Here is a 144179-nt window from a genome sequence, read left to right as displayed (position 1 = left end):
GGCCAACGATACGGTGCTCCCGGTAATCACGTCATTACGTGAACAACCGAACGAATGCGCTAACGGACAGCATCTCGCGCTATTTAATAATGAGAGGCTCTCTATTACTCAATGCCTATTAGAGAGGGGATGAAACCAGCGAATGGGAGGAACAGATAATAAGGGGGAAAGAGAGAGAAGACGAGGGTTGGCTTTCGGTTCCACTCGGTTCATGGTGCAATCGGTTAATCACCGTTCTCTCATCCCCATTTCTGAGACACGATTTAAGCGGGCGGCATGTTCCAGCATTTATCATACTTAGCGCTATCTTCTATATCTCGTATGGCCTGTTGTCTTACGTTGGAGATATCTATTTCCTTTTCTTCGGTATTTTCAGATAGTAGTAACCCGTAGGGTCTTGCTGTTTTACCAATTAATAGTTCTAGCGGACTCGATTTAGTCACATGATTGGTGGTGCAATTTAAAGCTAACTGTATTTCGCCGATCGCGTCTTGCCATGATCGCCCGGTCGTTTCTACCGTTGTAAACATGTTTTTTTTTAATGTACCCATAGTACGCTCTACCTGTCCATTCGCTCTACTAGCACCGGTTGCTATTAAGTGGAGCTTAATTTGTTTATCCTGACAAAAATCTTGAAATTCTTTGCCGGTAAAACATCGCCCTTGGTCCGCTATTATCCGAGAGGGACTGCCGAATAGAAATATGGCGGACGTAAGTGCCTTCACGGTGCTAAGGAAGTCTATCTTACGAGTATGGTGTAGGTATACGAATTTGGTAATGGCATCGATCAGGACAATGACGTATTCTTTCGAGTCGTTCTTGCCGCTCAGCTTTCCCGTTATGTCTACGTGAATGGTATGCCAAGGTATGCTGGTCTTAGGTATGGGATGTAATTCAACTTGCACTTTGCCTGAATTCGCCTTAGAAATCTGACAAACATGACAGTTCTCTACGAATTTGCGAACATATTTCGCCATCCCTTCGAACCAGTAATACTCGTACAGTTTCTCGAGCGTTTTATCCCAACCTAAGTGCATAATTGACTGGTGTATGTGGTTAATGACGGACCACCTAAACCCTCTTGGTACGATGGGCAGGCAGAGGGTCTTGCCTCTCCTTTGTATTTTACGGTAAAGGGTACCGGATCGTAGCTCATATGTACTCGCAATGTCTTCCGCGAGCTCGTCGTTTTGCAGTTTGTTGGCGATTTCAGAAATTTGGGGGTCGCGACGTTGTTCCGCTAGTAACCAATCTTCCGAGATTTCGGCCAGATTAATTTTCTTTTCTTCGATCTTGTTGGTGGGGGTGCGGTCGGTGTCCACAGGGTTACGCGAGAAGAAATCTACATGGGCCATTCGTTTGCCTTCTCAGTACATAATGTCGAAAGTGAAAGTTTGCAAGTAAGCCCACCACCTATGAACCCTGTCACTTAGACTTACTTTATTACGAGCTGCTTTTAACGAGTTACAATCAGTGACAACGAGAAATTCCCGTCCGTGCAGATAGTGGCGAAAATTTTTAACGGCGTTTACAACTGCCAGGGTCTCTAGTTCGTATGAATGATACCTGGATTCCGCGGGGCTCGTTCTCTTACTGTAGTATTCTATTACTCGGTTTTTGCCGTCAATTTTGTGCATTAAAATAGCCCCGTATCCGTCCGAACTGGCGTCAGTATATAATTCTATCGGGTAATTCGGATCGAATATCATTAACACTGGCTCGTTAGTCAGGGCGGAAATTATTTTTTGCCTTATGATTTCGTGTCAATCTGTCCAAGTTAGATTTTTACTACCGGAGGTAAGTGCGTACAACGGTTTCATTACCTGTGAAAATTTAGGGACGAATTTTCGAAAATAGGAGGCTAAACTTATGAACTGCCTAAGTTGAGCGACGGTCGTTGGCGCAGGTAAAGAACTCAAGGCTCGTATTTTACCCGGGTTTGGGCGAACTTCTCCGTTATGAACTACGTACCCGAGATAAAGTACAGACGTCTTAAGAAAGGAACACTTCGAAAAATTGAAGAACCCGGCGTTTACGAGGGTACATAGTACGATGTGCAGTCTCTCTAGAGCTTGGTCTACCGATTCAGTGATAATTAGAACGTCATCCAGGTAGACAACGACGTACGAGTGGGCGAGATCGCCCAAGGCATTGAGAATAGCCCTCTGGAAAACGGACGGTGCGTTTTTCAATCCGAATGCCATCGTTGTATACTCGTATTGCCCGTCAGGGGTGACAAACGCTATATATTCTGTCGAATTGGGATGAATGGGGATTTAATGGAACCCGCTGGCCATGTCGAGGCTAATGAAGTTTTGCAATCTCGCGATTTGCTCCGCAATAAGAGGGGATACCGGTCCGCGACCGTATTTTTATTTAGCTCTCGGAGATCTACGCACAACCTATCCGAGCCGTCCTTCTCTACGAGTAACATAGGGCTCGCGAACGGTGAGTTACTAGGCTTTATGATTTCTGCCCTAATTAATTCGCTTGTTCGTTCACGTACTATGCTTCGCTCTACCTCACTAAGTCTGTAGGGGCTTCTTTGTACGGTGATATTAGGATTAATCAAACGTATCTCTAACTGTCCCGTATTTACATGTGTACGCGGGAACCCCGTAATAAACGAACTCTTAAATTCTTTGAGAATGGAGATCAATCGGTCTTTATCTTCACCGAGCACCTCGGTGTCGACTCCATTAATATCGATTTTATTTTCGGTGGTTATATTGCAAACATTGACAGCTTTTGCCCTGCAAATACTGAGGCTATTTTGGGTAATATTTACGTCAAAACCTTGGCTTAAAATTTCGCGGCCTATCATGATGTCGTAATTTAGATACCTGTCAGCAAGGATATGGAAAATTATCTCCAACGCAAAATCATTAATACGTACTATGGACACAATTTGAGACGTACAATTAATACGGTGATTTCCTATCCCTCGCATTACTACTACGTCGGTCGTTCTTTTGCCGAAAAATTTCGAGGCTATGGACTCTCTGATTAGCGAACATTCGGCTCCTGAAGCGAAATAAAACGAGAACGACTCACCCAGATGGCTTAATTTACCTGTTGGAGGCTCCACCACGCAGGAGTTGACTTGACGTTCGTTATCAGAGTCGCGATTTGTTTTCCGCAACAACGGGCAGTTGGGTGCGATATGGTCCTCCTCGCGACACTTGAAGCAGGACACCTTGGACGATACAGCTGGTCGGCTTCTCTCCTGGCGTCGTGCATTCTCCTATCTCTCGGTTCTCATTCTCGTACGGCACTCCACCTTTGCTCTCTTAATTGATTCATGATGACCACAAGCTGGTCCATCGTTACAACCGATAATACCACTTCTGATGTCGGGTTGGAGTTAGGGGCGTATAATGAGTCTTCGCCGGTGTTGTTCATTGTTGTTGCACAAACTTTTATTACACTGATATAGTTGGTACACGATTGACAAGCGGCCGCGGTAACTAGACGCTAATGGCAATGACCCTAGGTTCGATATAGCGAATTCACGGTCCACGAGATAACGAATATACTTAGCTTCGAAGTCTAAGTCGGACTCGACTTACTACTCGTGATACAAGGATCGCTTGATTAGCTCTTTGCTAAGATGTAGGTTATGCACCTATCGTACAAACACACTAGACGTATGGCTAATGAGACTGCCAGAGAGAGAATGCCTTTCCGTCACGACGACGCTACCGAGGAAGACTATGATGGGATGTGCCTAAGGGCACGAGATCATCGGATTCGTCAAAAAAAGCCTCCACACGGAGGGTGAGGGAAATAGACGTTGCTGTTAATTGGTTAATTTCGATGTTGGCGGTTAGAAAAGGATGCTAGCCGCCCTAGAGAGAGAGCTCTTGTCGGGAAACGTCGTAAGATTTACAGCGGTTTCTCAGGCTACCTGAACATACTGTGAATGATGCATCGACATTTGGCGACCATCTGTGAATGGCGAACTACGGGCCGTTGGGATGTTCATTGTCAAGTATCGGTACAGCCGATTCTTTAAGGCGAGCTATGCAACTCCACATCTCTGTTAGGTGAAACGTTCATCCCGTGACCGTGGCTACGCTCGGCGACCGGTTGTCGCCTCGAGCCTAAGCTCATTGTCTCAAGTTTCGAATGACTGTGTTTGGTTTATTTTATAAATGCTACGGTATTGAGGTTTTCCAAGTAACTCCAACGGGGGGGGGGGCGGTGTCCTTTCATCTCTGACATATATTTATACGCTTAGGCTAGGCAAGATACAATCTATGTGCTATTTACAAGTTCTTTTTTTGGTCACTGTTGCAACTTTGGAGTGGGTGATGCCCTTTCTCGAACGATAGGTGCTGAAGATATGCAAAATACAGTACGCTGCTCGTACTTTTTTACACGTTGTTCACTGTCGAAGATCAAACGAGTTTAAATAAAGTTATACAGTCGAATAAAATAAATTTCTCGTTACAGTCTTTACAACACTACTATCATTATTGTACGCTACATTAAAAAATGTTTGCAAGTATCGTAGAATTCGATAAATTGTATTATTGGAAATAAACTCGTTTAATTGTCGGAATAAACGTTGCGTAAATGTCTACGTAATAAGAGAAGTAGAGAGAACGATCATCGATACTTAACGAACGATTCAACACGGAGTGTAGCAAAGCTGAAAACAAAAAATTTCTCGATGGATTTCATCTTTCGTTTTAAATAGAATCCATTAAAAATGCCTAACGATCCTACGAAGAAACTGCGGAAACGATTTCAAAAAACAACGTAGACGAATCGAGTAAGGTGTGTTTCGCTTAAGAAAAATATCGTCGAGGATCTAATCCCTTCCTATAATAGTACTTTCTTGCTCGAGCCGCGAGTAATGTGGAATGTACAGCTTTGGTAACAATTATGCGCGTATATCACTTTACACACTTCGTTTCCAACCTGGAATAACGTATCGGAATGTACGGTTGCATTCCAGTCGGCGAGTCCTAACGCAGCTCTTAGTGAAGTCTCACACTCAATTGCACTCAAAAAAAAAAAAAAAAAAAAGAAAGAAGAAATATAAAATAAACGGAACGTGTCGTTCATCGAATTATTAAATAATAAATACACGAGTTCGTTAAATGTACAGTTAATGCACACCCTTCTAGTGTATAAAGTTCTCTTGTAACTTCGACGACGAAGAAAAATGAGATCCGTCGCGTTGAAGACGTTTCGTCGATTGCACCATTTGGAAAGAATTCGATTAACATTCTTCAACCAGCTTCCTCTCAGAGGGTATAAGGTTTATAGTTTCTTTCTTTTGATTATCGTTTGAGAATTATTCACTGCATCATTGGTGGATTGCCGTTTGGTAAAGAGTTTTGACCAGGGATCGATGCGATCGACGGTCGTTGAGATGTGTTTAAATCGGCGTGCTGGGTCTCTCGATGCCTTGTCAGATCGACTTTTCGTTGGAAAGCTCGGTCACAGAGCTCGCAGGCGAACGGTTTAAAGCCTGTGTGCTTCCTCGAATGCGTAATCAGGTTACTGCTTTGGGAAAACGCCTTGCCGCATACCTGGCACTTGTGCGGTTTCTCGCCTGTGACAGAAATGTGAAAATGTTAATGAAAAATAATTTATACAAATGGTAAATTAGTATAATATTTCTACGTTAATTAACAGAGATTTTTCTTTGTTAACTAACCGTCGGTAGTTTCACTGATAACTTACTAATTAATAATTGGAGTAAATTGATAAGTGACAAGTTGTAAGTTATATACTTCTGTAACGCAATTTTGACAAATTTCTAGTTTTATATCGTATGGAATAATCACTTTACACGTAACTTACAAAATTTGTTTATAAAACTTTACCTTTTTACTATTAAATTTGTTACCACGCAAATTTATTAATCTTGATAATTTCTAATATTCTAATTATGCAAGGGAATCCAATTTCTGGAAATAAGTTCATGGAGTGAATATTTACCATAAAAACTTTAGTGTGCATGTATGTTATTATTATCAAGTACAATTTTTCTCTATTCTATTATAATTTCTTCGTTTTTCCTCCGACGCCTTCTTTAAACCTAATAATGTTCCAATAAAACCGCCGAAAGAAGACGTTTTTCACCCTATATTTTATTTCTGCAATCCGAACAACCAGAAAAGTATTCCACTATAGTCATAAACAAGCCACTGTAAAACCCCTGAACCTCTAGATAAACCTAACCCCACCAAAACTTTATACAAGTAGTGCAAGTCGATCGAAATCTCTCCAACGACAAGCTACGCTATTCACGTTTGCCTGGGCATTCTGGCGGTTAAGAGCGTTAATTCGGAAAGAAGAGGCTGACCCTTTAGTCGAGAGTACCTTGGCGATAGCGCGCGTACCATCGCCTACAAGTAGTACAAGCGAGGGAATGGAAGGTCGGCAGCTACTCTTGGAGAAATTGTGGAGGTGTTCCACTGGGTGAGGGGGGTGGTATCAGGGATGCAGGGCACGCCCGGTTAAGATTTTCTCCCAAGCCAGAATCTCAGCCTCCCCGGCGGCGAGGCAAAGGGAAGAGATCGCAGTAGACATGATTGGGAGGGGGGATGTATGGAGGTGCAGCCGGGTCTGAAGTTATGGTGGTGGGAGAACATGCACAGTCGGTGGATGAAACGGGGTAGGGTAGTTGTTCATTTCTCTCGTAGTAGCCACGAGATCTGATAGGCGGCCGGGGGCGGCTCCAATCCCCGTGTTACCATGACTACCGGGGATAACCCCGGCAGTGAATCGCGAAAGAACGAGAAAGAGAGATCAAACGGCGGGGGTTTCTCACCGAGCAAGAGCTCGTCCAATGGAAAAAGGCTGGCAAAGAATGACAGAAAGAGAAAGAGGAATGATTTCGTGGAAGGAGCGAAACATTCAATCGGATGGTTGAAAAAAAAGGCAAGGTAGAAGAAAGGAGAGAAGGTCTGTCGGAGGAAGAATTTCGTGAACGGAGACAGAGGATAATACAATTGAAGGGGAAGGTGAGGGTGCAGGATCCGAGCAATGCGAACTATTCTGACGGAGGGCAGCACAAACTCGTTAATGGACTCCTCTATTCTGGTTGCTACGTCCACTCCGAGTTTGTCCGACAGATACGGGATGCACACACGCAAACAAGCACACACAGTCTGGAAAGATCACTGTGAGGCGGTGGGTGGATCCATAAACAACTCGTTAGCCGAGTCTTCAATCTCGCCCTGCCGATACGACCGGCCCATCGATCACCTTTGCGATTATACCTGATCGTTATCTTGATTTCTTTTCGGATAAACTGCGAGGCGTTTTGATTTTTGCCTGCACTCTCACGATATGTTATGTTTCGGATGGGAAATTCACAAGATGGAGAAACAGCTAGGAATTCTTTAGAATTTATCTAGATGTTTTACATTGAGGCGAGAGATTAGGATTGAAGGATATGGCGAAAATTAAATATTCGGGACGATGGGGATTTGTTAAACGATTAACAAATCCAAATTTGCAAGATGTACAAATTCTTGAGAATCTTCTTAGACACGTAATTTTTCAAAATAAGGAAAGATTGAAAAAAGGGGGTAAAAGTAAGGTGCGGTAATCTATAGGGCGGTAGAGATTTGAGGTAGCAAAGATTAAGATAAGCTCTAAGATTTGTTCCAATAAAATAAGATAACATCATAAAATTAGAAATAAAATTAAATATAACTATAATTACATATATATCTGAAACAGAAAAATAATCAAGGCTAGAAAATTTGCCTAACGAAAGAAAACGTCATTAAATAATGGGACTTTGAAACGGAGAAGAACCGCAATGATTCGGATACATTTAAAATCGAGATTCAAGGGAAGGTTCAGGGTTAAGGGTGAGTCGTCAAGGGCGTTTTAGTGGAATTCACCGGAGCCGGCGCTCGATGAAATTCCATGAAGTTCTCCGTGCCGATGAAACGGCAGAATGAATAGAATTTTCACGGCGTTAAGTGAGAAGCTGGAAAACCGGAGAGAAATGAAAGTGGAGAACGAAGTTTGAAAATACCGTTTGGAATTTACGCGGCTGTAAAATCAAAAACTTTCGTACCGAGGTTGCCTACTTGATATAAATCGGTTCCTCTCAAAAAATCTCACCAATCATTTATATTTACACTTGGAATATAACAGGAGAAAAATCAAACCTAACTTCGCTGCCAGCTAAATACACAAATAAATATACAATATACAAAAAATTAAAGAATAATTTAAACTACAAAAATTCTACTCTTTAAGAAATTCTCACGAAAATTCAATCTTCCAAATATTCATTCAAGCGAATTTAGTTCTCCACGGAAAGCATCGAATGGAAGAATTTCCGGTAGTACGAAAGAGAAAGAGGAACGGGTCAAAAGAGAAAGAAAACGAAAGCCTAGGAGCAGGGACGTCTCCGGGAATTTACGTGCTCGTAAAAATCAAGAACTGTCGGAGCTTTTGCACCGAGGTTGTCCTTTTTGTTTTCATCTCCCGGAGAAACCCACCCACCACCATGGCTCCGAAGCTTCGTCTAGACGTGAATGCACACCAATGCATTCTATGTTTCCCCTGGCCATTGCCTTTGGTGCACACCAACGACTACGAATCCGTATGTGGTTTGTCGTAACATCTAGCTCACGAGTATTGAATACATCGATAGGAAACTATGTTACCGCTAAACAAAACAACATGCAAACATTTCTTCATGCAACTACGTGGTTACAGAAAGAGAGAGAGAGAGAGAGAGAGAGAGAGAGAGAGAGAGAGAGAGAGAGCAGCAGAGATTCCGTGCTCTAGATTTTTTAAAAGACACGTCTCGAAACGAGAAAAGAGGAGAAAGGTATGGAAGAAAGTCGAAACTGAGAACCCCTGAGGTTTAAGACGCCATTACACCCCTGGGATGTTGTCCGACGCCCTTAAAACTATATTAAACTCCCGGAAATCTTGCGAGGGTCCTCTCTCCTTCGCTAATTCCCTCCCTACTTCTGCGTTCCTTCTGCCTGCCCTTACAGCAGTGCCCACTAGAAACATCATCCCTCGTGATCTTTCAACCCTCTATTTCGCCCGGAGGAACTCTCGAGAGCGGAAAACCAAGACGGTAGTTTGATCGCTTCCGCCATCGGAACGACCAACTTTTCGATCGTCTCGTTGTTGAATGGACTTGTTTTGACGACGCGTCCATGAAACAGGGATATTTCTTCTTCTTTCTCGAGGTACTCGTCGATAGGATGAATGTGAAAGAGGGAAGTTTTGGGCGATTCGACTAAAACATTTTAGAGATTTTGTTTTTTGTGACCAAATATAATAGGAGATGCAAAGGATATTGAAGTGCGTAATGGTGTAATGGAGATTTCGTTTCTTGCAATTTTCAGATAGCAAATTAGCTTGATTGTTAGTAAAGAGAGTGTAAATTTTTATAAAATCCAAGTAAAGAAGATGGAAGTTAGATGGAGACTTGTTTCATTCTTTAAATATTATAAAGAATACTTCATTTAGGATATTTTGTATAATTTTGCATATTATATACATCCTACATAGTTTACATTTAAATATCTAATGAGTTAATAAAATAAGATATAAAATAAACGATTATGTATAATACATTATTTCAGAAACTACAGAATATATTGTTCCAGTAACGTCGATCAATACTTCACGCAGGAAATCTATTCCTTTTTCTCAACAATACACTAATAATACAAGACTATTATAAAAAATGATAAAAGAGTTTAAAACATTTGTTATGTTAGAAAAATATTCAAATTTTAGTCTACGTTTAAATTATACAGAAGAATTATTTTAAGATGATCTTCTTTAAATTATAGGAGGGAAAATACAATACTAATCTTTACATCACATGGTTTGACAAATTTTTCATGTTCCTAAAATATCTTAAATATTTGAGAGGAATTATTTCTCACTGTAGAATTATTTTCATGATTCTGCTTAAATTTGAAGAAGAGAAACGAGGCGAGTGGCGCGGAGGAGTGGTCAGAAAAGAAAGACGAAGGTGAACCAGACTCTGGCTGAGGCATTGATTTCCTCTCGTCTTCATGGACCACGTTCCGACCCTCTGGGGGCGTCCCTACCCTCTAACTGAAATCCTTGCGAGAGACGAGAGAAAGAAAATCGAAGGAAAGTATCATATCTCATATTTCATATCGGGGGCAGCATGGATTTTCTTGCGCGTCTGCAAAGCTTCGCGTAAGCGTTATCCAGCGATGTCAAGCGAATCTTTTCCTAGCTAAAGCTCCGTTTCTGTCACAAGGAACAAGGGAAAAGAATCCAGGTGTTTTCAATCGGAACCCCCTTCCATGTTTTATTTCGATCGAATAATGGGATTTCTCGCGAGAATCTTTGAGATCCCCAAAGGATTCATCGTGGAAAGTTATTGTGATAAATTTTGATATTTTATCAAATTATTGAAGAAACTGTGATTATATAGAATGTCAATTATCAAGATCGGATTTGAGAAAAGTCTACGCCAGAAATAAATAACGATATTACATAATGAATCATTAAACTCTCATGGAATTTACTTGTATCTTGGTACAGCTGATCTTAGTTGATCACTGACTGACTGAAACTAACTGGGACTGATTGATCTTCAATTATTCCTGGAACTATCTAGAAACTATCAAAATATCTGAATAACTAAACGACTATTTGAAAGGTTTCTCTCAAGTGTTCGAAGATTCCAAATCTTGGATAATAAAAACAGATTCTAAGGCTATTGACTCGTAATATTAATATTAATCCTGCTACAATGTTTGAATTTTTCTCATTCCAACAAATACAAAAATTTTATTGTTTGAAGTAAAGTTTTAATAGAAAATTAAATCAAGCAATTATATCAATGATAATTTTTTCATATTTGTATGAAACGGAAACAATTCTTCTAACGACATGAAAACTTTATTAGGTAGAAAATGATTCGAGGGCGCAGCAGGATTAATTATTGAAGATATGAACTGATAATCCCATACATTATAATCGAAACTAAAATATTTATTCATTATCACCTTGTAGCAAATAATAAATACACAAAGATTATATTAAAAATTCGTCATAAATCCATACTCATCCCATTTATTACCCCAAATTATAAAATCAGTAACTATTAACCTTCATTTCCATCAACTAACCAAAAAAACCACCCTCAATATTTATAAAAGTTCTTATCCTTAAACGATTCTATAGCTTCATCCATCCAGCAGCGTTTAGTCAACGAGTGATAGCAGTCCCAGGGGTCAGTCGGATCCAACAACTCGCTTGTATTTACTATTTCACGCGTACACGAGTACTCTATGGCAGACCAGATGAAGTGACCAGCTAAAACGCCAACACGATACGAACGCGTTGTCGACGCAACTACATCAATGAGTACAAGAGTATATGTGTGTTTGTGTTTTACATGCCGCCACGTAACCGTCCAGGCTACATCGTTTTCACTTGCTTATACGTATACAGGATGGCCGCGTTGGTGAGTGGATGCAGGCCCACCAATGACAAGAGCACAGCCCTGGGAATTTGCAGCGGTCAGGCTGCAGCTGGAAATGTTTTGCACAGTACTGATATTCGGCTTGACGACGAAATGCATGGTAAACACGAAAAAATCGTCGACCGGCCCGGTTTCTAGGAATGAAAAATATCGTTGCTTCAACGACATCGAAAGCGTTTTAATTTTCGAAGATGGATGGATAAAATGTTTCTGCTGCATCGATATTTCCAGTGAAAGATGTTGTTTAACGAGTTATTGGAGTTAATTAAGAAATATTGTAATCATCTTTAGGAGAAAAATTCAAAGATCAAATAATTCGACAGCTTTTGGACATCGAATGAAGATATGGAAAAATTTTACTTTTCTAGCTATATAGTCTCATAAAAATGGGGAATTTCTTTCATTAAAAGATATCTCAATATTTTCATACCTAAACAATTTACTCAACTTGTATTAGCAATATGTAAAGTTTACTGGAATCAGCTATGCATATAAATCATATCGGGATGAATATAAATTTATAATTAATGCGTTTCAAACTCCAAAGCCAAGCCTTACGTAAAAAAATTATATTCTTTTCTCTCGATTTATTTTTGCATGTAGAATCATCGATTGATCAGTTGCACCACGATTTTTGGTACACCTTTATATAACATCTCATCAATTAACAATCTCTGCTATTTAGAGAGAGAGAGAGGGGGGAGAGAAGAATACATGTATATCAATTATACTAAAATAATTTTTGAATCGTTCTAATTTGATGACTAGAAGCTGTAATTTCGTGTTAATCTTTCGACTGACATAAAAGAGAACCGCGAGTAAAATTAATTTGAATAGTGCACGTGTAATAATGGTCCGTTATAATGCAGATGCGTTTCTGATTGCCAGTACTTGGTCGCGATAATTCAAGAAGGGAGAAAGCCGGATTCGAAGCAAAGCAAGGAAAAAACACGATATCCGAGCTAAGTCTGTTAGCTCCTTGTGCTTTCAGTATACCGCAGGGATCCTCCGTAGGGATACCGTAATAATCCTCTCTCCCGGACGATCACGGAGGATGTACGGCTATTAAATTATTACAGCGTCGATCAACATTAGGAATCGTGACAAATCCGATCTGCGCGCGAAGGCCCTTCGCCGGCCCGCTTTCCGTGTGCGCGCACCTTAATTGACATTTGTGACTGAGACGATTTCCTCTTATCCGCCTATTGAGATTGCTCTGCCAGGGAAACCGCTAATAATAAATCTCTTATCGACTGTAGGCGAATTACGTGTAAACTTGAATTGTTCCAAGAAATTGAGCCATTCACAATGCATAAAATAAATAAACATGACACTGTTGAAAAAAGTGAAGAAAAAATGTTTCGAATGAGCAATATTACATACATATGGATAATTCAAATAGGTTTTCATTAGTATATTAGTATATATGTATGTAGATATATAATTAGATGGTATATTAGTATATTACGGATAGTAAATGTATTTTTCGCTTTATTACAGTGAGCAAGTCCTTTAGAATATTTTAGAGTACTTAAGGTGTTCTAGCAGTTAATTTTGTGAATTTTTACGAGATTAATAACGAGTTCCTTTTTAGCATTACTTTAGAAAAGTAGGCAGAGACGATTATTTAAGTATATAAGACACTTCTGTAACTATGTTCTTATTTAGAATTAAAAACTAAAAATGACACAAATGTCGCTTGACCTTATTTCTTTTATTCTCCTCTAATTCCTTATTACTCTTGTAGCGGATACATTTTATTGCTCAAATACTTAAATACTTAAATACAAATTACTGCTCAAGACTTTATGCTAGGAATATATTATTATATCCAAAGAGATTAAAATACAAAAAAAGATTTCGATTCTCTATTTGTAGTTAACCTGTATCAAGGGAAGGATAAGATACATATGAAAGCGTGAATGCAACGCTGGCATTCTGGGCGCAGTTAATTTCAACTCCCGAGGCTGGGGTTGGTTCGAACTGCCGGTTACGCGGATAGGTGGAGAAGCGAAAAAGTAGGATACAGAGGGATGAGTGGCGTGATATGGCGAGGCAGGTGGAAGGGGCTGACGTGCTTTTGGCATGTCGATATCCCTGGAAATTTAATCATGCCGCTTCACTATGAACACTAGGCGCCACTCTCCGCTATATGGATAATGCCTTGGAACCGTGGAACGTTATACCGGCGAATTTGCATGTTTAATGCAGTATCGGTTGCTTATGCCGCCTCACCGGCGTGACATTAAATATAACGCCGCGCAGTCTAACGAACACTAAGGTTCTATCTATTTACACCCCTGTCTAAAGATGGTTCTCCCCTTGCAGTTTGAAGCTGGAAAACTATCTTTGGTGACAGATCTTTCATCTTACATTCGTTACGTTCACGTCAATTTTTTTAATATTGAAGAATTAATCATTGTATAAAGTACAGTATTACGAATGAATTATGAATTTGGATTTTCCAAAGCAAAACTTCTTCTTCTACAGTAATTTATACAATAAGAGATTCGACCAGTGACAAATTGTAGGTCATAGATCTCCGTCGTGCAATCAATTTTTACAATTTCTTATCTGAAATAATGTTTTATAGCAGTTTTATAGCAAAACTGATTTCTGTTAGACAAAAAACAATCTATTAACTCTGGCTACTTAGAAGGTACTCTTTGAACACAAGTAGGACTAATTTAAAAAGAATGCAAGGACCAGCGGGAACACGATTCGTGTCACACGTGAACTATTATTTTGTCGACGGAGGGGATACTTGGTCGTCGTTAACGAGCCATAAAGACAAAGACAGGGCGAAAGATGAGGAAGGATCGTTTTCTTTTATTTGCGACATGTTGCACCGAATATCGAGGAACGGTTCGATCGAAATCGACTCCTGAGTTGATCGAGATATAACGCTGGAACGTAGTACGAACGTCCAAGGAAATCAGGAACGAGGAAATCAATGACGATTTACGACGAGCGTGATTGAACCTCTAAAAACGAAAGCCACCGCTTTGCAACTAAAGTGCACAGCATCTCAGGGACCGTAAACATCGAACTTATATATAGGGTAGAATATGTGATGAGATCGAAAATTGTATAGACTGTATGGTAGCCCTCACCAATCTTCATCCCTATGTCGACTTCGCACCGTCGGTGGACGGGTTGTGTTTATTGTGAAAACACCGAGGTCACTGTTGCAAGTTCGATCGTAGTGACAAGCATGTGTATTTAAGCGCGCATGCACCCTGCAACTTGATGATCCTGATGCTAGGAAGACACGAAATTTGATCGATAATATTTTCCCGTAATCAGAAACCCTGCTCGCAAGCTACACATTCATGTAACTGATCGCACGAACTACTGAAGTTTCTCCGGAGCGTGTTTCTCAATGTAAGGGCAACCAATTTAAGTTCTCTGATGCTCTCTGTTAGAATTCGTGGCATATTACGGAGCTACAACTTGAAATACCATACAAGCGTACATTAGAAAAATGAAATTTTTAGCATTTATAATTATCAAAACTTGTAAATCTGTTTGGTCCTTTGAAACATTGATCTTTTAATTATTTAACATTTTGATTTATGAATCTGTTAAAGAATGTAAGAACTGGCAAAAAGACATTCTCATTATTTCAGTGTTTATATGTAAAAGCATATAATCCCTATGTTTTTTTAATATATAAATGTATTAATTCCATAAAGAAGATAATATTGCTGATTCTCGTTAAACTACTATTGCTTTAGACAGTTAATTTGATGAACTTTCTATATTGTTACCGAAAATCCATCAGAACACTTCATATTCATATTCGTATTCAGACACTTCTAAACGATATGATACGCTAAAGAAATAAAACCTATAAGACAATATCATCACCTACCGCTATCAAATTGGGGAATCGAGTTGATTCTTCATCCTATCACCGGCTAACGAAACTTATCAACGAGTCTCTTAGTTTTCCCAAATCATCAGGTCGGTCCACACTACTCGAACGCTCACATTGGCGCGAACTTCAAAGAGAAATATTTTCCCGGGGCCACGAAGGATCATCAGAAATAGATAAGTTGAATGTTTTCTCATCGGAAGCGGTAGTGTGTATGGCCACTTGTCGGTCTGTCACCGATTCGTCAGTACCATTCAAGCGACCTTTTGCAGCCACCCCGGGACCACGCGCACTTGACTGGTAGGCCAGGATGCAGCCGATAGGCGCAGCTAACAGCGAAGGTAACGCGGAGTAACGCGCGCTCGACCCCTCGCTAGCTATTCCGGCTGCTGGCTCGCGCACGAACAATATTTGCAGAGCTCTTATTCCCGCACTTCCCAGCCCTGTAAGCGCTGTTTCAGCCCCCTCGCCTCGCTGTTCGCGCTCCAACAAGCCTCCGCGTTTCTCTCGCCGCCCCTTGTGTGCACTAGCAACCACCTACCTACCTACCTACCTACCTAATAATGATTTTACGTTACGCCATGCCGGTCCCCTGGGAATCCGACGGTGTCGCACCCTTATTGTACATGGCCCGTGCTCACGACGAACAGAATACAGAGGGGGACAAGGGGCTACTGGAAAGAGAGGACTGATTATCATTAGCAGCGGAGTTCCAGAACACCCTCGGTTTACTGCTTGACGCACGTATGCACGCCACCTCGAGGTCATGCCAGTGAGGGATTTCGTTTTACGGATTGAATATGGGAGTAGGATATGGACGACGTTCTAAGATTTTAATCAAACTAGTTAATAGTGGAATTGTTGGTTTTGTAAAGTGTAAGAAGAGAATTTAACTCCTGGTGATCGTACTTCGCACAGATATGGATACTGGTCAGAGTTCATTTTCATTCCACGAACATTGATAACTCAATGGGGGAAAGAAAATGTTCAAAAAGTTAGAATGAAATTTATTATCACAACTGTCGATTTCGTAGTACACATCTTTCGCTATTTTTTCCTCCATTTATTTTGGAGTATTTTCTATAGAATATTTTAAGACGGAATCTAATTGAACCAACTTGTAAAGTTTTATTAATATTCACATTGTTAGTATGATAAACAATGAGAATTGTTGTCTGTTGCAGTGGCTGAAAATAGATATACGACTCTTAAGGGTTAAAAATTAATTGACGACTGTAGAATAATTTTATATTAGAAGCAAAAGGAGATATGTTATAATTTTGGAATAATTTTAGAATAATCTTATATTGGCAAATCTCTCGAAAAAGATACGATGATGAAACAATTATAGGTAAAAGAGGGAAACGTAGACGGCAAAGAAAATTGCGTCGACCAGCAGCTCTTTCGACCTCCCTTGAATTTTTCATCCCTTTGAATAATGAATTAAATGTTCCGTGGCGACCCTCGAGGATGTAGTGCGTGAAGGTGACCCGCACGTAAACAGCGGTCCCATAGGTTGTTAGAAACCAATAGGAAGTGATCATCGCTTTGTATCCTCTTTCGACGAGTCCTTCTTCAATTGTTTCACCGAAATGAGGGTAAATGAGAGGGAGGCGAACGACAGTTAGAGCGACAAGGTGGCGGAGGAGGAGCGTGGGGGAGGACAAGGTGATAATTTGATAAGACATTAGGAGAGTTACCATGGAGACGATACAAAACCCAAGCTCCCGACTGGAACACTCCTTCGCCTGTTCCTCTAGCTTCCTTCCACTCTTGGAAGAACCTACTGCTCCTGAAGGAGCATCGCTCCATCAGCCGCGAGACACCTAAGTGCTAAGTGTCCCAACACCATCGCCCACTCACCTACGACCACCAAGGGATGCTCCCTTGCATGGGCTGGTCTTCAACTTTCGACAGGGATGCGAACTGTCGATAGCAAATACGGCAAGGAAAGAGGGTAAACGTTTTCTCTGACACGCCGTTAAGAAACCTCGATATGTAAAACTTTTCAATTCATCTTGGATGACTGTGTTTGACGAAGTTTTTGAAAATTTATATGCTTTAAGAACCAAGAGATAGAGATTACACGAAGAGGGTTCTGTATGTAAAAATGTCCAATTGCTATCAAAAGACTGTGTTTGGGCAATAATGTTGCCGAAACGTTTTATTATATATTTTACGTGATAGAAATCTAGACTAAACGAAGAATGATAAGAAATCTCAGCATGTAAAATATTTCTCTTTTGGTTTTGAGTAACCATGTTCGACAAGGTTTCCAAAACTCTTCATGTTTTAAAAATCAGGACTTAGAAATTTTAATTAATCGAAGAACTTAAAGATCTCTCGCAAGGCAAAATTTTCGGTTAATTAAAATTTTTGATTAAAGGACAAATTCTTTAAGAGAACAAAATAAAAGTTTATATGCAGGAGGATTATTTCTGGAGAATAGAATGGATCTTGTTCGTGTTTCCCACGAAAAATTTTCGTCATAGAAAAATTCCATCCAAAAATTGGGGGTCTAGTGTGTCAGGCCAGATCATGAGAGCAAAGAGAAAGACAGAATGATGGGCATCCCGAAAGACATTACGATTATTACTGAGTGAAGCTCGCAATGAGGGGCTTGCCACCCCTAAAACTGCACTGGCCACATGTGTCACGATCCGACTGGATCCTCTTGCTTATGACAAGACTCTGTCCAGACGGTTAACTACATTATTTATCGTACCAATACTAATTCGACTAAAAACGGACGAAAAGATAGAACAACGATTTAAGAAGCTCATAGATAATCCCGTTCGTAAATATATTCTTGTTTCTTTCAATGTTAAATCCTGTCAGGGGTAAAATTGATTAACTCCCATTACTGGAATTATCGTTTTCAGATTTATGATGGCATTAAAGCAAAGAACCCCTCACTTTTCAGCAGAGTTTATCCCGTGAAAGGTGACGTGAGTCTGCCGGATTTAGGTCTTTCGCAAGAAGATAGAAGTCTGTTGCTAGAGAAGGTAAACATAGTGTTTCACGCCGCGGCCACTGTGAGATTCAACGAGCCGTTACACGTGGCTGTTAATGTAAACACGAAAGGTACTGCGCGTATCATCGAACTTTGGAAAGAACTAAAGAATCCAATTAGCCTCGTCCACGTTAGTACAGCTTACAGTAATGCGCACCTACATGAGGTCGAGGAAAAAGTTTATACGTAAGGATAAGTTATATGCGGACACTGTTTCGTGGTCTAAAAATATTACATTTATAGTTATATCGTGAAGAATTAGTTCACTTATTATTGACATTGCAGCACGAGCTCGAAACCTTCAGAGGTGATCGAAATGTGTGACAAATTCGACAAAACGTCGATCAACCAAATAGAAAAAGGGATTTTAAAAACTTATCCAAACACATACACATTCAGTAAGAATTTAGCAGAACAGATTGTAGCAAACAAGTGCAAAGATCTGCCGGTTGCGATAGTTCGGCCAAGCATAATTGGTGCCTCTATGGAAGAACCATGTCCTGGTTGGCTGGAGAATATTTCTGCACTAACAGGTTTTTCAGAAATCAGTTTCAATGATAATTGAATAGTGGAGTTAATCTGTTGGTTTATGGGAAGCTATGGATATCCACTAGATCATCATTATTATTGTTCAAGCTTGTTGTTGTTCACAATAATGAAAATTATTTCCAATCTATTCAGTGCTACGTTTCTGCTATTTGAAAATCACACATAATTTCTAAACCAATTTAATGTTACCAGGTACCATCCTGCTACTCGGCAAAGGATGTGCAACAGCGACACGAGGTAGGAGAGATGCAAGATTGGATCTAGTGCCTGTCGATTTCGTAGTCGACACGATAATATGTACTGCATGGCATGTCACGCTGCATCGTGATCATGAAGTTAAAGTATACAACTGCACGAGTAACGCATTCCCTTTTACGTAATATTTATTACGAATATTTTTCATCTTATGTACTTTGATTGTTATAGTATTCCAAGAAACTCAGTTTATTTAAGTAATATGAACAATTCGCACATAAACGTAGAATACCAAAGTTCACTTTTGTTCTCCATACTTCAATTTAGAAAAGTAGTGATATAACATAATATTTTATCTAAATTCCATAATATTTCCCGAGATACTCGGATCACAGTAAACTGTGCTTTCAGTATATTTGCAATAATTATAATAATGTAAATGTTTCAATTGACAAGGTGGGGACAGTTGCAACAGCTCGTGTTGAAGTATAGCAGAGAAATGCCAATGCACGATACGCTATGGTACCCGGGTTGTCCAATGATAGCTAATAAATATATTTTCAACATTCTGAGTGTAATTCCGTATCTTTTACCTGCGTTCGTCATAGATACATTTTTAAGACTGCGAGGTAGTAAGCCAATGTGAGTATTCTATCGATCCTCGAACAATCTTTCAGGAACAATCTTTGTGTTCATCTACAATAATAATTAAAAACGATATTTCAGAATGATAAAACTTTTAAAACATGGCAACAAGCTGTTCACATCGGTGTCATATTTTACTATGAATGAATGGAGCTTTCAAAGGGATAACTGTGCCGACTTGGCGCAGAAGGTGAAAATGTTGAATGACAGCGATATGGTTACACTAGATTTACGGGATATGAATTGGCACAAGTATGTTGCAACTTACCTGATGGGAATTAGGACATTTATTTTAAAGCAAGAGTTTAAGTCAACAGCCCGAGAACGATTATCAAGGTGCGTATAAAAGTATCTTCGTACAAAAAAATAGGAACTAATATAAATACATATATTTTCGGCTATTTCAGGTTGTACTGGATACAACAGATCACTAAAATGTTCGGTATAATGATCTTACTACTGATAATATGTTGTATCGTGTACTGACTATTTGAACGTTATTTTGTCTGTTTAAACCAGAGGAATATAAAAACAATTTTATGAAGAAGGGATTCGTCATCCTTTTCATTTTGTCTTTTCATTCGTCTTCTTTCAAAATAAATCCATTTATGACATTGTTCATTTTTTCTATAAAATTTTAAAAAGAATGCAGGTATTTCTACGCACATGATTTCAGAGATGTAAGCAATTCATCTGAATATTTTTCCAATATAGGGGTAACATTAAAATGACAAAATTCTTTATCATCCTCCACCAACCAAAAGTTACGAAATAGTTATTCCTTAACAATAATAATTTATCACTGTAAAGTCTACTGAACAATAAACAATGATGATACAAAACAAATATATTGTAAAATAACATTAGATCTAAAACAAAACTTCTCTATGAATTCTTCATTTCCTCTAAATGGTCACTTTGGTTCTCAAGTTGTTTGCTCAAAAACCTTGTAGTTCTTTGAGCAGTCGGCTTTAAAATATATGATACTATCGACGAAATTTTCCATTATAGGAGTAACATTAAAATGACAAAATCCTCTATCATCCTCCACCAACCAAAAGTTACGAGATAGTTATTCGTTGACAATAATAATTTATCACTGAAAAGTCTACTGAACAATAAACAATGATGATACATAATAAATATATTGTAAAATAAGATACATCTAAAATAAAACTTCTCTATGAATTCTTCATTTCCTCTAAATGGTCAATTTGGTTCTCAAGTTGTTTGCTCAAAAACCTTGTAGTTTTTTGAGCAGTCGGCTTTAAAATATATGATACTATCGACGAAATAGTGACCAGACGTGACATTCAGAGCTGAATAAAATATTATTTCACATAATAAGTAGTAGGTAGGTTTTTGTCTAAGCTAAATTTAAATAGGATATAGGTTTTCATTTCATGTGTATGTATGTGAATATCGCAATACACAGTGATGAGTGATTTGTACGGAAATTGTGTGTGATTCATACGAAACAGATATTTCCACGTTTATTAACAGCTCATAAATTTATAATTCGTACGTGGTTTTTCTGTGGATATTGCTATTTTTGTTACTATTTATCTGGCAACAGTCCAGCCACCGCAGTGCGTGTGTAAGTTTCCTACGATGTGAAAACTTGCAAAAAAATTGTTTACACGTATATTTGTTTATTAATTATTTATGAAGGGGAAGGTTCAGTGGAAATACTAATCTTATCTGTTCTGAAACACCCTGGAGCAGTTTACGATATGACGTTACGGATTTTAATGCGTATGCAGGTTTAATGTTCAATCATTAATTTTTCTTAGAAAACGTCTCGCAGGATGATTTCCGTCTGCGAATCCCATAATCTTCTTCTCTACAGCTTGGAAGCTACTAACAATGCATCGCTCATTTGGATTCCTTCTGCGCTATGTTACTCAAGCTGACATAGTTCCGTTCGTGTAAGGAAATCGAATCAAGCACAGGGATATTTCGACCGATTTTCCTCAACGAGGAAATAAGTCTCAAAAGAACCATGGGTCGAAAATTACTCCGTTTGTGAGACAAAAATGTTCGTTTCAATAATTCTTAAATTGGCTTTGTTCACAATGTTTTCTCAGCACCTAAGTGAAAAACTTGGTGATCCAGAACTTACTATTACGGCATTTTAGTTCATATCAAAAATTAAATCGGCCACGTGGTCCTAAAGAATAACGGATTAATTATCGCCTTTACTCATGCATACTCGCTAAAGTGTATGCATAACATATTTTAAATCGATCATCGGCGAATACCAGACAAAACTTATAATTTTAAAAAATTTGTCGAGTTCAAACACTCCAAATAGCCGTGGTCAAATATTTCGGCTAAAATTTTGCCATCGAATGCTACCTAAGTTGCAACTACGCTTTTGTACCATATAATGAATGCAGTAACATCCTCAATCAACAAATATCAGGATTAGGGTTCGCGATAGACTGCATGCGATAATTTGAAGGATTCCATTTTTAATCAAGAATGGAATTATGTGCCTGCATCGATAACAAGTGCCTTATATTTGCGATTTTTACGTTCATGACGTTACGTCCATAGCAAATTGTGTTAATGTTAATGCAAAGGCGCAAACTCAATCTATTGCATGCATGACTGCTTAGGGCCCACCTCATAGTTGACCAGTTCGCCAAATTTTTAGTTAAACATTTGTATTATTGCGGGCAGAATGCAGACCCGCGCCACATGGTCCACTTCGTTCTTCATGTTCCACAACATTGGACTTCGCACGTAATAGGTTTAAAAATGCGATATATAAAATATGCATATATAATGGTATGGTTTATAGTAATCAGTAATAAAAATCGTAATCCGTATTAGTTCCAATAAACATTGTCGAACGATATCATCGACGGCTACTACTAATATCAAATCATCAATGAAAGTGCTTGCACCGTTGATCGTTGGCGACGCTAATTTTGGTTGTATGCGTAATAAATACAAAATAAAATATCGGAATATAAATAAGATATTTACATTAATTAGAACCAATATATATATTTCGTAGCATTGATAATAACAATGCAATTTTTTTTTTGTCAATAATTTTTCAAATGAACATGACTAACGTAATTCCTTCAAACAGTCTTGAATACTTGCGATTAACAGGAGCGGTTACTTGCAATACACTGGAAATCATAAAATTTGTATTAACAAATTTTTATCTGTGTTTAACTATTTCTGAAAGAACCTCTTAGCGCTTGAACTTTAGAGAGTGATTTCACCTTTTAAACTTGAGCTGCCACATCTAAAAAGGATACGAGTCTAACATTTTACGTTATTTTATAAACCTGCAAAGTTTTATCAAAACCAAGGTTCTGACCCATGGCTACCCTTTCCTGTTTGTAGAAAGTTTCGTTTTTATTTTATTATGACTTGAAACTGTGGTAGCGTTCAATTTCTCGGCTGAGCAGCCAGGTACGCAAGAGTCCTGTTTTGCGGCCAAGTTTCAGGACAAAAATACAAAACGAACAACAATACACAAAAGCTCCACTCCCCTTAATTCCAAAAAGCAAAAATAAACACAAAAACCGTAAAACCACGACACATAATATAGCATGGCTACGTCGTACCGTCGCGTATCGGTACTTTTTCCTAACACACTTTACTCAAATTCATTGTTTATTGTGAATTTCAAAAATGTAGCAAAAAAACACAAATCTTGGCAAAATAAACGATTTAAAATAAAAAAAGCAGCCAGCTACGCTTGTTAAGACCCGAGAGTGAAGACGACGCGTCGTCGCGAGTTCGAATCCCTCGCTCTGGGACATATTATTTGTAAAGGATGGAAAACCCAAAATCTCTCTTGAAAGTAATATACGACAGGCACAAGCATGCCTCCACTTTTGTGTGTGTGTGTTGTGTGTGTGTTGTGTCTGTCGTGTACTTTCTGCGAGTGCTTGGTATAGAGATGCTGCTTGGTAAAGCATCTTCAGGGCCCAGGGCCGACGAAACTCGTGTACTGGTCTTACCGTCCCGCCCGTGGAGATTTCAGCCGGTAAGAATCTCCGGCACTACCTTATGCCGTCCTGCGTTCTGGTGGTCGTCCCATAGGGGGCGGTGAGGTGTCTATGAAGATTTCCTCCACGTAAAAAAAAAATTTTTTTTCTTTTCTTTTTTTTAAGTGCGCGCCGGGTTTCTGGGGTGTTGGTTAGCACTTTTACCCGGTCCAGTTTTAGTTGTTTAATGCTATAATTTTCTTTGCCTGCCGTGATGTTTAACAGTTCGATGAGGGGGTCTATTATCTGGGCATCTATGTAGATTGGTGGTGGTTTCGCGTTGTGTGTTTTTGATTTTTCAGTTGGGTCTGGTTCCTTCTCTTGTGGCAGTGCGCTGAAGGAGTTTTGGAGAAGAATTTCTTGGAGCCATTGTTGCCTTTCTGTTTCTACAGCCCTCTTATCATTTGTGTTTGTTGTTATTTTTCTTTTTTTCTGGGAGTTACAACCTTCCACCTTTCATTCTGGTGTAGTAGATCGATGTTGATGTTATTCCTCTCGTCATTCATTTGTGTAGTTTCCATTTCTGTTTCCTTTATAACTGAGCAATCGTGATCTTCGTTTGTTGGTTGGTTTGGGTTTGTTATATCTACAGTTCTGTTTATAACGTATGTTTCGCCGTTGTTTGATATCCTGGCTCGACTATAGGTGTGAAAAAATTTAAGGTGTGATTCTTGAAGCTCAAATTAACTAAAGATCAAGAATAAAATATCGACAAATAGAAATTAGCTGAAATATCCCCGTGCGCGAGGTAACCCGCTTACATGAATGAAAGTACGACAGCAGCTTACCTCGTACAAGACGTAGAGAAGATGATTCGGAAATGTAAACTGTACTGCGCGACGTTTTCAAAGAAAAATCATAGATTAGACATTAAACCTGCTTACTCATTAAAATCCATAACAGCACATGGAAAACCGCCTCGTGGAATTTTACAGTAGAAATAATAAATGTCTCCTCTAATTTATTGCTTCTGTAATTAATTAATAAGTAATAGCACACATAAAGAATGTTTATGCAAATTTCATACGTACATCATAATTGTCCTGTCCCCGGATATCCGTAGAAAAACTACATACATATTAAGTATTCTTGAGGCGCTTTTAAATGTGATCGAACGATACCTTACGCAATCCTTCGAGTATAAGATCAAGCAAGTTTTTTGTTGTTTTCTTGTATCTCTATTTTTCATTTCAGTTGTATGTATGTGAATATTTTAATATGCAGTGACCGCTAATTTAATTTTAAAGTAATTTAAAGAGTAAAAAACTTCTTGTTGCTTTATTATTGCCTCATTGATATTTGAGTCCTGATTAAATTGCATTACTCGACCAAAGCCTTGATACGTCAAGGGGAAAGACAGCGGAGATAATTACCGAGTATTCAATGGCGTACACTGAACTTATTCTCAACTGCAACTCATTATTCTATTCCTTGTTTCTGTACTGGAAATGGGTATATCTTGTTGCTAGTTATAGTTGTAGAATGTCAGACTGGGCTGCGGGCCTCGGGCTCCTCTTACTCAACAGAGGCTCGACCAGCACATGAGTGGCGTGGGGAAGATGTTCCGTCGTCGATATTACATGGGATACCCCCGAATGCCTTCTGACGGGTCTCTGGCTGGAGAGTAGCTGTGGGGGTTGAGACTCTCAGTCTACCTGTATATATTCATGGATATCAGGACAGAGACAATGCCGGCGAGAAAGGCCTGCGGCATCAGGGGAATGGCACACTCTCTCCCGCCACCAAGAAGGCGCCTCAAGGGTAGAAACAACGAGATGCTCCAGGCAGTAGCCATTGTTACGGCTAGGAACTGGGATGCCTGTACAGAGGAGACAAGCGTGGACGAGGAGACGGAGAACCTTCACCGAGACATGAACGCGGCATGTGATCCGTCAATGCCGCGCTCTGTGCCATTCGGGCTCGCAGGCGGTTCCAGAGAGCCCGCAGCCGGCGGCCTCATGACGAGGAAGAAATCTCCCACTGCTACAAGACATATAGAGAGACGCGACGCATCTTATAGCGGAGGATCAAGAGCGCGAAAGCCCGATCCTGCGTCCTAGGTGGTCATAGAGGCCGACACGCCGAGGAGCATTTGGACCTCCTCAGACTTGCCCGACGTACCAGGGCATAGCGTTGAGAGGGCTGGTCCCTTCCAATGCCCGAACTAACCAAGAAACGACTTCCTCAGACAGGAGAACACGCAGGAGTGCCCCGGCAGTAATTCGAAATGAGGATTTTCCCACGTATAAAAAAAAAGGTATAGTTGTAGAATATTCTACTTGCAGAAAAGCACAGATGTCTATCGCGAACTACTCCGCTCATATGCTTCTATTAAAATATATACTATGCACGTGAATTCAAGAATTTTTACATTCGTCGTGTGGTATGAGGTATCCAGCATCGACAATTGGAGGAATTACGTATAAGAAACATCATTTGCAATTGCCATTTCCATTTATGGCCTAAACACTGTCACCACTGTCTAAATACTGTCAATTTTATTGTCGTCACGGGCAATATTATATATATATATATAATTATAATAGAAATATAATATAATAGAAATATAATTGAACGCTCAAAATATTTCTATTTTCAATTATCATCGATGCATTACTTCGTATTGAAAATTTATGAAGCATATATATGTCCATTATGAAAATAATACGGAAAGTACACATATATGATGTTACATCTTGTACCACGATACTTGGCGAACATACTTGACGCATCCCAATATTTTTAAAGTACGTTACTCAAATTCTTTACTCCAAAATTGACCACGTACATAAATTACATAATCATTAATATATTTATTACTTTGTATGATTCGTTAATCATAAAAGAGAATAACGCTTTCATAGTCGGCTCGTTTTATAAATAGGAATTTAACCCCAAATTAATGGGTTATGCACTTGGAGATTCTCCGACTACTCGATCAGCTTCGCAGTTGAACGTCGCTGATGTCACGTAAAAATTATGATAAAACAAAAAACTTGTCAATTTCCGAACAGGAAATCGAGTTCTTTATTTTTTTTCTCAATTTGTACAGTATTATTTTCGGTTCGCGATGATACAGTTTTGGTACTTGAGTCAGTTAAGAATTTTTTTTAGACTGGCTGGATGATTTTGAAGGGAGCATTTATATTCTTTTATTCGTTGGAGTGGGAGAAGTCTTTGGTCGTACTTATCATATATTTCGGAGAAGGGCTAGAGTGACCGAATGCCACCCAGGCGGCTGAGAACGGATGCTGACCGGACGGTCACACGTGATAAGGCGCTCGGAATTTTGGTTTATCATATAGCTGCTCGAATTTCACCTGTTACACTGAGATTGGTGCAATGTCCAGAGATATGCCATTTATGGCCAAACGTCTAGTCAACAAAATGAGAAATGATCCGAGAATAGATATAAAGAGACATTGGAAGGTTTGTATTTTAGGTAAAATAATGAGCTAATAACATGAAAATAATGTTAGCATTCCGTAATACATATTAGCACTGAATTTCACAATTATGTCGCCTGTTTGTGATTTCTTTCAAATCCATAATATTAGCAACATTATTGCTAGTAGCGTTGTGGTAGATATTACTATCTTTATTATGGCTGAAAATATGTCGAAATATTTTTATAGATATATGAAAATTATACATAGTTTTCATATATTCGTTGTGGAATTAAGAAACAGACAAGTATTTGATTTAAATTTTATTAAAATAATTTTAAAAATTTAGGACATTTGTTTTACGTTAGGGGATTTCCGAGTTACCAAATCAAAATTGCAAATCAAAATTGTTTAGAGCAAATACCAAATTGTACAAAATGTTTTTTGCAGTTAGTTTCATTTTTTATTTCATTGTTCAAATAATAAGGTCCCTGTTTCTATGCTTCGTAGTTGATCTCTTTATTCATCGGGCACAATGATTTTTGTACCGATATATGTGCACTTTCTTCTCCGTGGTCTATTTGACACAAATGACATTACCACACACCCATATAGTGTGTTAAACATATGACTTTCAAAAGTTTGAACATTTCTACTGTAATAAGACTCGATAAAAACGAGTTCTTTACGGTGCTAATTGTCGAAAGCACAAACGTATCACAAACTAAAAATTTATATATCTTACCAAGATACGTATTTACAAGAAAGCAAATACAAAAATATTTATCAGTTCTGATTCAGATTAAGGACTGTACATCAGAAAATTTATACAAGTACGTAGCTGGCATTTACGTGCATAACGCAAATGGTACGCTAGAGAGACAGAACTCATTAATTGTCGCGTATTGAGAGATAATACGAAAGTTGCTGTCTTCCCGCATTTGCCATTGCATGCGTTTACTTGCATATCATGTATGCGAATCTTTTCCAATAAGTGTTGAGCAGCTTGTACATTTAATTTGTAGCCATTTTGCTAGAATTGTAAAAAGTCAAAGTCTACTAGAAAGCACGCAGAATTTTGTGAAAGCAGCGCGCTTGGAAGTGCTTCAACCGTATGCAACAAACTGGTTAGCTTAGTTGGAGTTCGTCAAAGATTTTTGGAACAGTGAAAAATACTATTCAGTATATTAGCAGATACAGCTATGAAAAGATGTATACTACTGTTAATATCATATTTAACCCTTCTAGTTGTAAAATTATACAAAAATGATAAAAATTATAAAAGAAAATATAAAAAATTATAAAAATATAAAAACAGATTGTAAAATTCGACGCAATAATTGTTTTTGCGCAAATAATCGTAAGCTGTCGCATCACGTTCGTTTTCATAACATCAGCAGTCGATCACTGTTCCCCGAGTTTCGATGATTCTAGCGGTGTTTCCCCGCTGGTTTCGTCAATGTTCAACCGTTCAAAGGCTTAGAAATAATCCGAATCAGATTGTCAATAATCAACGGTAATCAACGGCAATAGGTAATTATTTTCCGTTTCGAAACCGCCATTGGCATTTTCAAATTCGAACACTAAGATGGTTTCAACCGCTGCATCTTCAAAAATCTAAATTTTCAATGAGATGAAGAGCGAGCAGCAGTATTGTTGAGAATTGTGGATCGTAATCGCTGAAATAAATATGTAGGAACATTTTAATTACATTTAGGGACGAAAATAAAATAGTTTTGTATTTATTTAATGTGCGATTTACAAGATGTTTATAGATACCCATTACGCGTGTTCCAGCACTTTTCTAGTCATGCTTTTATACCTTTTATACGAAACAATAACATTCCTTTGTTCTACGAGACTCTGCGCACGCGTATACTCACACACGCATATGTGCATCACTACAGCGTAGTCGATCCGGTGTAACACACAATTACATATATTGCAAGAAGCATAAATTGGCTAGCCGCCATCCGCTCGCGCACTTACAATTGCGAAGTCGCTGCATACTTGCGAATGTACCGTTAAATACTGTTACATCTTGTAACCTACGCCATCCATCGGTCAAGATGATCAACTGCAATAATCCTAAGAACCGTCTTAAATTTTAGAATTTTTTTGGAATCATTGCCATTAAATCCCTCAAGTATGTTTCAAGTCGAAACGTTCCTTACAGTTGTTATTCATTCTAGGAAACCGCGGAACAGCGAATTCTTCTCATGATAATGCCACTCGTGACCGTCTTTGGTAGGGAGCGGCTAGCGCGCTTCCCTGCCCACCAGTTTGTTTCTTCATCCAATTAGCAGCGATGTCCGTTGCCCTCACTTTCTGAACGGAAATTGCCATCAACGAATCCGCTTATCTTGTGTTCTAGACACACCCATCAATATCTTTCATCCCAGACAGCGCCGTTACGGAACGGCTGTTGCTAGTAACTCTGAGATCTGAACTCATTTCACTTGCTATTAATACTTCGCTGATAAAAGTTCTACACGCACGACCCGCAAATTCTGGAATCTTCAAAGTTGTTGGAAATAATGTGTATATCAGTATATCCTCGTAACTCAGTGCTATATTCATTCAACGAGCCCTATAATCTTAACCGAAATAGGGAATCGACTGATTCGCGGCGTCTATTATCGTATCGTAACGAGAATTTACGTCTCTCGTTAGCGCGTTCTACCGCGAACACGTCACTCCGCGAAACGGTGGAACAGGTACTATCTTTAGTATTCGTGACGAAAATCCAGCTTAATATATTTTTAATCGTATACGCTCGGCATATTAATTAGCATAGATTATTTTTAAATGGACCCTGCATCCGGACACTGAATCGCGCGCATGTGTTTCTAGCCGATATCTATCAAGTATAATCATGTATTATAGAATAATTAGCTGCCTTGTGTTTCTCTTCATCGGTAATTATGTATTTTCTTTAGTGTCTGTTTTCCTGTAATATATCTTTGTGTATTTCTCATCCCTGTGAATTCTGTGAAACATATTAATCTTGAAGGAAGGGCGGGCGCCAATATTCTTGACTTCGACAAATAATGATTGTGACGAAACAATATAACAAACACATGTCATACACTTGCAAAGGTGTCGCCTATCGTAACAGCAGAAGAAGGATCATAATCTACTAAAATTAGACTGCCATCGCGCATGAGATTTGTTACATGGTTAAAAATGTAACAAGTTGTGGTGTATATACTATCAACGAGAAATTTGTAAAGAAGGCGATAACAAAATAAATGTTCGAGAATTCAGTAACTTCATTTAAATTATTGTAGTAATTATGATCCGATGATATTTTTGATATATATTGTATCGATAATGATAACTGACAATTAATGGAGGACATAATTAAATATACAATGGCAAGGAATCTACGATCGAATGTTACATGTAGCTATTCCCACTCTGTTCCTTACCAAAGAACGAACAACAATGCAACTTCACGATAGTGATTTGCATTTTCACGATAGATATTTGGTGTGAAACACCTCTAGATACTCATACTTTTAATAGCACCACTTTCTTACTGAAACTCGATAATGTCATGCATTAATGATTCGATTAACATTTTTATTTCCAAATCCAAAGAAGAAATAGCTTTGAATCATCTTAAAGCGTGAAAGATTGACAGAAGTTGACTTTTTATCTTTGATTGCTTCTAAGCATACATTTGTTGCGGTACGCGAGTCATAGGACGATTCGAATCGAGAGTGACCAATGTTGTTTTGCCTCGGCCTATTGACACCGTTTCAATGTACGAGATGTAGAAATAAACAAACTCCGGACAAAACAATATCGCCGCTTCGTGCAACCGTCAACCGGAGTCGAATTCAAACTTTCCTGTACTTCCCCGACCAGTATAAATAAACTAACACGCTCTCTAGGAATTCAGTAGTCAGTATTCAGTAATCATTATTTAGTATCCTTATATCGATTAGTATTGATCGAGCGACGATTAACTCTGTATTTTGTACTTAGAACGACTTTAAATATATCTGACTGTTACAAGTATTCACTCGTGTCGTCATTTAAAGCTACGTGTTTAATATCCAACGCACATTTTAATGATTCTCTCGGGATGGGAATCCCGCTCCCTCGCCCGTTCCGCAGCCGCCTTCAGCATCATAATCAGCTCGCAAAAGGAGGCTACGGCCTTCCTGCCCTTCTCGCTCGTCAGCAATTCCTCAAAAATCGCCGGCGGCGGGAGGTCGTATCCTATTTCCCTGGTGAGAGAGTGGCGCGGCGCCGCCCACGCCGGTCAATGTTACAGCGTGTGCTGCGCAGAGTTCACACCTACGTCGCAGTGGCAACGCGCGGTCGCCTCATTCCCGATTCGGTGCAGATACTCCCCGCAGCACCCGTGTCACGTGAGCACCTGCGTCACCCTGTAGGTCAGGGGAAGTGCGCCTTCGTTCAACCAAATGTCCCAGTTTGGAAGGACGGCGTCCAGGACAATTAGCCCCAGCGCGTTTGTTAAAAAAAAAGAAAAAAAAATTTTTTTTTTTTTTTTACGTGGAGGAAATCTTCATAGACACCTTACAGACCTCACCGCCCTGTGGGAGGAAGGCCACGGAAACCACAGGACGGGAGAAGGTAGTGCCGGATTCTTATCGGCTAAAACCTCCACGGGCGGGAAAGTAAGACCAGTACGAGTTTCGTCGGCCCTGAAGAGCCCGTTATAGATTGCTTTTACCAAGCACCTGCTGCTGCTGCTGCTATTACACCAAGCACTCGCAGAAAGTACACCACACACACACACAAGGGGGGACGCTGCTTGTGCCTGTTGTATAGTATTAACTTTTCCAAGAGATATTTTGGTTTCTTCTCCTTTGCAAGGAATACACATCCCAGAGCGAGGATTCGAACTCGCGACGACGCGTCGTCATCCACTCCCGGGCCTTAACAAGCGTACCTGGCTGCTCAGCCGAGAAATTGAACGCTACCACAGTTTCAAGTCATAATAAAATAAAAACGAAAGTTTCTACAAACAGGAAAGGGTAGCCATGGGTCAGAACCTTGGTTTTGATAAAACTTTGCAGATTTATAAGACAACGCAAAATGTTAAACTCGTATCCTTTTTAGATGTGGCAGCTCAAGTTTAAAAGGTGAAATCACTCTCTAAAGTTCAAGCGCTAAGAGGTTCTTTCGGAAATAGTTAAACACAGATAAAAATTTGTTAATACAAATTTTATGATTTCCAGTGTATTGCAAGTAACCGCTCCTGTTAATCGCAAGTATTCAAGACTGTTTGAAGGAATTACGTTAGTCATGTTCATTTGAAAAATTATTGACAAAAAAAAAATTGCATTGTTATTATCAATGCTACGAAATATATATATTGGTTCTAATTAATGTAAATATCTTATTTATATTCCGATATTTTATTTTGTATTTATTACGCATACAACCAAAATTAGCGTCGCCAACGATCAACGGTGCAAGCACTTTCATTGATGATTTGATATTAGTAGTAGCCGTCGATGATATCGTTCGACAATGTTTATTGGAACTAATACGGATTACGATTTTTATTACTGATTACTATAAACCATACCATTATATATGCATATTTTATATATCGCATTTTTAAACCTATTACGTGCGAAGTCCAATGTTGTGGAACATGAAGAACGAAGTGGACCATGTGGCGCGGGTCTGCATTCTGCCCGCAATAATACAAATGTTTAACTAAAAATTTGGCGAACTGGTCAACTATGAGGTGGGCCCTAAGCAGTCATGCATGCAATAGATTGAGTTTGCGCCTTTGCATTAACATTAACACAATTTGCTATGGACGTAACGTCATGAACGTAAAAATCGCAAATATAAGGCACTTGTTATCGATGCAGGCACATAATTCCATTCTTGATTAAAAATGGAATCCTTCAAATTATCGCATGCAGTCTATCGCGAACCCTAATCCTGATATTTGTTGATTGAGGATGTTACTGCATTCATTATATGGTACAAAAGCGTAGTTGCAACTTAGGTAGCATTCGATGGCAAAATTTTAGCCGAAATATTTGACCACGGCTATTTGGAGTGTTTGAACTCGACAAATTTTTTAAAATTATAAGTTTTGTCTGGTATTCGCCGATGATCGATTTAAAATATGTTATGCATACACTTTAGCGAGTATGCATGAGTAAAGGCGATAATTAATCCGTTATTCTTTAGGACCACGTGGCCGATTTAATTTTTGATATGAACTAAAATGCCGTAATAGTAAGTTCTGGATCACCAAGTTTTTCACTTAGGTGCTGAGAAAACATTGTGAACAAAGCCAATTTAAGAATTATTGAAACGAACATTTTTGTCTCACAAACGGAGTAATTTTCGACCCATGGTTCTTTTGAGACTTATTTCCTCGTTGAGGAAAATCGGTCGAAATATCCCTGTGCTTGATTCGATTTCCTTACACGAACGGAACTATGTCAGCTTGAGTAACATAGCGCAGAAGGAATCCAAATGAGCGATGCATTGTTAGTAGCTTCCAAGCTGTAGAGAAGAAGATTATGGGATTCGCAGACGGAAATCATCCTGCGAGACGTTTTCTAAGAAAAATTAATGATTGAACATTAAACCTGCATACGCATTAAAATCCGTAACGTCATATCGTAAACTGCTCCAGGGTGTTTCAGAACAGATAAGATTAGTATTTCCACTGAACCTTCCCCTTCATAAATAATTAATAAACAAATATACGTGTAAACAATTTTTTTGCAAGTTTTCACATCGTAGGAAACTTACACACGCACTGCGGTGGCTGGACTGTTGCCAGATAAATAGTAACAAAAATAGCAATATCCACAGAAAAACCACGTACGAATTATAAATTTATGAGCTGTTAATAAACGTGGAAATATCTGTTTCGTATGAATCACACACAATTTCCGTACAAATCACTCATCACTGTGTATTGCGATATTCACATACATACACATGAAATGAAAACCTATATCCTATTTAAATTTAGCTTAGACAAAAACCTACCTACTACTTATTATGTGAAATAATATTTTATTCAGCTCTGAATGTCACGTCTGGTCACTATTTCGTCGATAGTATCATATATTTTAAAGCCGACTGCTCAAAAAACTACAAGGTTTTTGAGCAAACAACTTGAGAACCAAATTGACCATTTAGAGGAAATGAAGAATTCATAGAGAAGTTTTATTTTAGATGTATCTTATTTTACAATATATTTATTATGTATCATCATTGTTTATTGTTCAGTAGACTTTTCAGTGATAAATTATTATTGTCAACGAATAACTATCTCGTAACTTTTGGTTGGTGGAGGATGATAGAGGATTTTGTCATTTTAATGTTACTCCTATAATGGAAAATTTCATCGATAGTATCATATATTTTAAAGCCGACTGCTCAAAGAACTACAAGGTTTTTGAGCAAACAACTTGAGAACCAAAGTGACCATTTAGAGGAAATGAAGAATTCATAGAGAAGTTTTGTTTTAGATCTAATGTTATTTTACAATATATTTGTTTTGTATCATCATTGTTTATTGTTCAGTAGACTTTACAGTGATAAATTATTATTGTTAAGGAATAACTATTTCGTAACTTTTGGTTGGTGGAGGATGATAAAGAATTTTGTCATTTTAATGTTACCCCTATATTGGAAAAATATTCAGATGAATTGCTTACATCTCTGAAATCATGTGCGTAGAAATACCTGCATTCTTTTTAAAATTTTATAGAAAAAATGAACAATGTCATAAATGGATTTATTTTGAAAGAAGACGAATGAAAAGACAAAATGAAAAGGATGACGAATCCCTTCTTCATAAAATTGTTTTTATATTCCTCTGGTTTAAACAGACAAAATAACGTTCAAATAGTCAGTACACGATACAACATATTATCAGTAGTAAGATCATTATACCGAACATTTTAGTGATCTGTTGTATCCAGTACAACCTGAAATAGCCGAAAATATATGTATTTATATTAGTTCCTATTTTTTTGTACGAAGATACTTTTATACGCACCTTGATAATCGTTCTCGGGCTGTTGACTTAAACTCTTGCTTTAAAATAAATGTCCTAATTCCCATCAGGTAAGTTGCAACATACTTGTGCCAATTCATATCCCGTAAATCTAGTGTAACCATATCGCTGTCATTCAACATTTTCACCTTCTGCGCCAAGTCGGCACAGTTATCCCTTTGAAAGCTCCATTCATTCATAGTAAAATATGACACCGATGTGAACAGCTTGTTGCCATGTTTTAAAAGTTTTATCATTCTGAAATATCGTTTTTAATTATTATTGTAGATGAACACAAAGATTGTTCCTGAAAGATTGTTCGAGGATCGATAGAATACTCACATTGGCTTACTACCTCGCAGTCTTAAAAATGTATCTATGACGAACGCAGGTAAAAGATACGGAATTACACTCAGAATGTTGAAAATATATTTATTAGCTATCATTGGACAACCCGGGTACCATAGCGTATCGTGCATTGGCATTTCTCTGCTATACTTCAACACGAGCTGTTGCAACTGTCCCCACCTTGTCAATTGAAACATTTACATTATTATAATTATTGCAAATATACTGAAAGCACAGTTTACTGTGATCCGAGTATCTCGGGAAATATTATGGAATTTAGATAAAATATTATGTTATATCACTACTTTTCTAAATTGAAGTATGGAGAACAAAAGTGAACTTTGGTATTCTACGTTTATGTGCGAATTGTTCATATTACTTAAATAAACTGAGTTTCTTGGAATACTATAACAATCAAAGTACATAAGATGAAAAATATTCGTAATAAATATTACGTAAAAGGGAATGCGTTACTCGTGCAGTTGTATACTTTAACTTCATGATCACGATGCAGCGTGACATGCCATGCAGTACATATTATCGTGTCGACTACGAAATCGACAGGCACTAGATCCAATCTTGCATCTCTCCTACCTCGTGTCGCTGTTGCACATCCTTTGCCGAGTAGCAGGATGGTACCTGGTAACATTAAATTGGTTTAGAAATTATGTGTGATTTTCAAATAGCAGAAACGTAGCACTGAATAGATTGGAAATAATTTTCATTATTGTGAACAACAACAAGCTTGAACAATAATAATGATGATCTAGTGGATATCCATAGCTTCCCATAAACCAACAGATTAACTCCACTATTCAATTATCATTGAAACTGATTTCTGAAAAACCTGTTAGTGCAGAAATATTCTCCAGCCAACCAGGACATGGTTCTTCCATAGAGGCACCAATTATGCTTGGCCGAACTATCGCAACCGGCAGATCTTTGCACTTGTTTGCTACAATCTGTTCTGCTAAATTCTTACTGAATGTGTATGTGTTTGGATAAGTTTTTAAAATCCCTTTTTCTATTTGGTTGATCGACGTTTTGTCGAATTTGTCACACATTTCGATCACCTCTGAAGGTTTCGAGCTCGTGCTGCAATGTCAATAATAAGTGAACTAATTCTTCACGATATAACTATAAATGTAATATTTTTAGACCACGAAACAGTGTCCGCATATAACTTATCCTTACGTATAAACTTTTTCCTCGACCTCATGTAGGTGCGCATTACTGTAAGCTGTACTAACGTGGACGAGGCTAATTGGATTCTTTAGTTCTTTCCAAAGTTCGATGATACGCGCAGTACCTTTCGTGTTTACATTAACAGCCACGTGTAACGGCTCGTTGAATCTCACAGTGGCCGCGGCGTGAAACACTATGTTTACCTTCTCTAGCAACAGACTTCTATCTTCTTGCGAAAGACCTAAATCCGGCAGACTCACGTCACCTTTCACGGGATAAACTCTGCTGAAAAGTGAGGGGTTCTTTGCTTTAATGCCATCATAAATCTGAAAACGATAATTCCAGTAATGGGAGTTAATCAATTTTACCCCTGACAGGATTTAACATTGAAAGAAACAAGAATATATTTACGAACGGGATTATCTATGAGCTTCTTAAATCGTTGTTCTATCTTTTCGTCCGTTTTTGGTCGAATTAGTATAAAGATGGCAGCGATGCGTGGACATATGCGCATCAGTTTTTCCAGAAGACCTATTCCCACGAAACCAGTTGCTCCAGTCACAAGAATCCCACTACCGGCGTAGAATTCTTCGAGAGTATTCGTCTTATTCAATTCCTTATTGGCACTTTCATTGCTCTTTTTATCGGTTGTACCCATGTTTCAGGATCTTCGCGATTGCAGTCCCTATATTTGCCAGTGGATTATCAAATAGTATGTTGGAAAGTCCCTTTGGAATTCTTGGGAAAATCCCCAATACTTTACTCTTTATAATTTAACCTGATTATAATTGTCCGAGATTTGTGATAATGACTTTGGGCTCGAAGTGACAACTAGTGGCTAAACGTAGCCGCGGTCACGGGATGAACGTTTTTACCTAATAGAGGTATAGAGTAATTACGAGGGTGACTCAAATATAAACGAGACTTTATTTTTAAAATAATTTTATTCAGTGAAATAACATAGCCAAGCACATATTATTTTTCAACATAGTCTCCTGCTTTGGAAATGCATTTTTCCCAGCGGATTGGGAGATTTTTGATCCCAGCATCGTAAAAAGAAGAGTGCTGTGTCAGAAGCCAATTGCGCACAAAGGCCTCCACCGCCGCGTCGTCTTGGAATCGTTGTCCTCCTAGTGCTTCTTTAAGCGGTCCGAAGAGATGGAAATCGCAGGGCGATAGGTCAGGACTGTAGGGAGGATGATCAAGTGGAGTCCACCTTATTTCCTCTAATGTTGTGCAGGTTAGAGCTGCTGTATGAGGCCTGGCGTTGTCGTGGAGGAGAATGACGTCTCGAATCGGTTGGTTACGCCTTTTCGAACGATAAGCAACCTTTGCCTCCCTCAAAAACTCACAGTAATAAGCAGCATTTATTGTGCGAATGTTCTCCTCCGTAATGCTGGTTCGAGGACGACGATCATGTTCCACATTTTCAACCAGTTCACGTCCTTCCTTGAACTTCTTATGCCAGGCAAACACGCGAGCCCTTGACAGTGTCTGATCCCCGAACTGTGCAGTCAATCTTTGCAGAATTTCTATTGGTTTGACGCCTTCATGTGTGAGAAATTTAATAATAATGCGTTGCGCAACTGAGAGGTGTACTTGTTGCTCTGACATCTTGAATACTACCGCCAAACGTGTCTGAACTGGACAACGGCCTGCTCTCCCCACTCCTGACATCCCAACCAATGCACACTAGAAGCGGCCGCTCGCTCCCTTTAAATTTACGCGCTCAGAAACAAAAGTCTCGTTTATATTTCATTCACCCACGTATATAGCACTTCTTAAAAAGAAATAGTTGTAGCGGCACTCGACAGTAAACGTTCCAATTTGTTTTTGTCCCGTGGCTCGCTACACGCAGACCCTATTCTTCGGGCAAGATGATTACCAGATGTTGGTGCATCTCCACAGTACATGTTCAGTTAGCCTGTGGACCCCCTACAAATCTTATGGTTTAGTTAACTAAGGTCCTTCGCGGCCTTGGTTAATTGGGCCTTAGCGGCCAGACCACGACGGACATTGCACGGACCATCTCACGCGACGTAACACCTACTACTGGAAGATACGGGAAATCTGTTTTTCTCACGAACGATGCTTCCCGCTAGCAACTTTCACTCAAAGTTGGCTATTATCCTTCTCTAACCACCAACATAGAAATTAACCAATTTACAGCAACGTCTATTTCCCTCACTTTCCGAACCAAGGCTTCCATTAACGATCTCGCATCCTTAGACACACCTCATCACAGTTTTCCTTCACGGCATCATCGTGACGGACTATCACGATCCATCAGCTCAAATACACACAACGTCTATAATCCCGTTCTCTAATAATCTATTAAGTAAATAAATCATATGCACGAAATTTGCAATAATCGCAACACATTCGTGACGTAAATCCCGCAATTAGATAGTAAACTAGTAGTAGAAACGATTCTATTCCTAAAGCCAGTGGCAATGAAGCGTTAACTGTGGCGAACGTAGAAAAAGAATAATGCGAGTGAAATAGAAAGTGGCTGAGAGTCGAAGCGTTCAGCAACACATAAAATATGAAGCCACGTAATAAGCTCAGTCGTTACTAAGCAATAGTTGGTAGTTCGTGATAATTGATCAAAGTTCCTCAACATCTTAAGCAATCATTATCCGCACTTATATCGCGCATCAAAACGCATCGACCAGAAGTTGAACTTGTACTTGCGAATCGCGTACCTCTACTAATAATAACCACGAACCGCTAATATAACAATCGCGAGTTCTACGCTAAGTGTACACCTTGAATATATATTAATAAATTTCTATTGTTAAACATACTAAAGTATTTCTTCCTCTCACTATCACGATCCATCAGCTCAAATACACACAACGTCTAGAATCCCGTTCTCTAATAATCTATTAAGTAAATAAATCATATGCACGAAATTTGCAATAATCGCAACACATTCGTGACGTAAATCCCGCAATTAGATAGTAAACTAGTAGTAGAAACGATTCTATTCCTAAAGCCAGTGGCAATGAAGCGTTAACTGTGGCGAACGTAGAAAAAGAATAATGCGAGTGAAATAGAAAGTGGCTGAGAGTCGAAGCGTTCAGCAACACATAAAATACGAAGCCACGTAATAAGCTCAGTTCCCTTTTGACTGCCGAAGAGTGTAGACGTGCCGGGTGCCCGGAGAGGTCTCTCCGTCGAAACCGGATGTGGAAAAAAAATGCCCCCGAAAGTGCGAAAAGCGCGTGGAACAAAGAAATGCAACGAGTGCCACCGCTCAGGATATCAAACAACGGCGAAACATACGTCATACATAAAAACATAGAAATCCAAGAATGCACAGAAACCGAAATGGATATCACTCAAATGAGTGACGATAGAAACACCGCCAACAACGAACTAACACAACAAGACGAAAGATGGAAGGTCGTAACTCCCAACAAAAGAAGAAAATTAACAACAAACGCAAATACTAGGAGGGCTGCAGAAACAGAAAGGAAGCAATGGCTTCATAATACCTCAATAATAAAAATCAAGGACGCATACTCCGAAGTCAAAGACATCAAGGCAGGGACTCCGCAAGGTAGCGTCCTAGGACCTATATTATACATACTATACACGGCCAACATATCAACAACTACCAATAGCAAAATACTGACATTCGCGGACAACATAGCCGTACTAGTCAGGCACACTAACCCTGTAACAGCAGCCACAATATTACAAAAACACATCACAAAAATAGAGAAGTGGCTACAAGACAAACAAATTAAAGCTAACCCTAACAAACGCAACCACATCACATTCACACTGAGAAAACAGATAACACCAAACACCTTCCTGAACGGCATGCAAATAACACAATCAAGGCAAGTCAAATACCTTGGACTTCACATAGATACACGCTTCACATGGAAACAACATATCAAATCAATAATATACAAAATACAGACAGCAAGGAGACAAATGCACTGGCTAACAAGCCGAAAATCCAAACTAAGCACAGAAAACAAACTAAAAATATACCAAATAATCATAAAACCAATCTGGACATACGGAATTCCACTATGGGGAACAGCAGCAATGAGCCACATAAACAAAATAGAAACAATCCAAGCCAAAATCCTTAGAACAATGGTAAACGCACCGTGGTACGTTAGAAACGAGGCCATAAGGAAAGACCTCGGAATACCAACGGTCAAGGAGGAGATTACCAGATTCGCAACAAGATACAGAACAAGAATAGAAACACACCCGAACCAGCTGGCAGCGGAAACGAGCAACACAACAAACATCGCAAGAAGACTAAAAAGGAAACACCCAATAGACCTCACAAAAGATATAACTTAGAAAACACGAAGCTGGCACCTCGCTGGGGGTAGCCACCCACATTCTATATTTATTTTATTTTTTTTTTTTTATTTACCAATGAGATATAACACTTTACCAAATGTCCATCAGGACAAATTGTAAAAACCAAAATAAAATAAAAAAAAAGAAAACGTAATAAGCTGAGACCTTCTTCAGTTGAAAAATCAAACTTTCTTTTTTTTAACTTGGAATAAAAAGAGCTTTTACCGCTTGTTTGTTAGATGTTTCCGACTGAAATGACAAAAATCACGATACAATTCGTAGCATCTAAATAAAAAACTAAAAACTATATTTTTAAAAAAGTGATAAATAAAATAAGGGAAATATATTTTATCACAATGTAGGATATTTTACTTGAACTTAATAATATAATTGCGTAATACATAATATTACGTCCGGTGATTCTCTACAAAACCAGGCCTCACGCCGCGGGCAAGATAACAGCTTGATGTCTACACATCCTTACCGCATGCCCTCAATAGTCCTAAAGACCCACCATAAATCTTGTCATTTTCATAGTTAAGGTCCTTCAGACCAAACAAGTATCTTTAATTTCAAGTGTTCCTTAAATTTATTGTCTACTATGGAAAGATACGGGTGTTACGCCACGAGGCTTACGATAGGTCGTGTTCCTATCCGTCGTTCGTGGTACTACAGTGTCGCAGACAGGTAGTCTTATAGGACCGGAGAAATATATACAATGTAGCGACATGCCCATAGTTTTCATCAAGCAGCGAGTTCTAGAAACGTCAATTCGCATTCGGTCCGTTGTTTCATATACACAAAGAAGGTGGCATACGTGATTGTCACGTAAAATCACAAGTCACAATTCAGATTGTAAAAAAAAAGACAAGAAGGTTGAACCGAAACACAACTAATAACTTTCTTTTCTATTGCACTTTACTATGCACTTAATAATCACAATTGAGTATACACCGAATTGACACGTATAAATTACGCTTTATATAAATTAAGTAAACAACTGATCTAAGAGTAGAAACACGGTGAAAAGATGTTGACTGTACGAAAGTTGGAAGATCAGTGAGTTTAGTAACGATGTCGTGGCGGAGGAAATCTAGTGATGGGTGACCTGATTTGTTAAGGAAAAGTTTTCATTACGAGAGTGAGGGAAATAGACTTCGCTGTCAATTGGCTGATATTCTAGGTTGGTGGGTGAGGATAGTTGCTAACGGAAGATACCGAACGCGAGAAAACTACGGCTGCGCGGCAAGGATGTGTACACATCTGGCCATTATCTTGCCCTCGGCGTGCTGCCTGGTCTTTGATGCGGTTGACGTTACATGACCATAGGTGCGATCGGCGGCTTGACCCGCGCGTGGTGGGGGTCGTCTCCCGGAGAAAACAAAGATAAATCGAAGGGGCGAACAGTATCATTTGAGGATTCAAACGGAATGCATGGAGAGGTTCAGACGAATAAAATCCAGATCACTTAGTTTAACGAATACATCGAGAGATATCCTAAGGTCGAATTAATGTATGAAACTAATTGTATTCATCGCTAAATAATTTGTGACGTGTTCATTATAATATTAAATATTGTTAAATATACAAGTTTATATTAACCCCGTTAATTCAGTGTTAAACTCATTTGAACTATCTCTGTTATCTTAATAGAAACAAGTGAACGACTATTTCGCTACGTCGATTATCCGAATCGTAACGAGAATTTACGCTTCTCGCTGACGCGTTTTCCTCTCTATTGTCACACACTAAAGAGGACCATCCGTTCAGTAACCAGATAGACCGAACACGCCGCATACCACGTCTGTTGAAACAATAACTAAAAGGTCCCCCTCTAAAGGGACTAGACTCTCGGTAGAAGGACCTTCCTAAACTAGAGCTAAGAAAGTCCGTTCTAGCATCTCGAGTCAGTCTTTCTTAACATTCCGAACCACGCTGTTGTAACCGTCACTCTGTCAAATTTCTGCAATAAATCTCATTGTCGCATACGAAGTTCTATTTTCTTCACCCTGTTTATGAAAGAATCATTTCGTTCGAACCACGATCTTTTATTTCTCCGACGTGGCACTATCGCGTCTCTCCGCGAACGGTCGTAACAACGGGAAAGTTAGTTTTTCTCACGTACGGTATCTTCCGCTAGCAACTTTCTCTCGGCAACGGCAAAGACTCTTACTAGTCTACCAAACTTCTTATTATCCAATCAGAAGCAATGTTTATTGCCCTCACTCTCCTAGCCAAATTTGTCATTGACATATCCGATGGTCCCGTGCGCTAGACACACCCATCACTAGCTTTCCTCTGCCGTAGCATCGTCACAGAACTTCACTTATTCTTAAACTTTAGAGTAGTCATCTCTTTACCGGGTTTTCACCTATTACATTTACGTCAATCAATCATCTACTTGACGTATATTTACGCATCAGCGTAACTAGCTGCGATATAAAGTAGTTGAAAATATATAATACTATAACCTGTTAAACTCAGTGTTATACTCATTGAACCACGCCTATTATCCTAACAGAAATAAGGGGATCGATCTTTTCGTGGCGTCGATTGACTAATCGAAACGGGAATATACGACTCCCGTTGACGCGTTCCCACGCCCACGTGTCTCTCCGCGAGTGGTCGTAACACAACCTCTCTAATGCCATTTCATAATTTCTTTTATATAGAATCGATATTACACATGTATATTTCAGTTCATTTGCGTTTGTTTCAATTTATTTTACTACAAACAAGGGATCTTTGCCATTTAAAATATAATATGACTAAAGTATCTCGCACGTTTAATGTAGTCACCGCAGAGCGAATTTTCACCATTCATAAACCCGAAAGGTCGAAAACAAACATAACAATAACATATGAAAAACCGTTCTTAAACTCAACTGTTGCCAAAAAATAGCCGGAGTTTCGCGCAACTATCACACGAAGGCGAATGTTCCGATTACTTCTACTGACTGGTTGTAAATAATTGGATAACCACAGTAAATTATCTGATAATAATTTTGATATATATGATATTGGTAATGATGAGCACAGTTAATAGAAGACACAATTGAATACAGAATATCAAGGAATCACCTGTTACCTGTTGCTATTTTCACTCCGTATTCCTTATCAAAGATCGAACAATAATACGTCTTCACGATAGTAGATCCCGACACGTCTCTCACAGTACTGTAATGATCACGATGTAATACTCCTTTGGATACTCGTACTTTAATAACATCACCCTACTACTGAAACTGTATAGCGTCATACATGAATGATTCGATTAACGTTTTTATCTCCAGAACCAAGAACAACATAGATTTAAACATTTGAATTTTAATGACATTTTTATTGTATACATTTTATTAGCTAAGATGAAGGCGGAAGTATTTGAATTGCAAATTCTATTTCATATTACGAACGACTTATTGTGCTGGGATTAAATAACACACGGTCAGTGTGAAACGTACTCATGCAATGCTTTAACAAAAATTAAAATTATGGTACAACTTCGTTTAGTAAAAAATTCAAAGGAAATGAAAAATATATACACATTCTTACAAGTCCACAAAATAATTTTCAAAAAAAAAAAAGAAAAGGATTCGATACCTATTCCTATGGTGAAAATATTAATAATTATCTACCTAATGCTAAATATATATGTGTAATATATGTTCCTACAGTTACCACTTCATAGGATGCAATGTCTATATCGTAATATAATACCTTATAATCATTTAAAGAAGGTTTCCTTAAAAATAATGGGAAAATTTTTTAGTAGTGTACTCATCAATTTGATGAATTCAATGCCACGATATTTGCAAAACAATGGAATCAAAACGAAACTTTACTAACAAGAAAAGGTCGCGAATGGGCAGACTCAGTAATGTCTATTAGAAAAATTACGGCAACAATAAATATGACAAAAAAATTTGCATTTTTTGTTCTTGAGGAAATATTAGGTTGGTATGATCACTAGTTCTTACATGCTAAGTTTGTACGACTTGTAACGATGCTCCTTTGCCTTGGGCGTTGGCCACGTGTTAATTATCTAAGTGTATCCGGTGTTTATATGTCTGTACATGGTGGTGAAATACAGATCGTAAAAACTAAATCTGAGTGAATCAATAAATATCAAACGCCGAAACGTATTTTTTAACATTTGTCTCGAATGCTACTATGTATTATGCATATATACATGGTTTCCTCATTAGTTAATGTACATATCCTATTTATATTCTGTCATATTTTCTGTTAGCACGACGACCGATATTAATTCACCTTAACGAACGCTATCGTTCGAGAATTTATTGCAATTAACAAGTATTGTGATTTTTTTATATTGTATGAATCACATGCAGTTTTCATTTTATTGTGAGCAAAGTTCAGTGGATTCGAATATGGAGAACGGGATACTCCATGTGGAGCTAGTCAGCATTCTGTTCGCAATAATACAAGCGTTTCATTCAAAAATTGATGAACTGGTCGACTATGAAATGAATCGTAAGCAATCGTGTGTGAAATAGATAGAGTTTACGCCTGTGCTGTAACTTTGTACTGCTTTAAATTTGCTACGAAGTCATTAAGCGTAAAAATCGCAAATGTAATGCACATGTGATTGATGCTGGCAATTGTTGATTGAAGTGTTACGGTATTGATCATACAGTCCAAAAGTGTAGTTGCAACCTAAGTAGCATCCAATGATAAAATTGTAAGTTTTGTTTTGTATTCGCTGATTAATTGAACAATGTATTATAAAGCGACAATTAATCTGTTCTTCTTTAGGAATGCATAGCCGATTTGACCTTTGATATGGATTTAAACGTCGCAATATTAAGTTCTTGCTCACCAAGTTCACTTAGTCACTGTAAAGCGTATCGTTGGTTAACTTTTCCTCTACACGCAAAAGTCTTCCGTTATCCCTGTATTCTGATATACCTACAATTTTATGCTGCTTCATCGATAGTGAGATATTTTTCTTAGTAAACGTAAACGTCAATATGAAGTTTAACACTTGTTCCTCGTGACGAGTAGAGTACATAGCAATAAAAAATTTATACCTCGAATTTCATGGTCAAGATCGTTTTTGAACAAATTATTTTTTACAAATTTTCGCCGATCCGAAAGAGTAAAATTACGATACGATAGATTCTCCTTACACTTACTCTCTGCACATTCTGTACAATATACATATGTATTAAATATTACGGGATGTGTTGCATTGTGTCGCAATTTTTTAATAAATCTTATAAATGGCAAATCTGAGCGAGAGCAGCATTGAATGCGCGAGTAGAGTACGAAAACAGAAAAAAATAGCAGGAAAAAGCGTCAACATACTAACGAATCATATTAATATGCGAATGCATTCGCTGGAAGTTAATTCCTACTTGTGCATGATCGGCCACCTTACGGCGCGGTGATCTGAAAATGAAGCATAATCCCATTCCTATTTAATAATTACAAACCTAATTACAGATACACTCTAGCACTAACGTCAACAACATGTTATTTTATTCAAGTTCACTGTCATCGCACCGTCCACTTAAATTATTTTTCTTATTATACATACGTCGTGACAAAACGATTTAAAAATGTGATTTTCAAATCCGTGAAATAACATTTCGAGAAATTCGTCCACCTTTTCCCGAAACGAATAACGTGGTACTGTAGAACATCTACATCCTGTTTCATTTCGATGACTTTTGAACACATTACCGGAATATAACTCAAAACAACTTTGTTTTGTACATGTAACTGTTGGAAGGCTATAGTTTCTGAGATATTCGGAAATATTACCGACAACAGTCCAATGAATTTTACCAATGTATAATGTATATAATTATATGCAATTGAGTATCCGCGACAGCATACGCGCATGATATTTGTCGCCCGTTCATCTTTTGTTTATAGTATATACAGGGTATTCAATGTAAAAGAACTTAAGGGCTGATTCATGAAGCTATAGTAGGACGAAAATCAAGAAGAAAAAATTGCGTTTTCGGTTTTATTTTTGAATTACTGACAATTAAAAATCGGCCTAATTATCACTATGCACGAGTATGTCTCCTTTCACGAACGAAAGTAGGTCAGCTCAAGCAACGGGGTACACGGTGATCGTCAAATCGAACGATACATGGGCAGCAGTTTATCTTGTACTATAAACTATGATGCTCGGAGACGTAAACCGTCCTGCGTAAAGTTTACTAAGGAAAGTCATCGATTATGATTACTCATTAAGATCCATAGCAGCATTTCGTAAACCGCTTTGTGATATTTTCGAATAGAAAGGATTAGTATCTCTTCTAATCCTTTGTCTCGATTAGTAATTAATAAACAAAAGCACGTCTAGACAGTGTTTTTAAAAGTTCACACACGTTGGAAAACCGCACACGTACCGCGAGTGTGCAGACTATTCACAAAAAAATCATAATGAAAATAGCAGTGTCCAGAGGAAAATTACACGTGCATTAAGTGTACTACAGCTGCTATTGATTGTGGCTGTACGTTGTTCTACGTAAACAACAAATGATTTCCATACAAATTACTGTTCTTTGTACATTATAACATTCAAATACATATACATGAAATAATAAGTGAAGAAACACGAAAAAATAACAGAAAAGGTACTTAAACTTATACTCGAAGGATTAGTTAAGGTATCGTTTTATGCACTAATGTGTAATATATGCTGCATGGAAAATAATATTTATCCCGGTGAATTGTTCTTTTAAGTTCTTTGTTGATGAAATGACAGCATCATTGCAAGGAAGTTCAAAGCAATTTTAAATACATCTGGTGAGTAGCCCATGCGCTTTCTTGATACACATGCCCAACCGTGCTTATAAAAAAAAACACCTCCAATATCACATATCAATTTTCTGTGATTAGTCTGTGCTCGGGATTTTGGGTGACCTTCAGTTTACGATATGGACACCACAATTGCCTTTTTGGGAATGTCCGAAGTTCCTACCTCCGAAATTGTAAATATGAAAATGCGGACCTTATCAAGAAGCTAATTAACACCCTAAGTGTTCGATGAGTTCGCTCTAAAGTAAACAGTCGGTATCATTCAGCAACACCAGAGAAGTTTGGAAGGAATTGTTTCCCACCTCACAAAAACCATGGTGAGTAGGAAAACCCTAAGACAGAGAACTAGAATATGAAGACCAGGCGAGGTTTCTTCAGAGAGTCTCAAACAAGTTTTCAAACAGTCTTCAGCACACAGTCATACTCTGTAACATTACTCTGCATCTTTAATTTACCATCTACCATCTTGAGCATTAACAGCGTTCATGGTTTGCGATATGAACCGATCAGTTGCAAGCTGACTCATCGCCACCTAGTTTGAGAATTCGCGCGAGTCTGCACACTCGCGGCACGTGTGCAATTTTCCCGCCGTGTGTGCACTTTCTACAAACGTTTCTTATATGTGATTTTGTTTACTAATTATTGATCGAGGCAGAGGATTAGAAGGAACATTAATCCACTCTACTCAGAAATACCATGCAGTGGTTTTCGACATGCAGTTACAAATTTCATTGAGTAAACGGCTTTGATCTATAATCGATGATTTTTCATAGAAATAAAATATTATTGTTTGTTTTTTATTAATATCTCGAGAACTAGTAAACACCCGAAGCTGGAATTTTCTAATTTGCTCGCCGCCTTCCCGCAAATTTCATGTTAATCGGACACTGGTGCTTTTCGAAACAATATCCATTACGATTCATAATTCTTTATGAAATATAAAGTTTCAAATTCTTCCAACTGAAACGTTCAAGGTTGATTGTTTTGTTGAAAATATTAGAATACGGAAATTATTCCAAATAGTTTATACATTAATTTATTCGTTTCGAAATAATCGATAAAAAGTCAAACGCGAAACTTGACGAAGTACCGGCGAAGATATGCCATGAATTAGGGTGGTTATTTTTAGGAAATGACATTAGAGTTTAATCAGTTGCTTGTCAATATTACTCATTTGCCAAACTATTGTATTTATTACTCTGTATGATTGTGTGTTATTTACCCATATCGTGTGTATCAGTGTCTGCACAATGTAATAGTAATAAGTTCGATATGTCATGATGGAAGACATACCGATGATTTCTAATACTATCAGAAGTTAATCTTTATTTTATTACAATTATTATTTAACAATTATATCTATATATCATTATTACAATTATATTTAATTACAATTACAAACAATGATTCATTCACCTACCATTTTTATGATTAGTTTGTTATTACTTCACGCTAGCGCTGCAGGTCGTCCGGCTCTGACCGGATTGAAATAAGTAGTCTAAACCCAAACCTGATGCATTGACGACATTCGCTTCTGATTTAATCACAACAGACATGTTTTAGAGTATCTCATATGCAATTTATCCAAGCTCGTCTCAACCTCGTTCGTCAAGACAAAGAGTGTGTGAGTGCTAAATTCGGCCGCTGGCAGCCAAAAGTACACTGTAGTTGTACCGATAGCTTTTGTGAATTTCTCGGAAACCATGACCATCCACACTTTATATATGGAGGAAAAAAAATGTTTAAAATGTTGAACTTCACAAATCATCGAAATCGGAGAACATGGAACGGTTTTACAGTTTCGCCCTCGTTCTTACGGAGTAGGCGGAATCGAATAAAGTACCAATGTCTGTGTCTGTGACATTCATAGCATGCCATGCATACGTAGAGTGCTCTTTTTGTCTTCCTTTGTTACAACTCAACTTTCGGACCACTTCTTCTATGCTTTCGGTCTATGCGTTTCACGAACTGCTTACATGACCGTGGTCCTAACTACACGTAATCGTTATCAATAGAAAGCTACATTAAGGCGCCAACTTTCAATATATAGTGTTTAGTTTTTGCTTATGACTTCGCATTTTCGCATTTCTTCACATAGTTTTGGGCCTTCGATAATAATCATTAAATTGTCGAAAATAATGAAATGAATTAAAATTTAAGACGTTTTAACGAAAATTGTCGCCGAAAAAAAAGATTTAATCAATCTTTTGGTTAAATTGTAGGAAACAATGGAATATATAAAAGGAAGAATTACCTGTAAAGATGAAACAGGAAGTAGACGTTCTTAAATTTGATTGAGGCAGTGTCGTGTCGATTCGAGATTATTTCACGTTCCGTACGTAAGGTGAGAGAATCGTACTCCAATTATGATAGTTATTTCAAAATTTATTATAAAACTGACAGAGTAACGATACAGAATGTCATATTAACAGAACAGAATAGGAATGGAATGTCAAGTGCTGACTTGGGAGGATTTTTATATCAAAGAATTGGTTCCTGTGGAGGGGTTATAGTTGGATGCCGTCACACAGGTATGCTGTTACTGCTTAATTGTAGTTTTGATGTATGTGGTATGCAAACTGGTATCCAAAATATTATTATCCTATAATCAGAGATCACCGCGACAACATCTATGTTTCCTGGCTTTAAATGCTGAACCGACTCGAGAACTTTCGAAGACCTGAAGGCTAAACAAATTAAAAAGAAATTAAAAACAAATTAAAGACATTAGAATACATATGAACTTCAAACAATAAGCATCAGTTCTTAAGCTACAGTAAGGCGAGGAGCTCCTAATGTCACATATCTATCTTTAAAAATGATATTACTATGACAAGACTATGAATGAACTGGAAATCACATTGGAATTCTTGTAGTCACATTATAAGGAGTAGCGTTCTTCACTGTAATTTCCTGCCACAGAAATTTACCGATTGTCCCTAGGATAAATTATTGGAAATAAAAGAAATCTGTGATTTAAATTGAATAATGATTTTAAAGAATAAATACGACGATATAATATTTACAAGTGGTATCATGAAATATTTGATAACAGTAATCATAAATTTGGTTAACTACCTGTTACGTTGCAAGGAAAAGGGACGTTTATTGAACTTCCTTTTGATATTTATTGTTATTCCGTAATCGAGATATTCGATCCTCGTTTCTTGTGCCTATAAAATAGTCATTTTAAAATAATTTAGAAACATACTTCATCTGTGATGTAACGTTGCACGCGATATGTCAAAATTCCAATCAAGTAACTGCAACGAAAGATTTCAAAACTTCTGCACACGTTATCGGATTCGTTCTAAATTTTAGATATACAGATGTACTATCTTGATACTTTTATCTTATAGTAATAAGAGCATTGTCCTCAGTTGTTAAATTTAACGTGCGTATTTTAATTATTTAGAGTTTTAACAGCACGTAAATACTTTCATGAGCTACTGTATATTTTCAAGATTCATGCTATAAAGTAAACGCGTTCATTGCCGAGGGGTATCAACTCTTCTTTCTGCACCTGACTAAAACTCATCTGAGATCACAATCAGGTTGCTGCCTCTTATACTCATATACATACTCGTATAACAGGACTGACTAATATTTCAAGAATAAATGGAAATGGTATACAGATATCTTTAGATTTCACATTTACCTAACAGCTCGTCACTTTTAATACATGTTAGGACTGCTGTTTAGTCTCGTTACGAATTTCGAAATAAGTACTGTTTAGAAAATTGCTCATCTCAAGTACCAGAGGAGAGTGCCACAGAATTCATAGCGCGTGACACTTAAAAATATAATCTCTACAATATTTACATGTTAAAAGAAAAATGATCCGTGCTGTGTAAGTTTTTGTCCACTTTTACCGAAAACAATTTCGTCAACTTATCATTTTATCGCGAACATATATATATTCACAATGAAACATTAGTTTATGAAAAATAAGATTCTCAATATTTCAATTTTCCTCTAAACAGTATCTCTCGAACCAAAAGAAAACGATATTACTGCATAAAGACGTAACACGAAATAAACTAAAACAGACGTATCGTAGGATTGCGTTAACCAATTAAGATATCCACGATAAATGTAATTAAGAATCGACGTGTCCAAAGCAGTTCTTCGCGATATGGTCAGTACGCATAATTCTAATATAAAGCACAGATACAGCTTCTTCATCGCAAGTTTTCTTGCACAATCATATGGTCACTTTTAACTTTCCACAGTGGTTCTTTATTTTTGTTGATTATAAATCAAAAAGTGTTACACAGGCACCCACAGATGCATTTGAACAGGACACTTACACAGGTCATACTCACTACTATATAGAGAGTGGTGTTCAAAATATTTAAGGGATCATGGGTCACTACCTAGTCTAGTCTGAGAGGAACTGGCCAACAATCAACAATTCTTGCATCTGTAGTTCTGTTTAATAAATATCACTGAATATTATTTTAACATAAACATTGTGTCTTCCAAAGATTATAAATATTAACTTTAAGATTATATTCTAACAAAAAGATAAATTCTTGCGATGACTGCTATCTGCCACGCGTATTATCGAGGGCCTTGGTAGCACCGCATCCAGTCTTAACCGTTGTTATTTAGCGATCGTTACGAATACTGTTCGTATTCGTAAAAGATTTGAAACTCTTATGATACATGATCATAATGTGAGACAAGATATATGTACTGATTCAAATATTTTGTTTCTAATCATTTTTCTTGCATATGTATTTGCACTTATGTACGTTGTCAACAAGGTCAAGAAAATTTATGAATACAGATAGGCAAAGCCCGAGCAATTTGATTTCCATATTGTATAATGTGCATGTACTACTGTTATTTCTTATTGTACGTTAAACATACTATAGAAATTGTATAACAAAAGAAGATCTGAAAAAATTTTTTTCCCAAGGAAAATGTTACAGAAGGTTATGTTCCTTGGTTTTCATACGTTAAGTACGATAAATTCAAGATGAAACATCTGCTAAATTAATATAGTTTTCGATAGAAATAAGTTAATACCTTTTTGTAGAGAATGCCGAGGTGGATTAACGTATTAAAAGTAATATAATTTCATTTGAAAAAACAAAACTGACTTTTGCATTTTCTCTAAATCCTATTACCACATTTTTTTAGTCCTTTAAAACATTTCAATGAAACTTGAAAATATTTAAGTGAACGGAATTCGTGGAACATTCACTACAGATTTAATACGCAAGATATTAATTTCTATTTCGTTACTCGTTACTACTCATATGCCTACTGGTTGGTTGCCTCGCCGAGAAGGATGAAATCACATGACCTTTTTTTAAACGTAACTTATTTTCTAATCTAGAAATATCATCATTAGACTAATTTATAATAGAAAAAATATAATTTTGCATTTTGAAAGTGTATTCTATTTAAAGTTTATTAAAGTTGGCACTCCCGATGTTCAAATTACAAAATTGCAGTCCTGTTTCAGCGTAACAGCGTCAACGATGTGTAACATATTGTTTTTCTGAGACGTCTAGTTATTCCTTTTGCCGAGTTTTCTGTGTTTAAATGATCCACCCATGTTTTCAGAATGTAAACTAATCGAATTTTTCAGTTTGGTACGTAACTCCTTTATGGAAATATCCATAAACATTCATTAAAGCTGACACGTATATGTACGTAATGATAGCAATATGTCGTAATAAAATAGTATGTATGTTTACAACCCAGTTAACAATAAATAATATCTAATACATTAATATATAATAATTCATAATGTTTATTTATCCATGACTCAGAACATGCATTACAAATTATAATACTAGAATTTATGCTCACTTTCTTCAATTGAATCTCGTGCTCGAAGTGGGGAAAGCAATAGCTCCAGGTTTTGTAGTATTAAACTAATTTAATTGTATAATTCGATAGATAGTAACATAGTTGTCACGAATAACGTAATGTCACACCGAAGGTATTGAATTTATATCAAGTGCCGGTGATACATCGATCAAAGACATTATTCTGTCCTTTTACAGTTGTAGTAGTTCTAATGGCAACATTTGCATCATGATCGACAGTCAATAACGAAACCATAAATTCAAGAAATATAAATTTGTTCGATATCCTTTCTGTTTGCGATCGTTAATCCGCTACACTTTTACAGGTTTCCTTTCCGTATAAATATAATTTTTCCTCGCAATTAGTCGACTCCCGATCACGCTAATACAACACAATCAATATAACAGTATAAGAAGTCCTTGACAGTTTACTTGGTTAAATTTTTATCAGTGTATAACGCAAATGTGAAAATAGCGAAGAAAGTAGAGGAGCAAAGAGTCATAAGAGCTTCCGTTATCCCGTTATCGATTAACGTTTATGTCTCATTAGGAAATAAATATACGGACGCGTATTTGGTTTCCATGTAGAATATCATAAAAATCTTTCTGTTACACGCCGGCCTAATTGTCTCTCAAAACTTCCTCTCATTTATTCTGATAATTTTTATGCATGATCTTATAATAATAAGATTTTTAGATACTTTCTCTATCGTTGTGTCTAGAAACAATAATTAATGGATATATCACTTTTCCTGAAGATAAACCAGAAGCACATGTACCAACACGCCCCATTGCTGTTGTATACATTGGTTTTGTTCTTTCTGGAATTGTTTCCTCGTTATTAAAACAACGTAAAACATAATAACATAATAGATACTTTACAAACAAATATAATATTATTTACTGTTTTCACAAAGTCAATAACACACACATGGGACACAGTGGTATATTGCAAGATATCGCAAGACATCGTAGAAAATGTAAGATGTCGCTGAAGACAGGACGGAAAACATCACGTAATACATTATGCAAAACTTCATCCTTAGATTTAGTGCATTCGTGATGTACTTGATCGATCAATAAATATTTATCCACAGAAGCAGGTTTTTGTTGATCTTCTTGCTCTTTTGTATCTCTCGTTGTCATTTTTCTTGCTCTCTTCACTGAGCGTAATTTGTCTTTTTGAGTTATTCATAGGTGGCGTTGCGATTTTCTGAGGCAGAAGTACGTGTAAACGTAAAATTCTATACTTTCTTTGTGATTACAAGGTACACATTCTATATTTTATTTATAATTTTGTAGAAGTCTTCAGTTTTAATTTTCATTCAAGTTACTGCTATATTGAATAGATAACGTTGCATGTAACACAAAAGATAAGTTCAGGTGATCCGTAGAATGTAGTACGTGAAAAGATATTGCATGTTTTGCCTATTCTGTACTTTGACTGTAATGTCAGAGACAAAGTTTCCTCTCTGCTACTGCAATCGAAACTACGCCATCTATGAGTTACTGCTAGAACTTAGGTTAGGTGTAAGCGATAACACAGAGGGAGGTTAGTATCATCAATCACTACGGGGTATGATTTTACATGAAAGATAATCATTTACGTACAATAGCACAATTCGCATATAACAAATATTACAAATATAATTATTGCTAAAATTTACTAATGCACGGCGTTTTTCTATGGGCTTCAAATCTTTACAGAGCAATTACGCACACAATATTGTTCTAAATACAAACATCAAATTAGCATACCATTTGTGGTGAGCTAAAAACTTATATCTATTTAACAAGTCAATGGAAGGAATAAGGTAACATAAAAGTCATTCCATATACAAAGAGTCTGCAGCTCTACTTTCTGCCGAAAATAGCAGCCACGAGCATCTAATTTCAACATTTAGCTTTCCATTTAAATTCCTCAATATTCTCTACTTATACCATGAATTTGCGATTTAATTGCTTTTTGTAATTGTATCTTAAATGTCTTTTAGAGGCTTTCATTGAATGATTTGCTAAACTGGTTAGTTAAATTAATGCAAAGTGTCTAAGATACATTTACATGTTTATTTATCGTTACAATTCCGTGTCATTTATTTTCATTTAATACAAAAATTAGGTATATTCATCAGTCTTTAATACAATTTGTCATCGGCACGTGACTAATTAATCTTATCACGACTACAGAAAAGAATATCCTCGTATATACAGACACTCTAATAAAATTCAAATTATACTGAATAAAATTTGTAATTCAAATAGTTCATGCGATAGCGCTCAACATAACGTAGACCTGTTAACCTTGGTGCAGACAAGGTTGTGTTATGACGGTGCTGCAAAAACCCATCACGACGTACCAGGTAAACAAGCCAAAGGTACAATGACACATAATTATTCAAATCGTTATTTAATCGGAGCTAGTATTTACAAGTAATACCAAGAACCCTGCAATCCAATTATGCATTTATGAATGCAAATATCTTATCATTATAAAGAATATATATCATTGGAATTGGCCATCGTATAATTACGATCGAGGTAATGTTGATTAGCACTAGTGCGAATATTACAGAATCGACAAGTAATAGCGGTGATTAGACGCTAATAACGATGGTCTCAGATTCGATAAGGAATCCGCGGTCAACGGGATAGTAACTACAGTTTCACTGATCGTAAAGACGTTATTTTTCTCGCTGATGAGATCGCACGAGAGTGTGTCTAAGGGCACGAGATCATCGGATTCGTCGAAAACGACCCTCATTCGAAAAGTGAGGTTAATTGGTTAATTTCTATATTTGTGGTTAGAGAAAGATGCTAGCCGCCCTTGAGAGAAAGTTGCTAGCGGAAAGCGTCATTTGGGAGAAGAAGCAGATTTCCCGTATTTTCCCGTAGTAGGTGATAGATTTAAGAACTGTTAGGATAAAGACTGTTTGTCCGTTTGAAGGACCTTAGTTAACTAAATCCTAGGATTTATAATAGGTCCTCAGGCTAGCTGAACATGTGCTGTGAAGATGCATCGTCATCTGATAATCATCTTGCCCAAAGAATATGGTCTGTATGTGGCGAGCCACGATACAGAAATCGTTGGAATATTTACTGCAGCTACATCTATTTCTTTTTAAGGAGAGCTATATAATTACTCTATACCTCTATTAGGTAAAAACGTTCATACCGTGATCGTGGCTACGCTCGGCGACTAGTTTTCGCCTCGAGCCCAAGCTCATTATTGCAAATCTCGGACAATTATAACCGGGTTAACTTATAAAGATTAAAGTATTGGGGATTTTCCAAAGAATTCCAAAGGGAAGGCCTGGTGTCCTTTCACCTCCGACATATATTTTAACTATATTTTAATTAGATTATGTCGCAAATGGAGTAATATGTTTAATATACTGAATATAAAGTAATTTTTCACGTATTATTGTACACTTCTTTTCATATTGGATTTTACAGTGAACTTTCTTTCAAACGCTAAATATAATATAAAAGTTTTCTACTCTTTGGTAAATTTATCATTGACGCATAACTGAATAACCTCTCCACAGATGCAGAAGAAGACATTTGTGTGTTATATCAAAGAAAATATACGTCGAATCGACGGATAATCTTTTAACATATGCAAATAACGACTTTTGCGGAAGAACATTTTGTGATTTCCAATTCTGTATTAATAGAAACTCAATTATAGGTTTTAGATTGTGATGATAGCAGATGATGAAGTCGAAAGAGTCATCATCTGCGCTATCAATACCCTTTGACGGTCCATAACGGACATAAAAAGGGGAAAACAAGTTGCGTAAAAGATTACTACTGCATACGTTATCGCAAGAATAATAAGAAAATTATTTTATCTGTACGTACTTGTCAGCAATAACCGTTTTAGGTTTTGCATATAATTCGGGATGGTGACTCGTTTCGATGTCACTCAACCATCGAGATTTGAATTGCGAAAGCGAGAACGCTGTTACTGCAGTTTGCTTAGCCTCAATCGTGGCAAAATAGAAAGATGATGCCAATCTTGTATAGAAACTCTTCAATTATCCTTTAACTAAAGGCGTACAGTACTTTTATTACCTTTTATGAATGTTTCTAACTAATTTATTTTCTTTAGTTTCTAACTGATTTATAACTAAACGGTGTAGATGATCATATGAAGCCGACTTTTTGGCAAACTGTCAACATTCAGCTAAAACAAAATTGTTATTATTTCTGTTCACAGCTGTTCCTTCAGCCCATGTCACTGATGCCTCGAAAACGTTCTGACTTTTAATGTAATGGTTCATATTTAATTTCCATAAAAAAGACATTGATAAACACTATGTAATTTTCCAAATGAATCACTGCAAATGTTTCCTATATTATTCCTTTATCATAAAATACTTTCACTCTCACAGTTCCAAATATCAACTTCTTATATTTACAACTTGTAGGTGATTCGTACTATTCCGTTGCTGATAACATATTTATATATTATGTTGTTCTACGTCAAATAATCAGTTAATTCAATACAAAAAGCTCAAGTATATACATGATTATAGATAAATTATTATCAGCAGAACAGTAATTTTACAAAATTCAAATGAAATGCAAATTGAATATAATGCCTGTCGCTTTCGTAGTCAACAGGATAATATGTATTGCATAGTATTACATCGTGCTCATGAATTTAAAGTTTACAATTGCACGAGGAACGTTAAGCCTTTTAAGTAATATTTATTACGAATTACTTTGGAATACTTAGAGTATTCCAAAAGTTTCAATTTATTTAAGTAACGTGAACAATGGAATACGAAAGTCCACTTTTGCTCTCAATACGTTAATTTAGAAAAATACTGATATAATATAATATTTATTTACATTGCATAATATTTCCAGAAATACTCGAATAGTAGTAATCTTTACTTCAAGCGTATTTCGATTAATTGAACAAATGTTATTGTTTTAATTTGCAAAATGGGGTCAGATGAAAGATGCTACGGTAAAGTGTAGCACAGAAATGCCACTAAACGATACGCTATGGCACCTGAGTTGTACAATTATAGCTAATAAACATATTTACAATGTTCTGATTGTAATTTCGCGTATTTTGCCTGCGTTTATCATAGATATCTTTTTAAGACTTCGAGGTAGTAAACCAATGTGGGTATTCTATCGATTCTGAAACAACGAGAACAATGTTTCTGGGATAATTTCTGACTTCATCTATAATAATAATTAAAAATGATATTTCAGAATGACGAAACTTCTGAAAAATGACAATAAACTCTTCATATCGCTATAATATTTTATCTTGCACGAATGGGCTTTCCAAAGAGATAACTGTTCCGACTTAGAGAGGAATGTGGAAATGTTTTACGACAGCGATATGGTCAAACTAGATTTACGGGATAAGAATTGGGAGAAGTATGTCGCAATTTACCTGATGGGAATTAAGAAATTTATTCTGAAAGAAGATTTTAACTCACTAGCCCGACAACGATTATCAAGGTGCGTATAAAGGTGTCGTAGTATAAAAAATAGAAACTAATATAAATACATATATTTTCGGTTATTTCAGGTTGTACTGGATACATCAGATCACCAAAATATCCGGTATAATAATTTTACTATGAATAATATTATATGTTGTGTACTGATAATTTCAACGTTACTTTCTTTCCTCTCAATCAAAAATAATATTAAAAAAAAAAAAAAAAAATAATTTCGAGTACTAAAAAGTTAGAAAGAAAGAATGCATAAAAGGATGGATCTTAGTAGATCGCCTAGGTCTTTAGTGACATGTGGGCTTCTAAGGTGCTGGTGTGGCATTGCACTCCTCACGCCCACCTGTGCCAAATGTCAATTCGTCGTCCAAGTCTGTGGGGTCTGGTAAATACTGACTTGCCAATGGCTAACGGAACAATGGCCATTTCAAATCCTTTCCCTATCCAATTGCCTTTTACACATTCCTATCTTTTATTTCGACGTGAGTTTTTCGTCGTAGATATTTCAAGAAGGCAAATCAAGCGTAGGAGTCCACTTTCCCCGAGTAAAGGAGTGGGGCGTCTTAGCGGGTTAATAACCCGCCAAATTTGCGTCAGCCGCTGCTCGTCCTTTCTCTTTCCTCTAATCCTACCTAAGACCCCCTTCGAATCGATCAGATTGAGTGTGGAAATGCGGATTCGCTGGCAGTACGGGAACGTAATCCCGATGAGTCCGAGTCATAAATACCGTACCCCATTGATCATGTCATTGACCATAGTACGAACGACGGCATTCTATCACCAATAGATGATATCTGGAGATGTCTTTCAACATGTACATGTGGAAAGAACTGATGTTATCGAAAACCATGTTCAATGATTATTTGCAATCAACAAGTCAGCCGAGGATCGATGTGTAGAATTTGCCAATATCATAAAATTGGAGATCCTCTTACCAGGATTAAATAAAAGTTATCAAAATATCGAACGACATTACATCTATATTTGTTACTGAAAGTGCTATGAATCTGATATTCGACTGTGAGTATTGTATGTATTATATGGCAGTTCGAAAATGTTTCCGTAAATAACGATAAATACATAAAATTCATTGAAATTGTGCAAGAATCAAATACGGAGGGCTGTACACGTTGTACATACAAGAAACGAGGAATGACAACTCTTTCGAAGAACGCTTACTGATAGATCGCGAACTGCTAACTTCAGCTATTAACTTTAAGTCTAAATTTTATCATTTATAAATTTTATACGATTCACGTATGGAATTTAAAAAATAAAAAGAATTATTTTAGATAAATTTCTGCCTTTTATTTTTTTTCTACGATTTCTTCAAAAGACTACAAATTGTTACGACCGTTCGCGGAGAGACGCGATAGTGCCACGTTGGAGACATAAAAGATCGCGGTTCGAACGAAATGATTCTTTCACAAACAGGGTGAAGAAAATAGAACTTCGTATGCGACAAGAAGATTTATTGCATAAATCTGACAGAGTGACGGTTACAACAGCGTGGTTCGGAATGTTAAGAAAGACTGACTCGAGACGCTAGAACGGACTTTCTTAACGCTAGTTTAGGAAGGTCCTTCTACCGAGAGTCTAGTCTCTTTAGAGGGGGACCTTTTAGTTATTGTTTCAACAGACGTGGTATGCGGCGTGTTCGGTCTATCTGGTTACTGAACGGATGGTCCTCTTTAGTGTGTGACAATAGCGAGGAAAACGTGTCAGCGAGAAGCGTAAATTCTCGTTACGATTCGGATAATCGACGTCGCGAAATAGTCTTTCACTTGTTTCTATTAAGATAACAGAGATAGTTCAAACGAGTTTGACACTGAATTAACAGGGTTGATATAAATTTGTATATTTAACAATATTTAATATTATAATGAACACGTCACAAATTATTTAGCGATAAATACTATTCGTTTGTTACAGGAATTCGACCTTAGGATATCTCTCGATGTATTCGTTAGACTAAGTAATCTGGATTTTATTCGTCTGAACCTCTCCATGCATTCCGTTTGAATCCTCAAATGATACTGTTCGCTCCTTCGATTTTTGTTCTTTGTCTTCTCTGGGAGATGATCCCAATTACGTTCGGGTCATGCTACCGTTCGCGCCTATGATCATGTCACATAAAATAAAAAAGAGAAATCGAAGATGAAAAATAAAAGATAGAAATAAAGAAATAAAAAGAGAGAATTTATTTCTTAACACTTGGTTTGCACTAACTACAATTTACTTCTGAACTCCAGCCGTGACTTTTCAAGACTGATGGTCTTACAACTTGTCTTTCGGCAGAATCCGATTCTTTTTCTTTGTCATCCCTCAAAATCCCCACTATCCACGCGTTTGTTAGGCGTTCTCGAACATTCGACGAAAGAACCATTGGGATATTGAGGGTTCATTAGGCACCTCGCTTCGGCGACATACATTGTCGTCGAGTGCCGCCATATCTTTATTTCCGTCATCAGCTCATCGGTTCCGAAGCGCGGCCTGGTCTCTGATGTGGATTGAGATGTGGTTGATGTTACAATCACGTATGACACCTTCTTTGTGTAGATGAAAAAACGGACCGAAAGCGAATCGGTATTTTTAGAACTCGCTGCTTGATGACAACTATGCGCTTGTCGCTACATTGTATATATTTTGGTGGTCCTATAAGACGATCCGTCTACGACACTGTAGTACCACGAGGGACGGTTAGGAATACGGCCTACAGTAAGCCTTGGGGCGTAACATAAGTTAAATATGTAAATGTTAAAGTTCTATTTTATAGACTAATAAAATATAAAAAATTAGAAGAATTTTGTTGCAACAAATTACTTCCTCCTGCTACTCTACGATTTTTTAGAAAGGAATCAAATAAACGAACGAACAGAATAGGTCAAGTTACGTAAAATACAGTGCTGGACAAAAGTATTGGCACAGCATGATTGTTATGATAGAAATGCTTATAACTACTAAACAAATTGATTTAAACAAAAAACTTTTTGACGTATTTATTTATTATCTATTCTAGTTTATTACATAACAAGAGCAACAATATAAATAAAATAATACGCAAAATAATAACAAAAATATATTTTTTGAACATTTTATGGGTGGACAAAACTATTGGCACAGTAGAATATTTACGCTTATAACTAATTACATAATAAACTTCTAATATTTTGTTGGCAGTCCTTTTCTTTTAAGGACTTCCTTTAATCTTCTGGGCATCGAGTGGACTAATTTTTTAGTGAATTCAGGTACAATATTGCTCCATTCCTGCAGAAGAACTTTCTTCAGTTCAGACTTGCTTGTGATATTATGTTTCCTAATTCTTTTTTCCAATTCGTTCCACACGTGCTCAATGGGATTCATATCGGGACTTTGAGGTGGTGTGTTTAATGTGTGGGCAGTATTATATATTATCCACTGACGAACAATATACGCCATATGTTTAGGATCTCGATCCTGCTGAAAATAGAAATCCCTGGGGAGGTTTAATTTTTGAGTACTTTTCAAAAGATTTTGCTTGAGTATATTTAAATATACATATTTATCCATTATCTCATCAATGAATATAAGTTCTCCTACACCCGATGATGCCATACATCCCCACACCATTAAACCACCACCCCCATGTTTCATGGTGGCTTGCAGATTCAGTTCGTCCATCTCTGTGTTGGGTTTTCGCCATACTAATATTCTGCCGTCAGATTTAAAAATATTAAACTTACTTTCATCTGAAAACATGATCTTTTCCCAAAAATCAGTATCTTTCGTAACAAACTCTTTCGCGAATTCCACTCTTTTCTTTTGGTTTATTTTACTGATGTAGGGCTTTCTTCGTGCTGCACGGGCAGAATAACCGGCATCCTTCAATACCCTACGTACAGTTTTGGTACTTACTTCTTTTTCACACTCAGCTTTTAACATCGAAGCAATTTCAGTCGAATTAGTTTTTGGATCCTTCTTTACAATATTTACGATTTTCCTTTTTTCTCGAATTGTTACCTTAGAAGGGCGACCACTCCTAATTTGATTCTCTAGATTTTCTTCACTTTTAAAGCGTTTTATGACTGAACGCACAGTAAAACGACTTCTGTTTATGATTTGTGCAATTTCGTTGTAAGATTTATTCATCTTATATAAATTTAATATTATTTTTCTTTCTTCAATTGTGGTTTCTTTCGTTTTTCTAGACATTATTACTCTTTCTTGGTTTTTTGTTGTTTAATAACTGAAGTCTCCAGTTTCACTGATCGAGTGTTATAATAAAAGACTAACGGGGGATTTCCCTTCGCTACTTCCAAATGACGATCGGAAATCGTTGAAAACGGCGACGATACATTGTTTGTTCCATGCTGTGCCAATACTTTTGTCCACCCATAAAATGTTCAAAAAATATATTTTTGTTATTATTTTGCGTATTATTTTATTTATATTGTTGCTCTTGTTATGTAATAAACTAGGATAGATAATAAATAAATACGTCAAAAAGTTTTTTGTTTAAATCAATTTGTTTAATAGTTATAAGCATTTGTATCATAACAATCTTGCTGTGCCAATACTTTTGTCCAGCACTGTACATAAGACACAAAGACATTCCTCTGAAACACTGTACGGCACGGGTTATGCTCTTCAATAGCCTATAGCGCTAACTAGACTGTGGAAAGGATGAGGGGAAACAGTTCCATAGAGCTTATTTCATATGGTCCAGCGAAGTTTTTTATCACCATATAAATATCTATAAGAAACAAAATATGTTATGCTACATTAACCTCCTCCCTTGCTTCCTCCCGGTCAACCTAAATTCGAGTTCAAACACGCGATATTCGCCGACAAAGAAATTCTACAAGAAACAAAAGATTCCTTTGAAGCTCATGCGAAGTTGCGCAGAATCCCGAAATGTAATCTACTTGTGTCTTCAAAATCGTGGTGCATATACATTATTATAATTTTCTTATTTAGTCATTGTAATTTTCATACGATATTAAAATAAATGATACTTTAAACATGTTAAAATATTCAAAATGTTTGTCACTAGTAGTTTCATAAAATTTTTCTCCTAGTCAGTGGGAAATAAGTACAAATCTAAAACAATGCTTTCTCTTTCCTTGTTTCCATTTTCTTTTTGCTATTAGTTTGCCAAACCTACTTTTGTTCTCTTAATCTCTGTTACTCTTTTTAGTGTCGCCCCTTTTATTTTTGTATCATTTCTTTCATCTTTTCGCTTGTTTCCTCGTTTTCGAGGTCTATTCTATTCCCTCTGCCATTCATACCTTTCTTTTTTTCCACTGCTCTTCACTTTGAATTTTCCTGCTAGTTGTCCCACATTTCTCCTCCCTGATCGATAAGTGGTCTGATTCTATTATATCTTTTGTTCTGACACTTCTAACTTGGTGTTTTGTCATTGGTGTATTATTACGTAATCGGTTACTCAACTATCCTTTTCGCCGATATAGTTGTAATCCCCTACATCGTTCCCATCCATATTCCCATACAGAATTTTTCATCCGCTCTCTTTCACCATTTCCAACAGTTTTGTTCCTTCTGTATCCTTTATTTTATACTTCGGCTTCCTCGTTTCTTCTTCCTCTTTGCCCTCGCTTTATAACGAACCTCCCTTTCTTGTCCTTGCGTTGAAATCCTCGCCAATTAGCACCCATTCTTTCTTTACGTTTCCGATTATTTTCTCCATCTTCTCATTGGTATTGGTATTCTTCAGATTTTAATCTGTGTTTTTATTTTATATACCTCTATGATTATGGTTGGCCCGAATCTTTCGAAGTATTTGTTAATTTTCTATTAATGTAAATTCCATCCTTGCCTTTTCATCCTATTCTTCTTCATCGCCGTTTCGTTCCCTTGTTGTTACTTCCTTATTTGTATTATTATCATGCTGCTTCTGCTTTCACTTCCTATCTAGAATGCGACGTCTTCAGTTTCTACCTGCATGATTTGTTTTATTGCTATTTGTACCATTCCCTTCGGCGTTCCGCCTATTGGCATATCATTTCCTTTACTCATTATGTTATTTCTGCTATCTCTTCTCTTTGCTCTGTCTCTTCTAATATTTCCATCAGATCCTCTTCTGATTCTTTTTAATTTCCAATTTTTGTGTCCCTACCTCTATTTCTGCCTCTTTCCTCACGTCCGAGGTGACATTGAATGCAGTGCCTTAAATAATCACTCGGTGTTTAGGTCAACAATATATTTACTAACAGGTGTCTTCTTTTGATCGCGTCGCGTATTGCTTTCGGTTTCGCTAGTCAATCTCGCTGCCCGGTTACAACTCGACTTGTTCGATTCCTGGTTCAAACGCGACTGTCGATCGAATTCGATTCGTATCTTTTTGTCGCCCCTTTATATCCCCACTATCCACGCGTTTGTTAGGCGTCCGCGATCGTTGCCACGTACTCCTTCTCGGACATTCAGCGGAAGAACCTTTGGAATATTGATGGCTCATTAGACGGTTTGCTTCGGTGACATACATTGTTGTTGAGTGCCGCTGTTGTTGATTATTGCTTTTTATTCCATTCTCCTGTTATTTCTTTTAATTCTCTACTGCTCTAATATCTCTCTCTACTTCCTCTGTGTCTTTCTTAACTGCTACCATAATGCCTCTCACTTTGTCTATGATTTCACCATCTCTGTATTTCTGTATTTCTGCTTATTTTTTTTTCTTGTGTGTATTTTCTGCGTCTGCAGCTCCCACGTTTCCATGTAGCGGTGATCTCTCGCTTTTTCTTACTTTTTGAAAATCCTCTAAAAACTCTTCCTCCACTTTTATTGTTTCTTGTTTCTCTCCTTTTATTTTCCTTTTAAATGCATCAGCGATATAGATAATCTCCTTGGTCTCTGTCCATCCGATTGTTCAGCTATAGACGCTTTCCTCAACATCTTGGCTCTTCTGTTCTTTCCGTCACCACTCTTGTTTTCCTCATCTACGTTTATCTTCTTGTCTATCTGACTTACCGTCTTTGTTTTCTGACTGTCATCCTTCCTTGTCTTCCTTGGTAATAGAAACGTGGATTCCGATCTTCCTAAGTTCCGCCAACCTAAAGACTTCAGCCGTTCTTACCAAAGCCCGTTCCAGGATTTGGGCCAGCCGCGCAGAGAGACCGGATGCATTCTCCTTCCTCTTATCGCCGGGGACCTCTAGAATGACGCCACCGATACACGTTCGCCTCATCTCGGAAGGCGAAATTTTCTCCATCGCTGGTCGCACGTCAAAGGTCAAGGATAGGATTATGAACGAGGAAACTTGATAGAGAAAGGATTTGAGATAACCATTGCTCCAATCAACATTTGCAAGTCAGTTGTTAAAATCTGCTGTTGAGCATCGGTGTTCGTAATCGTTATCTGATACTCCAGATGTCAAATCTCAGATTTCTCGACTTGTATTTAAAACAAAACGGTAGTTGCTGCAACCAGAAATAGTTATTATAAATATTTCGATTAATTCGACTCTCATTCGCTATTTTTGAAACAAGGCAAACGACTGAATTGGACAATCTCTAAAACTTGTCGCACCCTTCTAAGGCGTAGCACTATTTAGAGATTTCAAACTGTTGTATCCTCGATGTTCTAATTTGTAAATGTAACCGTATGGATAGCGTTAACTAGCCTATTAATACGACTGATAAATAAAATTCCACGTTTCGACTTACCAGTTATGTGCAGAACTAGTAGCACGGGGGGGATTAATGTTTCCTTGGATTAAATAAATATTCTCGATATCTTGTTGATTGTTAACAATAATAGTCAATGAATAATTTTATTGAAGTGATACAAATGGTACAAGTCCGAAATCGAAGAAGATAATGTTACAATGTTTAGCTTCTCTCCTTGCTTATATATGTTGTTGACCGCACTCTTGGACTATCGTACTAAGTTAATGTAGTTGAAAGACTGAATGTATGAATCGTTGACGATTAATAAAATGCTCAGTTTTACTTCTTGACGCTACTCAAAGATTGGATTAAAAACTTCTGAACTTGATATTAATTCTCGACCCATTCTTTACTCAACTTAACTGATTCTTACTAATTGAATAACTGAATTCTGAACAAATTTTTAACTGACTGACTCTTACTGAACTCTGTAACTGAATTGAATACCTGAACTCTTGACAAATAAAGAGTTGAACATTGGACAAATTTTTAACTAACTGGACTGAATTCTGAACTGAATAACTGAAGTCAACTGACTGAACTCTCTAGAAATTTTTTAAGTGAACTGCGCTTTGACGAAATTTCAAGTGAGATACTCTCTCTACAAATTTTTACTGAACTGCCCTGTCTCTAACTGGCGACCCTTATTTATACTAAGACTATCATGGGCTAATTGTCACTTGACGAATTATTCCATGATAGCGCGAGGTTTTGCTACGTGATTTATTCTGCTAATGTCCTACCAGAATTCTTAGGTTTTCAGCTCATGTGGTTTTCGTGGAAGTATTATTCACAATTCCCTTTTTTTGACTAGTCCTCGTAACTGCATTCCTCTTGCAGTATTAGTTTCTACTGATGATAAGTCGTACTCTGCTGAACACGCATTTACCTTTGCCAATGCCGAAATCTGATCCTTTGGTGCGTGCTAGTAGTTTGTCGCTGTTGACGTTGTGTGAGAATGTTGTGTGATATTGTGTGTTTATTATATTGCGTATTGCGGTGGGGAGAGCACGTACAAGGGGCTACCGGTGTCAGTGAACGTCTCATTGTTCCTTGTTTCTATTTCGATATTTTTAGATTTTAAATTTGTTCACTAGTAATGTTGTGTCTGGAATTTTGAGTGGCCATTCGTTTATGGCTCGGACGAAAATTAGGAATTCTTTAGAAAATTCTGAATTATATGTCCTCCCCGAGCTGTAAACCCAATGACTCCGAGATCAGGTCAAATGCTCCGGGAAAACCCTCAGCCGGGAAAGCACGATGGACTGATGAGGGCCAACGACTGGTGGAGAAAATCAGCAACAGACTAGGACAGTTCATCATCTGACATCGTACCGTGCGGGTGAAATACTTTACTCTCAACAAGATCTTACCACCGCCGTGTTCACAACATCACACTTTACTTTAATACAAGTGCAAATACAGTGTTAGATTATTCTATTGATAGGTTAATATTAATAGGTTAATTAATAGATTAATAGGTTCAAAGATCATTAGTTTCAGAGTTACGAGATGTTTTGTGTATAAAAGTGTATAGCATATAGAAAACCAACTATTTGGTTTAATTAGTTGATGCAACGAATCGAAAACTACTGCCAGAAGATTATGAAAATGTTAGAGATCTTGGAAAATGTGCTTCTATGAGAGAACGCGCGAAAGTGAGTGTCAATATGAATTGGAACCATATTGAACATATGCTGTGAAGCTAATGTCTTATTGACAAACCGAAAAAGTAATAGACCTTCTTGTTTGTTATGATATTCCAAAGTGTCCAGCTATCTTGTATGCCTTATATATGTATTCATAATGGTGCACATTGTATTAACAATAATTTTTGGTTATGATATGGAAATTACCAAACTCTTTGTTAAGTCCGGTGACACTCTACAGAAACCAATCCCCACCCCGTGAGCGAGATGGCAGCTAGATGTCTACACATCCTTACTGCATACCCTCAATAGTCTTAAGGACCCACAATAAATCTTGGCATTTTCATTGTTAAGGTGCTTCAGACCAGACCAGCATCTTTTATTTCAAATATTCTTTAAGTTCATTGTCTATTACCAGAAGACACAGAAATGTTAGCTTTTCTCGCGTTCCACGCGGCTAGATTCCTGGTCCACCAATCTTCTTATTATCCAATCATGAGCAATGTTCATTACCCTCATTTCCCTAGCCAAATTTGTTCTTTACGAATCAGTTCATTTCATGTCCTTAGACACACTCAACGCTAGCCTTCCTCTGCCACAGCAACGACACTAAACTTCACTTATTCCCTATTTTTAGAATATTCACTATCTCTTGACTGGTTTCTCAGCTCTAAATCAATCAGTATCTCTGAAGCCGTTATACATTTTTTGACCCGTCACTATCTAAGCTTACATCGCGTATTCTACACTATAACTTTGTCTACCAATCGAAACCTGATTATACTCTGTTACGGCGCGCTAGACGGTCAGTGCGACGTACCTTTCGGTCTGACCGCCGACGCCTATCTCTCATCAAACTGACCTGCAGTAACCTAAGGAACCACCATAAACCGAATCTTTTCAACTTACTTTCGATTCACACAAATATTATTCGGTTTATGGATGGTCATTTGAACAGTCATTAGGTTTATTGCACTCTCTTGTTGATTACGGGGAAAGCAGATGTGTCCCGTTAAATGGCGGGTTTTTCCCAAAAGCAGATGTGTCCCGTTAAATGGCGGGTTTTTCCCAAGAACAAGGACACCCATGAGCCAAATATGCAGGAGACTTTCTCCTCGCATTATGTGTATTAATATTGGCTAAAAACCAATGGGCATCGCGAATCGTTACCCTCACTATTCTACCTAAAGGTGTGAACAACGAATCCGCGTCCTTGGTTCAGCAAGGGTACACCCACACCGAGCTTTCCTCCTAAACAAGACGAGATGGGTCAAACACTGTTCACTGTTCTACTGCTCCTCAGACAGTCAAGTCTCTGCTCTTCTACTAAGCAGACAGTCAAGTCTCTGCTCTTCTACTAAGCAGACAATCAAGTCTCTGCTCTTCTACTAAGCAGTCAGTCAAGTCACTGTTCTACTGTTCATCAGACAGTCAAGTCTCTGCTCTTCTACTAAGCAGTCAGTCAAGTCACTGCTCTTCTACCAAGCAGACAGTCAAATCTCTGCTCATCTTTCGGTAAGCTAGTCTAATAGTTTCACACGATATCGGGATTCATCGCGTTAACCGGTATCCATTACAACATATTTCTATATACGTTCCAAGTGTTGTGAAAAGTGGCGAAATAAATAAAAATAAATAACTGAAGACTACAGTTATTTCAATATAACCACCCCTATTGTCGTAACTGAAATCAGGGGATCGCCCTGCTCGCGGTGTCGATCCGTAGATCGTAACGGGAATTTACGACTCCCGTTGACGCGCCTAACTGAGACGCGTCTCCCCGCGACTGGACGAACAAACATACTCTATCAATTTATATCTCTCTATTCAACATGCTGTTTGAATAAACTATAATTTATACCTGTTAATTCAGCGTACACTCAATTGAACCACCCCTATTATACTAACAGATATAAGGGGATCGATCAGTTCGTGACGTCGATTATCTAATCATAACGGGAATCTACGACCCTCGTTGACGCGCTATCATTCTATCGCGTCTCTCCGCGAACGGTCGAAACATAAAGAACATAGAGAATCTGTTCCTTGAAAGTTTCAGCTTATGCATCAACCATTCAATATACATTACTGAATAGTAAATAATTTTGTAATCTTTATTTAATTCTTACTACTTTGTATAATTTTCTTAGATTTTTATAATTTGTAATTAGAAACTTTTGTAATTCTTCCAATTCCAATATATATATGTCGGAGATGAAAGGACACCGCCCCCCCCCGTTGGAATTATTTGGAAAAGCCACAATACTGTAGCATCTACGAAATAACCCAGACACAGTCATTCGAAACTTGAGACAATGAGTTTAGGCTCGAGGCGACAACCGGTCGCCGAGCGTAGCCACGGTCACGGGATGAACGTTCCACCTAACAGAGATATAAAGTAACATAGCTTTCCTTTAAAGAATTGGCAGTACAAACACTTGATAATAAGACATTCCAACAGCCCCGCAGCTCGCCACACACAGACCCCATTCTTTGGGCCAGATGATCGCCAGATGCCGATGCATCGTTTACAGTTTATGTTCAGATAGCCTGAGGAACCGTTACAAATCTTGGGACTTGGTTAACTAAGGTCCTTCAGACTGACAAACAGTCTTTATTCTATCAGCCTGTAAGTCTGTCACCTATTGCGGGAAGTTATGGGAAAACCTGATTTGGTCACGTACGACGTTGCCTGCTAGGAACTCTCTCTCTAGGGCGGCTAGCATCCTTTTCTAACCGCCAACATAGAAATTGACCAATTAACAGCAGCGTCTATTTCTTTACATTTACATTCTTTACAACTTTACATTTTTTTTACAGGAGAAGCTCCGGAAGGTCATTAGAAAGAAAATTTATATCTTAGAAATTCGTGAGAAGTTGGATGTCGCTGCAAAATAGAGACACTAAGGTACGGAAGGCAGGTTTTTCGCATATAGAAAGAAATATAACGATTTTTCAGATAAATATTTAGGTTGACAAATGTAGACTTTGGAAAAATCTACAAAATAAGACGTACAAGGTTAGGAATCTTCCTTCTCTCATTCGTATGCTATTCGACATTCGTAATGATAAAAGGAGTGCTCTAATGAAATCACGCAAACGCGTTTTAAAATTTCGTGAAACTCTTCGTTTAGAAATTGCGTAAGTTACTGATTGATTTCTTTTTTTTTTTTTTTTTTTTATTTTTTTTTGGTTATTTTACAATTTGTCCTTGCGGACATTTGGTAAAGTGTTATATCTTGTTGGTGAAGAAAAAAAAAAATATAAATAAAAAATAATATAGCATGTGGGAGGCTACCCCCAGCGGGGTGCCAGCTTCGTTTTTTTTTCTAAGTTATATCTTTTATGAGGTCTATTGGGTGTTTCCTTTTTAGTCTTCTTGCGATGTTTGTTGTGTTGCACGTTTCAGCTGCCAGCTGGTTCGGGTGTGTTTCTATTCTTGTTCTGTATCTTGTTGCGAATCTGGTAATCTCCTCCTTGACCGTTGGTATTCCGAGGTCTTTCCTTATGTCCTCGTTTCTAACGTGCCACGGGGCGTTTACCATTGTTCTAAGGATTTTGGCTTGGATTGTTTCTATTTTGTTTATATGGCTCATTGCTGCTGTTCCCCATAGTGGAATTCCGTATGTCCAGATTGGCTTTATGATTATTTTGTATATTTTCAGTTTGTTTTCTGTGCTTAGTTTGGATTTTCGGCTTGTTAGCCAGTGCATTTGTCTCCTTGCTATCTGTATCTTGTCTATTATTGATTTGATGTGCTGTTTCCATGTGAAGTGTGTATCTATGTGAAGTCCAAGGTATTTGACTTGCCTTGTTTGTGTTATTTGCGTGCCGTTCAGGAAGATGTTTGGTGTTATCTGTTTTCTCAATGTGAATGTGATGTGGTTGCATTTGTTAGGGTTAGCTTTGATTTGTTTGTCTTGTAGCCACTTTTCTATTTTTGTGATGTGCTCTTGTAGTATTGTGGCTGCTGTTACAGGGTTAGTGTGCCTGACTAGCACGGCTGTGTCGTCCGCGAATGTCAGTATTTTGCTATTGGTAGTTGTTGGAATGTTGGCCGTGTATAATGTGTATAGTATGGGTCCTAGGACGCTTCCTTGTAGAACACCTGCTTTGATGTCTTTTGCTTCGGAGTGTGCGTCCTTGATTTTTACTGTGAAGGTTCTGTTGTTTATGTATGATTTTATTACTTGGTATATTTTTTCCGGGAATTGTTTCTTGATTGTTTGTATTAGGCTTTCGTGGTTTATTTTGTCGAAAGCTTTCTCTGTGTCCATGAATAGGGCTGTACAATATTGTTTGTTTTCTATTGTGTGTATTATTTCGTTGACAAGCCTGTGCATTTGTTCTATGGTGGAGTGTTTATTTCTGAATCCAAATTGATGGTCTGGTATTAGTTTTTCCTTCTCTATTATTGGTTTTAGTCGGGCGTATATTACTTTTTCTAGTATTTTGGAGAGCACGGGGAGTAGTGATATTGGTCTGTAGGATGTTGCTTCATGTGGGTCTTTGCCTGGTTTGGGTAACATTATGATTTGTGCCTGTTTCCATAATGCAGGATAATATTGTATTCTTAGTATTGCATTGAATATTATTGTAATTAACCGTATCGCTTTTGGAGGGAGGTTTTTCAATATTTTGCCATTGATTAGATCGATTCCTAGTGCTTTGTTGTTTTTTGTTTTTTCTATTATGTTTCTTATTTCTTGTGCTGTTGTTTTGGGTATGGTGTATTGCTTGTCGATTGCAGTGCTAGTGGCTATCGCGTCGTCGTCCGTATGGCTATTGTGGTTGCTGTTATTGATGTTGTGTGGTGTAAATGTGTTGCATAGGTGGATGGAAAATTCTTCGGCTTGCTCTTCGTTGCTTCTTGCCCATGTGTTGTCTGCTTTTCTGATTGCTGGGGCTGGTTTTATTGCCTTCTTTATTTTTTTTGTGGCTTTCCATAGTGAGTAGTTGTAGTTCTCGTGTGCAGATAGTGACTCTATGAACTTTGTGAATTCGTTGTTGTTGTGCTCTTTTATTTCGTTTTTTATTTCCTTTGCGAGTTTGTTTAGGTGTTTTTTGTTTTCTTTTGTTCTATGTTTTTGCCATTTTGCTTTCGCTTTTCTTTTATCTCTAATTTTTTCGAGGATGTCTGATGGGATTTGTTTTGTTTGTCTAGTGGTAGTTGCTGGTTTTGTGGTTGCCCGTGCTGCCTCTTGTATAGTTTTTGTAAGTGTTGTTACAGCTTGTTCGATGTGTTGGGGCGTTTTCAGTGGGATGTTGCAGTTGATTTTGCTTTCAATTATTTCTTTGAAGGTTTGCCAATTAGTGGATTTGTTGCATAGCGTCTCTGAGTTGTTGTAGAGTATTGGCTTGTTCCTGTATGTTATTATTATGGGTGTATGGTCGGAGCTAAGCTCGAGGCTGGATGCTATATTTATTTTATTTCCGTTTAATCCCTTTGTGACTGCAAAGTCGAGTAGGTCAGGGATTTTGCTCAGGTCTGTCGGCCAGTATGTCGGTCTTCCTGTGGATAATATATTGAGATTGTTTTTCCTGATGTGTTTTTCCAGGGTTCTGCCTCGAGGTGTAGTGATTCTTGATCCCCATGTCGTGTGCTTTGAGTTGTAGTTTCCTGCTGCGATAAACTTGTCGCCTAATTGTTGGAAGTATTCTTCCCACATTTGTGTTGTAATTTTGTGTCGCGGTGGTGCATATACTGCTGACAGCTGTAGACGGTTGCTGCTAGTTTGTACGGTAACGGTAGTTGCTTGTATGTTTTCTTTACTAACTTGGCTGTGTAGGTGGTGTTTAATGTCGTTTCTTATTATCACTGCGGTTCCTCCGTGTGCTTTTCCTGAGGGGTGCTTGGTATCGTATATGGTATAGTGCGGTATTTTTGTGTAGCTTTTTGTTGTGAAATGCGTCTCCGATACGAGTAGTATGTCTATGTTGTTGTGGTATAGGAATGCTTTGGTTTCAATGGCCCTTTGTTGTAGACCGTTAGAGTTCCAGGCAGCTATTTTTAGTATGTCCGTTTTTACTTTTTGCTTAGCATGGTTGTTATCAGTTGTATCATAGCTGTGATTTGTAATGATTGCTGCTTGAATGCTTCGTTTAGTTCGCTTATCGTTCTTGTTAACATGTCGGTGCTTTTGATGGATTGTTTTAATAGTTCTTTTATTTCTGTAGCGTCGTTGTCTGATTGATTTTGAATATAAATGCGGACATCCTTTCTAAGCAATGTCATAAATGAATTTCTTTAGAAATAACACGAATGAAACGACAAAATGAAACTGATAAGAAGCCCCTTCTTCGCAAAATTGTATTTATATTGTTTTTGTTTAAAGGAGAAAAACCTAACGTTCAAATGGTCAGTACTCAATACATAACATTATCCATAGCAACATTATGATACCAGATATTCTGGTGATCTGATTTATCCAGTACAACCTGAAATAACCGAAAATATATGTATTTATATTAGTTTCTATTTTTTATACTACGACACCTTTATACGCACCTTGATAATCGTTGTCGGGCTAGTGAGTTAAAATCTTCTTTTAGAATAAATTTCTTAATTCCCATCAGGTAAATGGCAACATACTTGTTCCAATTCATATCCTCCAAATCTAGTTTGACCTTATCGCTGTCGTTCAACATTTTTACTTTTCTCGCTAAGTCGGAACAGTTATCTCTTTGGAAAGTCCATTCGTGCAAGATGAAATATTGTAGCGATGTGAACAGCTTATTGCCATTTTTTAGAAGTTTCATCAATCTGAAATATTATTTTTGGTTATTATTACAGATGAAGACAGAGGCTATCTCCGAAAGCTTGTTCTCGTTGTTCGAGGATTGGTAGAATACTCACATTGGTTTACTACCTTGGAGTCTTAAAAATGTATCTATGACGAACGCAAGCAAAACATGTGGAATTACACTCCGAACATTGTGAATATATCTATTAGCTATCATTGGACAACCCGGGTACCATAGCGTATCCTTCATTGGGTTTTCTATGCTACACTTCACCATTGCATCTTTCATCTGACCCCATCTAGCCAATTGAAACAATTACATTTGTACAATTAATCGAATTACGCATAAAGTAAACTTTATTGCTATCCGAGTATCTCAGGAAACTGAAACTTTTGGAATACTCTAACAATCGAATCACAATAGATGAAAAAAATTCGTAATAAGTATTACGTAAAAGGGTATGCGTTACTCGTGCAGTTGTATACTTTAACTTCATGATCACGATGTAGCGTGACATGCCATGCAGTACATATTATCGTGTCGACTACGAAATCGACAGGCACTACATCCAATCTTGCATCTCTCCTACCTCGTATAGCTGTAGCACATCCTTTGCCAATTAGCAGATAAGTACCTGGTAGCATTACATTGGTTTAGAAATTATTTGTGATTTTCGATTAGCAGAAATGTAATGCTAAATAGATAGGAATGAATTCTCGTAATAGCGAGCAACAACAAATTTGAATTACAATAATGGTCATCTAGTTGAAAGCCTCACATTTAGCCACTCACAAACTAACCGATTAAATCCACTTTTGTGAAATGTATGGTGTATTGAGCAATTACTATTGAAGAATATCTATTAAAATACCTGTAATTCCAGAAATATTCTGTATCCAACCAGGATATGGTTCTTTCAGAGAAGCACCAATTATGCTTGGCCGTACTATCGCAACTGGCAGGTGTTTACTATTGCTTGCTACAATCTGCTCTGCTAAATTCTTACTGAATGTGTATGTATTTGGATAAGTTTTTAAAATGCTATTTTCTATTAGCTTTATCGAAGTTTCATCGAGTTTGTCACACATATCGATTACCGCTGAAGAATTCAAGCTCGTACTGCAAATTCAATAATATGTGAACATATTCTGCACGATATAATTCTAATTATAATATTCGTAAACCATGGAACTACGTTTGCGTATAATTCATTCTTACGTATAAACTTTTTCCTCAATCTCATCTAGGTTCGCATTACTATAAGCTGTGCTAACGTGGACGAAGCTAATTGGATTCTTTAGTTCGTTCCAAAGTTCGATGACACGCGCAGTACCTTTCGTATTTACATTAACAGCCACGTGTAACGGCTCGTTGAATCTCACAGTGGCCGCGGCGTGAAACACTATGTTTACTTTCTCTAACAACAGACTTCTATCTTCTCGTGAAACACCTAAATCTGGCAGACTCATGTCACCTTTCACGGGATAAACTCTGCTGAAAGGTGAGGGGTTCTTTGCTTTAATGCCATCATAAATCTGAAAACGAAAATTCCAGAAATGGGAGTTAATCAATTTGGCTCCTGACAGGCTTAAACATTGAAAGAAACAAGAATATATTTACGAACGGGATCATCCACGATCTTCTTAAATCTTTGTTCCAACGTTTCGTTCGTTTTTGGCCGAATTAGAATATAAATGGCAGCGATGCGTGGACATATGCGCATCAGTTTTTCCAGAAGACCTATTCCCACGAAACCAGTTGCTCCAGTCACAAGAATCCCATTACCGGCGTAGAATTCTTCGAGAGTATTCGTCTTATTCAACTCTTTATTGATCGCATTTTCTTTCCAGTCTTTATTGATTGCATCCATGTTCCAGGATCTGCACACTTTCAGTCCCAATATTTGCCACTGAATTATCAAATAGTAAGTGAACAAATGTTTAAAATAAGGTACAAAATTTGTTATAGTTGAGATTTTAAGCGTAAACAATCTTTTTCTAGTTTCCTTTGGCTTCTGTATGTTTTGTTTTATTTGTATTTGTGTAAATATAATAGTATGCAATGATTGGTAATTTGTGTGGAATATTTGCGTGGTTCGTGCGAGACATTGTTCGCTTGCATATAATACCACCTGGAGAATACTTAATACGTATATGATTTTTATGCGTGCGCGGGCGGAAGGGACGATGAAATCTGGATAAACAGTATTTATATGTGCTCTTATTTATTAATTATTTACGGAGGCAAAAGGTCTCATATTTCCGATATGCCTTTACAGGTTTCATTGAGTAAACAGGTTTAATCTATAATTGATGATTTTCCTTAGAAAATGTTGCGCAAGTTGGTTTGCGTCACTGAATGTCATAGTCTTCTTTTTTACGACTTACACGAGATAAGCTTTTGTCCGTATACCTTACGTGTAAAAAACAAAGCGCACTTTTTTGTTCTCCATTTTCATCTTACTTTAACTTTAGGAATGTGCGGTATTTTTTGATTATCCTGTTTATGTATATTATAATGCATTACATTCTATGTTATTTAGTTTTGTAATATGTTTTCTGTTTGATCTTTACAATACCATAGCTTTTATTATACATTGGTGTGTTATAAAGATTTGATACGTTAAATATTGTACACATACACCCATATTTATAGTACAAAAGTAAAGAAAATTATTATAATCAATTAACAACAATTTTGTAAAAACATCTGTTTTTTCGTCCAGTCGCTGGGAGACGCGATCGCGTTGAAGCGCGTCAACGGAAGTAGTAAATTCCCGTTACGATTATAATAATCGACACCACGAACAGGTCGATCTCCTTATTTCTTGTGGGATAATAGGGGTGTTTGTTTTGAAATAAAACTACAGTAGTCTACACTTCTATTTCCGATTCTTATCACTAGTTTCCGTGAATTCTTTTATATTTTTAATGTTTTGATGGGTGCTATTTCTAAAGCTTTTAAACTCATGAGTTAGACTTTGAAATTGTTCCATCAGGATAGCGATTAGCTCGTTTTGTTTAGCGGTACTCTTGTCAGTTGGGTTAATGCTGAGAGATATGACACTTTCAGCAGAAGAAGAGTCACTATCTTCAGGTCGTATTTCGGTTTTACTGTTCTGATAATGTAAGAAAGCCAGCTTACCGAAGTTCTTTGTGGATCCTTTTGTTGAACAAGGAGGTGACCGTGGTCCTTCGCTGTAGAATTCGTAGAGCTCCCGTTGAAGATCCCTATTGATGCGATGAATGGATCCAGGCAAGGATCGCCAATTTTATCGCGTCGGTTCGAGATTATTTCACGTTCCGCACGTAAGGCGAGGGATTCGTACTCCAATTATGATAGTTATTTCAAAATTTATTATAAAACTGACAGAGTAACGATACAGAATGTCATATTAACAGAACAGAATAGGAATGGAATGTCAAGTGCTGACTTGGCAGGATTTTTATTTCAAAGAATTGGTTTCTGTGGAGGGGTTATAGTTGGATGCCGTCACACAGGTATGCTGTTACTGCTTAATTGTAGTTTTGATGTATGTGGTATGCAAACTGGTATCAAAAATATTATTATCCTATAATCAGAGATCACCGCGACAACATCTATGTTTCCTGGCTTTAAATGCTGAACCGACTCGAGAACTTTCGAAGACCTGAAGGCTAAACAAATTAAAAAGAAATTAAAAACAAATTAAAGACATTAGAATACATATGAACTTCAAACAATAAGCATCAGTTCTTAAGCTACAGTAAGGCGAGGAGCTTGTAATGTCACATATCTATCTTTAAAAATGATATTACTATGACAAGACTATGAATGAACTGGAAATCACATTGGAATTCTTGTAGTCACATTATAAGGAGTAGCGTTCTTCACTGTAATTTCCTGCCACAGAAATTTACCGATTGTCCCTAGGATAAATTATTGGAAATAAAAGAAATCTGTGATTTAAATTGAATAATGATTTTAAAGAATAAATACGACGATATAATATTTACAAGTGGTATCATGAAATATTTGATAACAGTAATCATAAATTTGGTTAACTACCTGTTACGTTGCAAGGAAAAGGGACGTTTATTGAACTTCCTTTTGATATTTATTGTTATTCCGTAATCGAGATATTCGATCCTCGTTTCTTGTGCCTATAAAATAGTCATTTTAAAATAATTTAGAAACATACTTCATCTGTGATGTAACGTTGCACGCGATATGTCAAAATTCCAATCAAGTAACTGCAACGAAAGATTTCAAAACTTCTGCACACGTTATCGGATTCGTTCTAAATTTTAGATATACAGATGCACTATCTTGATACTTTTATCTTATAGCAATAAGAGCATTGTCCTCAGTTGTTAAATTCAACGTGCGTATTTTAATTGTTTAGAGTTTTAACAGCACGTAAATACTTTCGTGAGCTACTGTATATTTTCAAGATTCATGCTATAAAGTAAACGCGTTCATTGACGAGGGGTATCAACTCCTCTCTCTGCACCTGACCAAAACTCATCTGAAATCATAATCAGGTTGCTGCCACTTATACTCATACATACTCGTATAACAGGACTGACCAGTATTTCAAGAATAAATGTAAATGGATATGGATATCTTTTGATTTTACATTTACCTAATAGCTTGTCACTTTTGACACACTTCAGGACTGCTATTTAGTCTCGTTACGAATTTCGAAATAAGTACTGTTTAGAAAATTGCTCATCTCAAGTACCAGAGGAGAGTGCCACAGAATTCATAGCGCGTGACACTTAAAAATATAATCTCTACAATATTTACATGTTAAAAGAAAAATGATCCGTGCTGTGTAAGTTTTTGTCCACTTTTACCGAAAACAATTTCGTCAACTTATCATTTTATCGCGAACATATATATATTCACAATGAAACATTAGTTTATGAAAAATAAGATTCGCAATATTTCAATTTTCCTCCAAAAAGCATCTCTCTAACCAAAAGAAAACGATATTACTGCATAAAGACGTAACACGAAATAAACTAAAACAGACGTATCGTAGGATTGCGTTAACCAATTAAGATATCCACGATAAATGTAATTAAGAATCGACGTATCCAAAGCAGTCCTTCGCGATATGGTCAGTACGCATAATTCTAATATAAAGCACAGATACAGCTTCTTCATCGCAAGTTTTCTTGCACAATCATATGGTCACTTTTAACTTTCCACAGTGATTCTTTATTTTTGTTGATTATAAAGACAAAAAAATATAAATTCTTGCGATGACTGCTAACTGCTACGCGTATTATCGATGGCCTTGGTAGCACCGCATCCAGTCTTAACCATTGTTATTTAGCGATCGTTACGAATACTGTTCGTATTCGTAAAAGATTTGAAACTCTTATGATACATGATCATAATGTGAGACAAGATATATGTATTGATTTAGATACTTTGTTCTCAATCATGTTTTTTGCATATGTATTTGTATTTACGTTGTCAACGATTTTCCATCTTTCGAACGGTCAACTCTGTTGACCGGGTTTCCATTATAAGATCAGTCACCTACTTAACTTATACATACACACATAGTGTGACTATCTTCATTACAAGTTGTTGGAATAAACTATAACTTATAACTTGCTATATCAGTGTCACATTCGATTTAACTACCTCTGTTATCTTAACCGAAATAGGGGATCGATCATTTCGCGGCGTCGATTGTCTATTCGTAAAGGGAATTTACGATTCCCGTTTACGTGCTTCTTCGCGATCGCGTATCTCTGCAAGTGAACGAAACAGCGTATTTCCATGGGTTTTAAATGTCTACAGGGCAATTACGGACACAATATTACTCTACATACAAACATCAAATTAACATACCATTTGTGGTGAGCTAAAAGCTTATGTCTATTTAACAAGTTAGTAAAGGGAATCATAAAAGTCATTCCATATACAAACAGTCTGCAGCTCTACTTTCTGACGAAAATAGCATCTACGAAATCTAATTTCAACGCTAATCTTTCCATTTAAATATCCTCAATATTCTATACCTATACCATGAGTTTGCACTGCGCGTGATTTAATACCTTTGTTTTCTTGTAATTGTATTTAAATGTCTTTTAGAGGCTTTCATTTAATGTTTTGCTAAACTGGTTAGTTAAATTATTACAAAGTGTCTAAAATGTATTTATACGTTTATTTACCGTTACAATTCCGTGTCATCTATTTTCTTTTAATGCAAAAATTAGGAACATTCATCAGTCTTTAATACAATATATCATCGGTACAATATATCATTAATTTTATCACGACTACAGAAAAGAATATCCTCTTATATACAGACACTCTAATAAAATTCAAATTATACTTAATAAAATTTGCAATTCAAATAGTTCATGCGATAACGCTCGACGTAGCCTAGACCTGCGTAACCTGGATCTAAGCGAGATTGTGTCACGGTGGTGCTGCAAAAACCCATCGTTACGAACCAGGTGTACAAGTCAAACGCACAATGACATAATTGTTCACGGTAGTTGATCGTTATTTAATCGGAACTAGTTTTTACAAGCAATACAAAGAACCCTGCAATATAATTATGCATTTATGAATGTAAAGATCTCATAATTATAAAGAATATATATCATTACTATTAATATATATTATTATTATTACATATATACTTAATAAAATATTATTCCATAATTTACGTATAAACAAAGTTAAGAGTTTTACACATTACCGTTTACACACAATTTGGCAAAATAATGTTTAGAACAAAAACTAAAAAGCTTTCGATCGGCTGCAAATGTCAATGCATGAAATTTCCAAAAAATTGTTTTTTTGATAAAAGCTCAATGTAACTTTATACTACGATCTTGAAATGACCCGTAATGTCACGGTAATTCTAAGTAATTCTTGTTTATTCACATATTTGTGTATTACGCATAAAGTTCAAATTTTGATATAAGTATTACAATTAGTTTTTACCGATATTATAGCGTTGACATTTAATTAATTGCGGAACTCACTTAGTAATCATAATGCTAATCACGATCGTAACGATAACGTATATGATAAATACTCTGGATACGCTTATGTAGAATTATCTCCTATCGCGGAACGAAAAGTGGTAAAGATGGACATGGGATAGATATTGAAACCTCATGAATTTGTTATTTATATGTTTTCCTCCGTTGACATATTTATCGCAATTGACATTTGAATATTAACTTATCGTAACGAACAATAATAACGGAGAGAGGGCTCTGATAACGCGTGTTGAAGTGGTCATCACTTCCAAGAAAACTCTACATTTGGTCTTTAGCTTTCTCAAGCACTGAAGCTATCACCAGCGCATAGACAAAAGACTGCGTCAGAGGCAAACCATAAACTGTACAGAGGCAACGTTGGCTTTAGGGTTTTTCAGTCATAGGATAACACTGCTAGTGTGTGCTCATATCATATTCCGAATTTTGTATTTGCACTTTAGTATTCAAAATATATATTTTCTATCCTACAATTTATCCACGCGTTCCTTTGTATTCACATTCATCTAATAACCTCAACAACACGCAACTGATAGAAAAAGTTACTGGTTCTTGAAATACTATTTCATTCAGTAAATTCTTTTGTATTTCTAACGCCTGTTTATACCATATCAAGTTGTAATATATAGTTCGTGAAACGTTTATGCTCTCAGAAATGTGGAAAACTGCGCCTAGGACAATGTAACACATAAATTATATACAAATTACGATTACATAGAATATAATTTACCATTTCCTTTAAGTGATCAGCAGGTCATGAGTACATGAAAACCTCCGTAAGTACAGTGATACATACGATTACGAACTGCAGTTTTAGAAGTAGTGATGAAATATATTTAGAAATATTATTATCAAATCGTTGTATTGTACGTAAAGCACAATAAGCTTCACTTACCACAATTAATATAATATCATTTCTCTAAAAGTTAGAACAAGTGAGATTATTACTATAGAAAAAAGTACTATAATACGAAAATTATTTAGCATTTCCTCCGCGTACCTAAAAGAATAAAACACTTCCAACGAACGTAAATATATCATTCTGTGCATTGTAAAATATTGCGTAATTATATCGATCAGAGTGCAATTCACCGATTTCAATAATTTTCAAATACGTTGCCAGGGTTCATATCCTGAGTAATTTCATCTATACATGTAACTGTTGTTTGATTTTAGCTTTCGAAACATTTTTTGTCTTAATTAAAATTTAATAATTTTATTTTCATAAACATTATTTCGATACCTTTTACTTTGTTGTAGATGCAGTAGGCGTTAGGTTTGTGTGAGATTTGCCTCCAGTCGGGAACTTGTGTCCTCCCCTGTGCTATGACCTGCTGTGATGAGGTGTTATTATGAACAATTCGGATAAAGACGGCGTGGTCGGAAAATGTCATAGAGCGTAACATACCATAGGGAGAAGGTAGGCGTAAACCTCTGCGAAAATGGTAGGTCGATGATCGTAGTTCCTAACTGTTATTTTTTTTTTTTAACTGTTTTATTACCACAAAAATGTACATAATATATAATAATATTCAATCATAGTTTCAAAAGGAAGTTTGAAAGAAATTTGAATGGAGGGATGGGGAGGGGAAGTAGGGTAGGCTCATAATATGGAATTTTAGCTTCAGATATTTCTTAGTTTCCGAGGTATTACTAAAACAATTTCGGTATTACACATTGAATTCTGCCTATACTGTCTATGCTATGCAAATGAGGATTGAGAATACAGACAGTGAGAATTCAAGACCAGCGAAGAGCTATGTCGCATAAATGTTCTTGTATTTGGTGACATCTTATAAGTATAACTAAGAACTTATAACTAAGAACATTGTTGTTTCGTACAACTACAGCGACGTGATTATTACAATCACAGTGCAGATCTTAATTCTTGGTACCAATTTTCAATTTGCGAACTCGTCACTAATATAAGGCAGAAGGACGATACAGAGTTTATCAACCTATTAAATAATTTACGATTTGACGACATAACAATTCCTCAATAATAAATACTATGCGGGGGAAGGAGAGTTCCTCCAATTGCAGAGTTTGAGGATAGCGCAGCACTAAAAATATTCTATATAACTAAAAATAATATAAATAGTAAAATTAATGGACGAATATGATACAAAAATGAGATATCATAATTACGTTGTATATACATTACTTACTCAGTAGACAAGTTTCGCTAGATATGGAAAAGATTGAGCTTGGCTGAGCGTTCTGGTTGCTCGACCGGGAGTCATGGACCGGGAGTTGGAAGGGAGCTGTGAGTTTGGTCGAATTCCGATCCGTCGAACTTCCGATGTAACCAAGGTTACATTACGCAACCTTAAAGGCATACACGTGGAGATGCTGTGAGAAGCGGCGAGGTCCATCGCCGCTGGCACAGCAGAGATGGTGAAAAGAATGGACCCCACCCATGGCGCCTTTGCGATAATGGAAGGACGCATAGCGACACTATAGGCGGAGAACGAGGCGCTCTGAAAAGAGCTGGCCTCGCAGCGATCGAACGCAAGATGGAGGAGCTAGGCCCTTCGCTGATTCAGCTAATAGAGGAACGTCTCCAAAGCATAGAAAAAAAAAGTGAAAAGGAGGTGATCCAACCGGCGAACATACTTCCACGGGCAGAGGCGAAGATGCTCTTTGATTCCTACATTTCCAAAAATAAGTCGAAAGTCATCGACAGTTGATGAGGCTGCTATTCAATGAACAACATATTTGTGACATTACATCGTTCTTCTAATGACCGCTCCTTTGTTTCTATGCTCATTGTTACTTGTGCAGAGAAATATGTAACTAAAGCAATATACGAAATTTTCTTAGTTGGATTAGATTTCTTGGTTTGTTTAACATAATCTTTATATTAAAGGTGAAGGTGATCTTATGAAGGCTACTTGTTTGCAAACTGTCAACATTAAGCTAAAACAAAATTGTTATTATTTCTGTTCACAGCTGTTCCTTCAGCCGACGTCACTGATGCCTCGAAAACCTTCTGACTTTCAATGTAATGGTTCATATTTCAATTTCATAAAAAAGACATTTATAAACATTATGTAATTTTTCAAATTAATCATTGCAAATGTTTCTTATATTATTCCTTTATTATAGAATACTTTCTCTATCACGATTGAAAATATTGACTTTTCATATTTACAACTTGTAGGTGATTCGTACTATTCCGCTGCTAACATATTTATGTATTTCGTTGTTGTCCTTCGAATATTCAGTTAATTTAATACAGAAAGGTCAAGTATGCACATCAATATAAATAAAACATTCTGAGCAGAATAGTAAGGATGTTATGAAATTCAAATGAAGTCAGAAATAATTAGCAGTTACTCGCAATATTATTCAAATGGTATTCTAATCGTTATTTGAATAATGTATTTGAGTACATAACGATAAATTATTCAAATGATTAGACAAATTAACTCGCTGTGAACAATGAATAGTTATTATCCGAATAAAATATTCGACTAGACAGAATTTATACGAATAATTAGTGTCAATAAATATTTATTCCGAATCATTCGAATAACTCCCAAATCAGCTTTTAAACTACATCATATTTTAACTTTGGTGGTAGAAAAGTATCAAGTTACAATATGTCGTATTTACCGTAATTTTGGATAGCGTGTTGGATTCTGTCCCACGGAAATAAAAAAGGGTAGCATTGGTAATTGTCTTGGTAATAGTAGTAGTAACTTGGTAATAGAGTAATACTAGTTGCGCTATATATTTTTCCAGTCACCGAAAGGTAACCAGTAACCCTTATCTAAAATGTAATTTCACAAATCGTTTTGTATATTGAAAATAAATTGATATTCTACTACTTCGAGCACAATATTTGCCTAAATAAATAACAAAGTTTATCAGCTAAATGGTTATCACGTTAAAGTAAGTCATGCAATAAGTTGAGGGAACCAAGCTTTGAAAACGCATTAATTTCTGAACGAATGGAATCGTAAACTCAAAACTGTTACATTTTGTCTATATTTATCGAGTTGATGTGCCCATAACGGTCAAGTGCAACCCGCCTCATCAGAAGATGGGTGGGCCTCCCCGTCACCCTGCACCGACTACTTCCTTTTTCTGGGACGAGCTTCCTTTGCGTCATGGAGGTAAGAAGATCGGAGTTTTACTCTGACAACGCTACTGCATTGGGGAAGCGATCGTACCGGAGGATCGCCGGGATACGCGATTGGAACGGCGGCAGCCATGAAGAGCCGAAGACCGGAACATGCGCTGGGGAGAAAGAGGAGCTCAAGTTCTAGTTTGGAAGTAAAAAAACGGCGACGGCTCCGGGACAAAGGAGGACAAGCGCTGCTACCGTTGCCATACCAGTATCATCGGCGGCGGAATATAGCGGCGGGATGATCGGTCGAATAACTGCCGACCTTGGCGCGGAATTGCGGAAGAGGGTGCGTTATCTTGAGAATATGAGGCCGGTCGTCCCCAAAGGACGATGGAGCAGCAGACCAGGAAGAAAATAGAGAGAGGACGAAGACTTCGAAGGTCCCTATGAAGCGAAGGAAACAACTTCGTCGGGACCAAGAGGAGGATCAACAATATGATACCCGGGGCCTCAACGGCTATCATGGGATCCCATTCCCACCATCCCAGCACTACCAAACGGTGTCGAGCCGTCTTCGCTGTTGGGAGAAGAAGGAGTCTGACTGACTGACTAACCCTCGACTGACCTTTACTGACTGACTTTAACTGACTCTCAACAAAATTTCAACTAATTAACTGATTTTAACTGACTAGCTCTTATCTCTAAGTAGCAACCCTTATTTATACTAAGACTATTGGGGAGAAGGGGTAATTGTCACGTGACGGATTATTTAATGATAGCTCGGAGTTTTGGGACGTGATTACTTCTGTGGATGCTGTCATCTTCGGTTCTGCTGGTGTCCTTCCAGAATTCTTAGGGTTTCAGCTATGTAGTTTTCCTGGAATTATTATTCAAATTGCCTTTTTTTTTATTAGTTTTTGCTGATGGTAAGTCGTACCCTGCTGAGCACATGGTTAGCTTGCTTATGCCGGTACTTGATCCTGTGGCGCTTGCCAGTTGTTTGTCGCTGTCATAGCATCTCATTATTTCCTCTAAGCTTTCTATTTTTTTATTCCTTTCGGCTACAGTTGTGGCTCATGCTATTCGCGAATTACGACGTGTCCCTTTCACGGTTCACGTTACGGCTCGTATGGAGCGCGAGTCGTCACGCCAGTATTTACCTGTCCCAACTGACCTGATAATGATGAGCATGGAGAGTGCAATGTCACACCAGCGCTCTTCAAGATCAAATGTTAATAAACACCCAGATGATTATTAAGGTCCATTTTTCATGCATAACTTCTTTCTTATTTTTGGTTACTCGAATTTATTACGAACGAACATCAAACCTAATTTCATTCTTGACTTTCTTTTCTGCTTACTGCTTGCCACTCAATTTGTCTTTATATAGTTAGTTATATTGTTTCTGAAGAGGCGTAGTTTTAAAATGAAATCAGAGAGAATATTTCCTCTCTGGTAGTACTTATAAAAACAAACAAACGGGTTTTAATAGGTTCAAAAGCCGCTAGCTTCGGACGTTTAGTGTATAAAAGAGTATAGCGTATAGAAAACGAATTGTTTGGTTTAATGAGTTGATGCAACGACTCGAAAGCTGCTGCCAGGAGATTTCGCAAATGTCGGGAATCTTTAAAGATGTGCTTCTGTGAGAGAACGTGCCAAAGTGAGTGATGAATTGGAAATATATTGAACATATGCTGTGAAGCTAATGTCTTATTGACAACTGAAAAAGTAATAGTTTTTCAAGCTCTGTTTATTAAGACCTTTTTTTTGTTATGAAATTGCAAAAGTACGTGCCCAGCTTTCTTCTATGTCTTACATATGTATTCATAATGGTGCACATTGTATTAAAAATAATATTTGATTATCATATGAAACTCGTCAAAGTTTCATACGCATTAATGAACTGGTCTATTGCGAGTGTGCTGCAGGTAAAAGTCAGGCAGACCTTGTCATTAGTAAAGAGGCATCATAAAGCTTAATGTGATCTCCATTACGATCTTGTACTCGCTGACGTAGACATAATTCAATTTTTTGTGTATGACGTAGATATAAAGCCAAAGAAGTGGACCGGAAGTTGCTGTATTTAATGATATAGCAGAATGTATTGCGACACAGCGGCTGCCTTTTTTCTATTTCTTGGCGAGAAATTATCTTTCCTCGTGACTACTTTTAATCTCCTGTCTCCTGTGGAATACGATGTCTTCAATAGAAGTGAAAGTGCAATATTTAAAAAATTAGCAACTCCTGAAGCATTCTAAATTAAAATATTCATTTACCTCAAGGTAAAGATGTGATTGTTTACGTCCACCGCTGTGCACAAGATACAAAGAACATGGAGACTCTGTTCCTTGAAAGTTTCAGATTATGTATCAATCATTGAATATGCATTACTGAATAGTAAATAATTTTATAATCTTTGTACAGTTCTTACTACTTTGTATAAATGTCTTTAATTTTTGTAATTTGCAATTACAAACTTTTGTAATTCTTTCAATTATCTTCCAATATATGTACATACCGTGTATGCTTTTATATAGAATTTTGTACTAAGTAATTGAATCTCACAGAATTATATCGTTTAGTTTTGTTGTAAAATGTTACACGATAAACTGATTGTGAATAGTGATATTGAATAATATATCAAGAAGAATCTCGACGGAAGAAGGCAGAATACAACGATAAATGCAAGAATAATAATATATAACACGTATACAGCACGTGGTGACCCCTTCCATATCTACCCAGTGTCGAGAAGACACGTTCTTTCTATGCAAAATATTTTCTTAATCATTATATACCGAACGACGAGCGAGGGCTAATACATAACTTGACAACCTTGATAACATATGTTAATGTCAAGGTTATTGGAGGTGATTGCCCCATACATCACTTTTTATGTACACTATTTACTACTTGTTATGTGAAGTAATATAATATTAAATGTTATGTGAATGTCACGTCTGTTCCTTATTTCGTCAATGGTGTCATATATTTTAACGCCGATTGGTCAAGGAACTACAAGGTTTGTGAACAAACAATTCAGAAACCAAACTGAGCCATTTCAACTATCTTATTGTAAAGAATATTTATTTTCTATCATCATTGTTTATTTCTCAGAGAACTTTTCAATGATGAATTATTGTTGTTGTCGTATAATTATCTGTCAACCTTTGATTGGAGAAAAATGATATCTTATACGGAAAAATATTTATTTTCAGTGAGCAGATTTAATATACAAATTATTAGTAGTGAATATTATTATTTTTCTCTATATAATTATTTTGTTGTTTAGTATTACGTAAAGACATGCCGCAGAATTTTTATGTAAAAATGATCTTTAAACACACATTTTAAGATGATGTATGAACGTTCGTAGATGTTATTGTATTAGAAACATCGAGGAATAAAGATATTGTCATGTATGAATTGTTTACAAATCAGGAATCGTGTGGATATAAATTCATACATCCTTATTAAGCAATATCAGAAATGAATTTATTTACAAATGAAACGACTTGTGAGGCAAAATGAAAGGGATGATGTATCTCTTCTTCATAAAATTGTATTTATATTGTCTTTGGTTGAAAGATAAAAAAGTAACGTTCAAATTGTCAGTATACAAAACAAAATAGTATCCATAATAAAATTATTATACCGGATATTTTGCTGATCTGATGTATCCAGTACAACCTGAAATAACCGAAAATATATGTATTAATATTAGTACCTATTTTTGTATACGAAGATACTTCTATACGCACCTTGATAATCGTTGTCGGGCTGTTGACTTAAACTCTTGTTTTAGAATAAATTTCCTAATTCCCATCAGGTAAGTTGCAACATACTTGTCCCAATCCATATCCTCTAAATCTAGTGTGAACATATCGCTGTCGTGTAACATTTTCACCTTCCTCGCCAAGTCGGAAATGTTATCCCTTTGGAAAGTCCATTCGTGTATGGTGAAAAATGCAAACGATGCGAACAACTTATTGCCATTTCTGAGAAGTTTCATTATTCTGAAATATCATTTTTAATTATTATTACAGATGAAAACAGAAATTATCCCAGGAAGATTGTTCTCGTTGTTCGATGATCGATTGAATACTCACATTGGTTTACTGCCTCGGAGTCTTAAAAAGATATCTATGGCAAACGCAGGAAAGACAAACGGAATTACACTCAGAATGTTGAAAATATATCTATTAGCTACGACTGAACAACCTGGGTACCATATCATATCGTTCAGCGGGCTTTCTATGCTATATTTTACCATAGCATCCACCATCGGACCAAACCTTGTCAATTGGAACATTTACATTATTAGTGTTAGGAAGATGATACAGTTACACTGTACATGTGAATGTGTGTGTAAGCGTCAGAGCGCGTTCAGGTTTGAGTTGAGACAAAGGACGTTTGGCAGTTGTTAAGAAGCATCCAGAAGGGTCGGTTAAGTGTCGAGTGTAGAGAAAGTGCGGAGACGCGTGCAAGTGTGAATCGAAGAATAAGTGAGAAATCCTTCTTGTAATAAATATAATATTATTCTAATATTACACCCCAGTGTATATTCAGTGTTCCTTCAACATTATTTCGGCACTAAAGATCCATATTTCTTACAATTACAATTAATGGAATTACGCGTAAAGTAAGCTTTATTGTTATCCGAGTATCTCAAGAAATATTATGCAATTTCAATAAATATTATTTATATCTTTATTTTTCTAAATTGAAGTATTGGTAGCAAAAGTCGACCTTTGTTTTCTACATTTGTTCGCGCTTTCATTGTCCACGTTACTTAAATAAACTGAAGCTTTTGAAATACTCTAACAATCGAATCACAATAGATGAAAAAAATTCGTAATAAATATTACCCAAAAGGGTATGCGTTGGTCGTGCAGTTGTATACTTTAACTTCACGATCACGATGTAGCGTGACATGCCATGCAGTACACATTAACACGCCGACTACGAAATCGATAGGCACTACATCCAATCTTGTATCTCTCCTACCTCGTACCACTGTTGTACATCCTTTGCTGATTAGAATGTAAGTACCTGGTAACATTAAATTGGTTTAGAAATTATTTGTGATTTTCGAATAGCAGAAACGTAGCACTGAATAGAGTGGAAAGAATTTTCGTAATTGTGAACAACAACAAACTTGAACTATAATAATGATGATCCAGTGGAAAGCCTCTCATTTAGCCTCTAACAAACTAACCGATTAACTCTACTTCTATTACTGTGAAATGTAAGGAGTATTGAACAATTATCATTGAAAAAGATTTATATAAATACCTGTAACTGCAGATATATTCTCTATCCAACCAGGACATGGTCCTTTCAAAGCGGCACCAATTACGCTTGGCCGTACTATCGCAACTGGCATATCTTTGCACTGGCTTGCTACAATCTGCTCTGCTAAATTCTTACTGAATGTGTATGTATTTGGATAAGTTTTTAAAATCGTCTTTTCTAGCAGGTTGATGGACGCTTTGTCGAATTTGTCACACATATCGATCACTTCTGAAGGACTAAAGTCCGTGCTGCAAAGTCAAGAATAAGTGAACATATTCTGCAGGATATAATTCTAATTATAATATTCGTAAACCATGGAACTACGTATGCGTATAATTTATTCTTACGTATAAACTTTTTCCTCGATCTCATGTAGATTCACATTAGTATAGGCTGTGCTGACGTGGACGAAGCTAATTGGATGCTTCAGTTCCTTCCAAAGCTCGATGACACGAGCAGTACCTTTCGTATTCACATTAACAGCCACGTGCAATGGCTCGTTGAATCTCACAGTGGCCGCAGAGTGAAACACTATGTTTACATTCTCTATCAACAGATTTCTATCTTCTTGCGAAAGACCTAAATTCGGCAGACTCATGTCACCTTTCACGGAATAAACTTTGCTAAAAACTGCGGGATGCTTTGCTTTGATGTCATCGTAAATCTGAAGACGAAAAAATAAAATAAATAAAATAAATAAAATAAATAAAATCAATTTGGCTCCTGACAGGCTAAACAATGAAAGAAACAAGAATAATAATTACGAACGGGATCATCTAGGAGCTTCTTAAATTGTTGTTCCACCGTTTCGTTAGTTTTTGGACGCATTAGTATAAAGATTGCAGTAATGCGAGGACACATGCGGGTAAATTTTTCCAGCAGAGCTTTTCCAACGAAACCGGTGGCTCCAGTCAGAAGGATCCCACTACCGGCGTAGAATTCCTCGAGGGAACTCGTCTTATTCAATCCTTTAGTGCTCCCATTTTCATTTGTTTCTTTATTGATTGCATCCATGTTTCAGGATTCTGAGATTTTTTTATATATTACTTTCCAAAGAAATTTACGAATAATCTTCTGGAAGAGAAACATAATTCATCAATAATGTTTTTGTTTTGCACGAATCAGATAATTGCGTTATGTCAATGACGCTTCCATTGTAATTTAAAAACATTTCTTCTACATGGTAGACATTAATTTAAAAAAGCGAAAAGTTAAAGGGGCTATTCAAGTAGTAAATACAATTTTTCATGTCTCTATTCATTAATTTGTATTATTACACATTACTTTAAGAGAGGATATCTTAATTAAAACTTCAAGTATAAGTTTAAACAATCTTTTTGTAATTTCCTTTGTCTATTTCATTTCTTATTTTAGGTGTATGTATGTGAATATTGTAATATGTAGTGATCAATAACTTGCGTGGAATGTGTGCGTGGTCGTGCGAGACAGTGCTCGCTCATATTTAGTAGCTCCTCGAGAATACTTAATACGCATGTGATTTTTCTGTGCACCTATGGACGAGACGATCGTGGTGCGTATGTGAAATCTCTATAAACATTGCTTATATATTCTGTCATGCATTAATTATTTATGGAGTCAAAGTAAAGCATATTTCCGATATGTCCTTATAGATTTCAATGAGTAAACATCTGTAAGTAACAATGAGTATAATCTGTAATCGACGATTCTTCGCGATCATTTAAACAACAAAATGCAATTTCTTTGTTCTCCATTTTCATCCTATTTTAGTTGCAAGATTCTGTAACCAAGCACCCTGTGTAAGTACCTAACTCCCTGTCCTGATATATCCGTGCACCTATTATTCGATTATCCTAATACCGGTACAATCTATTATCCGAACATAATACGTCCTTATAACGCATGCTCCTTCTGTTAAATATGTACTGTGTATATATTTTATTAACGTTCATGTACAATATATTTTAACGTATCCTCTCCATTGTTGAGTGAATTCTGATTATAAGACATTAGTATGAAAGTAATCGCGATCCAGCTATCGAAACAAAACAAAACAAAAACTCGAAAGTGATGTAAATGAAGTAGAATTGAAATATACATATTGTTGGGAAAGGCCAAATGAAATATGTTGTATGTACTGATATAATGAACTGGCTCCATTGCGCAACAGCTGATGAAATGATAATGAACAGGTGCTTTTTCAAACGAACCTATTTGAGAAATGGCCTCAATGACAGAGCACAAACAAGTTGAAGTTCGTCTCAGTTAATTATGTTGAAAGAATTATGTGACTTAGTAGCCAAGAAGATACGAAATCCATAGATATTTAAGGGAACTGTCAATCAATCTTAAACTGTGCTTGAATAAATGAAATTTCATATGAAAGTGATTTTTCCGTTATCCGTACAGTTTCTATATGTTCCAAGAGATACTTTGACGCAGAAACTAAATAATTGTCAGGTACATTTATAAAGAAAGCGATAAATAAAATAATAGAGATGAATTTTATCACGAAGTATACTTCGGTTTATTTGCGTATGTTTCACTTTATTTTATTAAAAACATGGTTTCTCTACCACTTAACACGTTGACTGTCACGACTCCCGTATTCGAGTGTCGCTTATTTGACTACTTGCGAAGGATCATCGTAGTTATTTGAAAAAATATTCCAGAGGAAATGATAAAAATATTGAATTGTTATAAAAGTAATACGAAAATGGTTTATTTAAAAAATTATTTAGAATGTAAAGCTTTAAAGCATTCTATACATAGCTGAGGTTTGTCGGGACAACTTGGAAAATAAGATTTCTATGTTTGTGTCTTTGTTCGGTCCATTCGAGGTCTTTTATTTGCATAACATATTTTGCATGCGCGTCTAATGCTTCTTCCAGAATGATTTTTCCGAACGGCGATATTATGCTGACTTCGTCGAAGACAAGGGTTTTTGTATTTTCAGACAACCCTAATAACTTTGCAGATAATAACTTTCTAAATATTCTAATATTTATATCCCTTCTTGTTGCAATTTTGGAGACCGTTAAAGAGTTTACAACAGAAATTCCCAGAAGGAGTTGAACGCCAAGTTTTCTGTACCATTTGATTCCTTTTCTAATTTTGGTGGTATAAGAAACCATTTGGTCGTAATAATCTATACCACCCTTTCCTTCATTATATTCAACAACAGCCAGTGGTTTTAATATTGCGAACAAACGAAACGAGAGATCATTCATGAGACCACCATTTGAGCGTCTCGCATTACTAAAATATCGATGAGAGTACGAGTAGTACTTCCTTTTAGTAGCAGAGAACGCTTGGTACTGCAGCGCGCGTGGTCTGAAGGAGATTTCCTTGAAAACACGCATGGCATTCAACGTGTTAAAATGTAAAATAACTAAAATATTTCGCATGATTAATATAGTCTTCGCGGAGTGTATTTTCAACTTTCATAAATACGAGAAGTCGAAGCAAGTCCTAACAATAAATTGTGAAATACCGCTCATAATCTCAATTTTTTCCAGAAAATAGCCAAAGTTTCAGGCAACTATCACATAAAATCGAATGTTCCGATCACATTTACTGATTAGTTATAAATTATTGAAAAACCACAATAATGAATCACTTTTACTGCGTAAAGCGTAGAATAGAAAATAAATGTTTGAGAATTCAAAAACTTCATTTAAACCATTGAAGTAATTTATGATCCGATGGTATTTTTGGTAATATATTTGGTATATTGGTAATGATGATTAATAGTTAAAAGAAAACACGATTGAAATATAGTATGATAAGGAGTTGCTTCCTACCTGTTGCTATTTATACTCTGTATTCTTTACCAAAGATCGAAGAAAATGCCACTTCACGATAGTGGATACCGCCACGTCTGTCACAGTACTGTAACGATATTCGACGTGATACTCCTCTAGAAACTCCTGCTTTTAATAACATCACCCTACTACTGAAACTAAGTATTATTATGCATGAATGATTCGATTAACACGTTTATATTCAAAACCGAGGAAGAAATAATCTTCTATATAACTTTTAATACAATTTCCGAATTTTAGAGTTATAGAACTTTAGAATTTTAGAATTTTAGAATTTAAAAATTTTAGAATTTAGAATTTTACAACAATACGATTTTACGATTATCATTGCACACAAATCTTTATTGATTAAAATGAAGGCAAATGAAGGAAAGTAATTGAATTGCAAATTCCATCAAATATTATAAACGATTCACTCTGCAGAGGTTAAAAAACACCAACGCACAATCAGTGTAGAAGATATTCATACACTACTTAACTTTAACAAAAATAAAAATTATGGTCGAGCACCGTTTAGTAAAAAATTTTTAGTAAATAAAAAACGTATATTCGTGCAATACTGCTTCGTAGAATAAAATGTATTTAAAGCATAATTTCATTCTGATGTAAGAAAATGCAGAGCACAATACTACTAATACATTAGCGTGGTTTTTGAATCATGTTTGGATTTGTACACTTAAAAATAGCCACGCAATATGAGCATTACTGAAAAATATAAATAAAATAAATAAAAATATAAATAAAAGTATTGATTCAGCATAATTCATCAGAAAATTATTTAAAGAAGGCTTTCCTAGAAAAATGGAAATATATTTTAAGTAGAATACTCATCAATCAGATAAATTCAATGCCACGATAGTTGCAATTCACAAAGGAATCAAAAGGAAACATTACTATCAGGAAAAGGTCGCGAATGGTAGGACTCATATTTTGATAAGACTTCAGACTAGAAGAGCGGCGCAAAATACTAAACACGTATCCTGTTTTAGTTGAGGTAACTCGAGCTGATGAGGTAAAATCACCCTCTAAAGTTCAACCCTTAAAAAATTATCTGGGATACAGTTAAAGTAGGCAAATATTTGTGAATAAAAATTTCAGCGTATTGAACAAGAATACTACAGTTAATAATAAATTTTCAAAAGTGCTTGAGGAGATTACGTCAGTCATGTCTATATGAAAAATTACGGCATTAATGCCGTAAAAGGTTACATTTATCGTCGAAGATGCTACTATACATTATACATATACATATACAGGGTGCGCCGTTAGAATCCGGACAAAAGAAGTTTTGTGCAGAAAGTTGTTTATTTAAGTCAATACACAAAAACACATGAAAATGTTGTTATATCTCATTTAAAGGGTCCTTGCTGAGAACTTTTATTCTATGTAACCACCCTCTGCCTCTATGACCTGCTCTATTCTTGCTCTAAAGCGCGAGCACGCTGACTTCAACTGGTCGCGTTTAATTGTCGCGAATTCTGACTCGATAGCAGCTCGTAGGGAGTTGACGTTGGGGTGCCTGCATTTATTAGTTTGTCTCTCGATAACGCCCCACACGTAATAGTCCAATGGGTTTAGGTCGGGACTGTTAGGAGGCCAGAAATCTTTCGACCAAAACATGTCCACATTGTCAGAGAGCCAATTTTGAACAAGATGACTTGTGTGAGCAGGTGCGCCATCTTGTTGAAATAAATACGGCCTTCCAGAAGCCGTAATTTCCATCCACGGCTTTATTACTGTCTTCAGGACCTCCAAATAAACCTCCTTTGTGATTCTTTCGCCTTTTTGGAAGAAGTGCGGAGGCATGACGTCGCCCTCACTTGAGACAACGCTGAACTTTTCTCGCCGGAGAAGGAGAACCCTTCTCGAACCACTCTGAGGCTGCGTATCTCTTAGCAATGTCGTATACCGTCGATCTTGGGTAGCTAAAGAATTTTATAATTTCGACCGGCGTTCTCCCGGCGCGAAGACTTTCTATAATCGCCGCTCTTCTATCGTATTCCGGGTTTTGCTTAACGAGTTCTGTCATTTTGAGGTTATAGAAGACTTATTGACATATTTAACTAACTTCAGAGTCAATCAGCACAAACATCTGAATTCTAATATGGTGGGAACTACAAATTGAATTCTGTCCGAATTCTAACGGCGCACCCTGTATGGTTTCCTCACTCGTTAATGTTAATATGCTATTTATATTCCGACGTGTTTTTTTTCAGTAGACATTAGCGTCGCCACCGATCAAACCTACAAACACCTGAATAGATGACACGACAATAGCAGTGACCATCAATGCTATAATTCGAGAACATTTATTGAAACTAATAAGCATTATGATTTTTGCACATCCATATTTCTGTTAATTTTTGTGAATTACATGCATTTCTAATTTTACGGTGTGCGAAGTTTATTGGTGTCATATTTGAAGAACCAGGTGCTGCATGAGAAGTGGGTCTGCTTTCTGTTAGTAATAATACACACGTTTCATTGGAAAGTTGGCCAACTAGTCGAATATGACGTGAATCGTGAGCAATCGCGTATGGAACAGATAGAGTTTACGCCTTTGCTTTAACTTTGTACGGTTTGCCATGAAGTCGTAAACGTAAAAACAGCAAATATAATGCATATGTCATTGATACCGGCACGTAATTTCATTATTCATTAATTTTTTCGAGTTATAACATAAGGTTTCTAGCTAGCCCAAATTGCGTCATTTGATGATTGAGGTATTACTCGCTTTACACTTACCCTCGGTACATCCTGCACGATATACAAATGTACTAAATATTACGCGACGTCTTAATGCATTTCGTAATATTTTAATAAATTTCATGAACGATGAATCTGAAAGGAAGCAGCATTGAACGCGCAGGGAGCGGAGAAGTGGTAAGCTGTCGGAAAACGACCAGTGGAGAGCGAAAAGAGGGTGAACGCGGAATTTTATTCAATCACTCTGTTATGTCGTACGAATAACAGAAAAAATAATTGGAAAATGTGTCACCATACTCATAAGTCATATTGATATGCGAATGTATTCACCGAACAGTAGTTTCAATGTACTAGCTTTACCGTCCGTTTTACGGTGATTGGAAAATGAAGAATAACCCGATCCTTATTTAATAATCACAAATCTGATTACAGGTGCACGCTCGCACGAATGCATATGCACACATGACGTGCAGCATCAGATTGACGGTCTAGTAATATATCCATAATTTATCATTTTAGCCAAGAACACATGCATCGGACTGTTCTGTTAAATTGTTCATCTTGTTATACATACATCATGACCAACTGGTTATATAAAATCCCTCTCAAATGTATGAAATAACATTTCGTGAAATTCATCCATCCTTTTCTGAAATGCATAACGTGGAACTGTAAAACAGTTACATCCTCTCCGATTTCGATGACTTTCGAACACTTATCGACTTATCGTCAGTACGATTCTAAACAACTCTTTCCTATACATGTAACTGTCAGGCGTCTGTAGTGCCTGAGATAGTTGGAAAAAGTGGTCGATACCACTACAGCGAATTATATGTATAATTGTGCGTCCGTGACTGAGTACGTGCTAAGATTTGTTGGCCGCCCACCCTTTCTTTATAGTATATACAGGGTGTTCTGCTACAAGTGTGAAAAAAAGAGGTGATTCTTGCAGCTAGAATAAGATAAAGAAATCAAGAACAAAAAAGTTGTGTTTTCGGATTTGTTGTTTAATTATTGACAATTAACCGTTTCGCTAATAACGCTAGATATAGCCGGCGGCCACGAAGTGACACTTAGAGGCCAAGAGCGCCTATAACCAGCAGCGTCGCCAACTAATTTACGTCTAGCAGCGCATTTTCTGAGTTCCGCGCCAAATATTTTACACAACCGGATTCGCGTTTATACATAGTTTGATTTTTAATTTGTTTCGCCTATCACAAAAGAATAGTTAGTTAAGAAAAGTATAACAAACTTTAGACACAAAGGTCCGAAGAATTTGTATACTGGTACGTCCGATCACTCTCTGAAGGTATTCTTATTTCTTAAAAGTATTATAATTTGCGTTTCATTTTAATATACTTTTCAGATTCTACACTGTTCCAAGTGGTTTCTAAAAATCTGCGAAAGCTATAAGTGTTGAACGTATTTGATAAGTCAGAAACTGCTTCGGATAACTGCAATGAAAGAGATTGAATATAAATTAAATACCACAGATTCTGATGATTCTATAGTAGAGAATATTAACGCGCAAAGGATAATTTTACCAAATATCATATGGACGACAGAAAAATTTGGCCCCAAAATTTTACCGTGAGAAATACGAGTACTCAAGCATACATAAATTATGCATGGAAAATTACAAATTATTTTCAGTCCTCTGTTAGCGAAGACATGGTAGAGTGTACTGTTGAAAAGACAAACATTTGATGGCGCAAAAAATAAAAAGAATAACAATAATGTAATAAGTGATACAGTGATCATTTATTTATTTTGTTTCATAGGTATTTCTCATTTAATGACGAGAAACAATAAGCTATCGTTACCAGAATACTGGAGGAAGGATAACCTCTTGAAAAACGATATCTATGCCGCAATAATAAGCACAGAGCGCCACTTATTACTGCTACAAATGTTACATTTTAGTGACGATAATGTATCCAATTCCGATCGTCTGCGCAGAGTCCGAAGTATAATTAATACATCACGAGAAACATTTGCAGATACGTTTTATCCTTATCGCAATCTATGTATAGACGAATATCTGATCGTGGATATAGGGACACTGGCATTCAAAAATTCATTGCATCAAGAAGAAATTAGATTTGATATAAAATCCTTCCGTTTTGTGACCGTAACGACGGGTTATCTTTAGGATTTCCTTATTTATATGGGATCTGGAATTAAGAGAGAACCCCAACATATTGATAAATCGGGAAGTGTTGTAATGCACCTTCTGGAACTCCATTTCGTCCAAACGTCACGCTGTTTACGAAGACAACTGATATACAAGTCTTGCCTTATTTAGTATACTGCAGAAAATCGCACATACCACGAGTGTGGAGATTGTTCACAGAAAAATCGTAATGAAAATGGCAATGTCCACAGAAAAACTACATGTGCATTAAGTATTCTTCAAGAATCTACTGATTGTGGCCGTACGATATTTTGCATAGATAACAACGACTTCCATAAAAACTACTGATCACTGCTTATTACAATGCACACACATGCGCATGAAACAGAAGGTCAGGAAACACGAAAACTACAAAAAATTAGTTAATCTTATACTTTAGAATTAATTAGAGCATTATGAAGTATTATGAAGTACCGCGTAATAATACACATCAATGTACAGCTAAATGAAAAATTATGTGTATCGCATTGAATAGCTCTCTTAAAGTTTTCGTATTTGTTGTCGAAATGATACTATTCTTGCAAGTCAGTTCTACTGATTTTTAAACACATCTGGAGAGCAGTCTGTTCGTTTACTCAATAGGCATACTCAACCACGTTTTTAACACATTGCATATGGATCAATCAATATCTTAAGCAATCAGAGACAAATGTTCTTGTTACGTTATCAAAGTAAGGAAACCTTGCGCATTCTTGTGACAAATGATGAGCAAAGCAACTGAATGTTCACATTCTAAGTAGATGAAAACAATCAGTCAGTATAGCCAGAACATCAGCAGATCTATGCCGATCGTCTACCGTACCTTCTGAAGTGTTTTATTGTTGTGCATTTTGTTATTTCAAGGTTCCTGTTTTAATTTGTAAAGAAACAGCTTTTATAAAAATCATTTACATTTCCAAACTGTCGCTGATAATTTATAATATAAATTATTTTATGAAATAGGCCCTAATTCTATAAAAGTAGCAAAATGATATATCGATGTAAAGAAAATGAAAGTCAAAGTGAATGGTTGATTTATGATTTGTATTATTTATATAATGGTTGATTTATATTATTTGATGATTTATTATTTACGACACTTCCGACGAAAATGAATTTAGTCTGATTGAACATAGAAGAAGACTGAATAAGAAATATGGTATTTCAGACGAAAGTGAAGATTCGGAGATAGAGACTGATGAGCCTACAATTAAAGAATGAACAGATTTTTTTTTTTTTGTTTATTTTGGTTTTTACAATTTATCCTGAAGGACATTTGGTAACGTATTATATCATAGTGATCAGGAAAAAAAAAATAAAAATAAAAATATAGCATGTGGGTGGCTACTCCCAGCGGGGTGCCATCATTGTGTTTGCTAGGTTATACCTTTTATGAGATCTATTGGGTGTTTCCTTTTTAGTCTTCTTGCAATCTTTGTTGTTTTGTTCGTTTGCGCTTACAACGGGTTCGGGTATGTTTCTATTCTTTCTCTGTACTTTCTTGCGAGTCTGGTAATCTCCTCCTTGACCGTTGGTATTCCCAGGTCTTTCCGTATGTCCTCGTTTCTAACGTACCATGGGTCGTTTACTATTGTTCTAAGGATTTTGGCTTGTATTGTTTTGGTTATATGACTCATTGCTGCTGTTCCCCATAGTGGAATTCCGTATGTCCAGATTGGTTTTATGATTATTTGGTATATTTTTAGTTTGTTTTCTGTGCTTAGTTTGGATTTTCGGCTTGTTAACCAGTGCATTTGTCTCCTTGCTGTCTGTATTTTGTCTATTATTGATTTGATATGCTGTTTCCATGTGAAGTGTGTATGTATGTGAAGTCCAAGGTATTTGACTTCCCTTGTTTGTGTTATTCGCGTGCCGTTCAGGAAGATGTTTGGTGTTATCTGTTTTCTCAGTGTGGATGATATTGGATTGCAATTGTCAGAGTTAGCTTTAATTTGTTTGTCTTGTAGCCACTTTTCTATTTTTGTGATGTGTTTTTGTAATATTGTGACTGCTGTTACAGGGTTAGTGTGCCTGACTAGTACGGCTGTGTCGTCCGCGAATGTCAGTATTTTGCTGTTGGTAGTTGTTGATATGTTGGCCGTGTATAGTGTGTATAATATAGGTCCTAGGACGCTTCCTTGCGGAATCCCTGCCTTGATGTCCTTGAATTCGGAGTACGCGTCCTTGATTTTTATTACGAAGGTTCTGCTGCTCAGATATGATTTTATTAATTGGTATATCTGCTCCGGGAATTGTTTCTGGATTGTTTGCAGTAGGCTTTCGTGGTTTATTTTGTCGAATGCTCTCTCTATGTCCATGAATAGGGCTGTACAATATTGTTTGTTTTCTATTGTGTGTATTATTTCGTTGACAAGCCTGTGCATTTGTTCTATGGTGGAGTGTTTGTTTCTGAATCCAAATTGATAGTCTCGTATTAATTTTTCCTTCTCCATTATTGGTTTTAGTCGGGCGTATATGACCTTTTTTCTAGTATTTTGGAGAGCACGGGAAGTAGTGATATTGGTCTGTAAGATGCTGCTTCGTGTGGGTCTTTGCCTGGTTTGGGTAACATTATGATTTGTGCCTGTTTCCATAATGTGGGATAATATTGTATTCTTAGTATTGCATTGAATATTATTGTAATTAGCCGTATCGCTTTTGGAGGGAGGTTTTTCAATATTTTGCCATTGATTAGATCGATTCCTGGTGCTTTGTTATTTTTTGTTTTTTCTATTATGTTTCTTATTTCTTGTGCTGTTGTTTTGACTATGGTGTATTGCTTGTCGATTGCAGTGCTAGTGGCTATCGCGTCGTCGTCCGTATGGCTGTTGTGGTTGCTGTTATTGATGTTGTGTGGTGTAAATGTGTTGCATAGGTGGATGGAAAATTCTTCGGCTTGCTCTTCGTTGCTTCTTGCCCATGTGTTGTCTGCTTTTCTGATTGCTGGGGATGGTTTTATCGCCTTCTTTATTTTTTTTGTGGCTTTCCATAGTGAATAGTTGTAGTTCTCGTGTGCAGATAGTGACTCTATGAACTTTGTGAATTCGTTGTTGTGCTCTTTTATTTTGTTTTTTATTTCCTTTTCGAGTTTGTTTAGGTGTCTTTGTTTTCTTTTGTTCTATGTTTTTGCCATTTTGCTTTCGCTTTTCTTTTTTCTCTAATTTTTTCGAGGATGTCTGATTGGATTTGCTTCGTTTGTTTAGTGGTAGTTTCAGGTTTAGTGGTTGCCCGTGCTGCTTCTTGTATAGTTTCTGTAAGTGTTGTTACAGCTTGTTCGATGTGTTCAGGCGTTTTCAATGGAATGTTGCAGTTGATTTTGCTCTCGATTATTTCCTTGAATGTTTGCCATTTGGTGGATTTGTTGCATAGTGTTACTGAGTTGTTGTAAAGTATTGGCTTGTTTCTGTATGTTATTATTATGGGTGTATGGTCGGAGCTAAGCTCGAGGCTGGGTGCTATATTTATTTTATTTCCATTTAGTCCCTTTGTGACTGCAAAGTCGAGTAGGTCAGGGATTTTGCTCAGGTCTGTCGGCCAGTATGTCGGTCTTCCTGTGGATAATATATTGGGGTTGTTTTTCCTGATGTGGTTTTCCAGGGTTCTGCCTCGAGGTGTAGCGATTCTTGATCCCCATGATGTGTGCTTTGAGTTGTACTGCTGCGATATACTTGTCGCCTAATTGTTGGAAGTATTCTTCCCACATTTGTGCTGTTATTTTGTGTCGCGGTGGTGCATATACTGCTAACAGCTGTAGACGGTTGCTGCTAGTTTCTACGGTAACGGTGGTTGCCTGTATGTGTTCGTTGCTAACTTGGCTGTGTAGGTGGTGTTTAATGTCGTTTCTTATTATTACTGCGGTCCCTCCGTGTGCTTTTCCTTAGGAGTGCTTGGTATCGTATATGGTATAGTACGGTATTTTTATGTAGCTTTCTGTTGTTGAAGTGCGTTTCTGATACGAGTAGTATGTCTATGTTGTTGTGATACAGGAATGTTTTGGTTTCAAGGGCTCTTTGTTGTAGGCCGTTAGAGATCCAGGCTGCTATTTTTAGTATGTCCATTTTTATTTTCTGCTTAGCATGTTTGTTAGCAGTTGTAACATAACTGTGATTTGTTGCGTTTGCTGTTTGAGTACTGCGTTTTGTTCGCTTATCATTTTTGTTATCATTTCGGTGTTTTTGATGGATTGCTTTAGTAGTTTTTTTATTTCAGTAGCGTGATTGGTGCTATTGTTCTGGTTTTGGTTGGCTACGGGTGTTATTTGTTTGATTACTTGCGCGTAGCTTCGACTACCAGAGGTATTGGTGTTATTGTGGTTGACATTCGTTGTGTGCTGTACGTTTGTTGGTGTCTCAGCTTCTGCCCTGTCTTGTTGTGTGTGGTGGTAGTTATATGTCCTGCTTCGAAGCGGCGGAAACAGTTTGCGTTGAAGTATTTTTCTGGCTGGACAGCCTTTGTAGCTGGCTGGGTGGTTTCCGTTGCAGTTGTAGCACTTTACCTCGTTTATTTTTCCCGTGTATGGGCAATACGTTGTCAAGTGCTTTTCTGCGCATTTGACACACACCGGGTTTCTGTTGCAGTAGTTTTTTGTGTGTCCATATTGTTGACACCGCATGCATTGTGGTATGTCTTTTTTGTGTTTGGGTGGTTCGACTGTAATAATTGTGTTTAGGATTTGTTTGATTTCGAAAATTTCCTTGTTAGTGTTATTCGGTTCGAGTTCAATTAGGAGTAGCGGTAGTGGTTGTTTAGTGTCAAATCTTGTTATGTTATCTATTACCCTTACCTGGTGCCCGATTTTGGTTAGTTCCTCACATATGTTGCTTGTATTTGCCTTTGGGTGTAGTCCTCTGATTACTGTTTTATATCTTTTACCGATTTTGAGCTGTTAATTATGGTATCCAGCGTTTTTTTTCCTTTAGCACCTTTGTCACTTTTCTGTAGGTTTCTGGGGTGTTGGTTAGCAGTTTTACCTGGTCCAGTTTTAATTGTTTAATGCTGTAATTTTCTTTGCCTGTCGTGTTGTTCAGCAGTTTGAGGAGGGGATCTATTATCTGCGCATCGATGTAGATTGGTGGTGGTTTGGAGTTGTGTGTTATTGGTTTCTCAGTTGGGTCTGGTTCCTTCTCTTTTGATAGTGCGTTGCAGGAGTTTAGTAGAGGAATTTCTTAGAGCCATTGTTGTCTTTCTGTTTCTACAGCCCTCCTAACATTTGTGTTTGTTGTTATTTTCCTTTTCTTTGCTGAGAGTTACAACCATCCAGCTTTCATTCTGATGTGATAGATCGTTGTTGGTGGTTTTTCTCTCGTCACCCGATTGTGTGATTTCCATTTCCGTTTCTTTTGTGACTGTGCATTCATGAGCATCTACAGCTTTGTTTATGGCGTGTGTTTCGCCGTTGTTCGATATCCTGAGCGGTGGCACCCGTTACATTGCCTTGCTTTCCCCACTTGTCTGGGGCACTGTTTTGCACGTCCGATTTCGACGGAGAGTCGTCACTCTTTGTGAATTTTACTGGGCACTAGGCATACGTCTGTACTCTTCAGCAGTCGAAAGGGAACTGGGGAATGAACAGATGAGGATACATTTCCAAATCTGGAACCTTTTGAAAGAATTAGTGTTACGTCGACATCATTACAAAGAAACTGCAGTGTGAAGGAAGCTGTTGATTGTATATTTGGCAATGAATTTTTCCAAATTATTTCTGAAGAAACAAGTCGTTATTATTTACAATATGTACATAAATATAAGGCTAATTTTAAACAAGGAAAATGGAGGAATGTCTCATGTTCAGAAAAATTTGTTCCACCTTACTGATCAGTATCTATCATATTACTCACTATTGAGAAAAACAATTAAATGGCCGAAAAATGTAGTATTATATCTCACCAACTGCGGCCTGTCCAATGCATTCATGTTCTATAATTTTTGCAATAATGAAAAAATGAAATATAAAGATTTTCTACTTGCTGTGATGATATTGTGGGCGACGGAAGAAAAATCAGCGGATACAGTTATGGATATGGAACAAAGTATTTCAAATACAACAAATCATCTACGCATCGACCCACCATATAGACTCTCTGGTAATATGAAACAGTATACACTTGAACCAATAACGAGTAAAGGCAAAAAGAAGTTTCCAACTAAACAATGTAAATTCTGTTTGTCCAATGGAAAAAGGAGCGAAACAAGATACTGTTGCAAATCGTTCTGAACACCATTGCACAATGGAGTATGCTTTACCACATATCTCACTCGAAAGCATTATTCAAGTTTGTGAAATAAATAATATTTAAAATGTAAAAGATTTTATATAATTGTAGAGAATTGTGGATCTTAATTGCCGAAATAAAAGTAAAGAGACACGATGATTACACTTAGAATTCATATTAAAATAGTTTTAGATTTATTTAATAAACAATTTCCAGGATCTTCGTCGATATACATTTGTACGCGTCTCGGCACTTTCTTTGTCTTACCATCTTCCATACCAGACTGCCAATGGAGCAGTCACATTCATCTGTTTTTCGAGACGCCGCGCACGCACATACTTCAACTCAGTCATATTCACATACGTGTGTCACTACTTCACGGTCAATGTTGTCTAGCACATAAGATTATACACATCTCACTAATAATAAATAGATGTATAAAATATATAGTAATTTTTAAGTACACTTTATGTGAATGCAATTCTAACTGTAAATTAAAAATGTGCATATATGCATCTTATTGCTTGCCAAGCATGCTTCTGCAGCGTTCAAAAGTGTACCCGCCATACGCAATGTGTTAAAAGGACCACTTGAGATATCGTGACTGTTCCTGAGTAATTTCGAGAAAGTCATACAGAAAAAGGCGGAAGCGTTGGTGAAGAATATCGTAAATTCTTCTTTGTGAATAAACTCTCCACTATTGCCTCGATACCTAACATACTTTAGCGGCTTTTGAATTTGGTTAGAGGGTAGAATAGTTCTAGTAGGACAAAATCATTTCGACATCCAAGGAGAAACGTTAGGAGAACTATATAAACATAAAGTTGAATTTAATCGTAGTCGTAGTATAGGTTTACATTATGCCGCTGTAGATCTTTTAAGTCTTTCTTATTTTTAATTGCATGAACTTCTTTCCTCTATTTCTTGTATTGTTTGTGATGTAAAAAAATTTTATTTAGTTCTAACTCGACTGATTTGGGCGTGCGGTGTTTGTATGTAGTTGTATGTAGCATACTATGTTTGCAAAAGAACACAGGTTATACTGAACATTTACTGCAATATAAAGCGGCTGTTGTATTTTTTACAATTTTTCTGTGAGCAATCTAGACAATCGCGGTGCGTGCGTGAACTTTGTATAAATATTATTAATATATGCTTTTATTGATTAATTATTTCGGAGGCAAATTATTATCTCCGAATACCGTAATCTTTTTTCTACAACTTGTAACCTGCTGCCCATGTATCGTTCCATTTAAGGTTCAATATGCACTCTAATGCTCAACTTCACTTATTTTTGTTCGTGTAAGGAGGTTTGCTCGCACGCGAGAATATTTCGGTTGATTATTAATAGTCGATAATTGGAAAATGATTCCGAAAACGCTACATCTTGTATTTATCATTTTCGTCTCATTTTGGTTTCAAATATCACCCCTTACATTTTTTCTTTTATGTCTGTAGCTAAACACTCTGCATATGAGCGAGTATTAGACTACACCATGTCCACAACTGCATATAAGGGGTGTTAAGACAGTTCGCGGAGAGCCGCGGTCGCGAGGAAAATGCGTCAGCGAGAGGCGTAAATTCTCGCTACGATTCGTATAATCGACGCCGCGAAATAGTCGCTTCCCTTGTTTCGATTAAAATAACAGGGGTGGTTCAATGAATTTAACACTGTGTTAACAGGTTAATATATCGTGTATATTCAACAATAAATTAAATTATAATAAAAGCGTCACAAATTATTTAGCGATGAATACAGTTAATCCGTTACAGAAATTCGACTCGATTTTCGATATTTCTCGATATTCGTTAGACTTAGCAACATTATTCGTCAGATCTCTCGATGTATGCAGTATGAATTTACAAATGAGACTGATTGCCCTTAGAGCGATTCTTTGTCTTTCGGGGAGACAAACTCCACTACGCTCAGAACTCGCCAACGCTCGTGCCGATGATCACGTAGGCTGACTTCCTTGTGAGAATAAAATAACGGTCCGAAATCGACGGTTCCAGAACTCGCTGCTTGGTGACAACTATGCGCTTGTCACGTAATTTTTAAGTAATTACACGACTGTTGATTTTTTAGTATAATCTTTATTCTTTAGACTCAGAGTTTTTATTACAAAGGTCAATATTGTGACTGAATTGGAATTAGAAATAGAACCGGATTGAAATTAGAAATAGAACTGTCTAAACGGTCTCGTACCATCAAAGAAGAAAGCTCGGTGTGGGTGTTCCCTTTGGAACTCAGAACGCGGATTCGTTGTCCACACTTTTTGGTGGAAAAGTGAGGGTAACGATCCGCGATGCCCATTGGTAAATGAATTAGGTAGTAAAGACAAGGAGAGCTAGATATGGCTCGTGGGCATCCTTGTTTATGGGAAAAGTTTTATCTTGCCAGGCACCCGCTTTCTCCGTATTAGGTAAGAGTCGAGTGCAACAAACATAAGGACCATCTGTAAACCGAAAATGTTTAAGTGAAGAAAACTGAAACTGAACAGATTCGGTTTATGTCGTCTTCTTAGGCCTGCTGCGAGTTACTAGAACAATGGATAGGTCTTGGCGTCCGGACTACGTGGAATTTTACAAGGACCGTCACATCTGGCGTACCACATGGCAAAAGGAAAGTTGGTACGTGACACGCTCTTCGATACATTGTATGTTTTTCGTCGGGCAGGTAAGAAGATATATCTGCGACGCTGGAGGACTGCGAGCGACGGTTAGAAATACGATCTATTAAGCCTCGCGGCGTAACAAGGGGCGACAAGAAATGTCTCTTACAACTCAGTTAGAAGAAAAGTCCAGTCCGAATCCGTGAAGTACGGACGTAGGATATAACACATCTCTTAACCGATCGAAGTAACAATAATCAATTTTACGTAAGACAGACTATGGTCACTGACATTCGATATGGCTATTCCATTATCGATTACTCGCCGACAACTACTATAGTTCACACTACTACAGATCACAGGTTCAGAAAACAGTGATAGGATAGACAAGACATCCTGCATGCCACAGCCATGGAAACGAAAACCAGATAGTAACGGCAAGTAGTCAACACTCTGTTGTCATAACACTCTTGATTATTACTGTTGAATTCGTATAATAAATTTTACTATCATATCTAAAGTCCGAATTTCTCACCTTACTTGCGTCACGTTCAAACTACGACGTGAGGAGACCATCGGTGATTTCGTGATTTCCTGTGTCTTCTACGTGACAACAGCGAAGGCGGTTGATTAGTAATGTCTGTATGGATCTTCATGTGAATTGGTCATCGTTGTTGTATACTATAGATGATATTTATTGATACAAATGTGATTATTACAGAGTTTAACAAGCAATAGCGGCGATTGGATAATCGAGATGTCGATGACAATGAATTTAGGTTCTATAACGAATTCACGGTCAACGGGATGACGAATGCGATTTGATACAAGATTTTGGTATCACTCAACGTACTTGTCCACTGTACAAGTAGAACTTATCGAACTGAATCTTAGTCCAAGTGGAACTGCCCTTATATACTCCCCTCTGTACCTCCTTGTACCCCTCGGATCAGATCTTACTTGTGATTTATGTCTCTCGCGATAATGTAACTCACTACTTGCAAGTCACTCCTACTACAATTAACAACGTGAACTTGTTAATAACTTGTGACAGCACTCGACCGCAACTTCCACAGGATGGCGGCAGCGCAGTTTAGCGCTTTTGGTTACGAACGTTCGGCACCTGGGTTGAAATCCCGGCGCCCGTAAGTCCGATTTTCCTTCCACGGCATTTAAATGAGAAGAAAGCAAACAGTACATCCCTTAGCAACATTAGGAGCAGTACTATCACCGAACAAAAATATACCACCTAAAGCTATTCGAGTCGAACACTTCTAACCTTATTGTAAACGACATTACTGTTCGACATCGTAACCTCTCCGAACATTTATATAATCCGCGAGACAAGTTGCTGGAATAAAGTACATATTTCAACCTGTTAAACTCTGTGTTATATTAATTCATCCACCTCCATTATCCTAACCGAAATAGGGGATCATTTGTTCGTGGCGTCGATTACGTAATCGTAACGGGAATTTACGACTCACGTTCACACGCCACCTTCGCGATCGCGTTTCCCGCGAACGGTTGACTAAACACACGAAAAATATGGTTCCTCAAGTCCCAGCGCGTTTTCTTTTTGACTGACATTCCAGTCGCGTCATAAATGCAATGATTAATATTCAGGCTTTCGAGCTTGTTTGTTAGTAACATTACGTATGATTGTTATGCTTCCATGTTTGTGTCGGAGATGAAAGAACACCAGGCCTTCTCTTTGGAATTCTTAGGAAAAGTCGCAACAATTTAATATTAAATAATCCGATTGTTTTTTTCGAGAGCTGCGATAATCGGTGTGGGCTCGAGGCGACAACTAGTCGCCAAACGTAGCCGCGGTCACGGGATGAACGTTTTACCTAACAGAGATATAGAATTGCATAGCCCCCCTTAAAAGAAATAGTTGTACCGACACCTAACATTAAACATTCCAACGGTCTCTGCCCCGTGGCCGCCATACACAGACTCTATTCTTCGGGCAAGATGATTGCCAGATGTCGATGAATTATTCACAGTATATTTTCAGCTAGCCAAGGACCCGCTGTAGATCTTAGGACTTAGTTAACTACGGTCCTTCAAATTGAGAAACAGTCTTTATTCTACCAGTCCGTAAATTTGTTACCTACTACGGGAAGATCCGGCAGACCTGCTTTCTTTACGAACAACGCTTCCCGGTAGCAAACTTCTCTCAAGAGCGGATTGTATCTTCTTCTAACCACCAGCATAGAAATTAACCAATTAACAGCAAGGTCCATTTTCCTCACTTTCCGAGTGGAAGCTTTCCGCAATGAATCCGGTGACTTCGTGCCCTTAGACACACCCCATCATAGTTTTCCTCTGCAGCATCACCGCGACGGATCGTTCATTCTCTCTCGTGCGATCTCATTAGCGAGAAGACAACGCTTCATACGATCAGTGAATACTTCACGTTTCGTCCAAGAGCCAGATACAAACCTTGAGTGACGTGTAGTTGTTATCACGTTGATCGCGGAATCGTTATCGAGCTTAATATCATTACCATTAATGTTTGATCGCCGTGCTTACCTGTCTACTCTGTACTATCTACACTTGCGTGAATAAATAGCACCTTGATTGTATAACGACAATGGATTCTTCTGGTGAAGATTCATTTCATGCCCCTGACTCTAATCATAACTACAACGACTCTCTGACATATGATTATATAGAATATCGCGAAAATTAGAAAATCATAAATAAAAAAAACATCGTACAATGCTGCAATGCACGTATAATGTCACGAATTGCTTGTAAAATTTAATAAATAATACTTGCATTGAAAATCTGTGTGCGTCAGTGCTAGCTTATTTTCTTGAAAACATCAAGGAGGAAATGTAGCATTTAAATTATTTAAATAGGGACTCGTCATGAATGTTTTAACACTTTTTGTGCATTGAGATGTTAAATCTGATTTTTTCCACTCTCATGAAGAATAAAAAGTTCTTGCGCAACCTATAGCCTTATATAATCTAAAAGATTTACCAATGGTAAGAAGTATAGGGTAAAAGATAGTAAGTCTCTGGCCTACCATAACATGATTCGCCCTCTGTTTGGTCAAGATTAATGCAAATAGGTTACCGAAAAATTGACTTTGCTCTTGAAGTTCAAGATCAAAAGGTCACACTTTTCTGTTTGCATCGTATTAACTTTGCGAACAACAATTATCAACTACAGCAACTCGACCATTCTCTTGGAAAATGATGTTAAAGTTTCCTGTACAAGTCAACACAAAGTGCAAGTGATTTTCTGATTGTGAATGTAAAAGAGAAATTATAAAGTGTTTTGTTTTCAATGTGAGAAAACTTGAACCAATACATCAGAAAGAAAGACTTTGTCCGCTGCTAAAGATAATAAACGACGAAAAAGATGGTTTCACGCCAATAGGAAAGATATTTCTTTTGCCATGAAGATAATTATATTATAAGTGTTTTGCAAGTGTACAAGTCATTCATGTATAATGTATGATACAAATCATACTTTGAGTTGCAACAGATCAACTGCTGAATTATAATATAAGCATAATCTATTTAATAATTGAAACTTGCCTAGTTTCTTTTATACTTCATTAAGAAAATTAAAATATAACAAAACACATCAAGTTTAATATTAATATTTCGTTAAAACAAATATAGTGAACATCTTATACAGCTGTTTTTGTACTTCGGACACAATGACATAATCAGGCTTGGACAGATCTGGAAGAAACATAAATTTAGAGAGCAAGGATAGATTTCGTTCTGCAGTATAATACAAATATGAAATTATGTAAGGGAAAAAGTGTGCCCAAAATTATTTGTAAACCATACTAATCTGTGTAATTCCGCTAAATCGAAGATTTATTCATAACGATGAATTCCAATACTGGCAGAAGTTAATATTTATGTTATAATATTTATTTGCATAGCTCTTTATCATATCTGGGATACTTGAATTCGAAATATATAAACAACAATATTGCATAGGAGTACCAAATGAATTATATGTTCGATGACTTGAATACAGAAAGTTAATCTCATGGAGTTTCATCCAACAGTCTGTAGACATGTTTAAAAAAGAAACTACCTAGGAAAAGTTTCCAAACTGTTTTTAGGTCTGACAGGTTGAGACAATTGACAGAATGTGCGTAGTGTTTTGTTGCCATGCGGCCGTTGTCTGTTTGTCATAAGTCGTAAGTGCCGTAATCACATTCACACAAACAGACGTGACAAATGAATATATAAAACAGCAATATTCTCATTTTGGCAAAACCATAGAACCGTTACGTCCTGTCCGATTTTTATGATTTTTGGACATGTTGAACCTTTTCCTATACATATAAGTGTCAGCTGGCGACAGTTTTCGAACTATTCGCCAAAAGCTTGTGCTGATTGATTAAAACTTTACCGACCGATAGCCTATTAATCGGCTTTTTGTTGCCAAGAATCTTTCTCATTATTTGAGCAGTAATTTCGTATGTAGTATTGAGGTACCTTGCTCAGTTACGTCAGGTGCGTTGCTTTCTAAGCTCATACAGTTTTATACCAATTTGTGAATCTTACTCTTCGTGATGAACGAAAAGAGTGATATTGGAGAATCTACGCCTGAACTGCCGGTCGGATCCGGTTGAATCGCTAGCGGTCGTTAAAATGTTAAACGTGTTGATTTTTATGAAGACGAGACGAGTTGATACTTGATATAGTCAAATGTATTTAAAATTGTTCTAAGTACACAGAACAGAGTTAGTCGTAATCGTCGCTCGCTCGATGTTACTCGTTATAAGGATACTTCATAGTCTATCTTCTGGAGAGCATGATCATCTATTTATACTGGTCGGGGAAGTACCGGAAAGTTTGAATTCGACTCCGGTTGACGGTTGCACGTAGCGGCGATATCTTTTTGTCCGCAGTTTCTTTATCATTACATTTTGTACATCGAGACGGTGCTAATGCCCCGAGGCAAAACAACATGAGTCACTCTCGATTCGCATCGTCGTATGACTCATATGCCGCTACAGACTAACTACACTAAATTGTATAATGACTCAACCGAAAACTATCTTTTATCTTTCCTTTATAGGATGTATAGATGTGAGTTAGACAAGCTTGGGTAAAGCTCTGAGCACAAGAGAGACGCAGTCGCGGTGGTATTCGCCAACGAGAGTCGTAAATTCTCGTTACGGTACGATGATCGACGCCAGGAATCAGCCGATTCTCCATTTCGATGAAGATAATAAAGGTCGTTGAAATGAGTTATCAGCTTAAATATACAGCTATAATATATGTATGCTGTTCGATGGGATGTTCACAAGTAAAGTTATATTTAGTGAAGACGGTATTTATACGGAACTAGTGATGGGTGCTGGTCGCTCTACTAACATGAACGAACTTACACAGCTTTTATATAGGTACACTATACAGTTTAGGAAATTGGAGTTAATTTATCGTTATTCGCGATAGGAACATTGAACACGAGAAGAAGCCGCTTTTCCCATTTTTTACCGAATTGAACAATCTCGACTAGAAAGATGCTTTGCAACAATAAAAGTCCTTGACGGTAAAGTAAAAATGCTTAATTTTATGACCGTTCCTTAGGATTATTGCGACCCGACTTATTATACTAGTGCAGGTGGTGGCTGTCTTGATCGAGGAATAGATTCTGGTGTATGTAGTGTGCAGCGGGACGTAACGTTAACCTCCTTGGAGAGGGTATCTGTCAAAAATGTTGTGAATGTAGAATTATTTGGATCTTCCACCCAAATCCCTCTCGATTGGTGGTTGTCCGGATTCCGCTGGATCAGGTTGAATCGATAGTGTGACCAGCCGTTTCGGGTGAGGGAGCGGGACTCCCATCTCGAGAGGATGGGCCGACGAGGGCGCATCGGTGCCCGAGGACGTGCCTACACGGGGCGCGCGAGGGCCACCGCAACCTCCTATGGGGGATGAAATTATTTGCTGGACTCTCCAGCATCCGGGGGCCACCAAGCAGTCCGGTTGGGGATCCGGACGGCCCCCGGGGATGGGACGCGACGTGACATGGCAGCACACCGCGCCATTTGGTAGATTGTTGCGCGCGGCGAGGGGGGCTGGTGTGTCGCCTCAGCGGCTCCCGCGCACCCCTCAATCGCAAGAGGGACGGTCATCGTGGAGGTTTTGGTCGGTTGGAGTCCAACACTACCGCGCCGCTCTTCTCCCTAGAAGCGGCAGATGTCTGTGCGGATTTCCTCCACAGAAAAAAAAGAACTAGCCGTTTGATCCAAATTCTCGTTGTCGTCTAAACAGTGGCCATCCGGATAAGGGAACCTGGGTGGGCCTTGATGACTCGGCCCAAGGTCCAATACATTGGGATAGGTCGATATCGCGTACCTCGGATGACTTAACGCTCAAGGTGACGGAGGTTTAATAGATCGAGTGTTAGTGTAACTTATCACTATATTGGCACTTGTTTTATAAAGTAAAGTGTGATGTTATCAACACGGCAGTGATAAGATCTTGGTGAGAGTGAAGTATTTCATCTGCACTGTACGATGTCCGATAATGAACTGTCTTAGTATGTTGTTGATTCTCTCACCCAGCCGTCGAGTTTCGTCCGTCCCTCGTGCTTTCCCGGCTGGGGTTTTCCCAGGGTTTTTTTTACTTTACCTCGGATTTATTAGGTTTACAGCCCGGAGAGGACGTAATTCGGAATTTCCTAAAGACGGGACAGGGCCCGTCTGAGCCATAAACGGACAGCCACTCAAAATTTCGACCAAAGGCCTACTTACGTAACCATGGCCGGGAACGGCTGCGGAACACGTACGTAGTGAGGCTATGAGAAAATACAAAGTGATGCCTAAGGAAGAAAGACGAATTAACAGGCAGTCGTGAGTTGAGAACTCAGAGTGTTGTCAGTGTCACACGCTCAAAAAGCCCACTTGCTCGGAACAGTAACCAGGTAGGCGAAACGTGCTGCATGCAACAGCTATTGAAATAGTATCCGGACGGTAACGGAATAGCCGCCTCTGAGACACATCCGGCGATAACCCCTCCAAAGGGACAAAAACCTCAATATAAAAATTCCCCTAAATTAGCGCTCAACACATTATTCTGTTGTAACACTTTGAATCCCCACTCTCTTGGCTTTATATAATAAAAATTCCATTATCATATAAGAAGTTCAATTTCTTCACCTTATTCGTGAAATGTTCGAACTGTAACAGTTTCTTGTGTCTCCAACGTGACATCAGCGTCGTCAGAGAGTGTCGTCGATGAGGCTGGTCCTCGTGAAAAAGAAAGTTGGAACCGTGGTGAAGAGAGTTGTAAATTAACTATTTATTTGTCTTAGTTATAGCACATTACAGTATCTAGCTCACGTTAAATGACCATCGTTTCCTGTTTAATCCATTCTAAATAAATAAAAAAATCCTACCTCAGAAACCTAACATCCGATAGCTAACAACTTTTGCTCATTTAATTTCTTGGGAACTGACAAATTTATAACGCTCTACAGCAGTAAATGATTTCATGCTCAAGGTCATTGAATTCGTTTTAACAAACTTCATAGTACGTATTAAAAAAAAAAATATTTATGTTGCTTCATGCAACTATGAAAAAATATCCGTGCTAATTTCTTCTCTAATACTAATAACCAATCGAGAAATGCAACTGCAGATCTAATATCTACTCTCTCTCTCTCTCTCTCTCTGGAGGCATACAAGTATGCACATACGCATGAATGCTGTTGGCTCGCATTAATTCTTCTTTAGTATGTACTTTATCGAGTGAACGTCGTTTATGAGTAGAGGACGCCAAAATGAGAGTCGAATTTCTAAGTCGGTATGACAGTCACATCGAACCACAAAGATGCAAAAGTTTACTTTATCTATTCTTATCTTGCCTATGTTTCTGTCTACCTATTTGGTTGCCTGACTTACTGTCGTTATCATCTGACTATGTTCTCTTTTCCTCCGGTAGGTGGCACCGTTTCACCTTTCCATATTTTATTAATGTTTCTCATATTATTGTACCGATCTGTCGTCTCTGTTTATCGCTTTAACGTTGATCGTTTATCGCTCTAGCCTCTTATTTCTGTGAACAATTTCAACTTGCTTTCAAACTGCCTTTTCTCTCTCTTTCATTCTATATCTTTACTTTCTCCGATTAATCACTTCTTTCTCTTACCCTTTTAGAACTACTCCATTTTTTCTTTAGATCATGAAAACTACAATTTTATGATCGATGCCATGGATCAGCCAATCCTTCATTTCGATTAGGATAGTAGAGATGGTTGAAATGAATTACCACCTTAAATATATATTTTATTCCTACACCTTTTCCTCGAAGAATGTAAGGTGAGAAGACGACTAACAAGTTGAAATGTATACTGTTCGAAGGAATGATAGGCAAGTAAAGTCATGTTCTGTGAAGGCGACATTTATATGGAACTAGTGATGGTGCTGGTCACCCCATTAACATGAGCAACATACAAACATGGAACACGAGAAAAAGCCGCCTTTTTTTGCTTTTGCTTTGAAGCAATCAAAGCCCTTGATGGTAAAATCCGACTAATTATATTTGTACAGCTGGTGGCCTTCTTGACCGAGGGATAGATTCTGGTTCATATGGTGGGTAGCAAGAATTAACATCAACCCCCTTGAAGAGGGCACCGATAAAAAATTCAGTGAATGTAAAATTATTTGGAACTTCCACCCAATCTCTCTCGATTGGTGGTTGTCCGGTTCCGCTGGATCGGGTTGTGTCGGTAGTGGTGACTATTTACGGTCGAGGCGTCCACTAGCTGTATACATAGAATTAAGCGGGTCGCAATAATCCTAAGGAACCGTCATAAAACGAGGCTTTTTTATTTACCGTGAAGTCCGTCAATTGGCATAAAATATCTTCGAGTCAAAAGGTTCGTTATGGTTATTGCTCCGTCAGATGAAAATTGCAGAAACATGGTTTTCCTATTTTTGCCCGAGATTTCCAGCCCTAAGCGACCAGTGGTGGGACGACCAACACCCAACAAGTGTTTTCCTCTGCGACAGCATCGTCACCGAACTTCACTGGTTTCTCAGCTTTAGATCAGTCAACATCTCTTCATTATCTATATCTGTTTTGATTACTCATCTAATCAACATATATATGTACGTATCGAGCGTAATCATCTTGTCTACAAGTTGTTGGAATAAAGAGTAAATTATATCCTGTCACCTCAGCGTTATAATCGATTCAACCACCTCTATTATCCTAAACGAAATAGGGGACAGATCAGTTTTCCTGGCGTCGATTATATAATCTAACGGGAATTTACGACTCCCGTTGGCGCACTTGCTTGCGATCGCTTCTCTCTCAACCGCGAACGGTTGAATAGTATGATAATATTATGATCCACAAATATTATCATACACATGAACATGTATATTCGTATAATAAATTTCTACACGTATATCGTAGTTGTGCGTAGTATCATTCAAGTATATGTAGCCAGTTTAACATTAAAGTTATTATGTGTGAACACATAAGAATGTGTGTACATCCGAAGCGACAGATGTGTAATTAGTAACGCAAATTAAACGTAAATTATGTAAATAGTATAAACGTGATTAGATATAATATTATTTGCAACTATAAATTATGTAACTTCTTATGCGTAATTCAGTTTCGATTAGTTTTACTTTCTTTTCGTTCTGGCTCATTTCATTTATTATACGTTTTATTTACTTAAGCTAGAAAAATTTCCCGAATGTCTAGCTAGACAAATTGTAAAGTACAATTTAAATAATAAAAAAAATTTTTTTTTGTTAAAATGAATTCACTATTTTATTATGCCAACCATTTATTTCAGCGATATGATATTTCGACGTATGTCTTGACAAGGTACTATAAATATGCTATATAATAACTTGATTGTAAGCAAATTTTAAAAAAACAAATGTCGTGGTCACCAATCAAAAACGACAACAATTGTAATCAGGGAATGTTGTAAGATAAGGGCCAATAGTGGATCCATCGTAATATTAAATTTTTACTGTACTAGGCACTAGGCACTAAATACACTCGTGTTTACGCTTCCGCAGTCGACGGCTGAATTGAAATAGAAGCATGGCTACAAGATAAACAAATAAAAGCAAAGGCCAGTAAATGCAACCATATTACATTTACGCTAAGAAAACGGAAACCACCATATATCCAATTGAATGGCACTCACATAATACAAGCAGGGCAAATTATATACCTAGGATTCCACTTAGAGACACAACTTACATGAAAACAACATACTAAATCAATTATAGACAAAATACGGATAAAAAGAAGGCAGATGTACTCGATAACTAGTCGAAAGTCTAAACTCGAGCATGGAAAATAAACTAAAGAAACGATAATAAAACTAATTTGGACATACGGAAAACCGCTATGGAGGACAGCAGCAGTGAGCCATATAAATAAACTAGAGTCGCTACAATCGAAGATACCGAGAACAATAGTCAACGCCCTATGGTATGTCAGAAAGAAGGATATACGCAAAGACTTAAAAATACCAACGGTCAAAGAAGAAATCGGCAGATACGCAGAAAAATACAAGGGAAGAGCGGCAACACATCCAAACAAGGTGACTGCTGAAGCGAGCAAAACTCTCATAGAAAGAAGACTAAAAAGAAAACACCCTACTGACCTCGCTAAAGAAATAAAATAGTTAAACTCGAAAATGGTATCCCGCTGGGGGTAGCCCTCCACACGTTTTATAAGAATTAAGTTAAAAAAAATTACTAAATATCCAGCTGGACAAATTATAAAGTACAAATTGAATAATAAAAAACAACGTACTTGGTTGATAACATTTGATATCCGAAATTTAATGAATTTATGTATGTTTTTCACCATGTCCAAATCATTTTTTTTATTTTTTGTCTACTATTCAACCATCTGAAAAATTATTTATACTTATTTGAACAACCTAATTTTTATGGAAATAAATTTAATAGATATATGAATAATAAGTAACAAATAACAAATAACGAATGATTTATATAATTATGATCCATAATCTGTTCAAACGTTATAGATTTATTTGTTGACTCTGTGTCAAGAGATGTGGAAATTGAGTGCGTCGCAGGTTGGACTGGTTGAGCTCAGATTGGCTCAAATTGGCCTCAGTGTATATCCCCCACTTAATTTGAGATAGCCCATTGAGATATTTACAAATTCACAAGTATAATGTAAAAATGTATTGATTTCAGAATTTACTGTTAGTCAGAATCGTTAGCATTGCCTCTGTATGTTTTTGATATCATATTCTGTATGTTATAACGTGTTTTATCTGTGTTAATATACTTATAAAAACATATTTTCCACACTAATATGCAAAAGCACGACGTACAGGAACACAACGCTCGTCTGTATGTTTTTTGTCGTCACATCGAAGAAGTGATACGCGTGCATGCGACGGTGATACGCAACAAATACATATTCACCTTTCTATCTCTCTTCTCTGAGACAGAGTCGTTTTTACCTTCACGTAATTGAAGAACTTGGCCTCGAATTTTTTATAATTATGAAATGTTATTTACTTGTATGTTAATAAATATTTGTTTTGTGTCGAATTGTATATGAAATCACTCCAAATGTGTCATGCACAAGTCGATCGTACGACTGATTGATGTAATAGCTATAATTAATATTCCGATCCTATTATCAACTTATTTATGAGATATTTGAAATTGCTATAAATGCAAATATAATTCAAAAAATAATTTTTTGCAATTATGCCAGGTATTCATACAACTGTGATATCACCAGCAAAATGATGATCGTGAGAACGTAACGAAGGTCGATGAAGAAGATCAACAAATAATATAGAAATATTAACAGAGAAACAGGAAGGTAATTATGACATTGTCCGTTATAAAAAATATTCCATTAAAAATGTATAAATCAAATTTAAATATATTATACCGACATTGGAAAAGAAGGAGGTATCTCAATTCGATAATTATACCCTTCTTCTTATGTATTATGTTCGGCGGTTTCTCCAACACAATTGACCAATCGAGATGATTGTTTTTGCTTCTTGTAACGCATCTTCTCTCGTTAGTCCAATCAGAAAAGCTTTTTGTATTAATTTTCCGTCAACTAATATTTTGCAAAAATCCAAACCTTATGTACATACATCGATTACTCCGGACTGAACCAAGCTATATGGATGAAACCTCCTACATCTTGTAAGAATAGTCCACCGATGGGGCCCGTTTGTAAAATTTTTCAACTTTCTTCGTTCCTACCGACCATCCTTGGAAATAGCCCGTTATTCACTATGAATAATATGATTTCATTGCGTATGATCGTTCCACCAGAAACTTGTTGCTGCAAGCGAAAATAGCCAATTCCTTTGTAAAACTGTCTTTCCTATCCGTACTCCGTTCGGTTCTCTATATAGGCTTATCTGTCAAAGCTGATTTTACCCGTGTCTTTTATTACTAACACCTACTAACTTGGATTGTGTCTTTACACATTGGTCGCAGGAAATACATCTAAATTGTTTCTTAACAAAAGAAGTCCTTGCATTTCTGCAAGTGTTCATTCGTCATGCGTTTTATTGAGAATTTTGTTAAACACTAAATCAGATATAGCCAGGCCGTCTACACATTTCATACGACGAAGAACGACATACATCTGTTCGTTTGTAAAATTCTCCTTGTCAAGATCAGTCACAACCCAATTTAATGTAGTCCCTTGTAACATATGTGCAGATAAGCAGTGATATTTTTCGTTTAACGTTTCCATGTCCTTTCGTTGCTTGAGATGGTGCTACTATTGGAGATATCGGAATGTAGCTATCGCTATCTTTAAATCAGCCTCCAGTGAAATCTGCTCGCTATGAAAATTTTCTTACGATTGCTATTGCACCGTTTATCAAACTATCGGAAATCGCTATGTTTCGAAGCAACATAATTCCTGATCCTTCATCTAACGTTATAGTACGCAAGAGTCCTCCACTATTATTTACATTTGTTATCAGTTATTTGTGTGTTATATTCGTCTATTAAATTTACCGTAGGGAATATTCTTTCCATTACACCGTCTTCAAATTTTTTGATGAGAGGAACTCTTCTTCGATGGTATAATATTTCTCGTTGTTACTTCGTCAAATATTGCGGAACACAGAAGAAGCTGCAATTCGTTTAACCGTCACATCGAAATGACACAAATGACATTATGAGACAGCGACATAATCAAACGTATGACTTTAAAAAGACCAAACATTTCTGTTGTAACAAAAAACGTCATTAACGAGACGATAGTATTAAAAACAATGAAAATATTAAAGAATTAATTCTTTACGGTATTAATTAACGAAAACGTAAACGTTTCAGAAATTACAAATTTATTTATTTTTCTGAGATATGTATATACACGACAGGCAAATACAAAAATATTTATTATATTTGTTGGGCATTATGGATAGTACATCACAAAATTTATACACATACTTTCTGGCGTACATTAGAGAAAAATAACCATCATATAAGGAACGTAGTTGCAATTTGCGTGAATAACTGAAATATAATTCTGGAGGAACGGAACTCTTTAATTTTTCGCTTATTGCGAGATAATACGAAATTTGCTATCTTCCCATGCATTTGCCACTGCATACGTTTAGTTGCATATCATGTATGCGAATTTCTGTCGATAAATGTTGAACAGCTTCTACATTTAATTTGCATTTATTATTCAAGAAACAATTATACAAAAGGATAAAGTCCATTAGAAAGAACCGAGTATCTTGTAAAAACGACGCTAGATAGTGCTTCATCCGCCTGAAGTAAGTTGGTTAGCACTATCAGAATTCGCCAAAAGAGATTTGTAACAGTTGACAACGCTATCCAACGTGTTTGTCGACGCAGCTACGAAAGAAAAGTGTGATACTGCTAATATAATATTTAATTCTGTAAATTGTAAAATTACCAAGCCTGTTGGGATACTCTGAACGTAAAATTCGAGGCATTAATTGTTTTCACTATCTCTCAAGTAATCTGAGCGCTGTCAATAGCTAAGGCTGAGCGACGGTTATATATATAGGAAAGAGTTTTCAGAATGTTGCAACAAATTTAACTTTCAAAAATCGGCTAAATGGTTAAATCGGTTAAAATTAAAATTTCAAAAAATATCAAAATCGGTTTATGAATAATTGCAGAATAGCATTGTATAGCAGAAAACAGCAAACTTTTTCAATTTGTTTGCGTAAACAGCACCGTACGTCATTCTTCATTTTATATTCCATTATTTATCATATACACTATCTCTGTTTGTATACCCCAACAAATTTCCGTGCATTAGTTTACTACATACGCCATAATAATAATAATAATTACGCTATAAGTTATCCAACATAGTTAGAAGTACAGGATAAATTATTCCGTTCTAGACATATCTATGTTTTTGTCTTTCTCATTAATATCTAAACGTTGGTGATAAAACAAGTTAATATGTATATTTATATCATTGATTTGCAGGTTACATTGCAATTAAAATTTATGACGTAGAAGTTTAATATTGTTCCATGTAGAAATTTGAGAACTACGTAATTCTTTAAAGGAAAGCTATGTAACTTTATATCTCTGTTAGGTGGAACGTTCATCCCGTGACCGTGGCTACGCTCGGCGACCGGTTGTCGCCTCGAGCCTAAACTCATTGTCTCAAGTTTCGAATGACTGTGTCTGGGTTATTTCGTAAATGCTACAGTATTGAGGCTTTTCCAAATAATTCCAATGGGGGGGCCCGGTGTCCTTTCATCTCCGACATATATATGCATATTTATAGAATTATTCGGTGTGTATCAAAGCTATTTTATTTAAATAGATATGCCATATATAGTGTTAGTAGCGTTGTCATTGAACGTTTCTCTCTTTTCTGGAAGTAGGGAAATCGCTTTTGCAAATGGATGCAAGCCTGGAATAAAAAGTTAACTTTCAAAATGGTATTCGCGAACATTTTGATAATATATGAGAATTTGTTTGTTATATGTACAAGTATTTGGAATGATTCATTTAATTACATTTCCGTAGCTCATATATGCTGTATACATTTTGTTCAGCTGGACAAATTGTAAGGTTCAAATTAAATAATAATAATAATAATAAGAAAAAGCTCTATACAGTTCTCTCCATGCTGAAAATATAAAGAAACGTCGGCTTATTTAAGAAATTGCGAAAATTATTCAGCAAAAAGAGAGCGTGAAATTGTCGATATTGCTATTCCAAATGAGAATTTAACATAGAAGATGAAGAAGGTACTCAAAGAAATATAAAATTAGCAAGAAATGTATTCTTGTGAAAACAATAGTTATATGTATTAGCTGTATGTATATTGATATTATGTGCTACTACTACTGCATTCATTGTAATTAAAATTTCTTTCTTCAGTCTCAGTACAATTACAACTAACATAATTAACACTTTAAAAGATAATGAAGCAGATACATCTTCTGACGGTAATCTTTCCGAAACTTGCAAAGGTATGTTCTAATTAATTTTACGAAATGTATAGCACGTTATATTAAATATATATTTAGGATAGATTTATGTACATAAAAATGTCTGTTCTAAAAAATTTATTGTGTGAGATTAAATTATTATTACGATACGATAATCGACTCCACGAATGAGTCGATTAAGATAATAGGGCTGGTTGAATGATTATAACACTGAATTAACAGGTTAAATATACACTTTAGTTCCAAGTGTATATTTTTGTAACTTTGTAAGTGTAACTATGAAGACTTGAGTATTGCTGCCAATTGGATGAGAAAAAGATAGTGGGTAAGGATTGGTGCCGGCCGCCCCCTACCAAAGGTCGCTGATGGGTGGCATTGTACATGGAGAAAGCTCGCGTTCCTATGTTTGACTTGAAAGATGCTTGTGTGATTTTAGGGACTTGATTGTATAAAATGCTAAAATTTATGACAGTTCCTTAGGATTATTGCGAGTTCCGAATGAGGAGGTTTAGACACCTGGTAGCCATCTTGACCGAAATACGGAGTGTGGCTCATGTTTGCAGGACGTAACAGTTTTGTATTTGTACCAGTATTTTAAAACATTTCTCTTTTTGCGAATACTAAAGCATACGCTTGATATTGAATTGTTATATATGCATATATGTATACTTTTTTTTTTACAACAAGAGCTACATCACATTAAATACTTCAAATCCGCAATTGCATAAGTTCATCGCGTTTGATGGCATACTTCTATAAGGTGTTATATACAATTTACTCAAAAAGAATCATTAGATATTTATATTCTGCAGCGTACAAAGAAATCAAGTTTAGAGAACGTACCTTTGGATAGCAAATTTGTAAAAAGGCAGTTTGTGCAAACGCGACCTTTACCTGGAATCGAAGGTCAAATATTGTTTAATTACAATATATTCTACTCATTATGACGAACGAAGATCTCGAAGAAATCATTGGTCACAAATTATCGCTTCTCCCAGAGAAAATGTTAAAACTGTAATCCTTACACTGGCTTCATTCACAATGTGTCTACATTCTGCAGGCAAATACAGGAAAAGTAGAATCTATTGATACAGTTTAATACCCAGTTATCATCCAAACAGATCAATCCATCATTATATGTTGCATATCTTCCTTTCAACTTTGTTTTTTTTTTTGTATTTTTCCTTTATTTTTTCCTTGCTATTTAAACACTCTGAAACACGCGCTTTATTTTATACAAAATAAATATTTCATTCTATTTGATAAAAAATAAGTGTCAACTTAGGGATGTGCGTGTAAATGGATGGATATGAATGGCAGGTACAGTTTTTACGGTTGGGGGGCTAAAATAAATTATTCATATAAATAATGCAAATAATGCTCAAATATGCGACAAAATAATGCTCTTTTTCAAGTATTAAACAAATATTTCTTTTATATTTGAAAGAAATATTTTCCCCAAAATATGAAATAGATATACCATGCATAGTTGAAAACAATATTTGTATGTATATTTAATTAGGAAAAGATTCAAACTATTGTTAACATTGAGGGTTACGTGCTGATAATCGTAGAAATAACACGTGCTAATAAGGGAGGAAAGATAAAATTGTAGTTTCCATGGTTTAATGAAAAAGATGGAGTAGTACTAAAAGGGTAGGAGAAAGAAGTAATTAATCCGAGAAAGTAAAGATATAGAACGAAAGAGAGAGAAAAGGCAGTTTGAAAGCAAGTTGAAACTGTTCACAGAAATAAGAGGCTAGAGCGATAAACGATCAACGTTAAAGCGATAAACAGAGACGACAGATCGGTACAATATGAGAAACATTAATAAAATATGGAAAGCTGAAACGGTGCCACCTACCGGGGGGAAAGAGAACATAGTCAGATGATAACGACGGTAAGTCAGGCAAACAAATAGGTAGACAGAAACATAGGCAAGATAAGAGTAGGTAAAGTACCTTTTGCATCTTTGTGACCCGATGTATCTGTCATACCGACTTGGAAATTTGACAAATTCATGTGTATGTACATACTTAGTTTTAATTGTTGGGAACTTTTACAACAAAGCTCTCGCCCCTCAGTCATGTTTGTGTCGTAAATACGAAATTCTTTTAAAAATGCGAGTTACGTGCTCGTTATACAGATACAGTTTTTATATGATTCGGACATAGATAAAGAAGGCGGCTTATTGTATACATGATAGTAACGTATCTTTCTTTGTTTCATCAATAAGTAAATGTGGTTTGAGGTATATCGCCGTATTTAATATTACATTGATTAGCAAAATTTCACAAGTACGTTAGTGATAATTTAATCTTAAAAAATTTTAAAGAGTAAATAAATTTCATTGTTGTATTAGTATTGCCTCATTGATATTTGAATCCGAATCAAATTACATTACTCGACCATCCAATTTCTGGATCAAAGGGAAAGGTTGCAGAGAAGACAACCGAGTATTGAATACCGGACACTGGACTAAACCTTGAATTTCAAGTTACGCCAACTGTGGCATTGCCCGCATTCTTCTAACTTTTTATAATAAATACATACAGCCTTGACAATTCCTTTCTCTAATAATTTATGAAGTAAATAAATCATATGCAGGAAACTTGCAATAATTGCAACACATTCGTGACCTAAATCCCGCAATTACAGCGTAAAATAGAAGTAGAAACGATTCTATTCCTGAATCCAGTGACAATGAAGGGCTAAACGTGGCGAACGTAGAAAAGAATAATGCGAGTGAAAGAGAAAGAGAAAGAGAGACTGAGAGTCCAAGCGTTCGCCAATGTATAAAATACAAAGCCTCCCAATAAGCTAAGACCTTACTAAGCCGGAAGATCAAACTTTCTTACGTTTAATTTGTAATGAATAGAACTTTTACCATCTGTTTCTTAGATGATTGCGACTGAAATGATAAAAAGCACACTATAATTCGTAGCATATTTGCTTTCACTAAATGTTATTAAATGCATGTCAATAAGTAAATACAATGCAAATTACATCGTGTTTGGTCTCAATTTAATTTAAAATATTTTACAAATACGTTGCTAAAAGGCTAATTTGGAAAAAGTGAAAGATAAAAAAGTTTCACATTTGAATTAGTACTTGGAAACATACGACGTCTCGGCAATAACGGATATTAGATCGTGTTACACTATTCAACCAAGGAACTATCCCTCTGTGGTGGAGATGACGATCATGCGAATATGAAAAGTAGATTCTTTCCCTTTACTGGAGATACCCTTTCTCCTTTCATTTCTGTATTCGGCATTCAGCTGTCGACTGCCGAAGCGTGAACACGTGTGTGTCTAGTGCCTAGGGCAATTCACAATACATGTGACGACCATTCGTCGAAAGTGAAGTGAAGCCAAAATAAAACAAATGCTTCTAAACTTAATAGTGAATAATCAGACTCTTCTAATCTCCGATCCGAATCATAGCATCTCGACTAGTTATTTCAATTTGAATGAATTAGCTCGAAGATGGCCCAAACATCTCGAACAAGCTCACTCGCATAGAGCTATAATCTACTAACGCAAGCTAGACTCACCCAACAAAAACATAAATATCTCCACTTACAACAGATTCGAAGTATTAGAATCCACACACGACACTATGGACGTAATAGAAACACCACCAAGCCAACAAAAGCAAAAGACTCCTCCGCCCCGCTAATCTTCATCGATGATGTCATCGACATTCCAACAACGATCAAGTTCATCGAGAAAGACATCAACAAAGAAGATCATCAACTAAAAATTAGAAACAACCAGGTTAAAATTCACCCGACTAATCCAGACTCCTATAGAAAACTAACAAGTTGCTAAAATCCCTGAAAACTAAATTCCACACTTATCAACTAACAGGAGAAACACCCTTTCGAGGGGTACTACGCAACATTCACCACTCTGCTAACTTGGACCAACTGAAATACGAACTCCAAAATCCTGGCCATGAAGTTACCAATACCAACAATATAAGACACAGAATCACAAAAAATCTTTATTCTTTGTTGATTTAAAGTAAAAGCCAAACAACAAAGCAATATATAATATCAACTGATTAATGAACTGAATAATGAAATTCGAACCACCTTTTACAAAAAAACAGATAGTTCGGTGTAAAAGGTGTTAGAGATACAGCCACACACAAAAATATTGCAACCGCAATTACTGCTGCGTCAAATGTGCAGGTCCTCATTCTACTGATCAATACACTAAATCGGCAGAAGCTCCTGCGAAATGTATCCACTGTCAAGGAGACCACCCAGCGTACTACAAAGGCTGCTCAGCCTAAAAGACCTTATACAACGACAAGTACCCCAAACCCAGAGTAAAGGTCCTCACGATTCCAACACCTAGCCCACAAAAACTATCTACTCCTTCAATCTCCTATGCTCAGGTAGTTCAAGGAGTACAAAGCAGACCGATAATCCATGATGATCATTCCCAAAATATTCCAGTCTCATTTCCCAGTCCACAAAGCACGAATAACATCGACAGACACGAAAAATTAATCGAACAACAATCAGAGCAATTTAAAAGCTTGCTATCACTGCTTAGAGTACTTGTGAGCAAACTACACTGCGATGTAAAATACAGCCATTACAGATAGCTCTTTGGAATGTCAACGGTCTAGCTCAGCACAAATACGAACTTGAATTCTTAAAACAACAACAAATTGACGTAATGCTCATATCTGAAACCCACTTCAACGATAGAAATTACCTAAAAATAAATGGTTATAACTTCTATCATACCCAACATCCCAGCGGAAAAGCCCATGGCGGCTCCGGAATTATCATAAAAACCAGCATCAAACATTATGAGCTTCCATCATTCCAAAAGGACTACCTCCAAGCCACAAACGTAGCAATAGAAGATTGGCATGACCCAGTCACCACGTCAGCAGTATGCTGTCCTCCTAGACTTTCAATCTCTAAAGGGGACTTCGATAACTTCCTCGAAGATCTCGGCAACAGATTCCTAGCAGGAGGAGATTACAACGACAAACATACCCAATGGGGTAACAGATTTATTACAGTAAGGGGTAAAAATCTACTGAACAGTATAAACACCAACAGACTTAATTACCTCAGTACAAACGAACCAACTTAATGGGGCACTGACAATAACAAACTACCTGACTTATTAGACTTCTTCATAACCAAAAACACCTCGCCAAGATATGACCAAATCAAATCTTCTGTGGAACTCTCTCGGATCATTCACCCGTAATGGTAATAATTAACTCAACAATTATTGAAAATCTACCTAATTTATGCTTTATTCACAACCAACTCACCAACTGGCAACTTTTTAGGGAATTCTACAATCATACAACATCAGCCTCAATTCATTTAAAAACAAACGAAGATATAGAAGCAGCCGCCGAATACCTAAACACCAGTATCCTAAACGCTATCCGTTCTTCCACATCTATGAAGAGCTTCTACAAAAAACAAGAATATCCCCACCACATAGTAAAAAAAAAATCATAGAGGAATGCAGACTTAGAAGAATATGACAGGGCCATAGAACACCCGACGACAAGCGCAAGCTAAACAATGCAACAAGAAAACTCACCAGAACCCTTAGAAACTATAGAAACGACTGTTTTCAAAAATACCCTGCCAATCTATCTCCCACAGCTGACTCTAACTACTCAGTATGGAAGGCATCCAGGAAATTCTCTCGTCCTCCGCTACCAATCCCTCCGATTCGTTGTCCGCAAGGTGGATGAGCGCGTAGCCCTACATAAAAAGCTAACTTGTTTGCCAGCCATCTAACTGACGCCTTCAAACCAAATTCCCCCACTGCTCCAGACGAAATAAATGAAGATCTGCACTCTCGCGTCCTGATGTCTCTTCCTATTGAGCCGTTCACATCACTAGAAGTCATAGAATTAATCCGACGCCTAAATCCCAAAAAGCATCGAGGCATGATCTAATCAGTATCAAAGCCATTAAGTAGCTTCCTGTTGAAGTGATCGCCACTTCTAAGAAAACTCTACATCTGGTCTTCGGTTTTCTCAAGGGCTAAGGGGTCATCGATAGCGCATAGACAAAAGAATGCGTCGATGACAGACTATAAGCGGTACACGTGCAACGTTGGCTTCAGGGTTCTTTTAGTCTCAGGGTAACATTGCTAACACGCGGATCTGGACCAGCTTACATTGTATTCCACATTTTGTACTTTAATATTCACAATATATATATATATATACTAACAATACCTTACAATTTACCCACGCGTTTCTTTAATTCCACATACATCGAATAACCTTAACACTTCCGATAAAAGACATTGTAATCATCACTTCAATTTTTAATGCAATTCTCCGCCTTCAATGCTATCCCAAGTCCTGGAAAATATCATTGATTACTCCCATTCACACGAAACCAGCTCTTATCGCCCAATTAGTCTTCTACCCACCTTGTCCAAAGTATTCGAAAAGATGCTAATGATACGACTCCTTCCACTCTTAGAGGATCCAAAAACACTGCCAGATCACCAATTCAGTTTCCGAAAGCAACATTCTACGATAGAGCAAATTTATCGTATAACTCACAAAATCGCCCAAGACTTAGAAGAGAAAAAATGTTGCACTACAGTATGTCTAGACATTCAACATTCAAAAAGACATTCGAACTAAAGAAAACCCTACCACACACCTACTACTCCATCCTAAAATACCAAACCAATAGGCAATTCATGGTAAAACACTTAGACGCAATTACCTCAACATTTCCAATAGAAGCTGGCATACCCCAATGCTGTATCCTTGGACTCCTGCTGTACTAACTTCGACAGATATAACCACAGCGACATTTGCTGACGATACAGACTTATTAGGCTCGCACTCAGACCCGACAATAGCTACCTCTACTCCTCAACAAGGTCTCAACTCTATAGAAGAGTGGTTCCACAAATGGGGCTTCAAAGTCAACGAAAACAAATCTAACCAGATAACATTCACGCTACGAAAACAAACTTGCCCACAGGCCATAATGAACAATATACCTATTCGAGATAAAGAGTCAGTCAGATATCTAGACATGACTCTGGACAGAAGATTGACATGGAAACAACATATCTAAGATAAAACCAAACAACTCAAAGCAAAATTTAAAAAATTCTACTCGACAATAGCAAAATACTGACATTCGCGGACGACACAGCCGTGCTAGTCAGGCACACTAACCCTGTAACAGCAGCCACAATACTACAAGAGCACATCACAAAAATAGAAAAGTGGCTACAAGACAAACAAATCAAAGCTAACCCTAACAAATGCAACCACATTACATTCATATTGAGAAAACAGATAACACCAAACATCTTCCTGAACGGTACGCAAATAACACAAACAAGGCAAGTCAAATACCTTGGACTTCACATAGATACACACTTCACATGGAAACAGCACATCAAATCAATAATAGACAAGATACAGATAGCAAGGAGACAAATGCACTGGCTAACAAGCCGAAAATCCAAACTAAGCACAGAAAACAAACTGAAAATATACAAAATAATCATAAAGCCAATCTGGACATACGGAATTCCACTATGGGGAACAGCAGCAATGACCCACATAAACAAAATAGAAACAATCCAAGCCAAAATCCTTAGAACAATGGTAAACGCACCGTGGTACGTTAGAAACGAGGACATAAGGAAAGACCTCGGAATACCAACGGTCAAGGAGGAGATTACCAGATTCGCAACAAGATACAGAACAAGAATAGAAACACACCCGAACCAGCTGGCAGCTGAAACGTGCAACACAACAAACATCGCAAGAAGACTAAAAAGGAAACACCCAATAGACCTCATAAAAGATATAACTTAGAAAAAAAAAAAACGAAGCTGGTACCCCGCTGGGGGTAGCCGCCCACATGCTATATTACTTTTAATTTATATTTTTTTTCTTCACCAACAAGATATAACACTTTACCAAATGTCCGCAAGGACAAATTGTAAAATAACCAAAATAAAATAAAAAAAAAAAAAAAAAAATCTAGGAATCGCGAAGAACAGGGCTATGAGTCCCGCGATTCGAAGCCATGGGACAGAAACCGTTGGAAAGTTTTGCTGTCGAGTGCCATTACATACGTATTCACTTGATTAACTTAGAATTTAATTCTACTCTTAAACAAACTTACGTAGTTCTCAAATTTCTACATGGAACAATATTAAACTTCTACGTCATAAATTTTAATTGCAATGTAACCTGCAAATCAATGATATAAATATACATATTAACTTGTTTTATCACCAACGTTTAGATATTAATGAGAAAGACAAAAACATAGATATGTCTAGAACGGAATAATTTATCCTGTACTTCTAACTATGTTGGATAACTTATAGCGTAATTATTATTATTATTATGGCGTATGTAGTAAACTAATGCACGGAAATTTGTTGGGGTATACAAACAGAGATAGTGTATATGATAAATAATGGAATATAAAATGAAGAATGACGTACGGTGCTGTTTACGCAAACAAATTGAAAAAGTTTGCTGTTTTCTGCTATACAATGCTATTCTGCAATTATTCATAAACCGATTTTGATATTTTTTGAAATTTTAATTTTAACCGATTTAACCATTTAGCCGATTTTTGAAAGTTAAATTTGTTGCAACATTCTGAAAACTCTTTCCTATATATATAACCGTCGCTCAGCCTTAGCTATTGACAGCGCTCAGATTACTTGAGAGATAGTGAAAACAATTAATGCCTCGAATTTTACGTTCAGAGTATCCCAACAGGCTTGGTAATTTTACAATTTACAGAATTAAATATTATATTAGCAGTATCACACTTTTCTTTCGTAGCTGCGTCGACAAACACGTTGGATAGCGTTGTCAACTGTTACAAATCTCTTTTGGCGAATTCTGATAGTGCTAACCAACTTACTTCAGGCGGATGAAGCACTATCTAGCGTCGTTTTTACAAGATACTCGGTTCTTTCTAATGGACTTTATCCTTTTGTATAATTGTTTCTTGAATAATAAATGCAAATTAAATGTAGAAGCTGTTCAACATTTATCGACAGAAATTCGCATACATGATATGCAACTAAACGTATGCAGTGGCAAATGCATGGGAAGATAGCAAATTTCGTATTATCTCGCAATAAGCGAAAAATTAAAGAGTTCCGTTCCTCCAGAATTATATTTCAGTTATTCACGCAAATTGCAACTACGTTCCTTATATGATGGTTATTCTTCTTTAATGTACGCCAGAAAGTATGTGTATAAATTTTGTGATGTACTATCCATAATGCCCAACAAATATAATAAATATTTTTGTATTTGCCTGTCGTGTATATACATATCTCAGAAAAATAAATAAATTTGTAATTTCTGAAACGTTTACGTTTTCGTTAATTAATACCGTAAAGAATTAATTCTTTAATATTTTCATTGTTTTTAATACTATCGTCTCGTTAATGACGTTTTTTGTTACAACAGAAATGTTTGGTCTTTTTAAAGTCATACGTTTGATTATGTCGCTGTCTCATAATGTCATTTGTGTCATTTCGATGTGACGGTTAAACGAATTGCAGCTTCTTCTGTGTTCCGCAATATTTGACGAAGTAACAACGAGAAATATTATACCATCGAAGAAGAGTTCCTCTCATCAAAAAATTTGAAGACGGTGTAATGGAAAGAATATTCCCTACGGTAAATTTAATAGACGAATATAACACACAAATAACTGATAACAAATGTAAATAATAGTGGAGGACTCTTGCGTACTATAACGTTAGATGAAGGATCAGGAATTATGTTGCTTCGAAACATAGCGATTTCCGATAGTTTGATAAACGGTGCAATAGCAATCGTAAGAAAATTTTCATAGCGAGCAGATTTCACTGGAGGCTGATTTAAAGATAGCGATAGCTACATTCCGATATCTCCAATAGTAGCACCATCTCAAGCAACGAAAGGACATGGAAACGTTAAACGAAAAATATCACTGCTTATCTGCACATATGTTACAAGGGACTACATTAAATTGGGTTGTGACTGATCTTGACAAGGAGAATTTTACAAACGAACAGATGTATGTCGTTCTTCGTCGTATGAAATGTGTAGACGGCCTGGCTATATCTGATTTAGTGTTTAACAAAATTCTCAATAAAACGCATGACGAATGAACACTTGCAGAAATGCAAGGACTTCTTTTGTTAAGAAACAATTTAGATGTATTTCCTGCGACCAATGTGTAAAGACACAATCCAAGTTAGTAGGTGTTAGTAATAAAAGACACGGGTAAAATCAGCTTTGACAGATAAGCCTATATAGAGAACCGAACGGAGTACGGATAGGAAAGACAGTTTTACAAAGGAATTGGCTATTTTCGCTTGCAGCAACAAGTTTCTGGTGGAACGATCATACGCAATGAAATCATATTATTCATAGTGAATAACGGGCTATTTCCAAGGATGGTCGGTAGGAACGAAGAAAGTTGAAAAATTTTACAAACGGGCCCCATCGGTGGACTATTCTTACAAGATGTAGGAGGTTTCATCCATATAGCTTGGTTCAGTCCGGAGTAATCGATGTATGTACATAAGGTTTGGATTTTTGCAAAATATTAGTTGACGGAAAATTAATACAAAAAGCTTTTCTGATTGGACTAACGAGAGAAGATGCGTTACAAGAAGCAAAAACAATCATCTCGATTGGTCAATTGTGTTGGAGAAACCGCCGAACATAATACATAAGAAGAAGGGTATAATTATCGAATTGAGATACCTCCTTCTTTTCCAATGTCGGTATAATATATTTAAATTTGATTTATACATTTTTAATGGAATATTTTTTATAACGGACAATGTCATAATTACCTTCCTGTTTCTCTGTTAATATTTCTATATTATTTGTTGATCTTCTTCATCGACCTTCGTTACGTTCTCACGATCATCATTTTGCTGGTGATATCACAGTTGTATGAATACCTGGCATAATTGCAAAAAATTATTTTTTGAATTATATTTGCATTTATAGCAATTTCAAATATCTCATAAATAAGTTGATAATAGGATCGGAATATTAATTATAGCTATTACATCAATCAGTCGTACGATCGACTTGTGCATGACACATTTGGAGTGATTTCATATACAATTCGACACAAAACAAATATTTATTAACATACAAGTAAATAACATTTCATAATTATAAAAAATTCGAGGCCAAGTTCTTCAATTACGTGAAGGTAAAAACGACTCTGTCTCAGAGAAGAGAGATAGAAAGGTGAATATGTATTTGTTGCGTATCACCGTCGCATGCACGCGTATCACTTCTTCGATGTGACGACAAAAAACATACAGACGAGCGTTGTGTTCCTGTACGTCGTGCTTTTGCATATTAGTGTGGAAAATATGTTTTTATAAGTATATTAACACAGATAAAACACGTTATAACATACAGAATATGATATCAAAAACATACAGAGGCAATGCTAACGATTCTGACTAACAGTAAATTCTGAAATCAATACATTTTTACATTATACTTGTGAATTTGTAAATATCTCAATGGGCTATCTCAAATTAAGTGGGGGATATACACTGAGGCCAATTTGAGCCAATCTGAGCTCAACCAGTCCAACCTGCGACGCACTCAATTTCCACATCTCTTGACACAGAGTCAACAAATAAATCTATAACGTTTGAACAGATTATGGATCATAATTATATAAATCATTCGTTATTTGTTATTTGTTACTTATTATTCATATATCTATTAAATTTATTTCCATAAAAATTAGGTTGTTCAAATAAGTATAAATAATTTTTCAGATGGTTGAATAGTAGACAAAAAATAAAAAAAATGATTTGGACATGGTGAAAAACATACATAAATTCATTAAATTTCGGATATCAAATGTTATCAACCAAGTACGTTGTTTTTTATTATTCAATTTGTACTTTATAATTTGTCCAGCTGGATATTTAGTAATTTTTTTTAACTTAATTCTTATAAAACGTGTGGAGGGCTACCCCCAGCGGGATACCATTTTCGAGTTTAACTATTTTATTTCTTTAGCGAGGTCAGTAGGGTGTTTTCTTTTTAGTCTTCTTTCTATGAGAGTTTTGCTCGCTTCAGCAGTCACCTTGTTTGGATGTGTTGCCGCTCTTCCCTTGTATTTTTCTGCGTATCTGCCGATTTCTTCTTTGACCGTTGGTATTTTTAAGTCTTTGCGTATATCCTTCTTTCTGACATACCATAGGGCGTTGACTATTGTTCTCGGTATCTTCGATTGTAGCGACTCTAGTTTATTTATATGGCTCACTGCTGCTGTCCTCCATAGCGGTTTTCCGTATGTCCAAATTAGTTTTATTATCGTTTCTTTAGTTTATTTTCCATGCTCGAGTTTAGACTTTCGACTAGTTATCGAGTACATCTGCCTTCTTTTTATCCGTATTTTGTCTATAATTGATTTAGTATGTTGTTTTCATGTAAGTTGTGTCTCTAAGTGGAATCCTAGGTATATAATTTGCCCTGCTTGTATTATGTGAGTGCCATTCAATTGGATATATGGTGGTTTCCGTTTTCTTAGCGTAAATGTAATATGGTTGCATTTACTGGCCTTTGCTTTTATTTGTTTATCTTGTAGCCATGCTTCTATTTCAATTCAGCCGTCGACTGCGGAAGCGTAAACACGAGTGTATTTAGTGCCTAGTGCCTAGTACAGTAAAAATTTAATATTACGATGGATCCACTATTGGCCCTTATCTTACAACATTCCCTGATTACAATTGTTGTCGTTTTTGATTGGTGACCACGACATTTGTTTTTTTAAAATTTGCTTACAATCAAGTTATTATATAGCATATTTATAGTACCTTGTCAAGACATACGTCGAAATATCATATCGCTGAAATAAATGGTTGGCATAATAAAATAGTGAATTCATTTTAACAAAAAAAAATTTTTTTTATTATTTAAATTGTACTTTACAATTTGTCTAGCTAGACATTCGGGAAATTTTTCTAGCTTAAGTAAATAAAACGTATAATAAATGAAATGAGCCAGAACGAAAAGAAAGTAAAACTAATCGAAACTGAATTACGCATAAGAAGTTACATAATTTATAGTTGCAAATAATATTATATCTAATCACGTTTATACTATTTACATAATTTACGTTTAATTTGCGTTACTAATTACACATCTGTCGCTTCGGATGTACACACATTCTTATGTGTTCACACATAATAACTTTAATGTTAAACTGGCTACATATACTTGAATGATACTACGCACAACTACGATATACGTGTAGAAATTTATTATACGAATATACATGTTCATGTGTATGATAATATTTGTGGATCATAATATTATCATACTGTTCAACCGTTCGCGGTTGAGAGAGAAGCGATCGCAAGCAAGTGCGCCAACGGGAGTCGTAAATTCCCGTTAGATTATATAATCGACGCCAGGAAAACTGATCTGTCCCCTATTTCGTTTAGGATAATAGAGGTGGTTGAATCGATTATAACGCTGAGGTGACAGGATATAATTTACTCTTTATTCCAACAACTTGTAGACAAGATGATTACGCTCGATACGTACATATATATGTTGATTAGATGAGTAATCAAAACAGATATAGATAATGAAGAGATGTTGACTGATCTAAAGCTGAGAAACCAGTGAAGTTCGGTGACGATGCTGTCGCAGAGGAAAACACTTGTTGGGTGTTGGTCGTCCCACCACTGGTCGCTTAGGGCTGGAAATCTCGGGCAAAAATAGGAAAACCATGTTTCTGCAATTTTCATCTGACGGAGCAATAACCATAACGAACCTTTTGACTCGAAGATATTTTATGCCAATTGACGGACTTCACGGTAAATAAAAAAGCCTCGTTTTATGACGGTTCCTTAGGATTATTGCGACCCGCTTAATTCTATGTATACAGCTAGTGGACGCCTCGACCGTAAATAGTCACCACTACCGACACAACCCGATCCAGCGGAACCGGACAACCACCAATCGAGAGAGATTGGGTGGAAGTTCCAAATAATTTTACATTCACTGAATTTTTTATCGGTGCCCTCTTCAAGGGGGTTGATGTTAATTCTTGCTACCCACCATATGAACCAGAATCTATCCCTCGGTCAAGAAGGCCACCAGCTGTACAAATATAATTAGTCGGATTTTACCATCAAGGGCTTTGATTGCTTCAAAGCAAAAGCAAAAAAAGGCGGCTTTTTCTCGTGTTCCATGTTTGTATGTTGCTCATGTTAATGGGGTGACCAGCACCATCACTAGTTCCATATAAATGTCGCCTTCACAGAACATGACTTTACTTGCCTATCATTCCTTCGAACAGTATACATTTCAACTTGTTAGTCGTCTTCTCACCTTACATTCTTCGAGGAAAAGGTGTAGGAATAAAATATATATTTAAGGTGGTAATTCATTTCAACCATCTCTACTATCCTAATCGAAATGAAGGATTGGCTGATCCATGGCATCGATCATAAAATTGTAGTTTTCATGATCTAAAGAAAAAATGGAGTAGTTCTAAAAGGGTAAGAGAAAGAAGTGATTAATCGGAGAAAGTAAAGATATAGAATGAAAGAGAGAGAAAAGGCAGTTTGAAAGCAAGTTGAAATTGTTCACAGAAATAAGAGGCTAGAGCGATAAACGATCAACGTTAAAGCGATAAACAGAGACGACAGATCGGTACAATAATATGAGAAACATTAATAAAATATGGAAAGGTGAAACGGTGCCACCTACCGGAGGAAAAGAGAACATAGTCAGATGATAACGACAGTAAGTCAGGCAACCAAATAGGTAGACAGAAACATAGGCAAGATAAGAATAGATAAAGTAAACTTTTGCATCTTTGTGGTTCGATGTGACTGTCATACCGACTTAGAAATTCGACTCTCATTTTGGCGTCCTCTACTCATAAACGACGTTCACTCGATAAAGTACATACTAAAGAAGAATTAATGCGAGCCAACAGCATTCATGCGTATGTGCATACTTGTATGCCTCCAGAGAGAGAGAGAGAGAGAGAGTAGATATTAGATCTGCAGTTGCATTTCTCGATTGGTTATTAGTATTAGAGAAGAAATTAGCACGGATATTTTTTCATAGTTGCATGAAGCAACATAAATATTTTTTTTTTTAATACGTACTATGAAGTTTGTTAAAACGAATTCAATGACCTTGAGCATGAAATCATTTACTGCTGTAGAGCGTTATAAATTTGTCAGTTCCCAAGAAATTAAATGAGCAAAAGTTGTTAGCTATCGGATGTTAGGTTTCTGAGGTAGGATTTTTTTATTTATTTAGAATGGATTAAACAGGAAACGATGGTCATTTAACGTGAGCTAGATACTGTAATGTGCTATAACTAAGACAAATAAATAGTTAATTTACAACTCTCTTCACCACGGTTCCAACTTTCTTTTTCACGAGGACCAGCCTCATCGACGACACTCTCTGACGACGCTGATGTCACGTTGGAGACACAAGAAACTGTTACAGTTCGAACATTTCACGAATAAGGTGAAGAAATTGAACTTCTTATATGATAATGGAATTTTTATTATATAAAGCCAAGAGAGTGGGGATTCAAAGTGTTACAACAGAATAATGTGTTGAGCGCTAATTTAGGGGAATTTTTATATTGAGGTTTTTGTCCCTTTGGAGGGGTTATCGCCGGATGTGTCTCAGAGGCGGCTATTCCGTTACCGTCCGGATACTATTTCAATAGCTGTTGCATGCAGCACGTTTCGCCTACCTGGTTACTGTTCCGAGCAAGTGGGCTTTTTGAGCGTGTGACACTGACAACACTCTGAGTTCTCAACTCACGACTGCCTGTTAATTCGTCTTTCTTCCTTAGGCATCACTTTGTATTTTCTCATAGCCTCACTACGTACGTGTTCCGCAGCCGTTCCCGGCCATGGTTACGTAAGTAGGCCTTTGGTCGAAATTTTGAGTGGCTGTCCGTTTATGGCTCAGACGGGCCCTGTCCCGTCTTTAGGAAATTCCGAATTACGTCCTCTCCGGGCTGTAAACCTAATAAATCCGAGGTAAAGTAAAAAAAACCCTGGGAAAACCCCAGCCGGGAAAGCACGAGGGACGGACGAAACTCGACGGCTGGGTGAGAGAATCAACAACATACTAAGACAGTTCATTATCGGACATCGTACAGTGCAGATGAAATACTTCACTCTCACCAAGATCTTATCACTGCCGTGTTGATAACATCACACTTTACTTTATAAAACAAGTGCCAATATAGTGATAAGTTACACTAACACTCGATCTATTAAACCTCCGTCACCTTGAGCGTTAAGTCATCCGAGGTACGCGATATCGACCTATCCCAATGTATTGGACCTTGGGCCGAGTCATCAAGGCCCACCCAGGTTCCCTTATCCGGATGGCCACTGTTTAGACGACAACGAGAATTTGGATCAAACGGCTAGTTCTTTTTTTTCTGTGGAGGAAATCCGCACAGACATCTGCCGCTTCTAGGGAGAAGAGCGGCGCGGTAGTGTTGGACTCCAACCGACCAAAACCTCCACGATGACCGTCCCTCTTGCGATTGAGGGGTGCGCGGGAGCCGCTGAGGCGACACACCAGCCCCCCTCGCCGCGCGCAACAATCTACCAAATGGCGCGGTGTGCTGCCATGTCACGTCGCGTCCCATCCCCGGGGGCCGTCCGGATCCCCAACCGGACTGCTTGGTGGCCCCCGGATGCTGGAGAGTCCAGCAAATAATTTCATCCCCCATAGGAGGTTGCGGTGGCCCTCGCGCGCCCCGTGTAGGCACGTCCTCGGGCACCGATGCGCCCTCGTCGGCCCATCCTCTCGAGATGGGAGTCCCGCTCCCTCACCCGAAACGGCTGGTCACACTATCGATTCAACCTGATCCAGCGGAATCCGGACAACCACCAATCGAGAGGGATTTGGGTGGAAGATCCAAATAATTCTACATTCACAACATTTTTGACAGATACCCTCTCCAAGGAGGTTAACGTTACGTCCCGCTGCACACTACATACACCAGAATCTATTCCTCGATCAAGACAGCCACCACCTGCACTAGTATAATAAGTCGGGTCGCAATAATCCTAAGGAACGGTCATAAAATTAAGCATTTTTACTTTACCGTCAAGGACTTTTATTGTTGCAAAGCATCTTTCTAGTCGAGATTGTTCAATTCGGTAAAAAATGGGAAAAGCGGCTTCTTCTCGTGTTCAATGTTCCTATCGCGAATAACGATAAATTAACTCCAATTTCCTAAACTGTATAGTGTACCTATATAAAAGCTGTGTAAGTTCGTTCATGTTAGTAGAGCGACCAGCACCCATCACTAGTTCCGTATAAATACCGTCTTCACTAAATATAACTTTACTTGTGAACATCCCATCGAACAGCATACATATATTATAGCTGTATATTTAAGCTGATAACTCATTTCAACGACCTTTATTATCTTCATCGAAATGGAGAATCGGCTGATTCCTGGCGTCGATCATCGTACCGTAACGAGAATTTACGACTCTCGTTGGCGAATACCACCGCGACTGCGTCTCTCTTGTGCTCAGAGCTTTACCCAAGCTTGTCTAACTCACATCTATACATCCTATAAAGGAAAGATAAAAGATAGTTTTCGGTTGAGTCATTATACAATTTAGTGTAGTTAGTCTGTAGCGGCATATGAGTCATACGACGATGCGAATCGAGAGTGACTCATGTTGTTTTGCCTCGGGGCATTAGCACCGTCTCGATGTACAAAATGTAATGATAAAGAAACTGCGGACAAAAAGATATCGCCGCTACGTGCAACCGTCAACCGGAGTCGAATTCAAACTTTCCGGTACTTCCCCGACCAGTATAAATAGATGATCATGCTCTCCAGAAGATAGACTATGAAGTATCCTTATAACGAGTAACATCGAGCGAGCGACGATTACGACTAACTCTGTTCTGTGTACTTAGAACAATTTTAAATACATTTGACTATATCAAGTATCAACTCGTCTCGTCTTCATAAAAATCAACACGTTTAACATTTTAACGACCGCTAGCGATTCAACCGGATCCGACCGGCAGTTCAGGCGTAGATTCTCCAATATCACTCTTTTCGTTCATCACGAAGAGTAAGATTCACAAATTGGTATAAAACTGTATGAGCTTAGAAAGCAACGCACCTGACGTAACTGAGCAAGGTACCTCAATACTACATACGAAATTACTGCTCAAATAATGAGAAAGATTCTTGGCAACAAAAAGCCGATTAATAGGCTATCGGTCGGTAAAGTTTTAATCAATCAGCACAAGCTTTTGGCGAATAGTTCGAAAACTGTCGCCAGCTGACACTTATATGTATAGGAAAAGGTTCAACATGTCCAAAAATCATAAAAATCGGACAGGACGTAACGGTTCTATGGTTTTGCCAAAATGAGAATATTGCTGTTTTATATATTCATTTGTCACGTCTGTTTGTGTGAATGTGATTACGGCACTTACGACTTATGACAAACAGACAACGGCCGCATGGCAACAAAACACTACGCACATTCTGTCAATTGTCTCAACCTGTCAGACCTAAAAACAGTTTGGAAACTTTTCCTAGGTAGTTTCTTTTTTAAACATGTCTACAGACTGTTGGATGAAACTCCATGAGATTAACTTTCTGTATTCAAGTCATCGAACATATAATTCATTTGGTACTCCTATGCAATATTGTTGTTTATATATTTCGAATTCAAGTATCCCAGATATGATAAAGAGCTATGCAAATAAATATTATAACATAAATATTAACTTCTGCCAGTATTGGAATTCATCGTTATGAATAAATCTTCGATTTAGCGGAATTACACAGATTAGTATGGTTTACAAATAATTTTGGGCACACTTTTTCCCTTACATAATTTCATATTTGTATTATACTGCAGAACGAAATCTATCCTTGCTCTCTAAATTTATGTTTCTTCCAGATCTGTCCAAGCCTGATTATGTCATTGTGTCCGAAGTACAAAAACAGCTGTATAAGATGTTCACTATATTTGTTTTAACGAAATATTAATATTAAACTTGATGTGTTTTGTTATATTTTAATTTTCTTAATGAAGTATAAAAGAAACTAGGCAAGTTTCAATTATTAAATAGATTATGCTTATATTATAATTCAGCAGTTGATCTGTTGCAACTCAAAGTATGATTTGTATCATACATTATACATGAATGACTTGTACACTTGCAAAACACTTATAATATAATTATCTTCATGGCAAAAGAAATATCTTTCCTATTGGCGTGAAACCATCTTTTTCGTCGTTTATTATCTTTAGCAGCGGACAAAGTCTTTCTTTCTGATGTATTGGTTCAAGTTTTCTCACATTGAAAACAAAACACTTTATAATTTCTCTTTTACATTCACAATCAGAAAATCACTTGCACTTTGTGTTGACTTGTACAGGAAACTTTAACATCATTTTCCAAGAGAATGGTCGAGTTGCTGTAGTTGATAATTGTTGTTCGCAAAGTTAATACGATGCAAACAGAAAAGTGTGACCTTTTGATCTTGAACTTCAAGAGCAAAGTCAA

The 144179-nt window shown here is 37.0% G+C and overlaps 2 protein-coding genes across 5 annotated transcripts in view; one reads left to right on the top strand and one right to left on the bottom strand.

Annotated features, from left to right (window-relative positions):
• LOC132915240 (putative fatty acyl-CoA reductase CG5065) overlaps positions 1 to 20309 on the top strand; it is a 132303-nt gene extending 111994 nt beyond the window's left edge. The window contains exons 3-7 of the mRNA XM_060975030.1: positions 18655 to 18902; positions 19111 to 19294; positions 19570 to 19755; positions 19840 to 20094; positions 20166 to 20309. Coding sequence (XP_060831013.1) covers positions 18655 to 18902; positions 19111 to 19294; positions 19570 to 19755; positions 19840 to 20094; positions 20166 to 20244 — 952 coding nt within the window. The 3' untranslated portion in view covers positions 20245 to 20309. The remainder of the gene's footprint in view (positions 1 to 18654; positions 18903 to 19110; positions 19295 to 19569; positions 19756 to 19839; positions 20095 to 20165) is intronic.
• Positions 20310 to 34971: 14662 nt separating this feature from the next.
• Positions 34972 to 92639, bottom strand: LOC132915241 (fatty acyl-CoA reductase 1-like). 4 transcript variants are annotated; one of them, XM_060975033.1, is made up of 7 exons: positions 92366 to 92639; positions 91945 to 92261; positions 91598 to 91845; positions 91171 to 91354; positions 90412 to 90597; positions 35187 to 35441; positions 34972 to 35115 (listed from the first exon to the last, which is right to left on the bottom strand). In XM_060975033.1, exons 1-7 carry the CDS (start codon positions 92609 to 92611, stop codon positions 35037 to 35039), a joined length of 1515 nt encoding a protein of 504 aa, XP_060831016.1. In that variant the 5' UTR covers positions 92612 to 92639; the 3' UTR covers positions 34972 to 35036. The 4 variants fall into 4 exon arrangements, with proteins under 4 accessions (XP_060831016.1, XP_060831017.1, XP_060831019.1 ...); XM_060975034.1 differs by lacking the exons at positions 35187 to 35441; positions 90412 to 90597; positions 91171 to 91354; positions 91598 to 91845; positions 91945 to 92261 and adding exons at positions 74976 to 75230; positions 75324 to 75509; positions 75662 to 75845; positions 76083 to 76330; positions 76430 to 76746 and having other exon boundaries at positions 92366 to 92635; XM_060975036.1 differs by lacking the exons at positions 34972 to 35115; positions 35187 to 35441; positions 90412 to 90597; ... (1 more) ...; positions 91598 to 91845; positions 91945 to 92261 and adding exons at positions 74811 to 74905; positions 74976 to 75230; positions 75324 to 75509; ... (1 more) ...; positions 76083 to 76330; positions 76430 to 76746 and having other exon boundaries at positions 92366 to 92635.
• Positions 92640 to 144179: the final 51540 nt, after the last annotated feature.

Source organism: Bombus pascuorum, chromosome 16 (genome assembly GCF_905332965.1).
Source record: "Bombus pascuorum chromosome 16, iyBomPasc1.1, whole genome shotgun sequence".
NCBI classification, from domain to species: domain Eukaryota; kingdom Metazoa; phylum Arthropoda; class Insecta; order Hymenoptera; family Apidae; genus Bombus; species Bombus pascuorum.
The sequence above is the reverse complement of the archived record's forward strand: the minus strand, read 5'-3'. Positions and strand labels throughout refer to the sequence as shown.

Bases quoted from the DNA above. Each gene is read 5' to 3' on its own strand.
- LOC132915241 (XM_060975033.1), bottom strand. From the start codon at position 92,611: ATGGATGCAATCAATAAAGAAACAAATGAAAATGGGAGCACTAAAGGA. The intron at 92,262-92,365 runs GTTCGTAATTAT...TTTCGTCTTCAG, and splicing joins AGAAGCTCCTAGATGATCCC to ATTTACGATGACATCAAAGC. The intron at 35,116-35,186 runs GTGCGTATAAAA...CGGCTATTTCAG, and splicing joins GCCCGAGAACGATTATCAAG to GTTGTACTGGATACAACAGA.